General features: G+C 42.3%; 1 protein-coding gene across 1 annotated transcript; it reads right to left on the bottom strand.

Moving 5' to 3' along the window:
* Window positions 1-19,093: 19,093 nt before the first annotated feature.
* CYYR1 (cysteine and tyrosine rich 1) lies at window positions 19,094-80,032 on the bottom strand. The gene is made up of 4 exons (XM_065862651.2): window positions 79,721-80,032; window positions 77,553-77,658; window positions 25,685-25,842; window positions 19,094-21,731 (listed from the first exon to the last, which is right to left on the bottom strand). The coding sequence occupies exons 1-4, from the start codon at window positions 79,809-79,811 to the stop codon at window positions 21,598-21,600; spliced, it is 489 nt and encodes a 162-aa protein (XP_065718723.1). The 5' UTR covers window positions 79,812-80,032; the 3' UTR covers window positions 19,094-21,597.
* Window positions 80,033-120,331: the final 40,299 nt, after the last annotated feature.

Consider the following 120,331-nt stretch of genomic DNA (forward strand, 5'->3'; position numbering starts at 1 on the left):
GCAAATGAAGTTTTGAATGAAATCTGTGACTGGACTGAAGAAAAACCCATATGTTACTCTTCAGTATTTTCTAGAAATGCCAGTATCTCAAGAACACCTGGAATTGTTTTAAGCTTTTTCAGGAGGCTGCTTCTTCTATTTAACATTAATAATCCCAGGGTTGTTCAACTCTTGCTATACGTGAGCATGAAGATACTAACCTAAACCTGCGAAAGATTTTCATATGTGTGGGCCGTACTGACTGATCTTTTCCTCATTGAGACTGGGATTTGGGGGCAAATGCTGACTAACAAAGTGCTGGTTTTAGCACAGATGATGTTTTATTTAACTAGAAAATGACTAAGAAAGTGTTATTTTACAGTACTTTATCCCAGAATTCACAGAAACCATCTTCTTCTAAAACATCAATCAATTCTGCACTGTCCCATGAAAAGGATGCCTTCTTCTGCTATAAATGTGAAATCTTGTTCAGAAAATAGGCCCAGTTATTTATTTTAGCAAGATAATACAAAGCAAAGGCTCACCAGAAGAGCTCTTGGTACCTTGGGCTGCTTATTTAAAAGAAGGCTTACAGTATAAAGCGAGAATATAAAAATGCCTATGTTTGGAGTACAACTTCAGGGAGGACAGCGAACAGCAGGATCACTTCTAATAGTGTTCCCTCTTTATATGTGCCTTTGAAAATGTAGTAAAGATGTTCTGTATCCTCTTTCTCGAGCAGCTAAGGGAACTATTTTGGGTCATAGCTTCTCAGATTTTCAACATTCATTATTAAGCGAGTTGAGACACAGATATTTACAATGATTCCACTCCTTTAGGTTCCAAATGATTTGTTTAATCACATAATCATTTATGGGTAAAAAAACCTTTGGTGTTGAAATTAAATAATTTTGTATACAGCATTGTGAATATAAATGGACACTTTGATCACTGGCTGACACAATGGACTCTCTCTCTGAGGATAATTTGGATATTAGACTTATGTGTGCTTGCCTGCCATCATGTCTATAGTAAGTTAAGCTACTTAATATTATTAGCTTCCCAAATGGAATTTACTGAATCAGAGAAGACAGGAGAAAATGAGGAAATAATGTTTTCCTTACTGCTGAGTACTACAAATACTGTGTGTCATTTCAGCTATGGGACTCTGATTTTTGTCTTGTTTGAATTTATGGCACAGAAGTCACATAAACACTGTCTTCCCTTCAGATGACAGTTGAAGTGATAGGGTATAAGAAGCTCAAACTTAGATTAAGTTTATGAGAAAATATTTTCACAGAGCACATCAGCTCTACCAGAGGCATCATACAGAGATTGAAGACTGTGAGAATCAAGGTTGCTGAGTTGTTACAATGAGGTCCTTGTCTTCTGGATCTACAGAGACAAATCTGAGACCTGGCTTTTGTCTGTGGTTTAGCATGAAGTAGGATCTTGTTGTCTGTCTTTCTTTCTGTAGGGAGGACAAGAGACATGGCTGTCCCTGTTTCCCCAAAGAAGCAACCTTGTCTTCACAAAAGTACTTAGAAATTTTAGTGCAGAGGTCAGCTTGGTGCAATTTCAGAGAGTCCAGACATGAATTTTCTGTAATGTAAAGAAAAATAAAAGACTTTCGGGTTTGATAATCAGGAAAACAAACAAACAAGCAAAATGGGGAACTTTAGCCACTTCCACTGTCATGAGTGGTATTAATTAATGTCGCCAACACAAAAAATTGATCTCAAAATCATTAAAAAGTTACATGAGTAGCTTCAGTGTAAGCAATGACCTGTTCAGCTGAGTTTTTAGTGGTTTAATCTCCATCCAGCACATAGTAAATGTACAAATAAGCCATTAAATGATGTTCAGGTTAGTGAGGACCTAAAAGAAGTGGTTGGATTCTTCCTGAGTGTTACCTGGAAGGTGGCCTTTAGCATGGAAAGAATGGGGCAGATCTGTACTGGGAAGGGATGTAGCTGCAGGGACATCAGCTGAGCTGTGCGTGGTTGTGCAGGTCTGGCTCTGGTCCCTGCAGTCAGGAAAGACGAAACTCAATTTTTCCTTTTGAATGAAACCAGTTCTGAGCAAATCCATCAAACTAGCAAGAACATAAACTTGTTGAATCCCAGGGAAGAAAGTTTTATGCAAATATAGGTCATGTTTTACTTAGAATTAAGCTTCTGGAGTTATTCACTCCCTGATTAAACTGTGTGAAGAATTAGGCAAGTTAAATTGAATAGACTATGAGAGAGAATTTTCCTGTCATAGTGTTTCATCTGGAGGCTGCTTGTGGCAGTAGCACTTCAAGTAGTTGCAAACTTTTAAAAATTTGAGTTTATTTATTCATTCTTTCAGTCTCAACAATCTTCAGTTGAAGGCAAACGGGAGGTCAGGGATACATAGATGCATAATAATCAAAAGCTTTCAGGAAAGCACTGAGTTTATCCTTTCTTCTGGGAAAACCAGACAGCAACGCTTTATTTTTACCAAGGCAAATGCAATTCCTGCAGTTTTGTTTGTACAGTTTTATTGGAGATTCTTTTGAAAATCATAATAGGAGGGAGAAGAAAAGATGGCCTTTCACCAAAAGCTAGAAGAACCTGAAAAAAACCTATTACTTATGACTGCATAAAAATAACACACTGTTCAACAGACATCTGCAGTCTGGCCTCCAACCGCTCTGAGCCTAATTTGGTTGGAGAGAAACAGAAAAATAGTGGCCCTTGAAAACTTCATACTGCACTGCAAAAATCTGGTCTAATGTTAACATGGACCTTCAGCTGCCATTGCCACAGTCAGATGGCTTAGAAGTGTTGATTTTCTTGTACTGATGATAAAATGTTATGAGAGTATTTGTCCAGTGAGTGCTTAGTAGCTGCCTTTTTTCAAAGTTAAGTACATTATCTCATCTGTTTAAGAACATTTTTCTTTCAAAGAAACCGTACGACACTGGACTGCTGTATGACTGCCTGCCAAGTCTCCTTTGCCTCTTCAATAATTACAAATCCAAAGAATGACACAAATGTAGGAAACTGTACTCTGAAAAGCTGTGCAAACTGCAAAGTGTTTTTCTCAACAAGGAGAACAACGAAGTCAGAGCAAGGTTTTTGGCCAAGTCAAACAACGAAAACATTTTTTCTGTATGTATATTCATTCCTAATTTCTAAGCTGTTAGCTGGTTACACTGGTTCTGCCTGCCTTCCACAAATTTCAGATTTCTTGTCAAGAACATTCATCTTGAAAATGAAGCCCCATTGGAGTTATGCCAACCTGCACAGCCAAGTGACTGTGTGGCATGGCTGGTGGTGTATGTAATTCCACCTCCTCAGTGTTACCTCCCTCACAGAACCACAGAATCACAGAATGGCTGGCGTTGGAGGGGACCTCTGGAGATCATCCAGTCCAACCAACCTGCTAAAGCATGTTCACCCAGAGCAGATCGCACAGGAATGTGTCCAGGCAGGTCTTGAATGTCTCCAGAGAAGGAGACTCCACAACCATACTGGGCAGCCTGCTCCAGTGCTCTGGCACCCTCATTGTGAAGAAGTTTCTCCTCATGTTTAGACGGAACCTCCTGTGCTTCAGACTGTGCCCATTGCCCCTCATCCTATTGCTGGGCACCACTGAAAGGAGTCTGGTCCCATCCTCTTGACATCCATCCTTGAGATATTTATAAACACTGATATTTATGAACACCACAATCAGTCTTCTCCAGGCTGAACAGACCCAGCTCTCTCGGTCTCTCTTCATAGGAAAGGTGCTCTAGGCCCCTTAATCATCTTCATAGCCCTCTGGTTTGTAACCCCTCTGGTTCATAGCCGTTTGATCTCTCTTCTCCACCCAACTGCTGAGATCTGCTCCTGTAGCAACCTCGGACTTGTTACCACTTTGGCCGTGCTGCTGACATGAGTGTGACGCCTATTTAGTGGGCTGATCAAGAGGATTTGTGTGAATTGAGGCATGTCCTTGTCCTCCCTACAAGACTCCACGTACAGTGTGGTAAAACCCGAAGAATTGTTTTGAAAAGTAGGATTGACCCATTTTGATACACAAAAATACTTGAGAACAAACCATCCACATGAATCGCTCTCTTACATTTAGAAGCTCATCATCAGGTGATGCACCAGTCTGGTCCCTTAGCTGATCACCTTCCTTGAGGGAAGATGAATTTTCAGCATCCGTCAGAATCCTCATATTCTTCCCTGCTTCTCTACTCTGGACCATCAATGAATGAATTCCTGCAGGTTCAAAGGGAGACTGAATCTGAATCTAGGGGCTCTTTTTTTTCCCTCCTTCCTGCCCATTTCCTCAGAATCTTTAGGTGATTTAAGTCAACACAGTCATTTAACAAACCATTTTACAGTGCTAATACACAGTTACAGAGCAATCCCCAGCTCATTAGGATGCATGTCCCACAAAATACAGTTTTATGATTATTTGCCCTGGCATCATTTATGCAGAATTCTTTATTTCTGAAGGAAGATTAGGGACAATAACAAAATTAAAGTAATGATGTAGAACTAAAGTAAGAAGGAAAATGTTGGCCCCAGTAGGACTCTTAAGGTCAAGCAAAACAAGGATATCCCTGGTTACCCTCCAAGTGATTCTCCCAAAAGGCCCACAGAGCTGTACCATCTTTTGTTAAACCACCTGTGTTCATCCTTTTCATAGTCCTGAAGAGTAATTTATTCCTGGATTGGCTGAAATATTAAGTCCCTGGTGTTGCCACTGTGATGCTTAGGCGGAACAGACCACAAACGTGGAAGGACAACTGCTTTTGTGTACAGTTAAGTGTGTCAGAAGTGTTGAGAAGGAGAGAAGGGCATTTTGAGGAGGCACATGACTGTATTGATCTCAAGTGAAGCAGGAGACAACTCACCACGACAGGGACTTACCTGGCCCAGGGAACTGACCCATGAATCAGCCTTGCTGGTGATGGATTTCTTTATGCTATGAGCTCAGCCCGGTTTTGCACAGCCGGGAGTCTCAGAGTTGTGTTGTGTTTTTCCAACACAAGTCTTTTATTTTACTCTCTACCCAGCCAGCCTAGCAAGCCTTTTTAGACCCAGGCTCTCCTGGCCTTTGGGCATGTCCACCATAGAGGGGAGTACCTTGAGGCAAGATTTAGTTTTCAGGGATCTTGCAGAGTGTTGGTCAGTTTTGTTGGAGAATATTATTTCCTCTGTAAAAATTCTCCACAATCTATAAGCCAGGGCAAGGGAATTGACAATTATTTTTTTTGTCAAAAGCAATTTTAAAAAATTGTCAGAATCATTCTGTCTTCATCTATACCCACAGGCAGATTTCTACTGAGGGTTACCCACTATTGTGGTTAAAGAGACAGGTCTTTTCTACTTTGCAAAGGTCTCTATATGATCTGTCTTTCATGAATACACACACACACACAAACCTTCACAACCCTGTTTCCCTGCTTGTTACAGGTAGCACAGATGATGTGAGTGGCAATCTCCTAAAAGGTCTTTGTTTAGCGGACAGAAGCATACCACTCCATTAATCTATTCAAGTTCTTTAATGGCCTCACCAGAACCATACCTCAACCACTTGCCGACTTCAAGTAGTTCTGTTTCACAATGTCCCTCTGAGGCAGAGAAATGTCACCCCTACCTCACAGACAGGGAACTGAAGCATGGCAAAGATTAGACGTCAAAAATAACAGCTATAGCAGAGCTATGAGCAAAAGCAAAGTACATACTGGGTGAGTGTCCTATTCATTCAACTATCCTGTTAATAGTTACATATTTGGAAAGGAAAATGAAGGTAAAATAATGAGGGAAGGAGACATTAATAGAAAGAAAGATACTGCAGGAAAGCAAGATTTATCATCAACTAATTTTACTGTGTAATCAGGCAGCTGCTCTCCATTTTAACTGCTTGAGGGTGTCCCCTGTCGCATAACTAAAATGGCTTTTGGGGTGAGTTTTCATATTTCATTTAGTGCTGCTGTGAGTGTGGGATGCATGGGAATGAGAAGGGCCACCAGATGAGGGAGCAATATCTCCCCAGGGGAAACAGAATAGAGAAAAACATGACAGTGAGAAGAAAACCTCTGGTTAGTGGTTTGAGAATGCATCCCGTAAATAGGTTAAGCGTTGATCACTGGTCAGTTGCTTCTAAACACTGCAAGCATATGCAGCTCCGGGTACTGTTTACTCAAATTGATGTACTTGGTGTCAGATTTTCTGGTCTGGGGAAATTGCTCAGAGCTTCAGGCACTCAAGTTTCAGAAACTCAGGCTAAACTCGATTTGAACATTAAAAAAAAAAAAAGAAAAAGGGCAGAAAAATAAGAAAAGGAAACCCAGCCATTCTGGAAAGTGAACTGGAGCCACTGTCCCTTGAGGATCTCATAAATACGGTTATCAACAGATACTCACCTTTGGGAAACTGTTTGAAACTCAAACAAAGGCTGTATTCAAATAATTATATAAATTATACTTTTCTAGAACATTCCAGCTCCCAATTTAATCAAGTTTTCTTTTGCAATAAAAAAAAAAGAAACTAGACATTCAACCACCATCTCCCAAGACAACGCTATTATTATTAAAAAAAGCAGATTTAGAGAGTTAATAATAAAATATAGATTATGTTTTCTTGAGCAAAAAGAATCACTTCATAATATATTGCTTGCAATAAAGAGTAAGCCTCGGATTTCATGCAGCAATATTAATTACTAAGGAAAGAGAATGAAAGAAATCACGTCAGATTAAGATTCTTCTGAATCACACCAGAGAAGATAGAGTGCATCTTCTGAATAAACAGATTACGTTACAGGGAGCAAAATTAGCAGGCAATCTTCAGCGATGCCCGCCTCTAACAGTTCTCCATATGACTTCTTGTGGGCAGGCCCAAGGGACAACAACTGATGGCAGAATGATTATTTCAGCTTCCCGTGTTATTATTCTGCAGCCTTTCTCAGAGTGAAGGGATATTAACTATTCCACCTCTTCTCTGTGCTGCAGAGAAATTAGGCTTCATATCAGCGTGTAATGTGTGTGTAACAAATAATTGCTTATCACAAAAGCTTTTTGATCTGAAACAATGAGAAATGGCATGCAGAAAAGAAGGGACTTTCTGTGTTACTGCTGGAGGAAATATACATTTCAAATAATTGCTATAAAATAAGATTACCATCAAGACAGTGGTGTAAAAACCAGAGGTTCTCATACATGAAAGACCAAGTTATGTGCTCCACACGTTGCAGTGAGAATATTTCCACTGATTTTGGTGGACTCAGCCATTCTCCCCTGTAGATCAGGATACTGCCCTTGGCAGTGGAGCCCCCCAGGGCAGCACAAGCCAGCATCACCAGGGCTTGCTGCCTAAGAGCTGGTTCCTTAATTCACGTATACACATTTCATCCCTAATGGAAACAAGGTTTGTGAAGGCCCTGGACTCTGGAGGAATTTGTTGCAGGCTGCCTCTGAAGAAAGATCTGTTTCCTGCCAAGGTGACAAGAAAACTGACAATGTCCATCATGCTGGAGCCTGCCAGTCTGCACGTGTCTTCCAAAGCCTCTCCTGAAGTCACCAGCAATCCAGAAAGTTACCCCAGCTTCATGCCTTTGAATGCCTCAACCTTAATACTCTTCTCTGGCTTGCTGAGGACAGCGAGGAACAGACCAGAAATCCTCAGAGGGGTCCACGTTGCTGAGACACCTCCTGGAGCACCCGGACTGCTGGTTTTGGGGCAATGGCCCAGTGTCAGGGTGGTGGGAGGTGGGAGAGATGAAGGACACCTCTGCAGGCTGCTCTCAGAAGACTGAGTGCTGCATGGAGAGCGGGGGCACTGGCAGGACCACAAGCAGGCTGAGCAGCCCCTGTTATGATGCTAGCTTGGTGGCAGGGAGAAGAAATGTTGTCACCAGAGCTATCGTGTGTCAGGGATGGGGAGATGAGTACCACACCAGCAGCCTACCCTGGATGCCAAAAACTCTTGCCCATGTGTGCTGAGCCAAGGAAAGCTGTCATTAGCAGTTTACTTGTAAGAAGCTCTACTATCCTAGAAACCCTGTGGGGAATCCATATTAAAAAAAAAAAAAAAAACAAAAAAACAAAAAAACCCACCAACTTCTGAAATACAAACTTTCTTCTTAAAATGCAGTGAAGTTACACTACCTCATCTCTATGTGCCATTTTAGAGAAACATGTCTCCTTTTCACCTGCTAAAAAACTCTTTGCTTTGCTGAGCTCTGCAGAGATCCTGAAATGCACCCTTGTTATTTGGTGACAAGAATAGGGTCTGACAGGGAGAGATGCGTTTCATCCTCTAAACTTTAGAGGTGCTTTTTTAAAGCCATGGAGATAACTGTCCCTCCTAGAAAGATGACTAAGTTAAATGTACTAGGTTTTTATTCAGAGCCAGCGGGTAGACTATGCTGTGCACTCTCTGCCCTGCAAAAGGCACCCTTGTGGTGGGTAAGGCTTGCCCATGCCCATTTATGACACAGTTAAGAAGTTCTATTTAGCCTAAGTGTTTCTCCAGAGTTCCATACAACAGAGAAATAGCAGCTGCCTGGACATAATGACGTAGCATCTTGCCCTTTGGGAAATACCACCTAATAAGAATTTATGTGCTCTTTCAAAATGGGTAAGAGAACATTTTTATTTTCTTTTTAAAAAAAACAAAACAAAACTTTAAATTCTTACTAAGGGAGAGACTGGCTTATACTGTACTTATAATAGTGCCCTACCTTGTATTTGGGGGCAAGATATCATCTGGTCTGTATCAACCCAAAGCCACTGGTGGCTGAATTGGCTCTGGAAGAAGATAAACCATGTGAATTTGAACTCCGAACAAGGCCAGCATCTCTCTGGAGGACTGGAGGGATTCTGCCTACTCACCTTGTCTCCCAGCACCACTGTGCCCCAGCAAAGGCCTCTCACAGCACTCTTTGGGAACAGGGACCTTACAGAGAAAAAAATACACAATAAATTTCTCTCAGTAATAACAAATACAGTCCTTCATTTCTGAAATTCTGTCATAGTTCCTAGTTATTTCTTCACTGTTTTCACTAGAAGAGTCAAACAACCTTTAAGGGAATGACATGGCTTTTGTGCTAACTTGGTTTTTTTTTAGGTTTGTGTCTTCAGGGCCTCCAAAAGGGGAAAGGGCTCTGTCTTGGAGACTAATGTAAGAGGTATGCACAGTTTTCTCGCCTTTCTGAGCAGCATTTATTAATATAAGTAAATGGTAGTCAGTACCTGTGAAACAGTACAACTTTCCTTTGTTGTAACTATGGTATAGAGTACTTAATTCCCATATAGTTACTCCCACCCAGGAAGAACAGTGTGATGTAGCCAAATGGGGCATCCTCATGCCAATAGAAACTAATTATATGTCAGAGAGTGGAGAAACGGGGAAAAATATCTCAGTTACTTAAGCAGTTATTAAAATAAAATGGGAATGCTTCAGCTCAAGATGAAGCATGAAACCAGAAAGAAGATAAGTGATGGCATGGAGAACTGAATGCTGGATGATGGGTAGCCCCTAAATCACAGACCAGTGGTGGTCCTTTCTCCACAGAGGACGAGAGCTCTTTGCTGGAGCAAACCTGTGTTGGCTGTCATTTCTTCTGGGGATTGCCATGATTTGGGCTTGGGCACCCATGAGACTGCCCGGTGACAGCAAATGGCCACAGATCTCAGTGTACAGTATTTCCACCTGCAAGGGTTGTTTTGGTATTTTCTTGTGCTTGCTTTGATGTGACACAATGAAGGATCATAACTGTGGATGGTCCAGTCATCTTGTGTTGGGATTTCACCTGTCAGCGCAATCACCATTCTCTCTCAGAAAAGAGAAACAAAGGGCTCAAAGGTGCTGCTCAGCCTACTGAGAGAAGGAATTACATTCTGACCAGAAGAGTTGGGACAGATGGACTTTTACTCCTGCAGTCATACTTTTGCTCAACAGGCAGCTTTCAGAGGGAAGGGAGAGGGAACTGATGCGTGAAAACCAACTACGGACATAAAAACATAATTTACCAAACTACCTGCTGACTTCAGTCTCATTAAACTCACATTTCCCGCAATGTTTCATGAAGAAGCTGGCATATCCCAGCTGGATACGATGTGCCAGTTGCCAGGGATGGAGGCAGCCCAAAGAAAGGGGCCGGAGGGGGCACCCACCCCACCCCGTGGCTGTGTGACAACAGCACAGACCAGCTCCACCATTTCCCCCTGCCCCAGAGGGTCCCCACCACATGCAGATGCTGATGGGACTGTCACAGAGAGCGAGGCACTGTCACGCTGTGCCTTTTTGCAACCGAGCAGCCATTGGGATCCATCCTGTTTGGTGCATAAATATTGAATTTACAGCTTTAGTTTGGGATTAAATGGCAAGGGAGCTTTTCTTAAAACCGTTAAGATTTTTAAGACTGTATCTTCCCTATGTGAAAATGGGTATTTGCCTATTTTTTTTTAAGCGGTGAGATAGCTAATTATCTCACTGAAAAAATTGTGTGGGGAGGAGAGACTCCTGTTGGTTGCAGAGTGTGGCTGAGGAAGGTTGGAAAGGAAAGTTGCTGTCAATATTAAAACAAACAACCCTGACTTATTTCTACTTGATTTTGCAACAAGATAACTAGAACTGGTTCTTAGCTTAGCCTGTGGTAAAACATATATATATATATATATTAATTCCTTTTCTTTCAGCAACCTTTATTTAAACCTGGAGATTATGAAATATGAATGCAACCACAATAAATCTGAATTTTCTGGAAAGCTCTATGAAGATGTAGTAAATCTATGACACGTCAAAGATAAAATCAATTTACCACAAGGAGCAGGCAATTGGCAGCACCTGAGCTGAAGACATCCCTGCCCCTTTCCAGGCCCATCAGACCGTCGGGAAGTGTGGGCGGCCATGCCACAGGCCGCAGCGTTTCTGCCCAATAAGTGGCAGCCTTCCTGCCCGGGTCTCTTTTGTGGTGGCTCTGACAGGCCTGCTGCATATTCCCAACAAACCCCTGGAAAGTCTTCAAAATCTGCCAAGAGAAAAACATCTGGGTGTATAAGGAAGACAGAGGAAAAACCCACGAAAACTTGGAGAAGAGGTTGTCTTCACTCAAGCAGGCTACAAAACCAGAGTTGATGAAAATTTTCATGTATTAGAGTGATTTCATTGCTTTTGCCTCCGGGTCAGGAAAGTTCATTCGGCATTCAAAAATTGTGCTAAAAACAAAGCGGGGGAAAGGTCCCTTCTTTTCCAAAAGAAATGCCAGTTGCTCATCTCAGGTTAAACAAACAAAATTAAAGAAAACCATCTTATCCAACTCATATTCACCCCTCATTTATCAAAAGATAACCTCCTAGGATGCCTGTCATAAGTTAATTATAACCTACAGCACCATGTACAAAGCTGAAAAAAGAGGCACCTCCCAGCCCCTTGAGGGGGTTTTAAATTCCTCCTTGTCTTGACGATACCCTTGCAGTGTGCACAAGGGTAACAACGCCTCCTTTCACCAAGGGGCTGAGGGCAGACGCGGTGGCCTGCAGTCACCATAAGAGCTGATGTCGCTGGCGTGGTCACTGCAAAAAGTTTAGAATCACAGAATGCCCTGAGTTGGAAGGGACCCACAAGGGTCATCGAGTCCAACTCCTGTCCCTGTATATGACAACCCCACAATTCAGGCTGTTAAGTCTCTGTATCACACTTCAGCCCCAAAAAAGTTAAATTTCAAGACCAGTGAGGAAAGCCAGTGATGAGCCTTAGTGAAGCTCAGCAATACCACACAGGTGATACAAAACAGATTAATCACCAGTGGAGCCAAATAGACCATGGGAGCTTCACCTTCCATGTAAATGGATGCTCAGACCGAAAGGTTTCTTTAGAAGTCATTACGTCTCCTACCACACTCTGTTCTCACACTGCCTTTGTGGGATATCAGATTTCACTCAACTCACCTCAACACACCCAGGTCACATTTACTAGGAATGACATGAGTAATGGCAGCATCAAAGACGGGAAGGCAAAGGGCTTACAGCAGTGTTCTTGGGGTGTGGTGCAGCCTCTCCAGACCCCTCTGTACCTCCCCATTGTGGATCTGACTGTTGTGTCCTCCCTGCTGCCCTTCCAGGTGTGCTACAATGGGTGACAATCACACTTCCATATCACCACACAGACCCATCCTGAAGTCTTGCCAGCACATTTCAATGAATGACACTAGCAAGACACTTTAACTGTCGACCTTGTATTCAATATTTCCCTGGGAAAAACTGAATATTTTGTCATGCCTGATTACATTTTGAAGTTCAAGTCTTCCCTCAGACCCCAACTAGATGTTGAGTAATTTTCTTCCTGAATTACACAGAGACCAGCAAATCACACATAACGGAAACCATCATTAAAAAAAAAAAAAAAAAAAGGCAGCTATTTTCTGATGGCATTGTCTCTAATAAATAGAGACTGTGAAAAGGTATTATGCTCAGTATCAATTATTCATATTTCCAACAAGTAACTGACACATCCTCAAGTTACAACTTCCATCCACACTGGCTATAAAATACCATTTTCACTGTGATTGGAATGGCTGTTACTAGCTGCCAATTAAAATATATATCATGTAACAGGCAATAGAAACTGACAACTCCAGGAAGAAATAACACTTGACAGCCACTTGGGGAATATATAGGCAAGAGAAGACTGAAAATTGCTGAAGATCTTTATCTACAGCTTCTTACTTTTAAACACTGACCTCCACGGTATGAATAACAGAAAGATTTATCTGCACTTGGAAATTTCCCTTACCTCCTGTTGTTTTGCTTCCATTTCATAACCAGGAGAAATGAAATATTTCTAAATTAGATTGCATTATGCATATTTTAAAGAAGTAGCAATGAAGTCACTCTCACTGTCCATCATGAGAAATTCCCCTTAGCAGAAATCCTTGGCTGTCATTTTCTAGCCCTTGCACCCAGGGTGGACTGGAGCTAATTATCTGAAGTGAGGAAGTCTTCAGGTGAAGCCCATGGAAGATTTATCATTTTGTTTGTTTAGCCCTTAGATCCAGTGGAATTGGCCTTTCATAGCAATATATCATTCATACAGGAAGGAGGATTTTTTTTTTCAGAAGCTGGGAAGTCAAACAAAATATTCTCAACTCTTGGATAGGAACCCAGATATGGACAACTTATGCGAAGCAGCTATATCATCTCAAAAATTAACAGTCTAGAGATTGCAGAGTTGGCCATATAATTACCTAGCAGCTCTGGGTGCAGATGCTCAGAGCTGTGCCTGTTCCTTCCATCCGTGCTGTCACTGGGGTCCACAGGAGGGCAAGGACCTGCAGAGCTACTGCCAGAGGTCAGCCTGGACTCCATTTACTTACTCTTGGGGCATGGAAGAAGCAAATGGCAAAGATTTAATTGTCCTTTTCAATTGCAAAGATCAAAATTACCAGCTCATCGAATTGACATAAAATGAGTGAGAGTATTTCTGGTTGTAGATCTCACTTTACTTAATCCAACTTCATCGTGCAAGTCTTATGTGAGAGTCATAGGGTACGGAGCACCAGGTGAAGCACACACTTTGCTCTGTCTAGACCAGAATTATTCTCCCATCACAGACAGAACTGATCACTGTTGTCCTGTATCATTTATGAAAACTCATGAGGTACCTTCACTGTCATGATCAAAGTAAGTCTATCATCCATGGATGGAGAGGTGCTTTAAAACTTCAGTGAAACTTGAGCTCCAACTAGTGGGATGCTTTGTTTCACCTCACTTCCCAAAACTAAGATCTGAATTATTCCCTTTTATTATCCTAACTGGTGTCAGTTCACTGTCCATGCATATCACTGAGCAGATAAGGCTTAAAAAAGAAATTCTCTGCACTCATCAGCTAGAGAAAGAACAGTTGGGCTGCTGATCTTTTTTTTTTTTTTTTTTTGGTTAAATGAATATGTGGAAAGCCTAAGAACATCAGGATGCTACTCTTTAAAGACAAGCATCAATAAACTTACATGTTAATGTTCTGACTCTTCCCAGGCTTCTAGATTATCAGGTCAATCTTACCTTTCTGCAGGACTTCAACCCTTCAGACATACAGCATCCCCACTCTGCACCACATCACTAGTCACAGCTTGTTCTCAATCTCACTCACTGAAGCTGACCAGAAATTATAATCACCAATAAACACCAGCAACCAGAAGGACTTTAATGATTTTTTTTTTCAATGAAATTAAGTATGGGCTCTTGCCAAGCTGACTTACTGCTGTGTCCCCTATTTGTTTTGGACTCATGGCTCAGGAGAGGGAGCCCCCCCCAGCAGGGAAGGATGACTAAGTGCCCTAGTTTGATTGTATCACTCAGTGAGAGCTACTGGAAGCTCTGTTTTACCCTACCAGTCTCTCAGATGTCTCAGGGACCATTTATACCTCGCTATAGACTCTTGTAGATTATGAAGATGGATATACAGCAAAAGTACAGCAAGGGCTGTGGCAGACCTCTTAAACATAGGTCCACAGTTTGTCTATAAGGAGCCCACATCTATCACCCAGCTGGTGGTTAATCTCTGAGTTCATCACTATGTGCACACACATGAATCAGCTGATTTTCCAATCCTGAATCAGATGGCTGATGCCTCACAATCCACCTCAGAGGAAGAGCACCACCAAATGAGGAACAGCAATGCAGCACATACTTTTTTTTTTTTTTCATTCCTAAATCTCAAGAATTTGCCTGATGAGGTCTCAGCTGAGGTCCAGCAGCAGAGACTGCACTACCACAGCACTTCTTTGATGAATACCTGCAAGAGCTCTGCCTTGTTTTTTAAACACAGAAATAATGATGATGATAATTGACAAGGGCAGCCTCAGCTGATTTAATACTTCCTTGTTATGTGAGGTAGCAGGTACAGAAGCAACCTTGTCTCCTAGCTGTCAATAAATGGCAGGTACCCTGGTATCCTATGCCTTGGCAAGTAATCAGCCACCCCAAGCACATTATCATAACAAAGCAGCTCACTGGTATGATAATCATGAAACTCAAACAAGGGCCAGGCACAAGTATATGGATTTTTTCCACATGCATGTTCTGCATATCCTGCCATACAATGTATATAATCTGTAGTTGTTGAGTTATTGTTCACATTCCACGGTATAATGAAGGAGTTTAAAGCCCACTACGTGGGTTCACTGGATGCTGTGCCATAGATTAAGCACAGCATAGTCATCATAAATTACAAAACCAAGGGACTGGAGATATCTAAAAATTAAGTCAGGAAGTGTATTATACTTCAACAAAGAGGGTTAAAAGAATTTCCCAGTTGAGTGGTTGTTCATAAAGGTCTGGATGCAAAGCAAGTGGCTATAGGTATCAAAATCACAAGGCAGCCCCATGGAACATTTGGGCTTTGCAGTTGCACGGGTGCCCATAGCTCACCCTTCCCTCTTGCTAATGGTGCTCTGAGCAAAGGAAAACAGAAAAGAGACAAGCTATCAGCTTGATTGCTGGCAATACACAGGGAAAAAGACGTCCCTCAGAGCTGAGCTAAACCAGAAAGCAGGTGCGGGCATGACTTCTTTTTCCATTTCCCTTTCCTCTTTCTAAGCTTACTGACCACATTTGGATTTTTGTAAACAGAGAAAGAGAAAGAATGGAGTTCCATCACAAGCGAAGCTTGGGCTGAGGGTGATCTCAGGATAGCCTGCCAAACAGCTGCTCTCCATCCCCTGTAGAGGAGGTGACGTTGACAAGCAGGGTAGGGATGACTCTTGCAGAGCTCAACCCCTCTGGCAGCTCCCAGCAGTGGTGATGCAGGGGGGCAGGAAAAGGGTTTGCTTGGAAGATGTTTTCCTGTGATCGACGCTCTTCGGAAAAGCTCTTTAGCAAGCAGCAGTGAAATAAGGATGCAGCCCTGAGGGATCTTGAGGGAGCATGTAAAATAAGGGCAACAAGATGAGTCACCGGTAAATATGCTGTGATATAAAAAAGACAGTGCAATTTGGATTAACTGGCAAAAGGCTGTACCAGTCTCCAGACTAGTTTCTGTAATGGAGGACTTCCCATCAATGCAACATGGGATCTAACATGAGAAAGTTGGGAATTGCTTAGTGGCCATGAAAACATGGCTTTGCCCGTGTTCTTCAAAAGAAACATATCATAGATATGTTGTGAAGGCTATGGACCAAGATAGCCAGCCTGGCATTTATGGAAGAAAGGACAGCGGCCATGAAGCCTCCCTCCTGGCAGGTGGGTGAGCAGAGGGCTTAGGTGAAGACTCAGGCCTGGGGACAACCAGCATCATCCAGTTCCCACTTGAGCCTCCTTCCTGCAGGCTTCAGCTGTTTAAAATCAGCTGCTTGTGCTGGCAGCAGGCCAGCTCCCCTCTGTGAAGGAACCAGCTCCATATGCTATGTTGGCAAAAAAAATCCACACTTTCTTCGGAAACACCTAAGTCTTTGGCTTTCCTTTTGTTTCTGTTGGCTTTAGACCATTCTTAGTCACCACTGTGATAGCAATGGCGTCTCAATGCTGCCCTTTTCTAGTTTCCACTAAGGATCCAAAATACTTACAGTGCATAGCTTAACAAAAATAATTAACGTTTTCTATTTACACTGCTGTGTGAATATTAACCATCTAATCTTCTCAGCACAACAGACAAACGTTTCTGCTCTAGTTATTGCCTCAGCACCTTGATGTCCATGATCCCTTAGTCAGAGCTCCCTGGATCCTTCTCTGAGCTGTTCTCCCGACTCCTTAGCAGCTCTTCAGCATGCTCCATGCTCGCCTTTTCCTTGTCCTACCAGCAACAGCACCAGTGAATCATCCCTGTAGGTCATGCAAAATCAGACAACCTTGAGCATTTTGGTTTTCCCCTGTAAAGTGAGGGACCATTGCTCCTCCTTTCTGTAGTCCTCTGTTTGTCCATCTCTTTTGGCTGCAAACCAAAACCATGACAGAGTAGGAGGGGTGTTTTTAGAATGGGTGCACTGCAATTCGGGCTTGGACCGGCAATCTGCTTTCTGGATCTCAGACATTGCTGCAATATAAAAACCAGTACTAGACTGTCTGTACACATTAGAAAATACTAATAGGGACCACTTGACAAAAGGTCCTGTTTATTATTTTCTCAAGGTGTTTTGTCCAAGTACTGGCATTTTTGTGAAGCTGAAGAAATATATTCAGTTTCCCTTAATTCTTCCACCTCAGGGTGTTACATAGTATTACTGTGTGCTGTTCAATGCCTGTTGCATTTTATTCCAAGGTGACTAAAATAATTATTTTTCTAGTTACTAAAGCATTTGGAGAGCTTCCAGGATGAAAGTGAATACAGAAATGCCAAACATTTACTATTCTAATAGATAGCCATCAGTGCTTTATGAACTATCCCACTACATCCAAAAAATATCATTGTGGTTTCACAAAGAGTCTTGAGAACATTTGCTTTAAATTGAAGGCTCTACTTCTGCTATACCAAGAACATTGTTAATATCGATCCAGGTGCTCTATGGAGCAATCTAATATTTTCATTGTGACACTACTGAAAATCTGGTCTAGTACACTGGTAAAATAGCATCATTCAAAGTTACCAACATTAAAAAAGCAAATAGTTACATTTTCATTAATTAAAAAGGGCTTATAATAGCATTAACGATCCTTGCATCAGAGATCCTTGCATCATTTAGGTAATGGCAGCCTAGCACATTAACTTCCCTTGGCTTTGCCTTGGCCTTTTAACTCCTCCAACTGATTATTACCTAATTTGTAAAGTCTCCCAAATGGGTCATTAGCTCTTAAATATATTTCTCCTGCTGTTTGGTGTATACCCGAGAAACAGTAGGCTGTCAGAGAGATAACTCGTTTGGAAGTAGCTCATTCTGGGGGAAAAAAAAAAGTTATAGAAATGCCAGATGAAATTAAGTTTGTGAAATGAATCATAGCTTGAAATATCACCGATACACGATTAACGAAGACATCACACAGTATTTCTTTTTTTCCACAAAAGAGGACTGGCATCAGAGCATCGGCAAGCATATGTGCCCCTGTAAGCACCTGCAACTCCTGCTGCTCCTGACCTGTAACAGCCCCGGTGCAACCAGGCAGTCAGCTAATGTGCTCAACTAGGAAACCCAGCAGAAAGGCTTACAGGACCAGCTCCTGTACTCTCACCTTCCCACTCTGCCTCCCCAGCTCAGCCCTGAAATCATGAGCCAAAGGCAGAGCAACCTCAGACCACAAGAAAATCAGCAGCATTTGGTCCAAGAATATGAAACCCACAGGGCAATGCTACATTCACCAACCAAATTAGTGATAATGTCCACTGCCAAGCCAGAAAAGCAAAAGATCATATGGCCTTTTCCAGCCATAGATTACATTTTCGTATTTTTTCTCTTACTTTACAGTACAATGTAGGGCACGAGACCGAAATAAGCCAGTGTGACTAAGTAAAACCTCTTTGTACTAACCCACTCATCTGCAAGCTATTCATGGGAAACAGAATAAATGACTGTTGGCCGGCAGCATCTGCACTGCAGGAACTTTGACTATGGAGGTGTTGAACCAATTACATGTTTCCCCACAAAGAAAATAACAATTAAGGTATAACAACACTTTAACTTTTTCAACTAAATTCGACTAATAAAACTTTAGTACTAGCAAATGCTCCCATTTGCTTATGCAGCAACCTTTGTTCTATTCTTTTACTTCTACAGGTCTTTTTGACTCTCTCCTCCTCTTTGGCTCTCTCAGTTTGCTTATTTATTTTCAATGTTATTATCACCTCTTTCTGAAAAGAGGCTACTCTCTACTAATTTTACCTGGTTTGCTGGAAGGGCCACACCTTCATGTTCTATGCCTTTTGCAAGGACAAGAGATGTGGTGTCCTTTGGGATAAAAATTACTGTCTGCTATGGCCCAATATACATGGATCTGCAGAACATTAATTAACATACCCAAACCAACATCCTCACCAGTGTTTTCATAGCAAACAAATAGCTTTCTCTCACTATGAAATTCTCAATTTGCTATTTCCAGAATTTTTCCCTGGAATAAGCCACATATACTTTGTAGGTACTTTGGTCACTATGACCTTTATGCAGTATCATCAGAGGCAACATACAATCGCAAGGCTGAAATACAGAAGACTCTGTGATCAAAGACTTTTGTTTTCCAGAAATGCCTTTTTATTTAAGAAATCTTCTTTATAACTTGTTCTGACAAATGTCACAGCTGGAGAAATTCTTCCTCTAAGGGAAGCTTTACGATCTATAGGATAGTTTTCTTTCTCTGTATTTTTCAGGAGGCTGGATTCATCAAATACAAACTGCACTTTGATTTGTGTGTCTGCATGTTCAGCACAAAGAAATGAAATACAAGAATAGGAAAAATGACAATCCTCTTTATCTATAGGTAACTTTTTGGCACAGAAATATCATCCGCTGTGATCAACTGAAAAGTGCTGAGGTACTAGCATAGAATGATGCGGAAGGAACAGGATTTCCTACAGAGCAAACTCTGCTTATTCTGGTTTTGTACTGCCCACCACGTTGTCAAGCACGTCAATACCCCAGCAGATGGTTTTGAGTAGGGACTGCCAAATCACTGCATGCAGAAGGACGCCCTTCAGGAGAGGATTTCAGCTGAGGAACATCTCGCTCTTGAGAGGTCATGGTACCAGCTGCAACATCGCAGGGCATAGCCCAGAGCCAAAGTAATTGTAAAGATAACATGTTCAGGACAGAAATGAGAATACAATTTCTTCAGAGTAGACTTTATGGAACTGGGTTACAAATGCCTGGGTAGAGCTAATGGGCCTGTGACATGAGGCTCAGTTTGGCCAAGGGCCACAACACACATCTTCTGAACTTACAGCGGCAAGAATTGAGGCCATTTGCACTTTCAAGTGCTGTTTCAAGAGGACAAGCTTAGTCAGGCTGGAAAGGACAAATACAATTACAAAATGTGAGCAAGAACAGTCAGAGGTCTTGTTTACAAGAAAGCCTCTGAATAACTCGTGCTCAAAGGTGAAAGGTTGCTTGAGTTCTTCCCTGAATCAGGACTGAATGCCAAAAAATAGCAGACTTTGGGAGTGTTGAGAGGTTGTCAGTTGACTTCATGGGGATGTGGCAGCACCTTTTGCTTTCCTGTTCATTAATACACTGATAAACCTGAAAAGAAGATGAAGACTACACTGGAAAACATTTAAATGTGATCTGATCTCCAGGAATCAGCATTAACCTGCAGCCTCTCCCTCTGAAATGAACCTGATGCCAAGGCTGTCCTGTGCTGCATTTTTGTTACCTTCTGCCATTTTTGCTGTAGCATTCTTAAACTGTCCAGCCACCCAACTGAAACCAAGGGCGTTCAGCACTTTTAAATCTCCAAAGAGAAATGCTGTCTTTGTGGTTCGCAAATAAAACTGAGAAAAAAACTAGTCTCACCATTGAAGGATGATGCTTTAGGTCATGCAATACTCTATTCTGTAGTTAAACAGTGGCTGCTGAATTGAAGTTAGCCTCATACGTATCCGGAACATTTTAAATCATAAAGGTCTTCACTTCACAGAGTAGATATTAAACAATTTTGAACACTACGCGTGACAAATGCAAAAAGCATTATTTGGTGACTTACAGTTTTAAAATTGCGAAAGACAACATTCAAAAGCAATCTGATGTTCACAGTCTTTGTGCTCATCTCTTTGGTTAGGTTAAATATTGTTATTCCAGGTAAACAATAAGTTGTGTTTTGTTTGTTTGTTTAGTCTTTACACAATCCAACTGAAGAAAAATCTATTATATTTTAATATTTGGTTTATATTTCTTCTCTCATTTGTGAGTTTTCCCAATTTAGTATTTTTTAAAAAAATTAAAGTATCATTTGCTGACAAAAAAAGGCATTGTAGCATATTTCCAATGTACATAGTATTTAAGTCCAGGTAAATCAGCTATAAATTAGTGTATTTCACATATACAGATCCTCTTTATGTTTACATTTTAGGCCACAAACTAGTCTCAAACTGTTTAAAAGTAGGCACTTCAAACAACCTGCACTTTGCCAAAAACAATATCCGTCATTTTTGGGTTATTGAATAACTCTGACAGCACTTCTCTTTGTAATATGCTTGTCAGACCAACATGCACAGCTGATCATTGGCTATTATCAGCCTGAAGTAGAAATTGAAAACAGCTTCAGTCTTCCTTGTTCCTCCTTCTTCCCCTCATTTCAAGGAAAGCTGTAACACATTCTCGAAGACAACAATCTGAGTTTTTCCCCAGAATAAGCCCAAGCAGCTGCCTCTTGTGCTTTCAAAACAGCTTCTCGAACCATTTGCACCACTGGCACGTTCTTACATGGGAAGACCCCCACTCCCAGGTGCTGTAACAGGCTGCAGCTGGAGCGAGGCACCAACACTAAGTGCTGCCCATCAGGCACTGAGTTACAGAACTGTTTCTTTGGTCACGTGCTGTTTAATCCTGAAACGTGACGATCTGGAGCAGACAGGATTTTTCTTCATCCTGAGCCATGGCAACCTTCCCAGGTTATTTCAACACCTGGCCACATGTGTTGATGCAGACCCCTTCCAGTTTGTCCCTGAGCTGATAATATTTGTCCCAACGGTGCTGGCTGTTTCAACAAGCAGTTAATATCTGTGTGAAGCCATGTAATTATTTCCCTGAATATCCAGGGTATGGAGGGGGTGGGGGATACTGTATTGAAGTCTGTGGGGTTGGAGTATAAGGTGGAGGTAGGTCAGCTGGGTACTCCATTTCATATTCGTAACTGTATGGTGGTGGAGCCACTGAAATGGGAGAAAAAAGAAGACAAAGTTAAAAACCTTTTTTTCAGATGCAGGGCCCCAGGTATTTGCTAGTTGATATTCAGACTTCCACACAACAGATGTAAAGTCTCCTGGCAATGCACTCGCTTTTTTTTCAGACTGTTATAATACAATCACTTTATGTCAATGCAAATCCTTGCTTCTTGCCCTTTCCTTCACTGCTTAGCCATGTGCCCACCGACATGTTGTGCTGGGAGCCACGTTTGAGTGGCCATATGGCATCTGATACCAGGGGGATGTGTCAGAGCTAAACTTTTTCAGGGGAGGAAGACTGGGTTTTTATCAGATCCATTCCCTTCCACCTCCTTCAGCAGCAACACGGATTTATGTCGTCCAAAATGACGGGGCAGCCAGGGCCTTCCCTGATCTTCACAGACCTCTCATACAAACCTCTGTGTCCCCAGGAGATGTGTGACATGCCACACCATGCCAAACACTGAAGCATCAGAGCCCCAAGGGCAAATGCTGAACATCTTCCCAGGATGTTCCCAGGGCTCAGACTGAGGAAGAACAGAGTTTTTGCCTTGTTCACCCCCCTGGAGACATCTGAGGAGAGCCTAGTGTTTGTAAACTGGGTCAGGCATTTAGGAAACAACAAAAATATCCACGAACATCTGAAAACATTTTCTCAGCTACTTCCACTAACCTTAGAGAAGAAGTGTTAAAAAAGACAGTAAATGCTGCAGAATGATAGCATGGTAGGAACTGAAGGCTCCATGTCAAGACCCCATTAGAGTAGTCTCTACAAATTTTAAGGTCCAGAGTTTGCTCATGTCTCTCTTCATGTCACCATGGATGCTTTCCTATCCCACCCCCAGATGTCCCAAGCAGACTGGCAGTGGAATAGAGAGGAAACAGAAACCTCAAATACTTGTGATGGAGGTTGGGGAAGAGAATCTATATGGGAATGTAGCAGAAGAATGGCGAGGAGGATCATTGTAAATAGGCTCAAGCAACTGCAGCTGGGGTGTAGAACACACACATACATCATACTAATTGTTTTACTGACCTTCTGTGCTTGACAAGTAGAACCTCTGTGTTAGGTAACATAGGCTTGTGAGAAACTCTAACACACCTTATCATTATGCCTGAGATTCCTGCTTTGTTGTGAGAAAGAGCAAAAGGCTGTGCCTGCTTGAAGCCTTGAAATACAGGCAAATGCAGCAGGCCCAGTGATCTTCTACCAGGGTTGAATTCTGCAGCGCCTGCATCTCTGCTTGTCTCACCTCTGCCCAGGAGCTTAGGTGCTGCTTTGGAGATCCCCCAGTAGAGAAACTCAAATAAATTTGCTCTTTGAAAATGCATTTGTGGCCTCTGGCTCTTCTTGTGACATGCCTGCATTGGTTCACACAGAGTCAAATCCCAGTGTGCCATGAAAAGCACTTCCTGCTCTCTGAAAACCCAGCTGCTGCTGTGGCTGAGGCCAAAGGAAGGGCAGGCCTGAGCAAACTGTTCCTGTCCAAAACAGGTAATGGTGGGGGGAAGAGCTGGTCACAAACCCTGCAGCCAAAGCCAGGTCAGTTGTTACTCCAGAAGTGTTCATGACAGCAGAGAACACAGAAGTAATTTCAGAACCTCTCCAACCTCCAGAAAACTGCTGCTGCTGGGAGGAAGAACGGCTCAAATTGATGTTTGCAGGAACAGGGAGTGTGCAGAGTCAAACTGCCTGGAGCTGGAGAGAGAGGGGTGAGTCATTGCAGGAGCAGACATGGGGAGGAAGAGGCTACAGCCCCCAAGTCTTCATTTTGCTCTTGTTTTCACAGCCTGCAGTGACTATTAGATTCTGAAGTAGCTCTTCAGCAATTCATGGTTGAGAATACTGCAGTTTGCTTTCATTACTCATCTCTTTATGCAAAACGACGTTGCAATAAGGATGATTATAAATGGTTTTAGTTTAACTGGAAAGTAAGAGCATGAGGGAGAAAACATACTCAGAGCAGTGAATGTGTTAAAGGAACAGATAATAAATATTGCACAGCTTGCCTATAAATGTACATAACGCACCCGTGCTTTGCTGCAACCTTTTAAACAGGAAGGAATACAAAGCCAGGGAACCTCTAAGAGTGGGATGCAGCCACTTCATCCATGAACACCATTGCCCTTTATTACAGAGAACTCTTAAGTTATCTGAAGACTATTGGTCCTGTATTTGTAATTAAGTATCACTGAAGCAGAGATGTAGCTGCATTGCATAAACACTGTTATGATACTTCCAGGGTCAGCTTTGCCCTTCAACAAGGTGGTCACTTTCATGTGGCGGGAGCTCAGACAAGTAAGCCTTGCAGACCCCAGCTGGCTCCATGCAGATCCACCTTCGGGGCTCCTGTACCCCAGTCCTAGACTGGTGGGAGCTGACAAGATGATTGGTGGGCTATGAAGATGACTAGGGGTCTAGAGCACATTTCCTATGAGGAGAGACTGAGAAAGCTCGGTCTGTTCAGCCTGGAGAAGAGAAAGGTGAGAGGGGATCTCATCAGTGTTTATAAATATCTCAAGGATGGATGTCAAGAGGACGGGACCAGACTCCTTTCAGTGGTGCCCAACAGCAGGATGAGGGGCAATGGGCACAGACTGAAGCACAGGAGGTTCCATCTGAATATGAGGAGAAACTTCCTTACTTTGAGGGTGCCAGAGCACTGGAACAGGCTGCCCAGAGAGGCTGTGGAGTCTCCTTCTCTGGAGACATTCAAGACTCACCTGGACACGCTCCTGTGTGATCTACTCTGGGTGAACATGCTTTAGCAGGTGGGTTGGACTAGATGATCTCCAGAGGTCCCTTCCAGTTCCAACCATTCTGTGATTCTGTGACAAGTGTGGTACAGGGAGTGCCTCTGCACAAAGCTAGCTCAGGTACAGCCTGAGGTACCAGTTCCCACTCACTGTGGATATAACTCCACTGCAGCAGACCCATCAGGGGTCCCTACTGTCCCCTGGGATGCCCCAGAGCCTGTGACAGCCTGTAAGCTCAGTGCCAGATCCGATTTAGGCTCTGTGCCTCCCCTGCTGCTGCCCTGCACCTAAAAAACCATTACACCAAAACAATGTAAACCTACAGACAGGCCTGTATTGAGCAGGTTCAACACTAAGCCAGAGCTAACAAACACTGCCAGATCTCAGCTGACTTTGACCTAGGCACAACAGACATCTCTGCACTGTTCCTGTCTGTCCAGGCACGGTCCCAGGCAGATGCAGAGAGCTAGCTCGGGTCCAGCGGTGCGTGTCAGCCAGTGGTCCCTCCTGGGACACACAGCAGCGAACACACTGCAGAGATGCCTCTGTGTCTTTGTAGGAGTCATCCGGGATCCTGCAGCACCCAGCAGTGCCTGTGAGCTCCAGATGAGCACCAGTAAGCTTGGGCTGCATTAGACTCCACATGGCACCACTCGAAACCTTTGCACTACAATCCACAGACCTTATTGTCCAGGTTTTCCCCTCGATGTGGTATGTCGGGTCCCCATTGTATCAGACAATGAAAGAGAGTTGACTGCACATGAATGAGAGCAAATACAAGAACCGGAACACAAAAGACGAACAACTGATCTGCTGCCAGACAGCCTCTGGTGCAGGGAGAAGGTCTGTCCTGCACAATGCAGTATCGCCCCGAGAGAGGTCTCAATGAGCTGCTGTGGGCACCACCAGTCATACAGCTGTGTGTGTGTGGCACCCAGCCAGACCTCATTAGCCCACTGAGCAGCTGAATCAATTATCCCAGGCAGACTGCTGCACTGACAAATGCTGCGCACGCTGAGCTGCCTTGCGCTTCTCAGCAGGGAGTCGTGCTGATCCCCTCCGGACTGAGAAGAGCTGCCTGCTCTATCCGCATCCCCCATTCACTGCGGAGCCATCACAGTCCAAAGATACACCCCTCCCATGGCTGCAGGCACCCTTGCAGGGGCGTCATTTCGCTTTCTTACCTGGGTACGTGCTGATAGTGTTGATGTGCGTAGTTCGGATGACCCCCACTCGAGTCCCGCGGTTGTTCTTCATGCACATGCAGATACAGATGGCAATCCCAGCAATCACTCCCATTATAAATACTATACCGAAAACAATTCCAGCTATCGCTGTGCCTCTGCAAGGGGAATGAAAACATGCAGTCAGTCTCAGCCAAATAATATTTACAAAACAAAACCTTTTTCTCAGGAGTGGCTCCCATTTAAGCAAAAAAAGTGCATACGGATGACTGAAAATGCTGCAAATTTTGATCCATCAGGGCATCTGAATAGAAGAAATCAAAGATCTCTGAAACCAAAATGAGAAACTCTTTCAAAGTTGCCTTTGCAATCATGCCAGCTCACACTGCTGATTTGCCCTATGTTAAGTCCTCCCATTCCAGGGCCTTTAGAATTTAACAATTTTTAAATATTACCAAGAATAATTTATTCCTTTTCCACTCATCACACAAGATTTTTTTTTTTCCCTAAAGGCATTGGTATGACTTTCTTTTCTAAAGAAAGACTAAGTTATCCTCAGTAATATATTCCAGAAGCATCCCAAAGTGCCTGCATGCTGTGCTTCCACAGGAATGGTTTTGTCATTGTTTTATCTTAGGTCAAAAAGTCCTTCTGCTGTGCTTCTGAGCCCACAGATTAAGGAGAGCCTCCTCTTCTTGAGGATGAGCAGCAAGAAGCAAAGCAAATGCCCACTCTTTCACACATCTGCTGCTGCAGCCAGCATAAGTATTTGAGGCTTAAACGATTTCTTTTCAGACAGTCCAGAGGAAAGAATTTAGCTCAGCCCCTGAAGTAATGAATCAGACTTTCCTTGAAATCATATAGAGAAAGGAAAGGGAGCCTTATAGCCCTGACACACAGGAAAAAAAACCTCACCAAGCGGCACTGAAGAGCTCCCAATAATACTGAGGGCAAAATCAGCCTTTTTGATGAACCCTAGCTCATTCAGGTTTGTTGTCAGGCATTGGCAGTGCAGCATATGTTATATGAAAGATGGTATTTATAGCCTGCCCTTTTATGAAAAAAACTCAGTGACTTGCCAGAAATATTCTTACTCGGTGTATCTCTTCATCTTCCAGAAAAAATTTCAAATAGCAACCTTGCTGGCAACTTTTCTGCTGGACATTTTAATCAATCCAAACTGATAGTTTGTCAACAAGAATAAGTTTCACTAGGAATTATTGCAATGCGGAAAATAAAACAGGCACTGCAATACTACAAAGACAAATATGAAAAGGTATCTAAAACAATAGTTTGGCTTCCCCATACAGGCGTGGGAATAAGCAGGAGGAGGCCTGGTTTTCAAAATGCTGTTAGCCTCCTGGCTTCCAAAGTGCCTGCAAGAGTCAGGATGGACTCAACACTTGAAAAATCAGACCTTCTATTTAGGAACCTAAACATGAATTTAAGAGCTTGTTTTTAGACCCCAACTATTCAGCAGCTTGGTTAAGATATGCAGTGCAATTACAGAATTATATAGCATAAGTAAACAGAGACAATTTGCTGTCTTACTAAAATACATTGCCAGGGAGCTAAATTGCTCTCTGCTGTTATGCAGCAATGAGTGAAGAGTGTGCAAGGAGAGTAAACCTGTTAACATTTTCCAAAATATATAAAGGCCTAATTTATGAAACCTTAACTCATGCCAGCAAGCACCTGGCCATAAAGCCAGTAACTCTAAACACTGATGTGATCAAGTGCTTCACTATTAACCACCATGAGTAACTGAGAAACAACCTCCCCACCCCGCTGCGTTCCCAATAGTTTGGCTCTAAAAAAAAGATAGTCCGATGCTCTTTGAAGATGTGACCAAGAGACGTTCAGTTTTGCCATCCTGCTCTCTCTGGAAACATTATCGCTACCTTGAGAGAAACTACTGTATGGGAAAACAGTTTGATTTAGCAGACACTTTAACACAATACTCTCTTCATTGCAGAAAGTTTCCTTGTAATACCTACAATTAAAAAATCAGGAGTAACGTACCCCAAATATGAACAACAGTGAACTGCTACTGCTTTTGCTCCATACATTTAGTGGATGAATTGCTGTGCCCTTCACTGGGAGCACTGCATCGCAGAGTCATGGGGAACTCCGTTTCGCTGAAATAATCCCTCTTCCAGGTGGAAGAAGCAGAACCAGCCGCTGCTGACTGCTGGCCTCGGCTCCAGCATTGCATTTCTGCTTTGTACATGGCCCACTGCTGCCCAGCTCCTGCATCCCAGGTATGCTCTGCCTGGCTGATCAGCTCACATCCCAGAAACCACAACAGTTTCCTGTACTTCTAACCAGCTGCACCCTGAGGAACACCCAACCTCCATCCTAGAGTCTGACAGAAGTGGGTAACACACAGCACATGTTACTTTCCCAGTGCTAAATTACAAGTTCTTTGATTTAAAAAGCCCATTTCAAACACAGTTTAAATAGTGTTTGTCTCAGCTGTCTCCAAAGTCATTAGTTCCAGAAGTGGTCAGTCATATGCCATTTGGTCATCTGCCCTGAGTGATGGGTTGCAATCTTCATGCACCAGTGCCTGCCAGACACCCCAGCCTCACACCGAAAGCCCACCTTCCCCTTCTGCATGAACTGCTCCAAAGCAACACCCCTTCACTAATTTAAGTGTTGATTCTGTGATATTTTGCCTAAGAAGGAAGACTGTTTGTTCACAAGAAAAAAAGATGACAAAAGGTCCGATACCATCTTTAAGAGGAGTTTCCATCTTTCCTCAGATATTAAGCAGATCCTTACACACCTGCCAGCCTGCTTTGGGTGACAGAACTGAGATCTGAGGACTTACCTGCAGTCCTATAGTTTTTCCTAGTGACCCTTTGGAGGTGTTGGCTGACTGGCACTGTCTTACCTCTGCAAAGAACAGCATCATGGCAAGACACAGCTGTAAAAAGCCCCTCTGCATCTGTTTGCATCTGAAATTCAAAAAGAGCTGACTTCGACTGGCAAAACTTCCAAGTTGGAAAAGGCCTCTCAGTTTAAACACAACTATACTAGAAAGCAAAAACCACTTCAGCTAGGCTAACAAATCTAGGTCAGCAAGCAAAATAACAAATATCCACTAAAGCACTCATTTGCTGGTCCCCACCATAGCTCCTGCTGCTATAGCCATGAACCAGAAGCAAAAATGGTCACCAAAGAAAATATTCGCCAGCTTCAGCTTTGCTGACAAAACTGGTAAATGCAAGCAAGGACAAAAAGCGGTTTAAATAACTAGACCCACTGCTGCTCATGGATTCGGGTTTTCACACTGCAGTGATAAATTTAGGCCACCTATGGATGGTTACACAAAGAAAGCCTGAGATACGGAGCAAAAGATGTAGGTCATTCTTTAAATCCAGTTGCAGCCTGACCAAATACCAGCAGAAGAGCGCTTTGCTGGCCTCAGTGGGCTTCAGACCAGACCCAGTGATATGTATGTGAAACTGTTCCAGGAATCAAGTGTTTGAGTTGAAAAGGATCTGTTCGAAAGGACTTCAGGAGATGCATCTTGCCAAATATATATAACAGGACATATGTAACGTTATACCACTCTCTGATGGTGAGTTATAGCTTAAACCCATCCAATTCAGAGACCTGTAGCCCCTGCCACTCACAACAGCCCCCAGTAAAATGAGGAACGCTCTGCCTCTGAACATTGAGCTGCACCTCCTCAGCACCAAATCCCAGCAGGACGACAGTCATGCAGTAGCTGTTCTGGGCACACAGCACAAAAATAAATACTTGTTCTTTTTGTGGAAAGCTTGTGGTATGACTAGAACTTACAAAGAAAAACAAGCATGTACTTTTTTATAAAATATGGCAGAGTTTCTCTTTGTGTTACTATGGAATTTCTGAAAATAAATATCCGGTAAGTAGATATCCCTTATTTTATATTAAAAAAAAAAAAAAAGCTTGCTTTCTCTCTCTCACTGATATTTTAGACTTCTGTATAGAGACACAGAAGAATAGAGCGATTTTTCATGCTATTGCTGTTGTAGAGCTGCTCAAGGGAAAATACCTAAGAGAAAAAGGGTACTGTAAAGCAAAAGAAGACCTAGAAACCACACAGCAGAGTCACACAGCAACTAGGAAGTCTGAAATAAAGGTAAAATTTTTAAATGGAACAATTTAAAGGAAAACATGATGCAAAGTCCTTTACAGAAGCAAAGCCAATGAAGAGGAAAAGACTGCCACAGAAAAGCAATGCACAGAAAAGTAAAGATGGAGAGAGGGAAAAGTAATTTTAAAGCTGTGGAAATGTCAAGAGACATTGTCAGGGTAAAAATCAGATATTTGAAGAAGCAGCTTTCCACCTGCTTTTAGCAACATTCCTCTGGAAAGAATGTAAATCCCATTCACAGCTCAACATTCCTGGCCCAGCAGCGTCCTGTGCAGGGGATCAGGTCCTTTACTGGGTGGCACCAAGGCCTTGGTGATACTGGAGCCAGGCAGGGCTCTAATTGCTCTTTAAGCTGGCACAGCTGAGGTGCCCAGAGTCAGAGGAATCATTCTTCGGGGAACTGGTAACTTGGGTGTTTTACACAAGTGGCAGAGGCGCCACCAGCGGTTGCTCCAGCCTGTGATGGCTAGGGTTGAGATGACTGGAGAAAAGGAGAGAGACTGCAGAGCAGCCCTGCTCCTTCGGGTCTTAATGAGTGGGAATGGACTTCATTCAGAGCCTCTTCCCTTCCAGACGGTTACTAATTTGGGATTTAGGCAAGTAAAATTCATGTCAAATTTGCTCAAGGTGAATACGGCCTCCACAGTCATTTCCACTTCAGAGGCACTGGATCTCAGAGGTTCAGTCTTCTGGTTCAATAGGTCAGCGTTTCCTGGAGGAAGAACGATTACTGAATAGGCACCAATTTTTAAATGCATTGCCAAAATTTGGGAGCCAGATATATATATGACCTTCATGGCTGTGTGGCAGGGACTCTGTAGTTCGTTGGCCTTTGTTTTTTCTTCTTGGGATCTGCCCTAACTTCACATGTGGTATGGTGAGATGCATAAAACTTTGCCGGGGAGCCTGGTTTAATAGTACAAAACTGCAAAGAAAAGAAAAACACCTTTCGGTCAGCTTTTCCAGAAAGCCCACATAAAGTAATGCAAACTGTCTTAATCCCACCACCACCAAGATAGTCTCTCCTGAGTCTGCCTCCTCTGCCCCTGCTTCCAACCCAGGGATCCCGTCTCCAGTGAAGTGCATGTCCCAAAAACTCCCTGCACCACTGTGGTTGAGGGATGCTGTGGAGTGTGTTCCCCTGCCCTCCTCCTGCCTCTGAAGTGTTCTCAGCACAGTGACACACATGGGTCTGGCCCCAGGGAAGGGCCAGGGCAAACCAGGCGATGCAGAGGTGAAGATATGCCCGCCAGCCTGACCTCGCTGCACCAGAGACCTCCAGCCACGTCCTTACATCCCGGTGCTGCTTTGGCCTCTCCCCAAAACTCTCCTGCTGAGGCATGGGTTGCCCTCCTCCCCTCACGTTTGTACTCATGCCCCACACCTGCACCTACTCATTGTGCCAAGAAAGCCCCAGCTCCTGGCGGCGTTCTCCTCCGAGGATGCTATGGGGACAGTTTCCATTTGCAAGTCCCCACCTGGCAGCACTCCTTGCCCCCTGGGTGCCTTGGAGGGAGTAGGTGCTGCCTGGCACTCTGCTGGCTCACCCCACACCCCCAACTTTTCATCTTTGGGTCTTATGACCCTCACACTCCTGCACATTTTGCATTTGTTGTATTTTACAAGCAGATGGTTTCTCTTGATTCCTGTTTTCCTCTCTGGAACACCTTTAGAGGCTTTCTTTGACTGGAGAAGCTACTAGGAGCATGCAGCCAAAAAGATGCCTCCAGAAAAGCATGAGAGAGAAAATTTTCTCTCCTGACCTTCTTCAATGTTTTGCAGCTCAGCAACTGTGTGACGCAGTATCACTCAGTTGACTTCTCCTCTGCAAACCTGCTCAGCCTCATCCTGAGCTCACGCGAATTTTAGCATCCACAGCTTCATGGCAAACAGCTCCCCAGCTTAGTTACACATCACAGAATCACAGAATGTCAGGGACTTGACCTTGAAAGATCATCCAGTCCAATCCCCCCGAAGCAGTGAATCTGAAGAACTGTCTCCTCTGGCAGGTAATGTCAGCCCAGAACCCATCAATCCATGTGGGAATTTGGATTGTTTTTCCCTGTACACATCACATACCATTTACGGGCCCAGGATCTCCTGCCTGGACCCATGTTCTCCACTGAGGTCAGAAGCTAAAGATCTAGCACAGCGGAACTGCAGCCACCAGCTTTTCCAAAACCCAGCTCCCTCCGTTACGCTGTATCAATTTAGAAACTATCATTGCAGAAGTCGCAGAGCTCCGCACCAGAGAGGCATTTATATTGGCATAAAGGTCTTTTCATCCTGTAATAGCTCACATTAGCAATTTTACAGAAATTTGACCGAGTATGGCAAGAAGTCATTAAAAGCATGCGAAGATCAGTATTCCCACTCTGCCTTTGCTATATTTCATTACCATATTAGTGCAAGAAAGACGTGCCACTCTCAGTCTTCACTCTGCTCAGCTGATCTCTTCCACCTCATCATCTTTCCTAATTTCCAGTACTTTTTTAGTTCTCCAATTAATTTATTGCCAAGTCTCTGTATCTATGATTTGCTGGCTCTGCATCTCTGGAATAATATTAATAATAAAGCATGCAATGCATTTTGGAATACTACTCCTAATACTAATAAACACCCTTTAATTTTTTCCCCTTTCAGGCATCCAAAAAGAAGCTGATAAGGGATTTTTTAAAACTCATTCTCTGAGATGAAATAAAATTTTAAAAAATCAATGCTGTTTGATCTTCTGATCCAGCCACTGACATTTCGAAAAATGTACTCTTCGGACTCTCAATCAGACTTGATTTTACTTGGAGGGAGGGGGTGTTGGGCTATTTATTTAATTTGATTGGCAAACCCTGGGTTACTTGGACCATCAGCAGAAGTGCGGTGGGGTTGTGCCCCATTTTCTCCTGCCACTGCCAAGGCAGGAAGACTCATTCTGGGACATTCGCTACTCTCTACAGTTGTCCTTTTATTTTCATAAGGACAAAAACACATAGTAAGTGATCCACTAAGAGACTGGCATTGCCACCCAGGGCATTTTGGCTTGACAGCTGGGGTACCCCATGGCAAAAGCTGATGGAGGAGTGACTGAATTAGCTGGGGTACCCCATGGCTGAGCCAGTAGCCCTCTCACCACCAGAGTTTTACAGTCCTCGAATGCAGCCGTCAGGTTAGTGTTAACTGAAAAGCCATCCAACTAGAGAATCAGTTAAACAGTCAGCTAGCTGCTGCCTCCTGGTTTAAATTAAATAATTGGTTTACAGAGTAGCAACTCAAATGGACCAGGCTTGACTTTGAGGTTTTACTTTGCAAGTTGCACTTAGACAAAATTCCTACTAGTACTTCCTTTAAATACATGATTTACCACAGGGAGGACGGAGATGATTCTCTGTGTCTGTAAACAAATCCCGCCTGCCTGTTGAAACTGGGTACCGACTGTACTTAGACAGTACTTCCCTTCTTTTGCTCCTACTTGGTTGTATTCAAGGTGAGCTGTTAATGTTTAATTCCTTCCAAATAGTTTCCTCTGTGCCGTTCCCTCTCTACCTTGTTATGTTTGAAAGATTATTAACTCAAGAACCAAAATATCCTGAGTAGCAGATGTACAATGAAAAGGTAGTGAGTAATCATCCCAGTTCATGACCTCCCTCTTCCCAGCTCCTTGCGGACAGTTCATCACTTTGAGACTCCTCCATGTTGTTAAGCTACATAATCTTGCAAAGAGTTAAAGGATCATATGTTCTGTCTTTTGGTATTGCCAGTGCCTGAGCAATAGGGTATCTTCTACAGCTTATTCAAATGCTGCTGAGCCACTGAGGCGTAACTGCAGCACACTTGCAAAACCAGAGAGAAAACCATATAAACTGCAAACCAAAAGGATACATAATTACAGCTTGTTCTGGTTTGGGCTATCATTGGACAGACTTTTTAGACAATTTGCCTTTTGAGAAATATGTAGATGTTTTATGCTTACTTCCTTTATGCCAAACCATATGCTTTTCTCCCCAGCACACTGCTGGAAGTGCTGCTTGGCCAGCAGTGCTGCAAAATGTTTCAAATAAGCAATGCTAGGAAGGCTAATGGAGCTGCTACAGTAGAAAGAGTGGGCTCTTCCTCTAGCTGGATCCCAAACTGCTTTCCCTGCTTGTGTGCAACAGGCCTGAGATGCTCCTGTTGCCCCAGACAGAGGGGGTGGAGGGGGGGATGACACAGCATCTGCCCTGCTTCAGACTCAGTGCAGGCCTGCCTCAGAAACTCAGTTTTATGAACAGAGGGAATGATGCATGATATATAGCGGGGAGGTGCGTGCTGCAGTATAACGAGCACAATACGTAATACACAGTGGTGTTATTAACTGATCAGGGCTAAGCAGATACATTTTGATCAGTCCCGTCCTGTCCAGCATTTTCATCAGACTAATACGAGCTAATGCAGATGCTGGTTTTGAAACACTAAGTCAGAAATACAGAACTAACTGGGGAGGAGGAAGTGGGTAAGTGGAAGCTTTTTTTTTGACCTTCTATGTGAAGGAATTCTGATTAAGATTTGCAAGGTTTCCAGTTACCACTTTTCAACCTTGTGCTCTCCTGCTGCTTCTCTGTCCTTGTTTTGCAGCACCTCCTCTCACCCCACCTTTCCCTCTCAGACATCCCGTCCTGTTCCCTGCAGCCATGACCTTCCCTTGCTCTGTAATGTGCTTCGCATGCTTCCCTGGAAAGGAAACAGAAGTCATAATCCAATTTCCACTTTCCAAAACATTCCTCATTGTGCTCAGGAATCCAAAGCCCAACATGACGTCGACTTTAATAGAAAATTACGGTACAATTGTACCTCATATAGCCTCCACTTTAATTCAGAGATTTTTATTCTTTTTATGCCTGTAGTTTGCATTGCTGGATGAGTCTGCAATTTAAAATGCTTTCTGAATCAACAGCAACAGGAGAGGCTGAAATTCCTGCCCAACTTCCAGCCCTTTGAGCATCAAAGTGTGTGAGGTAAAGCAGTTGCATTACTGGGTATAAACACTTGGGAGAATCCCAGAAATATTACTTTTCTGGTAATTCTTAACATACCCTTTCTGATAGTCATTTTATTTATACCAATTTCTGCAAATGCTTAACTTTGCATGCTTCATGAGCTCAGTGCAGGAGAATCCCACAGTCTCCCTCCTGGGAAACTCTTGCTGTAGGAGCCTGACTTACTATTCCGACTTCTGGACATCTTGCCTGTCAGATCCTGAAATCTCTGAGCAGTAGACAGTCAAACCTGCCTAGTTTTACCCAGGCATGCATCTAGAGTGTATTTTTACCCAGCCTGAAACTAAGACTGTAAAGTCACGGTTGCCAGAAGGATTGATAGTTTGGCATCTCTTTGCATGCCTGCTTTGCACCTGTAATAAACCCCAAACCCAGCTGTGTGTGATGTGATTTTGATGTGCCAGGGAAGATCCTGCACAGGGCTAACTGCTTTTTGGTCAGTGAAACAAGGGAGCAGGCGCTATGGGAAAGGGCCCAGAGACAGAGCTCTTAACTCTTGCTCTGTGAGGCAGAGGAGCAGCAAGGCAGGATGGAGGAGATCCAAGATTAATTTTAAAAGAGAAATAACGGTGATGGCTGTAATTAGAAAGGATAGTTCCTCATGATTTCCAAGGCAATGTGCTAAACAGAGAAACAAACGCTACATATGGAAACCAAAGGAGAGCACTGCCACACTCCAGGATGTCTTCCATGTCTTCTCTTTATTTTCTTGTGCTGGCCTTGACGTCTGTTTTCATAGTTTCATGCCACTCTGCCCATTCCAGTCAACTTCACTTGCAAAGCTGTGCACAGTGAAGGCTGGTCCTTACTGTATTTATTAATGATTTTCTACGCATAAGACTGTCGCCTTCTCAGCAGCCTTGTGCGTGCCACCTAGCCGCTGCCCAGAGCGCTGCGGCACAAGCTGGAGGTGCTGGATGAGCTAATCAATAACCATTCTCTGCTGCCACATCTTCTTTGGCTGGAACAAAGAAGCCAATGACAGAGAATGAACTGGTTGTTGGCATAAAACCAACTCCTTAACATAACGACCACGCCTTTTTATTGAAGTTTCTGAAAAACAACAACAAAAACGATGACAAAAAGATGGCAGCAGCACTCTCCTTGCTGTGTTTCATTTGGGTGGCATCAGGGTGACCCTCCTCTGCTGTTAAGAGCTGGGACCTGATTCCTAGGCAAGGCATCCTCCAGCAGAGACCAGGGCCAGGCACCTCAGGAGGGCAGTGCTGGAAAAGTCTTCTGCCTGTTCCCGCTGGCAGGGAACAAACTCATACCAAACTCAACTGACCGTGTATCTCTGGCTGAAATTCAATGACTGAGCGAATCGAGGTAAAAACACGTTATTTCCCTGCCAGTTAAATCCCTTCCATGACAGGGTTGTCTTCAAGAAGAAAAGGCCGCTTAAAGTAACTGTAAGACAACATTACTATTTGGTTTGCTAATGAGAAATCTGTTTGTATTATGTAAACGTGGCTCTTCTAGGCTGCAACCATGGACTTTATAGGTTTCCCTGAGGGGCTCCCAAAGAAGGCCATGGTTCAAGTACTCGGTATCAAAACAAAATTGCATGTTGCTGACTCAAGATCTCCTTCCCAATTATGGAAAAGTTGAGGTCAACAGAAACATTTTTTTCCTTCTTGGTGGTCAGCTCTGAAGATTAAAGTAACCTAGATGCCAATCTAGCAGCTCATGTATAAATTGCCAAGACAGACATATTTTTGATGTTGAAAGATTTCCTCCTAGATGCAATGTAGCCCCTAAATAAAGCAACATATGAACTTTCAGAGGAACGAAGACTACAGAGTAGAGAAGCCAACAAGCAAACACCACAGACCAGTTATTACAAAACCAATTGCAGCTCTTTCTTGTGCAAACTGAACTGGAAGAGCACCATAGAGACCCTCAGCCCTGACATGCTCCCTGCTCATTCAGCCCATTCTGCAGGAGTCCATCATTCTCCTCTAAGGGGGATGACAGATCTTCTTCTTACAGCCTAGGATATATCCTCATCACCTGTTTAGAAGTTGAATGGGAGCTCAGATCATCCATAGTAACTTCCTTTCATGAGCACACTGATGCTTCATCAATTGCCTCTCTCCGAAACAAGTACTGTCTTGGGAGAGATCAGCAGACACGTGAACACAGCAACACCAAGAGCACAAACCATATTTATCCACACCACCACTGGAAAAGCATCTGAAGAAGCACTGGCTCCCTGCTATACCTTCTGGAAAGGCCAGCAACGCTCCTGCTCCTTTTACTGGAATGTTGTGTGAACACCAGCACCATGAGGGAGGGAGCATTGGGACCCACTTGCTGAAGCTGCGTCAGGGCTGGTGCCAGTTACCCAATGACTACATCCATGACTAGAAAACAGCTCTGATGATAAAAAGCCAAATGCCTTCCAGCTCCTGCAAAACTCAATGCACGTGACAGGCAGTTCATGGTCCTTTCCTAACAGCATTGTTTTATTTATACTCTTTCACTGGCATTAGTGAGCTATAAATTACTGCCAGAGCAGAATCTTATTAACTCTTATTTTATTTTTTTTCTCTACTTGGAAATTGAGGGAGGAAGAAGGGAATTTGCCTTTTTATGCAACAAAGAAGAGGAAGATTGTAACCAAAAAACCCTGTTTCACAACAACAACAACAAAGTGAAAATAACACAGAATATGACAAAGCAATAACATATCTGAAAACGAACAGATGCCTGCAAGCAACACTACTTTATGGTTTTTGACTTCTTCAGAAATCTGATTCTCAGAACAGAAACTGTGGCTCCAAAAAGCATTCATGATTCATTAAATTTCATCTCAAATTGGAAGATTTTACTGCTTTTAGAATTCTGTCTGTTAGACAAATGAAAAAGATGTGGGTTTTTTTTGGACATCAAATAATCTGAAGTGGTTCCTGGAAGATCTGGAAGAAAATATCTGGATTAAGAGATTAAAACCCCAGCATCATATATTATTTTATTCCATTTTGAAAATAAAATAATAAATTATGTGCATTGCCAGAGTAACAGTGCAATAGCTTTTAAAAAGGCAGTGCTAGCTAGTACTGTATATTTTGAGTATCAGTAAATCTATCTGGGCTTTGAATTATCCAGCATAGGGATCTCTCCCTCATATTTTCCAATAAAAATGATAAGACACTGAGAGTCTAATTTTAGAAATTCTGGAGTTGAGTGAAAGAAAAAAAATGTTTTTCATCTTCTCTTTCCATCTTCTTTTTCTAATGCACTTTAATATTCAACTCTTACCCCTGTGAAAGCAATAAAAGAGCCTCTTCTGCATTCTTTTCTTCTCAGATATATAGCAGCAATTCCATTTTTCTTTCTCATTCTCTCTTCCCAGGTGCTGTGTCAGAGCTTATGGTGACCATGAAGATCCACTGAGTCTAAGCCAGTGGACATTCTGGCTCTAAGTCACCATTTGCAAAAACCTACAATGAACTTGAAAGTATTTACGTAAGTCTCTGAGGGATTCAAACCTTATTATGTAGCATAAGCAAATTATGGTTTTAGTGGTTTGGAACACCCTCGTTAAGCATGCATGAATGCCATTTTCAAATGTAAAAGAAGTTAAGTGGTTGGGCATATGAATCATTTTATGTTTCTGGAGAAAAGGACTATGAGTCAGAAAACTAAAAAAACCTGAAAATTAAACTGCAGTTACAAAAACGTGCTGTGGCTCTTACAGGTTCCATAAAACGAGGAAAGTTGCTGTATCTGAAAGCAACTGTGCTGAGGATGCAGAAGTCGCCGCAGGATAAAAACATGTGCACACGCTACATTAAGTAACATTGAGCTAGATTTGACCTCTTCCACCTCAGGAGCTGTTTGGGGGCCGGAGAAGAACCAGTTACTGATGAATCAGCAATAACTTCCCTCATCAGTGCAGGAAATCCTTGCTGATCTGCCTGCGTGACCCAGACAAAGGACAGGACACCCCACCGAGCAGCGAGGGAGAGCAGACCTGGGACACAGTCCCCTTCTCCGCTTTCCCAGGCAGTGGGACATTGCTTATTCTTGTAGAGATGTGCAGAAGAGACACCCCTTGGCCCTGGTCCCTTCCTCACAGTTTCAGTGTCACTTTTTACGCTAATGAGGTGTAGCAAATAAAGTGCTTTGATTTCTTTAGGCACAGAGCCCGGTGCCTTTTCCCCTCCCATGCAGGGAAGGTTAGGAAACCCTCTTCCCAAGGGCCTTGTTTGGAAACCCCAAGAAAGACCTTAAACATATGCTTAGGTTTACATACCACACTCCCAATGAAGTCAACAGACTCCATGTGCTTTGTTGAATAAAAGCCTAAACCCACTGTCTCTCAAGCAATTAAAACGTTATCCTTCAATTTTAGTTTTGCCTAAGGTAACAGCTTTGATGCTCGCTCGACTATTTGAAAAGAAACGCTCTGCTCCCTCCCCTCAGAAACGCGAGGAAGCCTGGCAGAAGGCTCTCCCATGCTGTGATTATCACATTTGACAGTGGTTAAACACAAGTGGGAACACCAAAGTGCAGCCAACCTTCAGGTGTCTTTTGCCATACCGCATGCTCCGGTACAGCCCTGCTCTGTCACAGGGCTGAGTGTTCGTCATGGCTCCGTGGAACAACAGAGGATCCACAAGCCAGAAAGGCTCATATCCATGCAAATATCTTCAGCAGCAAAAATAGAGACGTAGTGACAATCTGAGCGATTTTGACAGAACGGTCCGTAAATATCGCATTTTGCAAAGTTTTCCTTGAGGCTTTAAATACTGCTGTTATGTCATGACCTGTTACTAATCTAAACTTTACACCAGTTCGCAACAGTGTGACAGAAGTGACCGAATGCCGTTATATCACCTGCAAAATATTTAACATCAAAATTATCCACAACCACTAAACCACATATTAATACAGTTTTCATTAAGACACATGCTTGTGGGGCAAATTTTCTCCCCCAGTGTCACAGTCCATCACAGTCATTTCAGATATATGTGCAACTGTTGGAAAGAGCAGACAGGTTGGTCAACAGCACAGTGAAATAACACAGAAAAATGTTTTCCCAGGAAAATGAATGGAATTCTGTCCTTTGGCATAAGCAAACCATGCACCCCATCGATTAAACAAGAGTTACACTCTTGAATCAAGAAATGCACTTTAGCTTACACAGCTGTCATACGTGCAAGGACATACACTCTGCCACACAGCATCTCTCCAAAACAATTCCAGTCTGGAAACACCATCACTTAAGAAGGGATCGAAAAGCTATTTCACACTTTTATATCAAAATGGAATATGCAAGGTCAGTTTAGAAACACATCACTAGAAACACACTTGTAGAGGAAGCTTGCAAAAGAAAAGATTCTCAACAATTGGAGGAGAATGGCTCTGAACAGCTTTCCAGGAGATGCAGCAGGGGTTAGTTGCTTGAGAGGTGTGAATATTGAGCCTGACACGTTTATAAAAGCAATCATGTGATGGGTTGCCTGTGGTAGCGCGAGCCCGGTCGCACTGACCCGGGAGTGCAACGCAAGCAAAAGTTCTGAATTCAAAGTTAAGCTGCAGTAGGTTTAAAAAAGAAAAATATGCAAAGACATCAAAAGGACTCACATCTCTGAGTCAGTGCTAAGTCACCAAAGCTCTGGAAAAGCTCTGGGCTCAGAGATTGAGAGAAGCATCTAATTAGCAGCCTCCATTCCAAACTTTCAATTATTTTCTTTCTGAAGCAGCTGCATGCATCGACTATTTCCAAACAAAACACAGGAAAATTCTTGTATTAAGCAAACATTTAATCCAGCAGAGGCATTTTTACTGCGTCGGAAGAAATAGAGGTGAGATAATACCCTCAGGCAGGTCTTGTCATGGCATAGGAGTGAGATCCTTGGTCTACTGCCAAAGGTACCAGAAGCATGTCACGGACTAGTCAATCTGAACTGCCAACTCAATTAAACTAATGATTGTACTGTACAACAAATTTTCTGAAGTACAAAGTAGAATTATGCTTCCCAGCTATGGGGAAGACATGTGGTAAATGAAAGAAGAACAGAGTGATATGAAGCAAAAAGGCGGATGGTACAATAAGGCAGAGAAAGTAAAAAATGAGAATCTAAGAGCAATTATATTGAAGAACCAAAAAGACTAATAAATGAAAGAATTAACTAGTCCTCTCCACGTCACTGAGGATGTCTCTTTGTGCCTTTCAAATTTCAAAGGCTACGCACACTCAAAGCAAAGGTCCTGACTTAAAAGAACACTTAATCACTTAGGGCTGAGCACACGTTTAAATGCTTTCTTGCACTGGGACGCCAGTGCTTGAGAGGAATGGGAAAGCAGGAACAGAAAAATAAGTGGCAGTATGTTGGAATTGGCAGAAGCTGCAGAACACACTGTGTCTAATACGTGACATGAGCTGAAATGGAAGGAGGCTGGGGCTGAAATTGAAGGAGGCTGGGAAGAGAGTTAAGAATTGACAGAGTTTTAAGTACTGACAGCCAAGATGACATAATGGCTGAGAAGGTCTGATCCTGAAGTGAAACTAATGACACACACTGATTTCCCTAAAACGGATCAGAGTTTTACGAGCACTGGTGATCTGCCTTTGTATTGTGCCTCGCTTTTCAAACCATGGCCTTGCTGTCTCTCACCTTTCACACAAATGGTGAACATTTCAACCACACCAAAGGTTTGGGACAGGCACGCTTTAGGAATGGGACAGCAATGGCATGCACAGATCATGGGACTGAGTAAGAGTGGTGGCAATGGGAGGGCCCGAATTCTGGTCGCTTGACATGAGTGCATCCAGAAGAATGAGAAATGCACTAGAAAGCCATGGCACATACATACTCCCATCACAGAATGAGATGCCACAACATTTTGGCCACATGATGAAGATACATCCAAGCACAAATTGCAGACAGGGCCATGGAGAAAGAGAACAGCAGCTGGGCAAGGCGTCAGCTGCATTAATTAGAAAATCAGCCACTCTTGTTTTTGAGGGAATTTAATCACTGCACAAAAGCAAAGCATCATCAGGAACACTAAAGAAAAATCTTAAGACTTCAAAAAAGGAGAAAAGCAAAACATTAGTGGGTATAATGAAGGAACTGGAAAAAAAACAGGTGAAAATATGAAGGTGTTTTATCACATAGTTCTCATTTTCAGGCTTTTGCAATGGATAGCTTACACTCTGAGTGGTTTTTTTGCAGTTCGACTATCTCAAACTTCAGCTATTTGTGTCTGCCTGCACAAAATACATGACTTCGCAATCAGGTAAATGTATTTTTATCTGCCTGTCTTTAATACTACCCTCTTGTCTACAGCATTGAATAGAAGGCAAAGTCGATACGAAACCCATCCAGCAAGAGAATATAACTGGTGTATATGGCTTAATGGTGTAAGGTAATGGATGTATTTCCTGACATAAAAATGCACTCGTGCCTCTCCTATGACCTGCCAGCTTGTGAGTAATGAAGTATGTGATCTTCTAGCTACTTAATTATTATAATGTTTTTGTAGTTTGGTTTTGCTTCGGAATTATTTAATAATCTTTTTTTTCCATATTGTGTTTCTACCCTGTGTTATCACATAGACAATTACAAGAAAGAGATTTACAGCATCTTTTTTTCTGATCAGAGAGCTCATATGGATAAAGTAACATACATGCTTGCATGTTTTATAATACCTTTATTTCAAACACCAGGATATCACTTGATTTTCAGCCTTCGTGTCCTGCACTCACCAAAGACAACAAAGCTTCTAACAGGACTGTGTCAATGATAAACCACCATCATTCTTAAGAAGCAATTTGCTTTTTCTAAAGTGAATGTAAGAAAGTAAAGTAAAAAGTAGTCTTGGTATTTATAACATCTAAGATATTTATTTTGGAACTGCTGTTCAGTACATGCCTCGTAGTACAGTCACCAGAGCAAGATACAAATATTGCAGCTGTCAAAGAAGTAGAACAAAGTATCCACAGAATCATTTCAGTCCCACTGTGCTTTTGCTTTCCTTTATCAGCAACTTATCTTGAAAGGTGTTTCATCTATTTAAAAATGTTTTTACAACTCCCTCATTTCTTTAATGGATTTGGGGATTATGAAGAGACCCTTTCACCACAAGGGAATCTGATAATGCTCAGATAAACAATCTGTTTAGTGACCCAAGGTTATGCGAGACCCATCACCAGATTATGAGTCGTGTGGGGACCATGTTGTAAACAGTAACTTTTGGGAAGCAGAGAAATAGATAAATTAAATTCTTCCATTTCAAAACAGCAATTTGATAAAGTGCTTTTTCCCCCTTCAAAAACAGGGTTTGGGAGATTTCAGAGAGAAAGGTTTTCACCACTAATGAAAGGCTTAGCTGAAAGCTCATATGATCAAACCCATGGTGTTCCTTTCTTCCTATTTAATTGTCAAAGGGAACAGCCATGTTTTAATTTTGTCTTTTCCTCATTTACTAATTGCATAGAAAGCTGTTTAATTTAGCTTATTCCTTACAGAATTAAACTCTACAGAAACAAAATGTAAATCATGCTCAATCAGTGACAGTTTAGACTACCAGGAAGCAGTTAGGTCTGATTTGAAGTAAGAGAGAGTTTAAATGCATACCCGATACAGAAGCCCTGATCAAATACTCTGCTTTTCCTAGCCTTACAGCAGTGATGGATTTCCAGAGATGCACCACCAAGACAGGGGTTTTGACTGCCTCTGATATTTTGCACTGTGCTTCTGGTCCCACCACTCAACCTTCAGCCTCATGTGAACCAGCCAACTCAGGCAGAGGGGAAGCAGGAGGTGGGGACAGAGATCTCTCACCTAGCTTTAATTAATTGACACCACGCACATGTGGCAATATTCACAATACGGAAACTAGATTCTCCTTTCTTTCCAGAGGACAAAAAAAGTTGTTTCAGCTCCCCAGCTGGCTTGAGAAGATGCAGGTCTATGAAAGCTGACAAATATTAATGCAGATATTCACCAGCCAAGGACTTAGCTCAGAGGGTTTTAGAATAATTTCTCCTGAGTAGCATTCAAATGACCCTTACTGTACTTCCTCCATGTAAAACGATGGTCAGTGACAGAAGAAATAGTTTCTCCAACCCCTACAGCACCGCATCGAGCAGGTACCCACACTGCAGCCCACCGAGGAGCACATGCTGGAGCAGGGGAAAAGTGTGAGGAGGAAGGAGCAGCAGAGAGGAGCTGTTAGGGACAAATCAGACACCCCATTCCCCATCCCCCTGTGCCAGATAGGGAGGCAGAGGAGCTGGGGATGAAGCTGAACCTGGATGAAGCCTGGGGCAGGAGGTAGGAGGAATGTATTTTAGCTTATGTCTTTATTTCTCATCATCCAACTCTATATTTACTTGGCAAAAAAATATTTTTTCCCTTGGTTGAGTCTGTTTTGCCCATTATAGTAATGAGTAAGTGAATGCCTTGTCCTTATCTCAACCCACAAGCTTTTTCATCTTATTTTCCCCCCTGTCCTATTGAAGAGAGTGAGAAAGCCGCTGGGTAGGCACCTGGAAGCCATCCAAGGTCAAACCACCACAAGCAGACAAATGATCTAGAGCCCTAAATCTAACAATGACTCCAACTCTCAGAGAGTGATGTTCCAAGATATTCAAGAACCCCATGCCTACAGCAGGAGGAGTCAGATTTTTAGCTGAATTAGAAGGGAGGATCTATCTTAGAAACCCTCTGGAATGGCCCTTAGCTGCCCACTCCACGTCTTCCCAGAGATTCCGAACCACACTGCAGGTACCACTCAAGTTTCTGCTAATTACTTACTCAACTACCACAAATTGCAGTCTGATGTATTAAGAAAAGACAAAACCAGAGCAAGTTTACCTTAACTGCATAAAGCTTGACGGGCATTTTAGGGCAGGGGGCATAGTGTTTCATTGAATGTCTGGGCTTTTTGTTGTTGTTGTTTTGGTAACGTTAATGTGACCTCTGAATCAGGGCAGTAAAAAGTTCTGCCTTTTCCAAAATTTTCTGCTTGGTGAGAGCTAATATAAAGAGATATCAGAACTGGCACAAACCAGCAAGGATACATTGTATTTAAAAATGTAATGCACAGGTGCTCAGAGGTTAAGCTCACCTATTCTGGTCTCAAGCTGACATGACATAAAATCAGAGGTAGAATAGCTTTTGTGAACCAAGCTGAGGGAACAGGCCATTCATTAAAATGTCATACTGAAAAACTGGAGATAAGTGACGACAGTTTAAATATAAAGCAAAATAGAATGACGGGAAAAAATCCCTATTTAGCAGTCCAATAACATTTTAAAAGACTTGATAGTAGCTGGTTAACCAGCATTTCCAGAAAAACAAAAATCTCAGTGATTTAATGTGGAAATAAAAAACCAAAGACAATCCCAGTACTACAAAAGGAAACACATTCCCTAAGGATAAACTCATCAAACACCTGTGTATCATCTAAATTTATGAAGATAAAGCTATGCCACACCTCTCACAAATACTTGTGCCCACACTACTAACCTTCCACAGAGAAATCTTAGGTGCTTTTTTTAGGATGTGTGCAGCATCCTGTTACGTGGAGCTGTAAAGGAATTAGTCAGTGCTAGAATGGCAAAGCTGGGAAACTCAGCCAAGAAAATCATAGCCTAGAAGTTACTGTGGTGGCAGAAAGAAGATTTGCTGCTGTCCTGGGGCTAATGGGGAGAACTGGATGTTATTTAGTCCCTTCTCATGCTACTAATCTCCACTCCTGGGGTCAGGATCTGAGTAAGTTTCACTGAAGTGATCAAATAAAATAGAGTCATCATGCTGGAAGGCATAGCATGGCTGGACGACATAGAGGTCACAGGCTGGATTTTGCCTCCGCTGCTTGCCTTCTCTTCACTATCTGAAAAGACAAATGGATTCTTTATACATTCACTCCTATGTAGCAAGATTGCTTTGTCAAGATAAACACTAGAAATCACATTTTTTAAGTTGTGGAGGTTGATGCTGGTGTACCTAACTGAGTTTTAAAAACCTTGTTTAGGACAGCAAATTAGCTTTATAAAAGCACTACTGTAAGACAAGTAAACAACCACCCTGACCACTTCACGAAAGAAGAAGAGGCACAAAAATGTTTAACCGCAGGCGTTCTTGAAAAAGAACCCAGGATTTTCAGTCCTCATACATATTAGCTGCTTCCCACTGGCATCCATCTCCCTGTTGCAAAATAAAGCTTTATCGTTTCCAAGTGTTTTACTGCACTGATGTGCAGATATTGAAAAGCAGCGCTAGAGGCTTCCTCAACAGTCAGAGCACAAAGATCTGTAGAGAAATGCCAAGTTCGATGCAGGCTGTAGGGTCCTTTCCTCTCCCTTAGCACACGCACTCAAAGGGTCTAACACATAGAGAACATGCTCCAGAAATGGCTGCCGAGCTGAAGAGCCCTCCAGTGATTCAGTCTGACTCCAGGCTTGAATTTCCTCTCTATTCGCAAAGACTTCTCACCCGAAGAGGCTGGCAGTCATAAATAAATGTACAGCAGTTTGTGGCTACCAGCAAATTTCCATGATGCGTTTGGTTGGATCTGGGCTAAATATGAACCAAAGCCAAAGAAGATACAAGTCAGGGCACTGATGTACAAGCAAGGTTGGCAATAAATGGAGAAAATCAGCATCAGAAACTACTACAGATAGTTTCGATCTCATCCAGGCATCTTGAGTCAAAATCAGACTTGGGCTTTACCAGGTTCTTCTTCTGTCTCAGGCACTGTGGCACACAGGACGCTTACCCGAAACACTAATCCTTGATGTGCTCAACAGGTAAGTGGTGAAGGCTGCAGATAAGCTGAGCACAACTGATGGAAGTAGGAAATTTCAGGCATTTTCCCTCTTTTTGTACAGTAAACCTTCTTTAGAATTTTTCTGCCCCTTTGGCGGGAGGATGAATGGAATGAGTGAATCCAAGGCAAAGAGTTTTGTAGGTTTGCTTGTTGTGCAGAAGGGAAGGAAAGGCCTCCAACTTTGCCAAGGTCCAGGTAAACACAGAATACTTCTTTTACTTGGCACTAAGTCATGAGGCAAGAAACTGGGTGGAATGGAGTCAGTCCCTGGCAGAAAAGACATAGGTCTTCTCACCTATCTGTTAGGAAACAGGAAAAAAATTTGGTAGCGCATCCCACTCTTCATCGTGTTCTGTGCTTCAGTGTGGCCATTTATATTCATGTGAAATGAGAGGGAAAAACCTGCAAATTAGAAAGGTAGGAGTTTACACCCTCTTTGCTCCCTTATAAACATGCAAAATGCAAAACAGTGGAGGGGGGTTGGGGGGGAGACTAAATTGGGCATTGATGGTAGAAGAGGTAGGAGAAACAACATTATAATGCTTCCATTAAATCCTCATGGCAGATTGTAGAGAAGCCTTTTAAGCACAACACTGAGGCCTGGCTGTGCTGGGACCCCATCATGCCCTATGAGCCATGCACAGCTCTGAGCCCCCTTCAGTCTCCGTGGTGCTCCTTCTTTCACACGACTGGTGCTGTAGCAGAGGGTGAGTTATCTGACAAATAACATGCATTTCTCAGATCATTATTACATGCTCAGATGTTAGAAACCAGGAGTGAAATGGTGGCACAAATGTAATCCAGGAAGACAGTACCCACTCCCCTGAGAATCTCAACGGTGCTGCTATGCCCCTGTGAACCAGGCAGAAAAGTCAAGTCGGTATGTAATAAAATATAAGCAAGCTTTTGTAGAACGAATCTGATAAAAATCCCTGCCAATGTGTTTCTGCCTCTTCAACATTTCACTTCTTTTAATCTTTGTGTCAGCTTCCTGTGTTTCAAATAAACCAGGAACCATTAATGCATTTTCTTTCATTTCAAGAACCAGGCAGGCTCTTGGCTCAGGACTTGGTGATTGGAAACAGCTATTTTGCCTCAGCATTGAGTCTGCATGACCATAAAATGCTTTGGAAGCCACGATGGCATTGGCAAACATAATTCTTTCAGTGTTATCAATGCAGTGTAAATCCAACCTTTTTTGAAATTCATTACCTGTCAGGCAAAACTATTCATGCATAATACATATCTTGGAGCTGGACACAAGATTACTGACATTATTTTACTCCCTATTTCCTTTGTCGTGGAAGCTCTTCATTCCTGGCAAACAGAAAAAAAGTCTTACATCCCTCATAAAGAAAGACGTCTCAACTATGTTTTTATTTACCTTTTCTGAGAACTGACTCAAAGTTTGGCATCAGTATAAGAGTTACTCCCATTCTTCCTTTTCATAAAGTTTTGAATTTGTTTGCATTGTTCATAAATGACCTTCAAAATGACATGAAGAGAGAGCATACTTTACAACAAGTACAACCACAGCACAAGTAACGGCATGTGTTATAAAGAAGGTATGTATCAGTCATTCTTGGGGTAATTCTAGCTGTAACAAAATAAAAAATGAAGCAACTCTGAGGTAAGCCTGTAATTTTCCTCTGAAAGCCGTAAGTCTGCATTCTGCTAATATTCTTTGCACTTTTACAAGGCAATAGTTTCATATTTGAGCTTTGCTTTGTTATCTTTTCAAAACTGAGCTTCTCATTAACCCTCTTGAAAACAAGTATTTGTTCCCAGGAAGAAATATAAGCATATGCGCTGTGTTACACAGATGTGGTAAGAGTTGTGCATCCTGGATGCAACAGGGCTGCAGATAGTCAGGAAAAACAACTTCAAACCATGCCAGGCTAACTCTCTGTATCAATGGTAATAGTGTCTGCTCATGAGGTTTGCAGACCATGGAAATTTTGGCCTTACTGTGTGCAGTTCTTACCTCTGGGCAGAGACGATCACTGTCTGACCCATGGAGTGTTTGCAATGGAAATCCTCCTGGTTATGGGAGGTCCCGGGACCTGGCATCAGGTCTGCACTGAGGTCACCCATCCCTACCTCTCATCTCCATAAGCATGACAGAAGAATGGCCAAAGATAGCTTTTATAGATCACAGAATCATAGAATCATTGAATGGTTTGGGTTGGAAGGGACCTTCAAAGTCCATCAAGTCCAACCCCCTGCAATGGGCAGGGACATCTTCAACTAGATCAGGTTGCTCAGAGCCCCGTCCAGCCTGGCCTGGAATGTCTCCAGGGATGGGGCTACTACCAGCTCTCTGGGCAACCTGGGCCAGTGTTTCACCTCCCTCATTGTAAAAAAACTCTTTCTTATATCTAGTCTGAATCTACCCTCTTTTAGTTTAAGATCATTCAAATAATTTCTAGAGGCTAGTAGTTGGTCAAATGTAAAAGAAAGTTGGTGTTTCAGATAATTAAAGACAGCATGTAACCATGTTCTTCCAAGTTGTCCCAGTGGCCACTTGGAGGTGTGACTATTCACCTGATCTAAGTTATTTTTAAGGTGTTTCCAATAAGGTGTTTCTGAGGAGGTCAGTATGATTTACACTCTTGGTTTTGTACTAGAAAATACAGCGGTGAGCATCACGAATATGTAGGATTAAATTGTGGAGCAGAAATCAAGTTGGCAATGGCTGCTGGCATGGACAAACATTCCAGCCTCTGACTCAGGTGTATCAGGTTCTCTCCCCACCGTTAATCATATCTGAGTCAATTACTTCTTTCAAGGATTATGTGGAAGGAATACAATGACAACATTTGTACTAGCAAATTATGCAAAATATCAGGTGACAATTTCTTGGCAGTTTCAAAATAAGTAAATAGAGCAAAGAGGTCTTTTTGGTAGCTTTCCATTAGTGACAGTAAGTCCACTGATGAAGGGAAGTATTTGGTTTTCTCATCTCACCATTGTGATTTTTTTTTTTAAACTGAGTAATTATCAAATTCCAGTCTGCTTTCACTTCGGAATCTCAAATGACAAGGACTCAAAGATTACCTTGTTGCTTTGTTTAAGTTCTCATTTCTTTCACTACACCTCCTTCCTCCTGGTTTATAACCCTGTGCACAGGTGTTTGCTTAGTTAAAGCCTAAGACAGAAAGATGATACAGCTATTCCACAGTAAGCTTGTGGAGGGCCGTGTCTGCACCAGAGCAGCACCACATAAAGTAAGTTTGCAGGCTGCAGCAGTGTTGCATGACCTGGAAGCGCCTGTGCTCGGTTCTGTGAGGGTCCTGGGGCAACGGGGCGAAACAGGACAGGAAGGGAGTCAGCATCTGAATGCATCTGTTCCTGTACAGAGATGGGTTGCAATAAAAGCCACTGCTGACTGAGGTGCCTGTCATCTCTGCGATGCCTCTGAAAAGGCAGCAGCTTTGTGTAGAGCCCCTGGAGCTGTTCCAGAAAGTTACTCAGTTTTCCAAAGCGTGAAGCAACAAAGCAAGCACTGCTACTGCCAAATCAGCGCCCCCCAGTCACGTTACCCGAGCTGTGGCTGTGCCCTTGGCTGTGGGGAGCAAACTTTCAAAAGGAAAAGTCAAGTGCAATAGATGCGTGGAGAAGGCTGTCCATGCAACCCCGAATAACAGCGTGCATCAGTGCAGAGTGAACGTGCAGTGGTAGCTCTCCGGCACAGTTACGTTTTCTTTTCTCTTCATCAGGACCTAAACAACCTGCCTTGGGGAGCAAGGACGAAAGAAAACAGTGGAGAAGATGGAGACCAGGGCAGTTCACAGGAAGACACAAGCATGATTGCCAGCAAAGAAGAAAAGAGCTTCTCTTACATGCAAAAGTTATTTTTCATTCTATTCAGAAGTGCATTTAATCTTGTATTGGAAATCACTTTAAATACATGACAGTCTCCCCTACCATTTTGGAAGAAGTGACTTTTCCTTCTGAGCAGCCTTTCAGGATTATTTTCATCCTGCTGGTTTCTGCATGCGGCCAGGCTGATCTGCCAAGGGCTGCTGCTGAGCTCCCCAGCCCTCTGATCCTCACAGGACCTCCACCACTCATGACTCTCATCTCAGAATCAGAAGCAAGAGGGTGGCCTGGACCATCAGCCCTGGGAGAAGCCGACCTCTAAGTGCACCAGCCAAATGGAGCCACGCCACTGCAATAAATCACACTCCATTGCCTCTCACATGCAACCGTTTACAGAGAAAGGAAAAACCTCTCCTGCCTACCACGTCCGGCAGGACATTTCTTACTGACAACCCAGGCTGAAATAAAACACCAGGACCTATGCCAGAGCATGCAGAAGTAGAAGCAGATGCAAACCATGCATTGTTCTTCCAGAGATAAAGTGGCACAAACCCCAGAAATTCAAGACCAGAATTTTCCATTTAAAAATTATGCTAGGATTTGTAAACCTGATACAACCTCAGGATTTTTACTGTTCTGATTCATAAATCAGTGATTTCCATCCCAAGGGTAAAGAAAGGATTTATATTTGAAAGCGTATTTAGGATTTATTGGCAGGATTTGTCCTGTAAAGGCATGGAAGGATTTGTAAATCTAATTTCTCACTTATAAAAGCTTTTGAGGATTTTTATGTGGTAAATCCAATTAATGTAATTTTAATGTTACGATTAAAAATCAGGCAACCCTGCCCCCCAAATTTCGAACCATGTCACATCTTCATCAGTGAGAGACACTGGAATAGTGAGGGTGTCCTGCCATTGAGTCAGGTTGGCTGGAAAAGCCTCAGCTGCCTATCATGGAGACAGGGCTGACAAAGAGCATGGTTTCCAGCCAGACGGGTGATGGAGAAGAAAAAACATTGATGGCACAGAGGTCTTCAACTTTTTTCTCAGCACCTTCTTAGCTTGCTCATCACCACCTGTCATGAACCACAGCAGGGAAACAGCAGGGGCTCTCAGGCCCAGAGAAGGGGACAGGAGACCACCTCCTCCTTCGGACCCAGCTCTGTCCCCTCTTCCAGCTCACCCAGGGCAGCATACATAAGGAAAGGACCTGGTGGGTGATCAACCCAAAGTCTGAGACAGTTGTCAGCAGAGCATGGCAGTCTCCAGGATGAACCCGATGATATCTCCTGACACCTGGTGGATTTCTCTTCTGTATCTATCCCTGCCTGGGTCAGAGCACCAAACACGCAGAGTGCCAGCTGAGCTCACAGCATCCACATCACGGCTTTCCACTGGCACATCTTCACACCAGGGAGGCTCGTGCTCCATTAAGGATGCTACCATCAAGCTTACTGCTAACTCAGAGACCAAGACCGAGACACTGCTAATCCTTGAAACACCAGGCTTCCCAAGTGGAGGAGGTACATGGCATCTTCTTTGCAGGGCTTATTTTGAGGACCTAAACTAATTTAGATCCCAAATAGACTCAGGGTTTGACACTCTACTGGACTCAGATGCCCAGGGTCTGCAGGGGCGTCTGTGAGGAGTGGCCGGGGCTGCCCCGTGCCGGACACAGCCGGTTCCAGCAGCTCCAACCCACCCACCGCAGGGCACGACTGAGCCCTGCAGCCACCATGGCGGCACCTCGGGGAGAGCCTGTGTAAGGAAGGGAAAAATGCCACCCAACAGTGAGGGGAAAATGCGAGAAACAGCCCTGTGAGCCCTGAGAGGAGAGCGAAGGAGGAGAGGAGGAGGTCCTCTGGACACCTGAGCAGGGATACCTAATTACGACTTCTTAGCATCTTAGAAAGAAACAACAACCACTCTGTTTCTGATGTTTTAAACAGCTAATGCAAGACAAAAGAGTTCCAAGTGCTTAATTATCCACAAGAAATTACTTGATTACAGTAATGTTAAAAACAAGCAGTATCACATATGCACTTGGATTTTAAGCAGAGTCTGTTTTCTGCATTCGAATTTGCCAAGCTGTTTCTAAGTCTCCTGTGTCAGCAGCCAGAACTGCCTGGGTTTTTTTTCAAACAATGAAAACTACTTTGAAATAAACCAAATTCCAATGTTAGGGCCAACTGTCTGCAGGGCAAGATCAGGGACCGATTCCATTAGCTAAGCCAGACGCTGCTGATCTGCATCTGGTAAAGACTCGCATAGAGATGCAGTAAATGGAGCAAGGGACCAGATATCAGGAGAAATGGGTTGTGAGTGGTGACGTAATTCCATCTCTCACCCATTTAAAATATTTTAGACAACTTACTTCATCTCATGGTGCCTCACTGCAAACATAGGGTAGGGGAGGAAGAAACGATTTTCTGCTACTTCCAAAAGGAGCTGCAAGACAGTATCTGGTTCCTAGCAGCTTTGGGAATGCGGGCAGTATAAAATGTGGAGGTAATTCTGATTTAATGTCACTCTTAAATTCTGTCAAAGTGCATGCAGCAAACAGGGAATATTCTTTATTATGACTAAGAGCACCACAGGTTTTCAACCAAAACTATGAACCTACTCAGCCAGGACAAAAAGCAAATAAAAAAGACTGTACACACACACACATTCACAGATTTGGCAACACTTAATTCCTTCAATGCATTAACTGGCTGAGCTGATGACAGCTTGCCCAAGGCTGCCCAGGACTTCAGTGCCAGAGCCAAGAATTTACCTGTGACTTTCACTTGTCCTAATCCAGCACTGCAACCTGAATTCTCTCCTTGATACTTCTACAAAATGAACTAAGAGGGAGGAAATCCCATTATTAGCTGAAGTAATTCTGATGAATCATGAAAACTATAGTACGGCTGGAACATGTGTTTCTCTCCCACGCGTTAGAAACAGGGATGATGCAGATAATCCCCAACAAACCACTGGCTTGGTAAAACAATTAATTTCTGACCTAATAAAGGTTTAACAGGATAAAGAATCCTGCTAACAGAAAAGCACAACATACAATTAGGGTTTATCTTCCGACAAAGAAACCTCATTTGTACTAAAATATCGGGTGATTTATATTTTCTGTTTCAACAGATCATGTAAGACTTAACAGATTGCTGAATAAATAGTTTAAATATGCAAATCATTTGGGCATTTTGTAATATGTCTCCAAGGGCCTTTTCCCAGTAGTTCTCACTAGATCATGCAAATTACTAGTGATTCTGAAAAGGAAGCATATAATATTTTAAATGATGGAGTGTTTATTTCAGCTCCAGTTCTTTTACATCTTCCCTCTCATAACTAGAAACAGATGACCTCCAGGATTCCCCATATTCTGTGAGGCTCATGACAAAACTGAGTATTAGGAGAGATGGAGCACAGGAAATTAAGTTTTTTATGTACATAAAATGAGCTGACTTGAGGAATACAAATAGTACCACATTACACTATACAGTTTGCCCAGTACACCTAATTTCCATGACAAATGATGAGCTGTATTGGGCATTCAGGCATTCCTGGCATGGCATCCCCAAAACTTCATTTTGCCTCTCCCCACATCCTGCTGACACTGGCCCAGGTTGCCCAGAGAGGTGGTGGATGCCCCATCCCTGGAGACATTCCAGGCCAGGCTGGACGGGGCTCTGAGCAACCTGATCTAGTTGAAGATGTCCCTGCTCATTGCAGGTGGTTGGACTTGATGGCCTTCGAGAGTTCCTTCCAATCCAAACTATTCCATGATTCTGTGATTCTACGCTTAGAGGCCGGCAGCTGTCACTTCCCAGGGGTCCGGGGACAGCTTTGTGAGGGCAGCGGAAGCCACCAGGCTCGCTACCACCTCCATGATTGGGGTGGGGGCAGTTCACCCCCCTGTGGTTTCCACCGCCACACGCTGCAGCAGCCAAACCCCATTTCCGCAAAGCACTCCCGACTCGATGCTCAGGGAATCTACCTTTCCAACCCAAAGCCACAAAAAGGAAAGGAGGTTTTCTCCGTCTTTCCCATAACTGTCTCTTGAGACTACTTCTTTAATTACCCTACTTAACCACTAGCAGCCCAAAATCAACCTCTGGGCCAGAAAAGGAGAAAAAAAAAAAGAAGGGAGAAAAATGGCAGCTTTTTTTCTTAATGCGTCATGCACTGATTTCACTTACTTGCTACCTGGTGAAAAGGGCAATGCATTTGTAATTGCATTACAGAATAACATGACGTAACATTTTTTTTCCTGTTTTCTTAAAGCTCAACCTCTGTACCAACCTAGAGAGCGAGCAACACAGACTGCACTCAGTCCCTGTTAGTCAAATTGCTCCCCTCATATCCTTCTGCTGAGAAGCAAACCCTGCAGTGGCAGATTTGGGTACGCTGGCTTCAGCATACGCCCAGTTCCCCAGTGATCCACTTCAATCAGAATCTGAAAAGAGCAATTCCAGCCCTGAAGCATGGTGTGAGCTCTGCTGCCTCATGCATTATCTCAGCATGAAATATTTATAAACTGGAGAACGGGGGCAAGCTCCTTCTTTAAAAAGTGTGATGAATTTTTATTAAATGTATGAGTGCAACTTGTAATAATCTGAAACTTGTTTAACATCTTGGGTTTAACAGCCCAGACCCCACTCCTCATCCATACAAAAGGAGCTGAAATTTCACCTTGTAACAGATTTATCTTTAAAAATTGAACTTAGACAAAGCAGGTATTTTTATATCTTAGGGATAATTTTGCTTTTCTTGACTTACCTGTCAACAGCACACCTATATATTTTTTTTTAGAAAAGAAACAATAACAGCATTTGTATCATAATTATCTTTCCCGTGGCAGCAGTCTGTATTCTGAAATTAAAACATGATCTACACGGTATACAGTGACAGAGTCACAAAACTGGTCCTTGGAAAGCCATAGGGGACAGACAGTGGCAAGCTGGACAACTTAAGGGCCAAACCGGTATTCCCATAATACAAAGCAGTTGGTGGAAAAAGCCACTGACAGGTAGATTCCCTTGCTCTACCAGATTACACCTGCAAAACACACCTCCTCTTTTAGTTGGAAACCTGAAGGTGGGACTTAAAAAAAGCTTCAGGTAAGTTGGTCCCCTGTGGGCAGCGGGGTCCTCAGTGAGTGCAGCAGTCTAACAGCTTGGAGGACTTGGGGCTGAAGAGCACAAATCTCTGTAAATTAACCTTCCGCTTTGACGTGTTACTCTGCTAACGAATTTTGCAGAGGCAGTTACACAATTGACCTGTTCTTTGTAGCACTGATGAAGCTTTGGTTTTTTTTTACCTGCAGATTTAGAAATATTTACCAGCAGAGAACTAATTGACTCTCAGGAGAACAAACCCAATTTTACTTCCTTTGAAACATCAGAAAAATAATTCCAGATGCATACCACTTCACAAGCAGGAATACAGCAGTTGCTACTACCTAGCATTTCTGAAGTAATTTGATTACAGAATAACTAATTACTTTTATTTTTCATGAAACATGGAATGATTTCATATATTTTTTTCATATATCCTATTTGGCAAAACAAAGGTTAACTGACCTGCCTCCCACTCAGCCCTAAAACATGTCCTATCTTTGTCACCTGCTGGTGCATACCTTAATTTGTATTTCCTTCGAGCCTGCAATATAAATAGACTTCCACAGAGGTACTACATGTGCAGAGATCTTTATAAATGCCAGGACTACTGTGACTCCAGCCCAGGGAGCCAAGAGATGTGTGTGGAGCTGAGCAACCGAGAACACCACGCAGCCTCTATAGGCTAAAGGAGGCACAGCTTTCAGAGGGAATGGGCAATTCCTAAGCCTCTGGTTTAAACAGACCACAAAAAAAAAAAGCTTAAGTCAAGTGAGAGAAGACTAAAAAATATTTATAACTTGCATCATCTGTGGAATTTTAAATTCCTGGTTTGGGAACTGCACAGTTTAAACATCAGGACAGATGCTTCACAGCTAAATTAGCAGATACAAATCCTCTGAAACAAGACATTTGCATCCTCTTACTAAAGTGATAATAGGAGAGTACTAAAGTGAGTTGCTAAAAAGATTATGCTTTTACTTTATTAAAGGTAGCTGGTCTGGCTTCAACCACTTATCTCAGTACAAAGAATCTTCCAGGAAATCAATCATTTGCTCAAGCTGATAATTTTTTTCCTATCTGAGGTCATGACTCTCCTTCGGTCATTCATTCCTACAGAGCATCATAGAATCGTTTTGGTTGGAAAAGACCTTTGAGATCATTGAGTCCAACTGTTAAGCTCACACTGTCATCTCCATCACTGTCAGACACTGCAGTGAAAGGTATTATGTAGGGAACAAAACTCTGTGTTTAATCTGTTTCTATCTTGCTGGACGTACCCTTAGTGCCATCAACAAGAGGCTCCATTTCACTCAGCGCAGCACAGGCTGTACTAAACCTACGCCATCTGGTGCAGGCGCACACACTAAGTACCTCTTTAAATTTAGAGAGGAGTTACAGCATGACCTGCAGACCACAGCAGTAGATATTCACGTCTGAGCAACATTATGTGCTTCCATTATCACCCTGCCTTTTAAATGGAGCCCTGAAGCTGACAGCACATTAGCTATTTTTGCAGGCATTGGCTCTGCTACACACCACCTTCTTCGTGGCAATATAACTAATTCACTGGAAACTGCCAGACATGGATTATACACTGCCATATTCACTGCCTTGCTTCCTGGCATTAAGTGAATAGATTCAAAATGTATCAGCTTTACATCAAAGCATCTCTCTTGAAACCGAACTCTGCAATCTCGTGCTTTGTACACAACTTTGCTTCAGGTTCTAAAAGAAGATTACACTGATTTTTAAATGCGCTGCTTGAGAGTTTGAGCCATGCAAAGGAGCTGTAATAAAATTTACATCCATGTGATCAGTTCAGAAATACTGCTGTAAGATCAGCAGTGAAATGATTTGAAAGCTTTGGCCCACTATTTGAACTGAAAGGGATCCAGCTCCCTATGACCGTCACTGGCTATTAAGCCTCCATAACCAACACCAGCCATGATGCTGACTGCTTGAGTCAGCAGTAGGACTGAAAAGCAAATGCCATTTCTGCTCTGATGGAGGAGGAGAGGACAGTATTACCGCTAGGAAGGCGACTGTCCTCCAGTCTCCACCACCACAGCCCATGAAACACAACATGAAACTTTCTGCTGATTCCCCAGGGAGCTGAACTGGGACCCAGGTTACAAAGCAAGCAGATTTTAAAAAATGTTCATTACAAATTAAACAAACAAGCAAACAAAGAAACCATCTACATGGGTTACAGTCAATCCACGCACTCTCAGCACAATGATTCATACTTACAAAATAAACAGTATTTTAAACAACATTTTGGCTCTCATAAAATGGGATGATGATGAATGGGATGATGGCTCTCATGAAATGGCATGTTACAACATGCCTTATCATAAAACTGCTCTGATTCCCACTAAACACCAATGCTTTCAGGAACTTGCACCACTGTTGGAAAGGTCACTTAGGTTCAGATATCATCACGTACTTGGCAGCAGAGGCTTCTTTCTTATGCCCCATTCCTTGTGAGAATCCACCCAGTGGGCTATCTGAAAACACATGTCCTCCTGTCTTGCTGACCCCACCAGCGTAAAATGCCTTCAACTTCTCTTCTTCTTCCTCCTTACTCCCCTGGTGAGGTGGGAAGGGAAACCTTGGGGATGGGTGGTTACCTCCACGGGTGGGCACGGTTAAGCCAGGCACGTGGAGGAACAAGTGGCCTTTCCACGTGCTGCTGATGTAGCCAGAGTGCCAGCAACCCCCCAAAATGAGGAAGAGATTCATGGAACAGCTGCGGCCAGTTTCTCCTACCCTGAAAACAGGTTAGGCTTCCAGAAGGAGAGGGATTGTTAGGTGGATGATGTTCCTCCACAACCCCTTTCAGCTCCCGCATTCCTCAGCTTGCTCTGCAAGACAGAAGAAACATCCCTGGGAACTGGCGCTTATATTTGGAGGATGACAACCTCTGCTACTCCTTTCCTGCCTCTCCTCGAACACGAAGAGCCACCCCTGGAAGGGGCAGATATGTTCCACCTCTCATTTCTCATACCTGCCTGCTGAGCCCTCCTGCCATCTTCGTGAGCTCCTCCAGACAGACAGCTTAACACGGACTAATACAATTAGGTAAAGTAAACCAAACCTATTATTTGACATGTTGAGCTATTAAATGGCAAGATGTCAGCAATAACTGACTTGCCAGGGAATAATCAAATACTTTGGGAACTTAAAAAGAAGGGGTGTGGTCAGAAGGTCAAGAGAGGTTCTCCTTCCCCTTTACTCTGCCCTGGTGAGACCACACCCGGAATATTGTGTCCAGTTCTGGGCCCCTCAGTTCCAGAAGGACAGGGAACTGCTGGAGAGAGTCCAGCGCAGAGCAACAAAGATGATTAAGGGAGTGGAGCATCTCCCTTATGAGGAAAGGCTGAGGGAGCTGGGTCTCTTTAGTTTGGAGGAGACTGAGTGGTGACCTCATTAATGTTCATAAATATGTAAAGGGTGAACGTCACGAGGATGGAGCCAGGATCTTCTTGGTGACAACCAATGACAGGACAAGGGGATACAAACTGGAAAACAGGAGGTTCCACTTTAATATGAGAAGAAACTTCTTCTCAGTGAGGGTGACAGACACTGGAACAGGTTCCCCAGGAGGGTTGTGGAGTCTCCTTCTCTGGAGACATTCAAAACCTGCCTGGACACATTTCTGTGTAACCTCATCTAGGTGTTCCTGCTCCGGCAGGGGGATTGGACTAGATGAGCTTCCGAGGTCCCTTCCAATCCCGAACATTCTGTGGTTCTGTAAAAACAGTAAATTCACCCTGACTTTGGGTGGGAGAGGCTTTAAATCAAAGGAATGTCTTCTTAAAGTTGCTAGATCCATGCAATAAATCACACAGAAGGTAGGCCCCTTCAGCAGACAGTCACTGGACAAAATTCTAGATCCCATTTACTGTACGGAATTCACAGAATCACAGAATGTTAGGGGTCCAGATACTATTTCCATATTTTATTTCAGAGATTAAAGTGGCACACATGAATGATGCTTTGACCATCGCTGTGCACATGGACCAGAGCCACTTACTACCACAGTTCACTTCTACAGCCTTGTCAAGATTCTGATTGACTTCAAGATAAATCACACTGGAATTTTCATAAGCATTGGAAATCTGTTTTCAGACTGCAGAAATTAAGCCTCAGACAGACATATAAAGGTAGATTTAATTTTTTTTTAAGATAGTCTTGAAAATATCTTGCTAAAAATACAACTAAAAAAAATCCTGTTTCATAGATTAAATACAACACTGTTATGAAAAATATGCTAAGTAGCTTAAGAGAATTGTTACTGAAATCTATTTCAAATGGGATAGAGCTTATTTTCACTCTCTTCTTGACCTTTATTTGAGAAGATGCCCTGAAACTCTAGGTATTTTGTATTACATCTGATGGCACTAATTCAAAGGAGTTTTCAACCTATATTAAACTATCAGAGATCACAGCAGAACCCAAAGCCCCCCTTCCTCCCCCATTTAATTCACCATCTTGAACATCTTTCAAAAATTGGAATGCAGGCACATGTGATTAAGAATCTATTTATTATATTTCATGGTTTATCAGAAATAAGTAAAGATGTTAGTGGAAAGTATGAAGGATCAAGAATCAGAGTAATTGAGCAAGCAGAGAACACAAGAGTTTTTTGAGGTGTGCGTGTGTTTTCTTTTTCTTTTTTTTTTTTAAAGGGACAGGAAAGAGCCATAGTGCCAAGAATGAAAAAACAAACAAACAGGAAAAAAACCCCACAAAAATACACACACACACACACAAAAAAAAAACAAAAACCCAAACCAACAAACAAGAACCCAGGAAAAGTGCACTGAAGTCAGTGTAGACAAATACAAGCAGTTTTCCAATAGAGGAGGTAAAATTTTGGTCATGTATCCCTGTCCTGGTTTTGTTAAAAACCAAGTTTCTCTTTTAGTGAATTTTGCCTGTCAGCTAAAGCCTTCATATTAGCTGCATTTTCCTGGAGAACCAGACACATGTTTTGGTAAACCTAGCAATGGAATGCAAACTTATTGATAAACACGGATGGACATCTCGCGAGAGGGGCAACGAGAAACCAGTGACCAAGAGACTGATCAACGGTGTATAACATTCCATTCACGTGAATACTTCATATAAAAGTGGGAGATCATGAGGATCTCGTCCCTTTTTCCTTCCCTTTTGCTTATGGCCGACATTAGGAGAGGACCTTGCTAGTCGTCCTTTTGAACTGGGGCCTAGTGAGAGACTGAATCCAGCTCCGGTTGGCTACAGAGTCTAATCCAGGACTTTGGGTGCTGGCTCTGTAGTTGCTGAGACTTTCAAGATTGGTTTTGTATATTTTGTATTATTTTCTCTATTCTTATTAGTAGCATTAGTAAAACATCTTTAACTTTTCCAACTCTTCTCTCTCTGTCCTTCTTTCCCTCCCGATCGCCTGTCCTGAGTGGGAAGTGGGGAGAGGGAGGGGCAAAAGGGGGAAGTGGGGGGGAGAGGAGGTTAACAATACATCTGCCAGGGTTTGATTGTCACCCCGCAATCTTAACCCTCAACAATCCCAAAGTGTCCCAAAAGCCAGGGATGACATAGTAGAGCATCTGCAGAAAGTCTGAGTCTTTTGTGGCCTCCCAGAACCTTCCCTCTGGAAATAAGCCTCTTGCTGGATACATGAAAATGGGATTCCCATGAAAATCGGGCTGGAAAACACTTTATTATGTTTTTAATTAGGCTGCATAGATCATTTCTCATTGTATTGTCACTGAATTCCTGAAACACCACAATAAAAATGACAATTAGCATGCTGAAATTTTTATTGTGTTTTCTTAATGTGCTAACATCACAGTAGAACACAGCTTGTTTGTGTTCAGATAAGTTATGCCACAGAAAACAAGGAAAAAAAACCATCCCTCCATTGCCTTGCTACTGTTGTTTGTCCTGGTCAGGAGGTGCGGCCTCCCCAACAAGAGGACACACTCAGTTCTCTGGCCCTTGTGCTTCTGGTTTGAGCTATCTGACTAAAATTTCACCTTGCACCAGCTGTGATGAATTTTGGTTGTAATCAGCAACAGCTGGAATGAGGCCAGCCACATATTTCATATGAGCTGGAGAAGATCTTTGGCCATCAAAGGCCTGAGTCACTTACAGGTCTGAAATCTCCCATATTAAAACAGGAGAGGGGCTTTTGCACTACTACATGCAATATGAATGAAGGGGCAAAGTTTAAATCAGTATGGAGATGTACATGCCCTTACACATTGAAAACATTGCCATGGAAGACATATACAAATACTACAATCCCACTGCTCTGTGAAAACCATGTAAGTGAAGGCTGCACCACAAAGCACACAAAAGAGGAACAAATTAAGGTCACAGAAACACCCTTAAATCTGTCATCTGAGAAGTTCCAAAGTGCATTCATTGCAAATGTATCTTTCTCACACACACGTCTGCGACCAGGGATTTTGCATTTACATCCTAGGTCCTGACTGGCACTGGAAAATTTTCAGTGCTAGTACTAATCCCTGAGGAACCTCACTGCAAACAACCCTCATTACACAATAATTCTTTGCTGCCTCCACTTTTTGACATATCAGCCACTTCTTAATCCTTTTAAATTCTTAATGAAGGAGCAGTTTCACAACAGCCATGGAAGGTCACCAATATGTTCCATGAGAGCACTTCTGTGGCAGCTGGTATGGACAAAGGGCTGGGATCCCACCCATGGGGATGGACAACTCTGGGACACACACCTTCTGGGAGGATGGGGCTACCAGCCTGGGAGAAGCAGCAGCAGGCCTTTCGGGCTGTGGAGTAACATCCCTGCAATGCATAATTTCAGATAATCTTAGAATCACAGAAGAGTTTGGGATGGAAGGGACCTTCAAAGCCCATCTACTCGAACCCCCTGCAATAAGCAGGGACATCTGCAACTAGATCAGGTTGCTCAGAGCCCCATCCAGCCTGGCCTGGAATGTCTCCAGGGATGGGGCATCTACCACCTCCCTGGGCAACGGGGGCCAGTGTTTTACCACCCTCATTGTAAAAAATTTCTTCCTCGTGTCTAACCTCAATCTCCCCTCCTTTAGTTCTATTGCAACAGGCCTTGCTAAGAAGTTTTTTCTCCAAACATTTCTTCTGAAAAGATGTCCCACTTGCAGCTGGGCTCCCTAGGCAGAGACAGCTCCCAGCCTGGGGCCGCAGCCTGACCTCCCTTGGGAGGGCTGATCCAAGCCCACATGCATCCCCACAGCACGAGAGGCACAGGATCGTCCCCCCGGGAACAGCAGTGATGACATTGAGCCTCTGCGAAGACAAGAAAAGAGAGCTTTTTTGTCCAAACTAGTCCTGTGGTGGGTAAGCTGCACTTTCTATCCCAAACTGTTTTTTTTTTGGCTGCTGGACCTGTTTGGAGGTGCAACAATGGAAGAGCAAGCGCCTGGCGTGGGGAGTGCTGCCAAGCGACGTGCTCGTGGCTGAGGCTTTTGTGTTGGCGCAGCCATCGTGAGGGCTCCACAGGTCCTCCGGCAGGCCAGGCAGGTGGGGGACAGACAAGTAAAATTAGCTGGCTGTTTTCTGGGGAAGAAGTAGCTAAAAACCACAAGAATAAAACAGGACTGGAAACCCTTGGCTACAGAACAGGGGCCAGTTTGAAGCTCAGCCTCAAGCAACTTCTTAAGTAGGTCAGAGCACAAAAGATAAAGCTGAAAGTTTGAATTCACAGTGAGAGAAACCTCCAATCCCTGTTTTATGACACAGGCACCTGGACAGAAAGGTCTGTGTTGCTCCTGCAAAGCCAACATAAGGATTTTGTTAACAACACCAAGAAAAGAGGCACTTCTCACACTTGAACATGGCCACAGGAGCAGAGGGAATCCTTACGGGGGCAGAGCTGCTGTAATGATCTTCCGGTTGGGCCAGAGACAGATCTAAATATTTCATTTGCCAGTTTTGGAGGAAAATACCATAGCTTTTCTCTTGCTGGACCATATTTTCAGCTAGTGCATGTCAGTATAAATCAAGTGACTTGAGGATTTTGCCCAATTAATTGACAGTTTGTATCTCATGACACAAGTTCGAAAAAAACCTAAAGTGATAAAAATATAGCAAGACCTATAGCAGTGCTACTAGTGGTTATGAAGGAGCTGTTAGATCTGGCAGTTATTAAAACAATTCAATGCAAGTGACAGATAACAGTAATAAATCAGTGGACTTGTTTCACCTATCCACACATCCAGTGTTTCTGTGAGCACAGCAAGCATTCAGCCTGGAAAAACAACAGCATCTCATTACAAAGCCCTAGCAGCAACTGCAACATACATTAAATTATTGACACATAACAAAGCCAAAGTGAAAACCCTTATTTGAGGGGTAGCTCCTTCAGGTTTAAACAACATCTGCTAAGTGGTAACTTGCTTTCCAGGTACCAGTCTCATGGAGTAGTAATTGCTTTTATATTAGGTAAAAGAGGAACTGCACTTTCCCTCAACTACTGAGGGCAACCTGCCCTTTTCCTTCAATTATGGAGCACAAACACCATGAACAATTCTTCTTTAAACCCCAGTATATGACGAGGCATAGCAAGAGAGTACCAAGCAGCAGTTTTCCATCTTTGACACAGCCCTGCTCACTCCCACGCAGTCCGGGCAGCTGGAAGCTCCTCAGGACTCCCAGTAATTTTCTGGATGAGCCAGCAAGCCTCCCCTTGCCTCCCCAGGGAGTAACCTCCCCACCTTTTAAGCAATAAGAACTTCCAGCATCTTCATGGAAGAGATGAGTCAACCTTTAATGAGAGAATAACCTAGTCATTGCAAGTTCCTGGGGTAAATTAGGATTGCAAGAAGCTCTGTGATGATGACAAATCCCTGAAAGGAAAATAAACCTAAGTATGCAGAAACTTAACTGATGCTGTCTCAACGGCACCTGACTGTACCTGGACCTGAGAGATTTCAAGTGACATGGAGAATAACTGCAGGAGTCAATTTTCTGGACTCTTGAAAATACCTGACAATCTATCAGACACAGAGTCCAGGGAGAAAACCAGGGCTGGCAACCACAGTGGCCTCCCTGCAGCCTCCCACTGTCCACTTGCCCAAGTGGGATGCCCTGACACGTCTTCCCAGCCCTTCAGAGGGGATCACAGGGCTCTTCAGGTGCTTACCGGGGCATCCTTTTGGGTAACTACTCACAGACACGCAGAACAAAACCTGTCTTGTAGGAGGTGAAAAACCTTCCCTCCTTTAAACAAGGATGCACAGCTCAAAAACCCAACCAAAGTTGCTTTGTAACTTGCCAGACTGGAGTGCCGTGAACCAGAGCTGTCTCCCCAGCAGTGTGGGGCCCAGTTCACATGCAGAGTTGACTGTCTCCACCAGATTAACAACACTGACCACTGTCTGCTGTGCAAACGCCAGCCTGGAGGTGGTCTTGTAAGTATCTGCTGTCAGTCGGTGACTGCAGAGGAATACGGGAGAGAGACCCCGTACCAAGCAGCTTGTTCAAAATGTTTGAATGACCCAGACCCAAATAGAACAAATTCTTACTTCTGCGGCTAATGTGAAAGGACCTTCCTTGGTCATCAAATCCACCCCCTGCTAGCACAGGTAGCTGTGTCACAGAGGCCATGAGCCGATCGCACTTCATCGCACACCTACCTCAGCAGAAAAGAATGACTAGGGAGGGGTGTGAGGAGCAAGCAGGAAAAATTTCCATTCCTGAAGGAGAATATGGAATTTTAATGCAAAATAAATTGTGTTAGAAGACACTAACAATGTAAGCTTACCAAATGCAGATGTTAAATACCATAGCTCCTCTCCTAATCTCAGCACATTATCTTAATATAGTATATTTGAAACATACAGCTAACATGCCACTTTGTTTACAGCACCCCTGTCATATAGCACTTTTGAAAGCATTATTGTCAAGCCAATATTTTATTAGATTTCTGGAAACATGCTAATTCAATCATTAAGTTTCGTTCAACAGTCTTGAAGGCTCAGGAACAAAGATGTATTGTGCTTTATTTCAGAAAATTTTAAATGTTATTGAAATGGAGAACGAGGGCCATAACTTTTCATCCATCCCTCATCCCCTTGAAGCTCTATTCTTTCACTCTCCACTGGAATTTAATATGAAATTATCCCTGCAAGGAGCCACTGGAGGAAAGCAATGCGAGGTAAGCAGGTTGGCAATCCTGTCATCCATTTTCATAATTTCAGTTTATGTAAACAGGCCATCTATTTCCAAGCCAAACACAGGGTTACCTCCATGGACTGAAGAAATAATATTAGCTTTCAGCCATGCAAATATATTAGCTATCATCAGACTCAGCCTCACTGAGGTCTTTGGGGACCAGGACCACGCAGCATAGCAAGTGGTCGGCGCACTGCAGTGCAGGAGAAACTGTGCCCCAGAATAGACGTGTGAGCAAACACAAAGGCAGACAAAAATAACTGTTGTCTTAAAAGAATGCAATGTTTGCATACGAGACATTCTGACAGAAGAGTTTTGTTGGAAGGTTACTAATTACTTAGATCAGATTAAGACTGAGGCATCTCACTGACAACTGAGACAGCTTCTGTGCTGGATGTGGCACAGAGGGACTCCTCGCATGCAATGCCATTCTCCATCCCAAGAGGTTTTCATCTGAATATGCTTATCCATGGTATATTTAATGTCTGTATTGAGACATCAAACTTTGTCTCCAAGTAACTGAAATTCTGCCCATAACCCAAATAATTAACCTTCATTTGTGGCAGTTAATACTGATTTTAGAACCGAGATGCCCATCAACAGCAGGAGCAAACTCCATGTGGATGGCAGACAGGCAATGCCCAGACACTGCTGTCTTGCCCGACAGGACTTTGTTAGCGTAAGACTGAAATGACTGACAAGCGCTAAGTGTCTTGAAACCCTCCAAAGATAATATGCTACACAAGTGGAAAGCAAAGATGATTACAAAGAAAAAGCAGTAGTATTCTTTATACAAAATCCTTCACTAACAAAATTCTTGTTGCTCTTCCAGGAAAATCTCAAAGATTCCAAATGATGTATTTCAACAAGGTCTTGTACAAAAAACTACTAAGAGTGGGTTTAGTCCCAACAATGAAAACGTCAGTGTTAAATTTATGCTGGCTGCTTATTTTCTCTCCTCTTGGTTTATATTTCCAAAGCAGCAGACAAGGAGAGGCCCTAAAGCTCAGAGACTTGAAGGATTTGACCCAAACAAAAGAATTAAAAGCTGCTGTCATGTACCATTTAAACACCATCATATTATAAGTGCTACTTATAGGTAATTAATTTTGGGCCTCTCCAATACGTGTCTGCTATTTCTGCTGTTGGAATAATTCTCCTTCTCCATGCTTAGGGGTCTATTGCAGAGGCATCACGATACGGGAACAAGAGCTCTGCACCGCCCTTCCTTCCCCCCGTCACCACCCCAGCCAAAGCCGCAGAGGCCAGCCCAGAATGCTCCTGGCATGGGCGTCTCGTGGGCTCCACAAAGCATCTTGAAGTCCAAACACCGAGTGCTGCCAACAAGCACCACCAATGTGGTGCTTCAGCAATACAGACAGCAGAACAGGATGATTCTCTAGATTATTTTAGTGTTGTAAGAAAACAATAAAGTAGAATTTCAGAAGAAAATTGTTTATAAGTTAAGAATTGTATGTATACAGATATATATATACACATAGAATCATAGAAGAGTTTGGGCTGGAAGGACCTTCAAAACTCATCTAGTTCAACCCCCCTGCAATGAGCAGGGACATCTTCAACTAGATCAGGTTGCTCAGAGCCCCGTCCAGCCTGGCCTGGCATGTCTCCAGGGATGGGGCATCTACCAGCTCTCTGGGTGACCTGTGCCAGTGTTTCACCACCGTCATTGTAAAACTTTCTTCCTCATGTATATACAAACACACATGGCGTAGAAAAGATAATGGGCAGCAGCTGCAGTCCCCTGTCCTCTCCTTGACAGCCTTCCTGTTCTCCCCAGTTTATGCTGCTGTACCCAGTGGGCTGCAAACTGCTCCTGGGGGCTCTGTCCTCTGCAGTGCAAGGCACCTACTGCTGCCTCCCCCTCCATGGTGGGACATGCCACTCCCCAGGGCTGTTTCCCTCTTGTACCAAATGATTATTTCTATTCTGTTCCTTTTCCTGAGAGGGAGGAGGAAGCACCAGTGGTGAAGGGAGGGAAAGGAAGGAAGGAAGGGGCACTGCTTGCACCCGGCCTTCTCCTACCCTGCTGATGGAAAAGTCAAATGCATGGGCATAACAGCAATAAGAAGTATATAGTATATAGCATAGTGATATATAGTATCAGAGACCAAAATAATGTGATAGCATAAGGACACACATTTGGGCCTGCATTTTATGTCATTCCTAGTTTATGAACACTGGTGCCCTATGGGCTGCTCGGTAGCTGGAAATAGTTACAGGGCTGCAGTACCCTCATTATACCTTCATTAGACCATCTTGACCATGGACTGCATGAAGGACTGGAGTAAAGAAAGTTTGTAAATCCCCTTTATGCTTCAATAGCAGTGTAGCAAGTCCACAAGGCACCTAAAAATAAGGTTCACTGCATCTTGGCTGATGAACAGACATTTAAACAACAGTTGCAGATCCTTGGTACCTCTTGTGCTTGTGACAGGCCTCAATAAAGAGAGAGAAGCTGGAACATTCAGCATTAAGCCAAGCCTCCCCTGTGAGCAAAAGGAATTACTCCATTTAATGATAGCAGTAAAAATCTCTTATCTGTGCAGATGAGTCAACAGAGGGAGACACAATGATGAAAAAAGCCTGCCCCATTTGTGGTATTAGTGCCTCTCCATCCCATACTAAATACTTACATAGGGAATAAGCCCCAGGAGAAATCTTGTAGTTAACAAAAATAATTCATTACAGTAAGGAAAAAAGGTTTTTTCTTCAGAAGAAGTGACTCTGAAAGTAAACGTCATGACTTTTCTTTTTTTGAAAAATAATTCAGAAAATTTCTCTGATTTTCTAAAGATTATATTAACTGTGGAATTTCTATCTAATTGTGGTTATAAATCTTGAAGGAACATGTGTCTGCCCTGTGAATTAATAGTTCATTTCCTTTATTTTTTAATAACTCACTTGTATACACCAAACTTAGTTTCTGGCCCTTAAAGAGGCACATTAAGATTAGAATGAGAGTTCCTCTTTCTAGGACAATATTGTGCCAATATTGAATTAGTGTTATAGTTTTTATTTGGATTGGCTGCAGTTACGCTGTGCAGAGCATCAAACGGACCTCTTGCTCAGCTTTTGACCCAGAAGTATCTTCATTAATAATCCTGCTCTGAGTTGGTGCGATATTACCTACTACAGAGCAAGCAGTACAAAATGCAACAGACTAATCCCCTGAGAATCCCGCAAGCTGAATGAAATCTCAGAATTAGCCAATTAAACAGAAGTTCTTCAGCTGGGGGTTGGGAGCCCTGTATGCATTGATGTGGAAGGAGAGGATGAGTCTGCTGAGGTGGGACCATCCTGTGGATCTCCTGATTCTCCAGGAGCAACACATCTTATTAAGCAGCGCTTGAACTGGGAGCAAGGGAGCATGAAGTGGCAGTAAATGTGGAAAGTACTATGGTGATTAAAAAAAAGAAAGAAGAAAAAATGTTTTTTTCCTGACACTTGGATTCAACAAGGTACTTGAGCTTACAACTTGTCCCATTACAACCAGTGCATGAAATCCCCACTGAAGTAATTAGCTTATTGATTTCGACAGAAGGAAGACTCTATCCATTGCATCTACTCACAGCCTTGAAGTTACAAATGCATTTAACTCCTTTGCTGAACTGATGCCTAGCAGCCTATCTGAATTCTCTCAAAAGCAGTGGAAGTACAGATCAGATGACTGAACAGAATTACACATTCATAGAGAGACATTTCCTCCATTTGAAAAAGCAAAAGATGAGGTGGTATAAAATAACAGACAGAAGGTAAAATTCTTATGAAGAAAGGACAGTCCTCTCATGATCAACATAATCCCCAGGCTCAGTCTTACATCAGTCTTACTAAGTGTTAAGAAAACATTTACCGTTTACATGACTGAACCTTACATGAAAATCCTACAGGCTTCCAAAACAGACCATTGCAAGTGATAAACACAAAATTCTCTCTACTTTTCACTGAAAACTCTTTTCAAAATAAACGGTGCAGTATAAGGAACCCAATTTCACTGAAATCCTTATGAATGTATTTTTTTCCCCCCCTTAGTGAGTTTTCTGTGAGCCAGAGGGAGTATTTCAGTGATTTATACTTTAATGCTTCCATTTTCAGGCCAAATTCTAACAATCTTCCAAATGATGAAAAACAGATGATCCACAGGGACGTCAACAACTCAAGGTTTAGCACAAAATTGTGCTATCCTTTCTATTTATGAACAACTGAACCTGCATGTTTACAAAGACTTCCAGTTTTCACTAAAAAAAGTGTTCTAGTTCTTATGGCTAACTTTTAAATTAAAGAACCCAAAATTTCCAAAAACAATCAAACGAACAAAAGAATCTTGTCCCATTAGTCCCAAACATTCCAGAACAGTCAGCCAGACACCCCTCCCAAAAAAAAAAAGGTGGGAGACTTCAAGTGGGAACTATCTTTTGAGAGCCTGTGTTTGGCAAGCAAAACAGTTGCTGCCCATTTTGAGCTGCTTGTCACAATGCAGGGTCACAAATTAAAAGGAAAGGACTAAAGAAGAGGCTCCCTGTGTTTTAATTCTGGCACTGACAAGGGTTTCCTCTGCAGCCATCATCAGGAGCAGATACTGCTCTGGTTGTAAATCTGATCACACATTCTCTGCTGAAGGATATGAACTGGGACGATAGGCATGCAACAAAAAAACCTCTGGAAGTTCAAACACTTTGCAAAGGTCACATTTTGAATACCAGCTCTCTCTCACAATAAAAAGGTGGTCCTGGATGCTCCTCTAAGCTGTGGTTAATCAATCCCCTGCACAGAGAGAGCAGGATGCCTCCCTTGTGGAGGTGTTCCCAGGCACGAATAGCGTGGTTCCATAGGTACTCCAGATGTTGAAGACCAAGGATTAAAAGGCTGAACTACTATTCACCTCTTAGAATGAAAGGTTTTGGTCTAATTATCAGAGCCTTGCCCTTACTGATGACATGTTTATAGCCAGCCCCCAGCACAAGCATCCTCAGGGTCTGCTCCACATGCTCATTCAGGAAGACTCTCCTGATCGGAAGCCACTACTCAAACCAAATGGAAAAAATACTTATTGAACCAGGCCTTCGGCGTACCTCTGGCATCCTATCAGAAGTCACAGAGCCAGAGACAAGAAATGGCAACTGCCAGGTAAATTGCCATTTTACATTTTGTCCCAAAGCTCTTCAATCTTTGGAAATTTTTAACATTACATTGATGAAGAGGAACACAATTTTATTTTAAGCAGAGTACCATACAACTGTAGTGCAGACACAGAACCATCCCCAACCCATATGCTGCTTCACATATTTACTGTGGGATGCCTGAAAGTGTCTAATTTTAATTATTTGGAATCTTCAGCAAATGCCAGGCTTCCTGTGGTGTTTTTTGTTGTTTTTTTGTTTTTTTGTTTTTTTTCCTGCATTCACTATAAACTCCAGAGGCTACGCCTCTATATTCCTAACTCTTAAAATGTTCATTCTGTCCTTTGGTGCACTCCTCCTCCATCCCATATTGTCATATCAAGTAAATCAACATAAGGGACATTCTTGATTTCATTAACAAAACCAGCATTCTCTGAGGTCAGCTGCTTTTCTCAAAAGTGTTACTGGATATAAAGTACTTCACGTCAAATGCCACACTTAGATACAACACACACAGCTTTTTCTACAGTTTTGCAGGCCGAGGCACGCACACAATTTTTATGCGAAATGTATTCTCTGCCTCTTTCCTCCCATTCTGCCTGCCTTCCTTCCTTCCTGGACACATTGTGCAACCTCTAGACTTAGAACAAAACAAAACAAAACAAAAAACACCCAAAAAGCTCACCCCTTCCAACATACATGTTCATGTAAATAACACCTGATATTTCAGCAGTCACTGAACAGGCTGTTGTTTCTTCATTATCTCCGATAATATTTTTTTTTCCACCTACTTTCTTGCACATCACCATCCACTACCTGTAATGAGATCACAGTTCTCTTGAGTTTTTATTTCCTTTTTCCTCCAGTCATGTTTGAAGCCCTTGGAATCACGTGATTTGTTTTGTTTTTCTAAATAAAAGTTGCCTTACAGTACCTCATTCTGAACACATTTACCAAGAAACTTTGCAACATAATGTAGCATCACTGTATTTTAGCTTTCTTCTTCTGTTTAAGCCAATATTGCAGTTTACTACCCTTAGAGACTTACCCAGGAATATATGGACAAATCACCAAGGCTGAATTTTTTATCAATGAATTTTCTTAAATACTGTGGGCCGAATCTGTGTAAGTCCCTTAATTTTGACTGAATAGTCAACTGGTCTGGCAGTATCCATCTGAAAGAATAGCTAGACTATTTGTCCTCTTTGCTTCATTATTTACCTGGATTCTGGGATTATTCCACAACAACTCAGAGCTGCTTGTCATGAAGTGCTGTTAAAGAGCAAAGGCAGCATCCAGAACCAGCCCTAATGACTGACATCTCTGCCCAGGCAGCTCCCCACAGCTCAAAAATCACCTGTAGGTAATTATAATCACAATGTAGAACGTGGTAAAGAAGACTAAACTGCAAATCAGCCCTCAGAAAATCCAACAGCCACCAGGATAAGCCTGAGGTCCAGACAATTTGGGACCTCTCAGAAGCAAATACAAAGAACACTGTCAGAAACACACATAGAAACTTGGGTTCTGCAGAAGAAACCCCTTTCACACCAACTCCCACCTCTGAGGAGCTCTGGAGGCTGGAGCTGAAGGCAATAAACTGATGTCTCCAGTTCCTTGGAGTGACAGACAGCAAAATGCTGTGGGTTGGTTAGTTGGGGAGATGCTGTTATTGTGGGCAAACCTGGAGCATCTCTCGCAGTCCTCAGTCCCTAGCCTGGCAGCAAGCTGCAGAAACAGATGCAGCACAGGGAAACTGATAAAAGGTCAGTTGCAAATGATTCACAGTATCACAGTATCACAGTATGTTTGGGATTGGAAGGGACCTCAAAAGATCATCTAGTCAAATCCCCCTGCTGGAGCAGGAACGCCTAGGTGAGGTCGCACAGGAATGTGTCCAGGCGGGCTTTGAATGTCTCCAGGGAAGGAGACTCCACAACCTCCCTGGGTAGCCTGTTCCAGTGCTCTGTCACCCTCAATGTGAAGAAGTTTTTTCTCAAATTTAAGTGGAACCTCTTGTGTTCCAGGTTGATCCCATTGCCCCTTGTCCTATCATTGTTTGCCACTGAGAAGAGCCTGGCTCCATCCTCGTGGCACTCACCCTTTATATATTTATAAACATTAATAAGGTCACCCCTCAGTCTCCTCTTCTCCAAACTAAAGAGCCCCAGCTCCCTCAGCCTCCACTCCCTTAATCATCTTTGTTGCCCTACGCTGGACCCTCTCCAGCAGTTCCCTGTCCTTCTTGAACGGAGGGGCCCAGAATTGGACACAATATTCCAGATGGGGTCTCACCAGGGCGGAGTAGAGGGGAAGGAGGACCTCTCTCAATCTACTGACCACCCCCCTTGTAATACACCCAAGGATGCCATTGGCCTTCCTGGCCACAAGGGCACAGTGCTGGCTCATGGTCATCCTGCTGTCCACCAGGACCCCCAGGTCCCTTTCCCCTACACTGCTCTCTAATAGGTCATGCCCCAACCTATACTGGAACTTGGGATTGTTCCTGCCCAGATGCAGGACTCTACACTTTCCCTTGTTAAATTCCATCAGGTTATCCCCTGCCCAACTCTCCAGCCTGTCCAGGTCAACAGCTTAGAAACTAGATTCTGAGTTTCTTGATGCAAAGGGCTGGGATGATGCTGAAGGCTGGGAAGTGTGCCTCCAGGCTTCCTTCTGGTGAGGAGTGAGAAGGTAGGCAGGAGAAAAAGCCTGAGCACTCAAGCATCCCTGCACCTTTTCCTTCATCCCACAGACACAGCTCCATTATGTTGCACAAGTCCAAATATAAATCTGTAATTTGTCCGAGAAAAAAAAAAAAATTTTTAGAAGCGCTACTAAGCACTAGATGCTGAGCAAATAAACAGGAGGAAATGCATATGCATCAGCGGAAATAATGACAGGCTGTAGCTATTGAAAACTAGTGGGAAGGGAAATATAGCTGGAACATTAATGCTGTAACAACTTGCTCTGAAAGGGCATCATGAAGTGGGGGAGGAGGAGGAAGGATGTATTACTTTACATTAGAGATGCTTATGGGATTACAGACGACTCAGCCACAGACCTCAAATGCTTACAGATTATACCTGTAGTCCAACTAAAGATGAAGTCTCTGGAACATCTCTTACAGGCCCTGAAATCCTAACACTAGCGTGAGCCAATAACTCTGCATCTGTTCTTCATGTGTGGAAAGAAAAACAGGCTAATCACAGATGCACACAGCCTGGAGGATGTTTGCTGAAAACATCATCTGACTAAAGAAAAAAAATTCCCTGGTCTCCTAAAACGATGACAATTTCTTAAAACAGAAAATTCTAAAACCCTACATAGAATATCTCAACGTAGAATCTCATTTTAATGAGTGAAGAGACTTAATTAATCACCTAAAGGCTACAAGCAACTCGAGTATCAATGATCATGACCTAATCACACTGACTTTGTTTTACAATCAGTATATCCATTATTGCCTGGTATGTATAGTCTGTTTGCACTATTGCTGGCATGTGGGCCTAGAAAGAGAAGAGGCACAAAAAAAAAACCCAACAGATAATTGTTTAAAAAGAACCTGGTGCATGCCAAAAAACTCCTCCAAAACTGCAAGAGTTATGCTTGTTAAAAAAAAAAAAACACAACATCCCAGAGAAGATAAAGAGCAGACACTTCAGAAAGACATGCAGATTTACAAAGAATGGAGAGAGCCGAGAAATTAGTGTAAACAAATGAACACGCAACCTCTAAAGAAGCAGAGGAGCCAATACAACCCTGAGGACTACTAAGGGTGCTGGAAACAGTAAAAAGACACTCTGAAAGCACCCACGCAGATCAAGGCCATTGTTTGGTGCAGACAGTAGGGTTGAAAACGATGACATGCGAAAAGAAAGATATTTAAAGAACAGCACTACATGGAATTATCAGGACACTGTTCGTTTGATTAAACATAGTTCTTTAAAAGATTTCAATGTGCAGTTGTTAACAGAAAGACATAAGCAGATAGGTTGCTAGCGGCCATTTCCAAATTCCAGGCATCTTGTCTTCTAATACAATTTCATCCATTTGACGTTTGGGGGTGACGCAACATGAAACTTCTGCAGGAAAACCTTGCAGATAAAAAAAAAAAAAATGGCTAGTATATTATCAAATAATGAAAAGGGAAGGTTATTCTTATGGAGCATCGTCAAAGTCACAATAACATCTTTTGCAAAGCAACTAAATGCAAGGTAGTAACCCTAGCAAAGAACAGTTTTCAAGCTTAAAGCAGTAGACATGCTTTGAAGACCGTGACTTAAGGACTCAGAGCTGGAACAAATTGCTAAGTTCATTTCTGTCTTCTGTGATGATCACAGATAGCTGCTTCAAAACAGGTTCTCAAAGAAAAGTACAGGAAAAAATTCTCCTAGCAAGTCTTCTGTCAAAACCCTGTGCTCAGCCCTGCTAGCCACACTTCAAGAATGAAGGGAAAATACTAGAGGAAGCTCAAAGGATGGCCAAAGAATTGACCCCTGGGCAGGGCAAAGCAAAACAAAGCAAATCTTACATGTGAGGCTGACAGAGTTCACCCAGCCCAGCGATAAGGTTGAGAGCTGTCATGATGACTATTTAGGGCCACATTGCAAACTCACAGATAAGTTAAGAGCTAGCTGTAGGAATTTCAACCTTGACTTCCCAGCAAAATTTCCCAGCAGTGTTAGTAAATGAACTATAGAACAGTTTACCAGGACAGATGGTCAACTCATTAATGTCTGAAATTTTAAAATGAGATGATACGTTTAAAGAAGACACACCTCAAACAATTTTTAAGAAAAAAAAAATATATATATATATATATATATATTTCAATCATGCAAAATGTCAGGTCAGAGGAGTATAATGACTCTGACTGGTCTTCGAGTCTATGAATTGAAGTACTTAACCATAAAAAATTAGAAGAATCAAATGTTTCTTTTGAGACATGTTGAGGCAGACGGCACTTTTAAGATCCTCTCCAGTATTCAAAACCATCCAGACACAGATAAACCTTTCCCATGTGTCAGAGCCATTCACACTCAGCTCTAATTCAATAGCTGTTTACATTTGTTAAATAAACATACAAAAAAGACTAGGTATCAACTTGGCCCTGAAGGCACAGTTTGAACATTTCAGCAGTCACTCTAAAGAATCCCCTGGCCAAACCTTTCCAAAGTAGAGCTCTGGCATTAGTCTAGATAAATGCCAGTGATATTCACATGGAAGTGGGACATGAAATCCACTTGCTTTGTTGCTCTATGGGAAGCTTCCTTCTTATAATGTGATATGCCACGCTATTGTGTCCATCATTCCTAAGCACATGTGAGATGGAATAACATATTCAAAACCAGTACCACCTTCCACACATGTAAATGGGTAAGCAATTTTTCAATGAGAAAAGACAAAAAAAAAAAATCACTTGTCCTTCTGCAACAGTAATCAATCTTAAGTACATGCTTTTTTATTTCCAGAGGAATGAAGGATTCTGGTGCTCTATCATAGTTTTATTTACTTTAGCCCAGGAAGTGTCTGATCAGTTCTGTATTAAAATACCATTACTCTGCCTACTCCTTCAAAGTGCTATAAAATGTGCTGAAGGGAACACTGCCGTGCTCCTCAGGTACGATGGCTCAAATAAAACCTGCAAGAGAGGAGTCTTTTTAGAAAAAGCAATTACCACCTTCCCACTCGCTCATCCCCAAACATCGCACAGTCCATATGACGCACCTCTTTCTCCTTTTCTGGTTTTAGTCAAGAATAAAAACCAAAAATACATGACAGACTGCACACTAAAGGTTATGGAAATTACTGGTGGGGTTGATGAAACAGATGGTAAGATGACCTATCTTGAAGAACAACATTTCATGTTGCACATGAACGTAATACGTAAGGTTGTCACTTAAATTAAGCCCAGAGCCTGGAGTCAGGTCCACTAGCACACAGACTTCCCTTCTTTGTCACCAAGGTGGAGGTAACAGCTGCAGTGAAGCCTATGCTTTTAATCAACAGTTTACATTTTTCTCTGGATGGGAAACATTCACATCTACCCCGTTTCACCTGCTGTGTTTTTTTAAGCGCTGTGAAACATGCTTTTCATACCGCAACATTAAAAGGTCAGGTTACCCTCACCTAGAAACTATTCAATCCACTAAAAGCCAAAAAACACCATCTGACAAAAACAAGCCAGTCAGTAAAAAGGAAAATAAGATTACTCTCAAGGCAAAAAGAATCTCAAATCCAAGTCATTTGTATAGTTGTTTGATTCAGGTATTTTAACAAAGCATTTCAACCAAACCCACAAAACTCACAGTCCTTTTCATCTGAAGAGCTTGAAACAAAGTTCTCACCACCTCTAAAGCTTATGTCCACAAATTATATTATTGTACACAAACTAAGGACATAACCCTCAATTTTAGAAAGCTCTCTGGTATGCTTCAAAAATACATGCAACACGAGACTTCAGAGCAATACCGATGTTTGTTAACAGCAAGGAAAAAAACAAACCAAAACAAAACCAAAAAACCATAAACTCTGCCAGTGTTTGTTGCCAAAACACAGCTTCCTGAAACCTGATTTTACATCAAGTCCATGAACACAGCAAGTCATTTTTTTTCTGAAGTGCAAATATACTTACGAAAGGACATTCCCAATGTAGGCATAATATGAGCAGCAGTAGGGAGCAGTCCCATCACAGCAGTAAGCTTTGCAGTCATTATCACACTGAGCCAGACAATCTTCTGCTGAATAAAAATAACACGCATGCGGTCAAATGGCAGCAACAACAAAATGCTGTACAGCACAGCTTTAAAGAAAATGCAATCTAACAGTTTTATACAATCACAGGACTTCACTCAAGGCATGACCTGATCCTGTAATCCAAATGGCAGCCCATTCCCACTCATTCTGCATTTCAGGAGGAAGTTCAGAGTTAGGTGCTCTGTGTATGGGTATTTTGTAGCTGCCAAGATCAGTTCCTTCTCATATTTAACCACTTAAAATGAAAAAAAAGGACGTTTTGAAACATCAAGATGCCACAGATCACCTTTCTTCCATTTCCGCAAGGAGTCCAGAGAGAAACCTGAGGCCGGGCTGCCTGTCTTGCAGAGCTGCAGGAGAGGACAAGGAAGCTTCCAGAGAACTGGCTTCGACCCCCAGTCCCTGCCCAGCCCCAGGACCCGCTGTAAATTGGAGTTGCGTGGAGCTCCCTCATCCCCTTGCCCTGCTCCAGCTCCAGGGCCATGGTCAGTGCGGCACGGGAGCCAGACGTGCCCTTTCTGCCCCACCGCCAGGCCACAGACTGTCCTGCCCAGCCAGGGACCCAAACGTTTCCAGCGTCGATGCTCTGCCAGACTGAGGAACAATGTAAATTGTGAAACAACAGTGACAGAGCTCTTTACAAGTAAGAAACATGGAAGAACACCCACTCTTTTATTGCTGTGAGAAGCTACTGTAAAAGCTGTTGACCTCTTGTCTCTAGGTACTGCCAATGCGCTGTAAGAGTGTCCTCATGAGTCCCACACTTCCCAGATTTCATCCCAGTCTCTCCTTCCCCACTGCCAGGACCTCAGGTGCAGCCTGGATGGACCCAAATGGACTCCCTGTCCCACACACCATCACCCTTGGTCACCTCTTTGGTCACACAAACGCATGCTGCCTCAGTGAAGACTTCAAAGTGAAGATGATGAACTATGCTCCTGCATTCCCAGTATGCTGTGGCTCCTGTTCTCCAGGCAGCAGGTCGTGCTAAGGGGTTGCCACTCCCGCATTCCCATGACTGCCTCAAATCTGTGTTGGCCCAACTTTTGGTGTGTCAGGATTTGGGCAACCCCACCTCATTGCAGTTGCTGCCACAGTTCCATTACCTCCCCGCCTCTGGCTGCAAATTCCCACCTAGCACCCAGGCTCCTTTGCACATTGACTGCGTAGTGAACGGCTTTCGCTGCTGATCCATCCCAAAACCTTAATCTTGCTAGTTAGATTTTAGTAGGTCAGCTCTCTGAACCCGCTTATTCTTGATCTTGGCTTGAAAACAAGCACCGAGAGTGAGGACAGGTCTGTGTATTTACCTCTGTATTAAAGAAACTCACAGGCACAAAAAAGTGGAACAACTGACCCATTGGTCTGAAGACCCCAGCAAATGAATCAGGGCAGGTGGAAGGACGGCAATCTCCAGAAGGAGAGGAGAGGCCAGTGCCTGGCATGGGCCCCACTGTGAAGGAGCAGCAATTGAGGGTGACTGCACACAGGACTCCTGATGCTGAAGCTTTCGCACTGTTACCCATGCAGGACTCCCCAACTCAGCAGCTTCAGGGTTTTGCACCATTACCCACTATTTGGCACCAGCGCGGGTGGCTCTGGCTGCGTCCCTAACGCGCCTGGCGGCCACAGCTACCCAACCAGAAGCCACAGTCCCCCTTGGCTGCCACTCCTGCTCTCCCACCAAGTCCGGTGGTACCGGGGGTGCCCTCGTCCTGCCCTCACGGCACCTCTGTCGAAGGGCTCGGATGTGACTGCCTTGCAGCCCGAGAGGGACCCGCACACAGTACGTCCTGCCCGAGGGGACGTCTGCTGGGACTACCCGGCCCCTTCTTCCAGGTCCGGCTGCCAGCTCAGTCACCGACAACAAGCAAAGACCCCGCGACTGCCTCAAACCGCCGCGGCCCCACTGTCCACGGCGGCTGCCGGCAGGGGACAGTACGGGGGCCACCGCCGGGCCCCGGCTCTCACCGCCCTCACCACCCTCCCAGCCCCGCGGCTTCGCGGCTGCCGCCCCCCAACACGCACCCGCCCGGCCCCGCTGACCTGCCAGGAGGAGGAGGAGGAAGAATGGGGGACGTAGGGCCCTCACGGCAGGACGCCCCTCGGCCCAGCCGCGCCGCCCCGCTGCCTCCATGCCGGCGGCGGGCGCGGAGCCGCCGACCGCCCCGTCGCGGCGCGGAGGCGGGCCGAGATGGGGAGGATGGCGGTGGCGGGCGGCGCCGTCGGAGCCGTGCCGGGCCCGCTGCCCCCCGCCGCGCCGGGGCCGCCCCCGGGCTGTCCCGGTGGCGCCGTGGGTGGCGACGGCGGGGCCGCCCCGTCGCAACGCGGCCCCTCCAGCTTCCCCGCCTCCCGCCGCCTTTGTCCGCCTGGGTCCCGCTCGGACGGGCCCGGGCCCGCGGGGATGGGGGGAGAGTCCCGAATGGGCGTGAAAGGTTGCGTCCGCCCTCCTCCCGCTGCCCCGGTCACATGCTGTAGTCGAAGGGGTTTCAACTGGGATTAAAATTTGTGAACTGGGATTAAATCTTGATTTATTTGTAAGCGCAAGAGCAGAACCCGCGTGTGGGACGGGGTGCGCTCTGGTGAAGGCGGGATGCCAGGCGTGCTGATGGCTGGAACGACGGCAAAACCGGAGTTCTCTCTGTTGGGCTGCCGGTGCCTGCCGCGTTGTGCCAGCACCGGCTCCGCATCCTGCTGCCGCGGGCAGCCACAGCGTGACCCTGCTGCTGACCAAAAACCCCGAAAGCACTTGGCCATGCTGTTCAGTGTTAAAAATTTTCCATGAGCAGGCCAGAACCATTCTCTGAAGTATTTAGTCAAGAGTCATTTTTCGGTAACTGTTTAAATGCTGCTGTGTGCGAGAATTCCCACAGACAGGGCCCAGAGGCCAAAATATTCACCCGTGGTCTCAGGAAACAAAAGGGTTAGCTCTGGCTTTGCATGAAGAGCTGCAAGCCGAGGAATTCCCTGTGAAAGGTTGAAGTAAGCACATAAAAATGAGGAACATCCACAGGTGTTTTTGCTCATAAAGGGTTTCCTGCTGCTGGCAGCTTAGAGGGGAAGGCTGACATAGGAACATATAATGAAATTTTTTAAAGGATTTAGCTATTCTGCACTGACGACAACAAACCCTCAAACCACCAAGCCAAATCACTTGAAAGCTGATTGTTTGATTTATCAACACACAGCTGATTGTTTTTTGTAAATATGCATCAGAATCTGACCATTGACAAAGAAAAAACAACTTTTTATGTTTTTAACTACCCTGCAGTGTGTATTCCTTAGTTTATGCAACAGCCTGAATTAAAGGTATAAAAGGAAATTTCAGTTACTTGTCAGTTGCTGAGAGTAAAGCTTGGACCAGGTCAGTAACTTAATTTCAAAGGAACTGCATCTGGTCCCTGTGTCTTCATCTTGTCGCAGGCCATGGTTTATCACTGTGAACAAATCCCTTAAAAAATAATATTGTTTTGCCAATAGATAGAATTGATAGTAAAGGAAAATAATTTACCAGATAAAGGAGACTCAGATCTGGTAGACAGCTCCCAGAAACTCTGACATCTCCAGGCTTTTAATTTTAATTAATCATTTTCAATCACTTTACCAGCCTGTCTTACAAAAGCTTTTTGTTGGTATTTCTTTTCTGTTCTTCCATTTTTGTTGTTGATTCCTTCACTTGCAGTCCCCTCCCCTTCATAGCTCTCTTGGCAAGGCATATTTCAGTATTTCCCAGAAATTTCAAGTAAAATTGCCCAGTAGTTGTAATCCAGCATAGCACGTTTGCCCTCAGTACTGATTGGCACACAACAACCTTATGGACCTTCTGTACCTGTTAGTTTTTTTCTGTCAGCAGGAGACAAGTCCTTTGAACCTCTCTAACACTCCCCAGCCCTAATTACTTCCCAAGTACTGTCCTTTGGACAAACGATTGAAAGGTCCATCTGAGAAAGAGAAACGTCTCTGTCGTCTTTCCTCTGCTCCCAGCATCATGGAGGGCATGTGTAGAGGGCTGAGAAGAGTGAGAACGATGTCAGGGTGGTGGTGTCTGTTTGTGCTGGGGTGGGGTATGGACCTTGTGGAACCAAAGCTATTTCTTGTTCTCAGAATGAGATTTTGAAGGAAGGCTACTTCATAGCAAAGAACAACAAAAGATCAGAGCTGGGGTCCTGGCCACAATGATGCTCCTTAGAAAACTCCGTATCAGCACGGCTTGATGGAAAAATTGTATCTTATCAGAAATGTTTTATGAAAGATATTTTTGAAAAGCATGCAGGATTGATAAAATTAAGTGTACAAGCCCTGAAGTGCTAATCTTCAGTCACAGTTCAAGGAGAAAATCCCTTTCCCAGTGCATTAGTGTTTTGAAACTTACTATAATCAGGCATCTCTGTCTCCAGAAGTTTAATTAGCCATTTAGAAACAGTAATTATCACACATAGAGCACTAGAGGAGACTTAATAGAGAAAAAGACACATGCTTAGGGCAAGTATTTAAATTTCTTTACCTCTAGATTACCTCCAGAAAAATCACTTCAAAACAGTTAACGGGATCTCTTTTGTACATGCTAAAGGTGTCTGTTGTTGAACTCAGGCTGCTAACTGGCTCAAGATGAGGAATGATACACTTTCTACATGTTTTCTGGCATGTAACCAGCCAACGAACTTCAGACCATCTCCAAAAGGGCCTGGACATCATTCGCGGCAGCACAGGAGCAGCTGAGTGGGGCAAACCCCTGGTTCTGGAAAGAGGGGAGGCTTGGGAGGATGTCTGTTCAGCTCTGCCCCATGTTGTTCTGTAATGGCATTGAGGAGTAGTCTCATCTTTTGAGCAATAGCCACCTCTGAGCACCACCTTCTCCTCCTGGCTCTCCAAGATTTGGGTGTGTGATTCTCAGGCAGGAGCAGTGGCTGTATCTGCTCTGGTACCTGGGAGAAGTGTGAACCTCACCCTTATTTTCCTGTAGGTTCCTTGTGTCGATGTCCAGTGGTAGAGAGTGAACTACATATGCTGTACTTCAGATGGCAAATATAATTTCGTTATACTTTTCATTTAGTATCTCGTCTTTTCCTTCACCATGAAAGAACACGCAGAATTAGCTGACAGGGGGTATACTCTGACCTCTGCTGAGGTTAATGAAAGGCTTCCCAACAACTCCACTGTTACCTGGACCGTGCTTTTAATTTTTTATTCCCTCCAATCTCCCTTTACTTATCGCTGGTCAAAAAGGCTTAATCTTTTAAACGGATTTCTTTTTGGACTTCTAATCAGTTTCATTGCCACTTTGGGCTGCTCTTTCTGCTAAATCTTTTTCTGAGGATGGCCTGAATACTAAGTGCAATATTTAAAATGGATTTCCAGTATCAGACTCTGTTCTCCTTTGACAGAGTGCCACAGCTTTTCCTGACCACTCCATGAGCACACATTAGGGCTGTTGTATTACTGGCATAATAGTTACACGTACACTATTAATGACTATAACACACACCCAAAAAAAAAAAAAACAAACAAAAACCAAAACACGTTTGCTTTCTTTTTCCAAAATGTTGTCTATGATTACATTGCTACTTATCTCCACACAAGCCACTTGATTATCTCCTTTGGGTTTTCTCATTTCTGCCACTGTCTTTGACACTGGAGAATTTATCACAGAGATGGTAGGAGGCTACGAGACAGTCTTGTTCTTCTCTGCACAGACCGTCAGTCTCTGTCACATGAGGAATGTACTGAGCACTCCTGCCTGTTGCCGTATAAAGCTCACAAAAAGCATACTGCAGGAATGCCGTTATTCCTAGGCAGCAAACAACATATCTTACAGCCCCCGCAGTTATATCTGCTATCTCAAGATAGATGTCATCTCTGCAGTATAGCTGTTACATTCTACAGAATAGAATACTACTGCAGGTAGAAATACGTTACTTTTATAAACTTGTGTGAAAGCTACTCAAATCTTTACCTACATTTTGCCTACAGAAAAGCTCAAGGCAGCAGACAAGAAGGTAGGTGGATGTTTTTTAGTTATTTGCAAGTCAGAAATTTTCCTGTTCATAACCATCTTCATGCATTTGCCAACATGAAGGGAAATAGTGGAACACTTTAAGCATTATTTCTGCTAAGATCAGGGAGTGTCTAAAAAATGCGGTATCCTTTCTGGTAGAGCACCAGACAGTGATTTATAAACCTATTCTGACAGTAGGCTTCTGCTGAAAGGCTGAATTTCATTCAGACTTGATAAACACGATTTAAAAATACATGCACTTGTGTGCTTTATTAGTTTCCTCAATTAAACATTTATTTAATAAACTGATCAGTAGTGCTTGGTGAAGCCTAGCAAATGGAAACACTACCTGCAGAAAATTCACTAACCACAGCAGTCTTGCGTTTAGGCGTTAGCGCTGATGTTTTTTCTCTTCCAGACTCCGTCCCAAACAATCATTTTAATTTTGTAATTCAATATGAGAATTCAGAATCTGAATGATTAAATAGTCTTTCTTAAATATCTGTGTTCCTCAAAATCAGAAATAGAAGAACTTAATCTAAACTAGACTATCAAACTAAGGGGTACTGAGAGCTATTGTATCATCTGACTAATAAACATTGTTTGGTTGGGTTTTTTTTTAACTTTTAAATTTCAGGGGGGTTATTCTGAAAATTTTATCCTGCACATGGTTTTAGGGGACAACAGTAAGGTTTTGTGAACAACATCCGTTTGTAGAATGACAGTCAGTGAGGAAGGTATGTAATGGGGTGAGCAACAAGCTGGAGATGACCAAGTGAAAATGTGGTCTCAATGTCCTGGCCACTGTTATTTTTCACATTCCTTCTACAGAGCACTTTAAATGATCAGTCAGATCTTCAATTATGTTGGAAAGCATTGAAATAGTATGGAGAGCTCTGTACCAGATTATCTCAGTGCCAGAAAAAGCTATATACCCCAGAAAGCAATAAATCCCCATAGTTTGTCAAGGGCTATTACCAGCAGCTAAGATTTAGTATTATTCCAATACTTAGTTTTGTGCCGTAGGAAAAATCCAGCAGCCTAGGATTCAGGGAACCATGAATATGACTTAAAGTTCTCTCTCACATTGATTCAGAAATACCACACCTAAGAATTTGGCCTGGAATTTTTAAATTATATAAAATACTTGTAGAAAAATATTTATAAAATACTAAGTAATATATTCTCTTTAATAAAGTTGGTTGTTTACAAGTATATTTTACTGTGCTGCAAACTTCATATGAAGTGTTTGCCTCTGTCACACTCAATGCAAACAAAGCAAGACCTCTGAAGACATGTCAGAGGCTAACATTAAAGAACTACTTACGAGAATCAGATGAATACCCCACTTAAGAAACAATGAACCTGGTGTTATTCAATTTTCTACTCCAAATAGAACTTAAAAAAAAAAAGAAAAAAAAAAAAGAAAAAAAAAAAAAGAATAATTTAGATCATAGTCACGATATGCCTCCGCCATTCAATGCTGAGAGGGATTTTAAAAGCTTATGTTGGGAACGGGTAGATGAAAGTGTCATTGGATCAGCAGTGCTGGTGAAGGATGCATATGAGTCCAAAGAACAGCTCTGTTTGGTATGGTAGATTTTCTCTTACAAACTCTGCTCTATCTTCTGTTTTCCCACACATCATGTATTCATCTCATTTTGTCTTTGTAATGTGGCACCTGTGATAAGAGCAGAATGAAGGCGTGGATAAAATAATCACAGAATCATAGAATGTCCTGAGTTGGAAGAGACCTACAAGGATCATCAAGTCCAGCTCCTGTCCCTGCACAGGACAACCCCACAGTTCACACCATGTGTCTGAGGGCGTTGTCCAGTTTCTTCTTGAACACTGTCAGGCTTGGGGCCGTGACACCTCCTTGGGGAGCCTGTTCCAGTGCTCCGCCACCCTCTGGGGGAAGAACCTTTTCCTCCTGTCCAACCTAAACCCCCCCTGGCACATCTTCCTGACATTCCCTCAGGTCCTGTCACTGGTCACCAGAGAGAAGAGATCAGCACCTGCCCCTCCTGCTCCCCTTGTGAGGAAGCTGTAGAAGATCTCTGGGTTTGGGGGTTTTTCCCTCCTCATATAATGAACCTACTGAAATTATTTTTCCTGAGAAATGTACAGTACAAACAGGCAAATGTCACCTTTTCCTGCAGCATCCAACACATGGGGTGAGTAGCCTCAAGTTCCCATATCAGTGTTTGTTGTAATTACTGATGCATGGCTGGTATTTGTGATCTACAGAAAACTTTGTGTTTGTGAAAAGTATCACTAAATTTACTTTTCTTGATTGCTAAACAGACCTACATAGGAAAACATTTTATAGAAACAAACAGCAGAGTGCAAATGATTCATTTCAGTCTGTTCGTAAACTGGATTACACATTAATACAGTTACTGGAAGAAAGATGAAATAGCAAGTAGCAGAAAACAGCTAAGACTGGTGGCAAATGCAGAGGAACACATTGCGTAGGAATTGTAGCTTATATTTAGGAGAGAGGAAAATGTGGTCTCAATGACCTGGTCACTGTTATTTTTCACATTCCTTCTACAGAGCACTTTAAATGATCAGTCAGATCTTCAATTATGTTGGAAAGCTGACCCTTTCGTCCCTGACCTACATTTGTAAGGGTTGAAAAAGGTAGTCTTCTGTAGTGCCATGTTCTTAAATAGTTGCTTGGGCAAAGATAGCTATTTGCTATTTTTAAAAGGTCATCTTTTGTATAACACTCTTTTAATCCTCATAGTTGCAACAAAATATATGTGGCTGCCAGTGCTTGTAGACATTGCATGACTTGACAGGAACCATTACATTGAAGAAAGTTTGACTTTTGCTCTGGAAGCCTAAGGGAATATAGACATTGTCGGTCTGAAGGGACTGCAGTCTGACATGCTGTTCATGGAAGTGGTGGAATGTCACTAGCCCAGCAGATACCCCGTGCTAATTGGCCCTGGCCATGCCCATCAGTATCCTATTCTATGGACTGAAACAGGAGATTGGTATTTGATAACATTTTTTTAAACTCACACACAAGAAAGAACCTAGTCCCTGTTAGCTGGACTCAACACCTTGCCTTTCAAAATTCTTTTGGCCTGTATTGTCTACTCATTAAATTCTTACATAAATTGATATGAAGGACAGTAGTGGTAAATGAAGATATTGTGAGATGGGGAAGAGAAAGAAAGTCAATTACCATAATCACGATTCTGCAACTATGAAAGGGCTCAAAGTCACATTTCTGAAGGTGGTCACTTTTGTTAGCTTCAGTATTTTAATTACTCTAGTCAAAATGCAGTTGTTTTTCCTTGAGCAATTTCAGGATGTGGAAGCAAATCTTTGGCTATTTCTCTGTCTTAGATAAGGGTGCTTTCAGAAGCGTCAGCGTGCTTTCATTGAAAAACAAACCAAAATGTTCTAAACTTTCCAGTTAAAGAAGATGATAAATGTATTGGAGCTGGGCAGAACTCTTTCAAGCTGGAGGCCGAGAGAAGGGTCAAGACAGCACCATCTATATTCAGCAATGTTCCTAATCATCATGGCCAGTGGTGCTGGAATTACTATTCAAGCTGTACGCTCATCACCACCTTGGCAGCTTGCTAGTTCACCAGAACCGTCAATAGAAACAAGTGATTTGTATTAATAAGTTATGGGGAAAAAATACATCCTCACAATTTCTAGATGTTTTTCAGCTTCCCAAAAAAACCTCAGTTGAACAACTTAGGTCTCCTATTTTCAATACTCTATGCGAGTGTCTTTTATCAAACCCCATGAAGTAGAGGATGTTATTCTAACAACGTTGTCAGTATTCTTAACAGTAGTCTGTGAGGAAACAGAGATACTACATGGCTTTTCTAATCTACTATGAGAAGTCAGTTACAGAGTCAAGATTTGAATCTAAATGATCCCAAACTCCTCCTTCAAGTGCAGTCGTAGAACCAGAAACACTAGATAGACTAGTTTCATCAACAGATTCTGTTGAAAAAGTTAAGACAAAACTGGCCATGTCTGACCTTCACACTCTGGCCACACACATAAATGAAAAAAGCTGCTTCAGGAACTGTGGTTCCGCTCTGGTTCAAGATGCAGAGATTGTGTAACCCCATCTAAAAGCTATAAACATATTGTTCTTCCTAGCAATACAATAAATGCACACATATATGTATATATATATATATAGTATATATGTGTGTATAGAAATATTTTTACATGCATACATACACACATGCATAGATGTAAATATATAAATGGACTATGAGTCCGAGTTGTGATAAGCAAGCAGACAAAAATACCCAGCTATTTGGAAGTCTAGTGAACCTGAAGTTTGTACATAACACCCATGTCCTAACTGAAGAATGGTTGGATGTTGCAGAAAGAGGACGAGGGATACAGCCTAATGGCATCTTTTTATAATGTTGTTGTTGCTCTGTTAGCTAAGACAGTGGGTAACCCCAAGCCTCACAGGATGTTACAGCAGGATTTCAGAAGTGTGGGTAATGGTAAGTCTCCTCTGTAGCAGCCAGCACAGAAAAACAGAGCTGTTTGGTTTGGTCCTTGGCTGTCTGGTGTTTGGGTACACCAGCTGCACAAGATGCTTGTTGTGGAGAACCAGTGCTTCTGGACAAGGCTAAGAGGCAACGTCTGTAGCAGGTACTGGATTCGGAGGAGGAAACTGCAGTATTCAGAGGTGCCCCCCCATGCTCTTCCATGGTGGCACCATGTTCTGGCCCTTAGGCAAGGGTTCCTCCCCAAACCCTGAGATGTGACAGTCTTCAAGTCCTGCGGCTAGAGACGGGAGAAGCACAGGGATTCAGAAGTAAGTACCAAGGAACTTGTACTTATTATACAAGTACTTACTATAATAAGTACTTGTACTTATAATAAGTGGAAGATTAAAGCTCACCCTTCTGAGAAATGTCCCACAGAAATAATGACTTCTTGCCATAAGGAGGACTTACTGGAATCAAGGAGCTGATAACACAAATAGAAAGTAGCATTAACAACAACAGGTCTAACAAGTGACAAATGCATCTTCTTTATTCTTCCCAGACACTTGTGTCTTTGAAAGTCTTGCTCTCTCCTACAGAGATCAAGGCTCAGAGGCTTTTGCTTAAGGAATAATTTTTGAAGAGAAAAACATTTTCTAGAGATTTCATGACCAGCTACCATAACAGTTCAGGTGATCTTTTTTCAAGCAGTGACCCACTTTTCATTGTATGCCTTAGCCTTGTGGGTGGATGGTTTTCAATCTCTTAACATTTTTTTAAGGTTTTTCTTTTGAATTGGGAGGCAGCTTGCATGCAATGTCACCCTTGCCAGCAGCACAACAGCTGTTAATTGTATTCTGCAGAGTTTGTCATGTGGTGACACAAGATGTGGAACTGAAAAGCAAAGGACTGGAACAGCACAGGCATATAATAATAAGGGGAGTCATTACAATCAAGCCATATACATTCCATTTTTGAACTGAAAAAATTGTCTTTTCAGAGTGATGAAAGACTTGGTAAAATGGATTGTAGGAGTTAAGCCAAGAGATTTCTAACTTAATCAGTAGAGAAGACCTCTCCATGTACCTTTATATTTATTAATAATTGCATCTATTCAGAATGATCCTGTTATAATGGATCATGCAATGGATTACCTGGTATACAATAGTAACTTTTTTATAAAGGGTAGGGAAAAAGCTAGCTCTTCCCTCCTGTATTAATCCACATGCACTCGATGAACTAGGGAAAACATTTTGTCGAGGACTTCAGCCCTCTCCTGTAGGGACATTCCTTCTGAAGACCCCATTTAGATACCAGAATGGGTCAGTTCATGAAAACTGTTGCAGCACAGGACTTGGTCCTCACTGTGTCATGAAAGCAACGCTCTTGTGCACACTTATTTTGGGTTCCAGGAAGGTGGGAGGTGAAAGAGGAAGGGCCATAGGGAAAACTCTGTATCCATGTGTTGATGCCGAGGGTCTGAAAATCTGTTCTGTTGGAACATTGTGTCTCTGCAGCTCAGAAGCACCTCGCTTGTCCACGTGTCAAATGTGGTGGATATGGGGTTCTACTAAGAGCACACCAATGCAGTCAAGTCACTAACAGGAATGCTGCTGAGAAACTCCTACTAGCTTGGGGCAATTCCCATGAAAACCAGTGGTATTATGTCAATAGGGACAGCTGTAACTGCACTCAGTCCTGCAAACACCTTATACCACATCTGCCTCCAAAAGAAGCAACCTCATTGTGCATCTGCACTCCCATTCTGGTCCTGGTACCCCCTTCTCATGTTCCGGCTTGGGAACTGGTGGGGTCACCTGGTGAGGAGGACTGGGACACTGCTCCAAGTTAACCATTACTTCAGTGTTTTCCTTTTTTCTTTTCCTTTTTTTTTTTTTAAACTTTTCTGTCTAGGTGATTTCTTGGGAAAAAAATGGGGCCAGATGTCTATACAAGGTCCAACATATACAATGAGCTTTTCCTTACCTATTTCCTTTGTTCTATTTAGAGCGGCCGTCTGTCTAAGATATCAGCCTTCTACATTGTAATTATTTCTCTCCCTGTCAGACATTTCTGTGATACAGCACGAGTTTAGAATTCCATTCACCTGTTTATGGTGATCAGAGGTAATAATTGTAAGTGGTTGTTGACCAGCAAGGGTCACTTCAGGGAAATCAGCTGGAAAACTGAAGCTATGAAAGGTCATTTTTAATCAATTCCTCTCTTGAAAATCTCCTCCAAAGACCTCTTACTTTTGGTTGTATACTTAGCTAGTAATGCAACGCTGATTAAAAAAAAAAAAAAAAAAGTAGCAATGAATATGAGTGATCTCAAAGATATTTCACAGTCTGTGCTTAAGTTTACATGTCATTAGTTACAATAAAGTGATTGTCAATGAAAATTAGGATTTGTGCACAGTTATCAAACAATGATTGATATTTTCTCTGTTCAGAACAGAAAATATTTCTACGTATAAAAAAAAAGGTGACATCTTAATTGTAATTGCTTTATTACACTGGCTGGCCATGTGCATTTTTACTGAAGCATTAGAAAATAAGTTTGCACATGTAATAGGTATGTGTTCATAATCATAATTCTCAAAAGAAGTACTGGTTTGGGTTCCTGAAGGCAATACTATTGGTCAATAATATCTATGCCCATATGACAAGCAGTCAAGGAGTGACCTCTTCAGGAAACAGTGATATTCTAACTCCTGTTTGACAGAGATGTCCTTACAGGGCATGATGGCACTTGAGGTAATAAAAAAAAAAAAAGGAAAATGCCCATAAAAACAGTGTTATTGAGGATTAGGTAAATCCTACTTTAGCATTCAGATTAAAAAACAAACCCCACTAAAATCATGAAAGATATTTGAAACATGCCATTTATGTTTGGAATTCATGGTTAGAGCCTCTGCTGTTGTAAACTGTAGGAGAGCCACTGAAATCTGAGCAGTCCACCAGTCTACAGCAAATAAGGGTCTGGCTCATGGTGTTCACGCACAAAGCTTGCAGAAAGTACAAATTGCAAGAAAACATAAATGCAAACTCATAAACTGAAGAGGTGTTGAACCACAGGATCAAAACACAATTACTTTCTGGAAGCCACAATGAGAAATGGAAAGAATAACAGGAAGAGAGGGCCAAAAGTGAAAAACAAGAGTTATTGTGGCAAGGATTTCCTCTGTGAGTTCCCTAACCTTTGTATTCTTCGTTTATCAAACCATAAATTAAATTGGACAATAAGAGCTACCCACACAGCACTTAGTTTGCTATTGTTTTGTAGGACAGATTGAAAACCATCAGGAGAATCTACAATAGAAGGTAAGCTATATCTTATGGCTCAAATTCCACAGCTATGATAAATCAATAAGTAATAAATTTTAATGCATAACACTTTTAGCATTGCTAGCATGACAGTAAAAGAAAGAAGGGTTTTTTTGATAACACAAAGATTGATGATGAACTTGTGCTATAGTAAGAAACACCATAACCAAAATTCAGAAAAGAAAAATCTTAGTTACCTACTGCCAACACGGCATGTAAAAATGAGGCTTTTAAAACTTTTCTTATTTTTTGTTCCATTATTATACAAGGACAAAAGAAGTCTTTACTAATATGCTGTGCAACTGAATGCGTGGTTCATGGTAGCATCCATGTCTGAAGGCTGGAACGTGGCTGAATATATCCAAGGCCATTTGTTATTTGGAGGAAGAAAGAAAATCAGCATCATCCACATTTTCCAGAACAGAGGTCATTTTACAGATTTTAATAGGCTTGGATTTTAAGGGTCTGTTTCCTACAAGAGCTGCTTTTTTCTTGTCATCCTCTCTGCTGAGTAAAGAAAAAAGAAACATTACTTTAAGCCTAGGGATTCCTGCTCAGTCTCTTCTTCAAACTCTACAACAAAGACCACCACCACCATCCTCCTACTTTCAAAAATGCTTCTTGCCTAAATTCTGTGTTCCACAAAAGCCTTTTGAAAATCCCTGTAAAAAATGCAGTTGGTTGTGCTGGAAGATGGCAATATTATTAATCTGCAACAGTATTTCACTTGTTTGTCAAAAATAACTGCTTTTCTTTCTCCTGACAGTAAATAGCTTGTCTAATTGTTATAAGCCATTTACAAGTATCTAGGGTATTATGAATCTGAACATTCATAAATTCAGGCATACTCTTTCTCTGTACAAAACTTAAAAGATAAAAAGCCTAATTTTTTATATTTCTAAGGATGGTCTCATTAGTTCCACTGGTATGAATGGGACTACCTGTTTGGGAAAGTTAAGCTTGTGCTTAAAAGCATTGCTGGATCAACACCTAAAATTTCTAATTTTACCAGATGGTTTACTTTTGCAGATCCCTGCTCACTGACTGATCTGTTTACAGTAGAGGTTCTATATATATTTTTAGTGGCATTTTAAGGCAATTTAAATTACATAACACACAAAAGCATAGTAAGAACATTTTAGAAGTCTCTAGAAATTATTTAAAAGAGATTGCTCTTCAACGTTGTTGTTTTCAAAACAGACGTAAGCTGCTTAAGCAGGATGCTTAAACCTATCCTTAATGCTAGTTTACTTCAAGGGAAGAAAACGGGTGTAAGTATTTGCTGAAGAAGGATGAGCTTAATTCATAAAGGCTTCCATGAGCTTTCCTGAGAAACAAATGGAAAAGCTGCGAAAAGCTTTTTGTATAGCGCAAAGCTTTTGCAATCCAGTTCCTATTAGCTGTACTGCATGTTTATCCTTTCATTAGTCAGGACAGGAATACCATAGATTTATATATCGTCATGTTAAGGCATCTTATTTTTGTGGCAGATTTTAATGACACTTAAAATCCTATTATATGTTTCATGGTAGGGATTTGGGAAGCTTGGTGAAACCCCAAGAGAGGCAGCAACAAGCAGAAGGTAGGTGATGCACCCTAGATGCAATATTTTGTATGTCCATGACTTTCGTGATATGTTGGATAACATATACAACATGCATACCACACTAACAACTCAGAATATATGTTCAGTTCAGCTGGAGAAATGAAACGTTGTTACATACAGAGATGAATAAGAGTACTGTCTGTACAAAATGTCATAGACTTGAATGACTTTCTTAAATGGTAAATAAAAATTTGAATAATAGGTATAATTGCCTATTTACCAGATAGACTAGAGTAACTTCTGTATTGTCATTCTGGTCTGCTGAGTACATAATATACTTTAAAAAGGCTTAATTACATACTTAGCTGATAGACTAATAGCTCCAGTGGGAGTAATTTTGCTCTATTAAGTATGAATAAATATGTATTTACCCAAGATGGAGCCTTCCTAGTCTCCAGAATGAAAGGTAAGAATTGTTAGTTTCTACCCAAACATGAGAGAATAATAATTAAAAGAAACCCAAAACCAGAAAAAGGGCAAAATAAGGTATTTTTGCCTATCGGAATATCTACATTAAAAATAAATTCATGAAAAAGATTTAACGGACAATAAAGCATTAAAGTAACACTTTTCCAGTCTCTCTCCAGATAGTGGTCAAGCTGTAAATATCAACAGGTGAAAAAGAAACTCCCCTCACATCTTTAAAATGCCAACAGCTGTGTAGTAATTTCCCTCCTTGCAGGACAAATTGTGCTGCAGAGAATACATGGGCCTGCCAGCTGGGTGGTATTTATGTTCTGTGAGGCTTGGTAGACATCAAGAGAGACCTTGAGGAGACAGTCCTTCCAGATGCTCTGCACAGCTCTACAACAACCAACCTGTTCAGCACACACAATCGGGTACACCCAATTCTCACTGAATATGCTAGGAAAATGCCCTGCAGACCTTTGCATCCCAGGACAACTAGGTATTGTAAGACTAATTCAACACCCTGCTCCAAGCAGGGACAATTTCAAAGTCAGATCAGGTTGGTCAGGCTTTGTACAGTCATGTTCTGAATATTTCCAAGGATGGATGTTATGAAAATTCACTGGGCAACCTGAGCCAGTGCGTAGACACCATAATTGTGATCTTTTTACATTATGGTTGATATTTCCCTCTTTGTGACTTGTGAACATTGTATCCTGTCCTTTTGCTGCACACCTCCAGCCACTCTGAGTCTGTAACTTCTATAGACCCCAGAAGATAGCTAAGGAAGGCAATCTGAAGCCATCTCTTCTCCAATCTGAACCAACCAAGCTCCCACAGCCTCTCCTTGCACATCAATTGCACCAGCCCCTTGTTGTCCTAGCAGTCTGTTCCCAGACTTGCCACAGCGAGCTGGTGTTTCTCTTGCCAGTCCTTCAGCTAAAGTCTTAAAAGACCTACATATAGGAGAAGCATCACTCTTGACCTGCTGGTAACACACTTTCTAACTCAGCACAGTCTGTGGTGGTTCTGCCTTGCTGCAAGGGTGCACTTGCTGCTCATGTTCAACCTGTCAGCCACCATCACCCCCAGCTCCTCCTCTGCAAAGCTGCCTCCTGACCAGTCAGTTCTCAGCTTGTGCTGCTTCGCAGAGTTGTTCAGTCCCAGGTGAAAGACTGTCCTTGTCTTTGTTGAACCTCAGGAGGGCTTCTTTAGCCTGTTTCTCCAGCCCGTTGAGGTCTCCCTGCATGCAGCTTTCCCCTCTACTTTGTCAACCACTTACCCTTGGTTTGCTGTTATCCACAAAGTTGAATTCTGTCACATCACCAAGGTCACAGGTAGAAATGTCAAATATGTGGGGTCAGTACTCAACCCTGAGGAATGCTGACAGTGAACTGTTAACTAGATTTTGAATCACGGAGTACTAAATTTTGAGCCCAGCTTTTCTCTCATTTTACAGTCAACCCACCCAGTGCATACATTGAAATGGGCTATACAGATGAGAAATAACAAAAGCTTTTTGCACTTTAGCACTCTGAGCCCATACTGTGACTTAATACAGATGCTGAAAGGAGAGAGAAAGAAATTGTAGCAACCCATAATCACAGAATGCAGCTTGCCATCCTCCCTAAGCATTCAGTACATTTCTCTGTTTAAGTGCATACCCTTGGGCATGTGTCATTTTGCTGATGGAAAACTACAGTACTGCATGAACCAGGGTGTGAGTTCCTGCACAGAAGCTCAGAACGATGAAAATAGCTCTCCACCATAATCAGAAAGACATACATTAAGAGCTTTTAATCCCTGTTCTGGTCCAAATCTAGATTCTGCCAAGTCTCAGATGCATTTAGACAATATAAGGAGTATATTTGCAACTGGCTTTTGACTATTTTTTCCCAAGAGCTTGCTATGAAATGGCACATATGACACTGACAGTAGCTGTTTAGAGGCAACGGATGGAGGATTGGCTTCTCTACTTGCAAGTGGCCTGTTGAGAATTTGAAATTGAAAGGGAAGACCTCTTTCCTTGTTTTGATCAAGAATTGCATCAAGAGCTCAGGAATATCCTTCAATGGTCAGAAAGGGGGAGTAGATTGGATTTGTCACTAAAGGATCAAGACTCTTTAGGGAAGGCTGGTATCTCTTAAGAATAAGCATATACAAAACTAAGAGATGGCCTAACAGTCCATATACAAAGCACAGATCTGTGCTACAGAGGAAATCTTGCTGAATGTGTGTATTATCCCACTTCTAATGTGGTCAAATAATTGTTTAACATAAGAATGCCTGGTCCAGAGCAGGGTGAATGTCTGCTTTATTCAGTACTATGTCTCTTGATGGTGACTAAGAAGTGATGCATAGGGTGGAACATAAGGAAGAGACAAAACCACTCTGCAGTGCTTCTTTAGTCCGAGACACAGGCTTGTTTTGTTTGATAATTCTTGAAGTACCATTTTGCATGGATGTGTCTGAATTTCTTTTTGAATCCCTGAGAAACCTTATGGTGCTCATAACCTGCAGCGGTAAAGGATTCCACACCTGAGCTATGCACTGTATAAGAAGGTCACTCCTTTTGTTTGCTTCGAGCCTGTTGTTTTTATGACTAATTTGATGCCCCTTTGTCCTTATACTGGGAAGCAGTGAATAATCATTCTTTATTTACCTCTGCATTATCATAACTTTATAGGTATCATAAAGGTCATTCATCTTCCAGGCTGAAGGGTTCTAGTCTGCTTAATCTCTTCTTGAAGGGAAACCTCACACCTTAACCATCTGTGTTACCTTTTGCTGCATCTTTTCTAATAGTACTGTATTCTCTTGAGATAGGGGATGAAGGTTACGCATCCTACTGAGGATGTAGCTACCATCTAGATCTATACAGCAGCCCAGTGATATTTGTTCTTTTGTTCTCTGTTCTATTTGCTTTTTTGACCACTGCCAAGCTTTGAGCTGACATTTTCACAGAACTATTTATTATGATTCCAAGATCTCTTTTCTGAATGGTAATTGCTAGTTCAGAGCCCATCATTCTGTATGCAAAGTGAGGGTTGTTTTCCCTCTTGTGAATCACCTCACAAACAGTGAAATCCATATGCTGTTTTATTCATCCATCACTCTTCCAAGAACATTCTGCAGCCTGTCACAGTCGACTTTTAAATTTTCTTTTGACCACTGTCCTGAAAAATCTAGTATCACCTGCAAATTGACACTGCACCCTCTACTCATGATTAGGTCATTTAGGGATATGTTAGATGGCATATGTCCTAGCACCAATTTCTGCAACCTTTCCCCTTTTGCAAAAATATCAATTGTTCCTACCTTTTGTTTCTTGCCTTTCAGTAAAGCACTAATCCATGAGGGCACTTTCTCCTTTTTGTCTGCAGCAACTGAATCTCTTGAAGAGCTTTCTGCCTGGGGAGGAGAAGGAAATCTTCCTTCTGGAGATTAAGTAGACCATGACCTTGTGATGCTTGTCTGTGTGCTCAGTCCACTCAATCCACTTCAGAGGACTCATGCAGATTTGTGCGGCATGACTTGTGATGTTCCTCAGCGTCATATCTGTCTGTGCATTTATGAATTTGATTCTTTAGTGCAGCTTCTGTCAATTTGCCTTGTTCTGATATCAGGTCTTAATTTGCCAGTATATATAAAAAAGAAACAACAAAAATGATGCTGCTAAAACTTCTGGAGAAAGGAAGTGGCCATGTTTTGTCTTCTGCTCTGACTCACCTCTGCTAAGTTCTCTGTCCCAGTAGATATACTCCCTGCTATAGTGTATGATAGGGTCCTACAATAGCTGTTCTCCCTTGACAATGATAATCTGAGAGGCAGTTAATGAGAAGAATGTGGAAGGTCCTCATGTGAGGACATTACTGACTTTGAAGTCCTCATGAAGATCCAAAAGAGCACTGTCATGAATAAAGGTTTTGCACATTGTAAGACGGATTTGAAAAAATCTCACTATGAAAGACCTCAGATTTGTTCTGGTTATTTATGGACACAGCTATGTATTGATGTTTACTCAAGCACACCTTAATATGTCTTCTCCCCTGCCCTTCGGTATTTTAAAAAGGTAAATAGTAGTTTCATAGGATACTTGAAGCTTTATGCGTGCCATATGACAATAAGGTTGCCATGGAGACTTCTCATCATTGAATACTGGTGTAATTAATGTAAAAGAATTCCGCTCCTTTTATCTGCATAAGAGTTACAAGGCAGTCTCTTCTTTCTTATTGACTTTTTTTTTTTTTCCTGGTGAATATGCATGCTTTGTGTAACAGAACAAGGCATGTAAATCTGCAGTCTCCTGACCTCTGAAACAATGCAGGAATATAGAAATACAATGTTTGCTACTACAAGCAAAGACTGAGATTACAGCCTGTGTGAAAAATGCATCAGTAATAACACAATAGCAGCTATGTGCAGTAGGATCCATATAAAGCAGAGGGAAAGCCAGAAATATGATGAATCACAGAATGGTAGCTCCCCTCTGACACTTCTCTTCCTTGTTGCATCAGTAACAATTTGTCATGTATGATATGGAGATAGCTCTTTAATTAATTCATTGATACCTGAGTAGTCACCCAATATACAAAAATACGACCTGGAAAATTTCATTTACCTGACACTGCAGAAGTAAATGTGTTGTTGTTTGGAGATTATCACCAAAAGCAACATGTTGCATTGACAATCTAATGTTTCAAAAAAAAAAGCAAAAAAAAAAAAAAAAGCTGCATATTTAAGAACTATGGGATGAAGAAAGGCATGTTGGCTCTAAGTCAGAAGAAATATTCTCTTGCAGCTCTGCATAATTCTTTATTTACATTTGGGATGTTCTCCAAGACTGGACCAAAGGTAGGCTGCCTTACATATTAAGGTCACTTAGTTTTTTCCTTTCATCTTGCCTGTCACTAGGGATTCAGATCCTGCCTGGACTGGATAATTCTTTTCACTACATTAGTAATGAAACCATGGCTGCAGGAGAGAAGAAAATGAGCTGTTACCACAAAATAGGGTTTCAATACAATTTTGTTTTGCTTTTGTTTGCACCTGTTTAATTTCAGCACCTCATGTTCTGTATAACTCTGCAAGGTTCTGTTAAAATTTCTACACTGCTAGCATTTCATTTAAGAATTTGAAATAAACAACCATTAGGCTGTCTCTGAACAAGAAAAAAATAAACATGTTATTTTTGATTTTATATATTCCAGGGTGTGCTGTCAGTATAAAGTAATATATGTTCTCGATTCATGCTAATTAACTAATCTCAAATGCTGATAGTCTCTCATAATGAACTTAGTTAATGGCCTTTTCTTCTTCATGGAGATATAAACCAAGGTGCAAATCAGGCAGAATTTAAGGACAACAGTAAAAAACATAGAAAACATTGCCTTTCAAACTCTTTGATATTCCATCAGATATTCAGAAGAGCTTCTAGCAGTCAATTTTTTTTTTTTCACCTGTATACTTCCATTTTCTCTGCTATTTTTGAAGTGGAAATACAGGAGAAAGAGCTACTGATAAAAGCCATGCAACTTGGTCCTTGTAACTTTATTTTTCTGAGACTAATTGAGGTAAGAAAACCTCAGTTTTCCCTTCAACACGTGGTCTAGTTTTACACCTACAATGACGATGTCAAGTGGACTTAAAAGACAGACTTCAGGAGCAGTAGTCTCTGGTAGCACACAGGTAGGAGAGGCCAGACCAAGCTACAGCACTGCAGTGGGCAGAGCACAACCAACAGGCTACTGGTAAAAACATACTTTCAGAGGACATTCCACTTCTGCTCCCTGCAACATCTGGCCCCTAACCAGAAGCCTTTTGAGCAGGGCCTAGACTGGAAAACAGAGGATGTGATCTCATTTTGTGGCTCTCACAAGCTTCTTGGGGCCCATGTATTCAAAGGGATTTCAAGGACCTGACATTCAGTGAGCAGAGGTGATCAAACACCTGGAGGACAATGGCCTGGAGTTCTCTGTCCATCAGCGAGTTTATTCTCACCCTCCTCCTTTCAACCTCTTCCTCATTCTTGCAGTTAAAACTGAGAGAGTAATCCTTTATTCCATACCTTTTAGAGCACCTTATTTAACTGACAACTTGCTCTCATGTTATGCGTAAATTAGTAGATGCGATGTGCCCACAGATGATGTGGCTGGCACACTGCTCCTTGTCTTCATTGCAGTTCTTGTGAGCTAGATGGCTCCAGAGGGGTTCCTCATGCCGTCTGAGTGGGACTCTATGTGGCTTGCATCAATGGAAAGAGGAGAGCACAGAAAAAACGGAAACAAACCTTTCTAGGAGATGGGAGCTGTCAGACAACTCCACACAGGCCTGCATTAGGTGTGTTGGATGCTAATATTATAGCTCTGTGGAAACATTTAGTGGTAAGCATGAGAAAGACAGAGAGAGGGACAGGAGGAGTGACTCTGCAACTGTGACTGTGTCTCTGTGACTGTGACTGTGTCTCTGTGACTGAAGTGTTGTTGAGGTAAACACCAGACATAAAGCTTTTGTCTGCTCTTAATGCTCTTCTGGTGCAGCCCTTAAGAAACCTAAAACATCAGATTCACATTTCTGGAACCAGTCCACAACTTGTCGTCAGTTCCCACAGAAGATGTACATACCCTGAATTTTCATTTAATCTTTTGGTTAATTTCTAAGGGTCCTTCTGTCTTATTTTGCAGAATTCTCTTGAAAGTGATTACAAAATGATCCAGTAAACAACGAGAACCAGCCACAGAGTGCCTGGCACCTCTAGTGAGATGGGTTACAATGACCCATATGGAAAAAGAGATAGGACAGACTTTCCTGTCTGAGGGTTTTTTACTGACAAGAGTTCTAAGATTTCATTTTCACTTACAGAAAAATGTTGTCAATAGAAGCAGATCTTCTCATCACATGTTTAGACAGAAAGGTTATCAACAGCATTTGTTGTCCAAACATTGCAGGTGGTGAGATCAACTTGGGGCACAGGGATTATTACGTGGTATAATTAATTCTGTGTTATTTTTGGCTCACTGAAGTTGAGTGCAAAGGAGAAGCAAGAGCTTGTGCCTACCATCACTGCGTGGAAGATATGTTGCTGTGCCAGTGTCCAAGTAGCCTGTTGGCAATCACACCTCAAATGCCCAGGTAACGTTGCTGCACTTTAAGAGGAAGCCTGTGTCAGCAGCCAAAATTTATTTAGTGAGCAAGAAACCAGAACTGCCATACAGGCTGCTGTTAGAAGTCAGTATCAGATGGGGCTGCAGAAAGACCGTGGCTTGCCTGAAGCACAGTTTTGTTCCTTAGGTGGTTTATATTACGCACGTGACACCTCACTCCACTCTGCTCTCAGTCTGATCCTGAGTGAGGTTCTCCTGCACAGTTCCCTATGTCAGCACACTATATATTTTAGAAAGAAAGTTGGGAATGTTGCTAGCCATTGCAAATGCCCCGCAATGGAAAATAGCCATCTTCGTTTGCTGTCAGTTTGTCAGTTCTGCCCTGGGGGACACTAGTGTCCCAACCACGCTGGGCTTGCCTTGATGGGGCATGGCTGGAGAAGGAGGGCACGGCACCATGCCACCTTGATGACCCTGCCCTGTTCTTCACCATGTAGGAATTGACTGAGGGTATTTAAGTTACCCATTGCTTTTTCTTTTTTAAATCTAAAAAATTCCCAAGGTATTTGGCTTTGTAACTGTAAAGTGTGGCGCTTTTTTTTTTCCTTCTAATCGGGAAGAACTGCCTCAGATTTGCAGACATCATTGATACCAAAACTGGGCATCTGTATGAGCCTATACAGGCCAGTTGGAGGAAAAACAGAAGCCATAGATGCAATGCAAAGAGCAAACTGAATTTTGTTAACTCTCTAAAGAGAGAATCTCTGAAACAGCATTTAAACTCCCGGTCAGAGGTCACACAAGTAAGTGGAGAGACAGGCGCTGCAGAATTCAGCCCTTGGTGAAGATCAACGAGCCTGCTCATTTCAGCCTGTGTATAGGGATTCGTGCAGGAACAGTTTACCACACTGCTTTAATATTTGCCTGTAGGACTCTCCAGGATGTATGATAAGGTGTCTTTAGGACTTTTTTCATGGGCCTGTTATCCAAGCACAGAGGTTCTACTTGTGATTTATGTGGTTTTCTACAGTCTAGCTCTAGTCACTTGAGCATATTTACAATTATCCTCCTCACCATTCTTGCGCTATTCCCACACAGCATTAAACCAAACCTCAAAAATCAGGTGTATCTATCTCCTACTCGTCTTTATGGCCGGTGATACAGTCAGAGGTTGTGCTGTCTGCTTCAGTCGCGTGATTGCACATTCTGCTGACCATGGCCTCCTGCTGGAGTGTGACCTCCAGCCCCTGTTCCCAGGCGTGTGGCTGCACTATGTCAGATGGAGGGGAAGGTGTTTTGTTGGCTTGTCTCCCGCTTACCAGGACAGCTCTGAGCCAGTGACTTCATCCTTTCCACTCTTGGCTGCTGTCCTAGCACTCGTGCTCACTGAAAACCTTGTTAGCAATGATTTTATAGAGACTTACAGGTCACACATCAAATGGTAAATAGCACAAAACCAAGGCCAGCGATAGAGAGCCAGCAACCTCATGGCATGTCCTTTTACATCACTTAAGCCAGTTTAGTTCCCTTTAGTGAAGAGCAAGATGATTTTGAATCATTCTAATTTCTTGACCAAATTACAGAATAATGTCTATTCAGGCAAACTGGGCAAGCCTAAATACATTACCTCCATATACATCCTTTATTGACAATATTTATAATGTCCTGAAAAAGTTTTTTTTTAAGAAATCTCTGTGTGTAGGCTGGTGTGCTATGTCACAACTTCAAAGAGACATAACACATATACCACATCTTTCTGGTATTTGTTAAAGACAATGTTCCTACTAAGGAATTAGTATCACTTTGTGGTATGTACCTATAATAAGCTCCCATGCACAGGGTAGTTATCTGAAAGATCTGAGATATTTTGGTTTTGCTTTTCAAAAAGTATAATCCTGATTCTGCTACCTTCAGTCACACTCAGACTTTATTCCTCATGCGTTTACTTGAATTCACGGGGAATGCACAGATTAAGAGCACACAATGCAAGAAAAAAGTATCAGGATCTTGTTCTAAATAGTAGAAGTATATGAACGCATATGTTATTTGAACTATTGTTTTGAAAGTATGTGACAGCAAGAATCCATTACCTGCCAACAAGTAGAAGCGACCAGTATTATCACAGATATAACATTTTTTTATTTCTTGATGGGTTAATTCTCAAGAAACCATCATGCTTTCCTCCAAGTTTTTCTGTCCCTGTCCCTGAATTTAAATTATTGAGGAACACTTCTGGAATTATGTGTTGAAGCTTATAGACCATGTGCTTTAAAATCAACGAGAGTCCGAATTTCCTAATGCAGCTTGATTTCTTTTATAACATCATAATATTTTCAAAAAACAGGAGTAAAGGTCTCACCATGGCAGAAACAACTATTATGAGAAAGAAAAAAAAATGTTAAAATCAGTTTCTAATAGCTAACAATGCTTCCAGGCAGACACAAATGCAATATGGATCTTATGTTTTCCCAAAGCTATGCAGCACATTTTATGGTTTTAAAATGAGAACCTTCCACAATGAAAAATAGGATGAGTTTCCTCCTGGTGTTTGCTCTTCTCACCATGAATTTCCCCATTAACTGCTGCTTTCTTTGGCAACCAGATCTTTTTATTTTCTAGGAAGTTGTTGTTTTAGTAGAACAAAATGAACTTTTGACAGAGGAAATGACTTAGAAGTATGTTGAGAAAGGTGTCTGCCCTAACAGGATCTTGTTCTTCAGCTCCATGCTCGGGTAAACACTCTGAAATAAACAGGATTTCTTTCATTTCAGGGGTTTTCAGAAATATGTGTAACTGATCCCATTGCTTGGATCCAGTTGTGCAGTCTCTGATGCTGAGGACAAAGGAGGGTGTTGAATCTCACAAATAGCAGAGTCAAGTCCCTGTGGCTTGGGAAGGTCTTATTCCAAGATCCAAGGAAGAACTTTTTTCAGCAGCCTCTGGGTAGTGCAAAACACTGTCAATGACAAAGCAATAACAAAATAATGTTGCTAATTGAATTTCAGTATATTTTATTTGATCGGCTTAAAAGCAGTGAAAACACACACTGCTAAATACACTTTTGGCCGTTCCAAGTCATTGATGGATTAGAGCTGAACTTCTAATGTTCCCACAGAAGTACTTTTTAAGGTCTCTTCTCCCCTTATTTCTATTAATCACAAAGATTGTACAATGCTTATTTCAAAATTACTTTTAACAGCCAGTTCAATTCTGACAACATGCTGTAATCCTTTTCTAATGCATTATCTTTCTGTATTTTATGGATCACAGACTAGGATATATGAAATCTTTCCCTTCTCCTGACAGCACAGGACAGCCAGACAAATCCTTGTATCTATCTAAATTAGGCTATCAGACCACAAACTTTCTGGTTTGTTTTATTACAGCTGCTCAGTGCTCTGGCATAACTCAGAAGCCATCCCAATCATTTTCTTCGCTTGATTCTCCCATAATTGTGAAAAAGGGGGTTGAGAAGAAGAAAACACTTGTTCTTACTGTAACAGCATGCTATTCTCTTGCCTCTGAGTGCTTGAAGTACTAGTCTTGGATGCACATTTGGATTTCCTATCTGTTTTTTCCCCATTTTGGAGGCTTTGGAGACCTCACTGAATCTTCCAATGCTTTGGTTTTCCAGCTGTGTGAGTAAAATATAAATATTGCCTCCCTCTTGTTGACAAAGTGCTAAGCAGAGAGACCTCCAGTTGTACTACAATATCAACAACCAAACTAACAAAACACACCGAAGATCTATTATTTGTAACATCTGTCTCCAGATAGGTCTGAAAGCCTTCAAGCATCTTTCTTTAATAATAAGATGGACAGGCAGAATATTCATAAAAGACCATAAGTCACTACTAGCAGAGGTGAACAGTAGGTTAGCATGTTTCTACAGAGGAAGAGAGCAGATGGATTATTTTTTTTCCATTTTTTTCTAGAACTTGAGAATCAAGTTTTCAGTTTGAGTTAGTTTCCAGTTAGAGAAGCTATGGCAATTTCCTCCAGCTAGAGTTCTGCCCACTATGGCTTTAGCGTGATCCCTGAGCTGTGTGATACGCTGCTAAAGAAATGCAATCTTAGGGCTAATATTAACTTCTTTTATCACAAAGCTGTTGTCATATCAAATACGGTATCAGCATGTGCCAAAAGGAGAATCATGAGAATAACAACACTGAAAAAGCACTGTAATTCTATTTTTAGCGGGAGTAAAATCTTTTCAAAACTTTTCCAAAAGACATGAAATGCAGAAAACTGAGTCATACTGCAACGATTAGAAAGTGATTGCTCCTTCTGAGGAGAGTTTTAAAGCAACTGGGATTGCCGTGATCATGTCCATTCATTTAAATAGGTTGTTTATGACAGTCTTTTGGACTAGTTTACCTAACGATTCAAAATCTTGCCTGCTGCAGGTAGAAGCTCGTAGCCATCCCACTCACAATTCTGACATTTAAAACCACTCCAACTCAAATATGGGAGAGGCACTGAATAAGCCATGTTGGTGGTCACCAAGTTTGTGTCTGGGCCCTGAGGGCACTAATGGGTCTCACTGTCCCTGCCCAGCCCCCATGAGCATCCCCAACATGCCCATGGCCCAGGTCCTCACCTCAGCCCCCCAGGCCCATCAGCCCCTGCCCAGCAGTGCCACAGCAGGGCTGGTCTACAGCTCTCCACAGCCCTGCCTGGCCCGGTCACAGGTCCCCAAAGCAGGGGCCACCTGCGGGCGCACACCTGGGCCAAGCCTTGGCCCGTCCCCAGGAGGTGCCCAATGCCTGTGGCTGCTCCACGCCCTCCAGGTGCCCTGCTACTGGCTGGGGCAGTGAAATAGTACCTGACATCCCAGGGCAGCCCCCGCCATTCCCAGTACCCTGGTCCCCAGGGAGTCAATGACCCAGGCAGAGCCCTGACGCTGTAGGCCCAGGATCAACTTTCTGAACAGAAGTTCTATGTTAAAAGCAATTTTTGGTCAGAATCACACTCCAAAGCTAAGGAACATATGCAAAAAATTTTCTTTGCCACTGAACTGTCGAAATCAGAAATATGAAAAAAAGTGGTCTCTCTAAGACTAATTCATACTGTGTAGGGAAATTCCAACTAGGCTGTTTTTCAGTCTCTGAGTAAGTGTACTCATTCTGGATATATGCAAACACTGCACATGAACGGAGAAATCTAACATCTCAACTACGAAGCATGTGAACAGAAGTTTGTGCTTCATCATTGAGATGCGTGTGCTCACACGCGTGTGTGGTGACTGCAGAGTGGGGCCTGGGATCACTGCTGCAGAGCAATGCTAGAGGGATTCCATTTCCCCCAACCAAAAGTAACACTAAAAAGTATTCCTCAATAAAAACCTTCTAGACAGTAAGTCAGAGACACATAAAAAAGCAAAATCTCCTTCAGAACAGTTGTGATTATATAGACAGCAGTCTCTTATTGGAATATTAATCTTCATAAGGCCTAAACCCTGTATAGAATAACTTCTCCCTTGACCACAGATTTATAGTTCCTTGAAGACAAAGCAAACTTTTTCATAGGGCACATTTCAATAGCTCAGCAATTTCTAACTTTGTGTATTAGTCTTTCCATGAATCAAATAAGTATATCACAAATTAAAGGGAAGACTTTGTGTGGGCAGGGTATTGTCTGGAAGCTGATGCTGCAATGGGTTTGTTAATAAAGTGAGAAGCATCCATGTAGTAAAAGACTTAATAGCAAACTTGCAGTCAATGATGTGTAACTTCAGCTGGATGAAAAACACAGTGGAGCGTATATGTCTGAGTGAGAAAAGCAACCACAAGAGTTGTCATCATCTACCTGGACTTGTGCAAAGAATTTGACAGTTTCCCACATGACATCCTTGTTTCTAAATTAGAGAGACATGGATTTGACGGATGGACCACTCACTGGTTAAGAAATTGGCTGGATGGTCACACTCAAACAGTTGTGGTCAACAGCTCAGTGTCCAGGTGGAGACCAGTGACAGGTGGTGGTCCTCAGGAGTCAGTATTGGGACTCATGCAGTTTAACATCTTTGTCAGTGAGACAGACAGTGGCAGTGAGTGTGCCATCAACAAGTTTGCTGATGACACCAAGCTGTTTGGTGTGGTCAGCATAGTGGAGGGTAGGGGATGCCATCCAGAAGGACCGTGAGAGGCTTGAGAGGCAGGCCTGTGCAAACTTCATGAACTTCAATAAGGTCAAATGCAAGGACGTTTACATGGCTCAAGGCAGTTCCAAGCACAAATACAGGCTGGATGGAGAATGGATTGAGAGCAGCCCCAAGGAACAGGACTTGGGGGTTTTGGTTGATGCAAAGCTCAACATGACCCAACAATGTGCACAAGCAGTCCAGAAAGCCAACTGTATCCTGGGCTGCATCAAAAGAAGTATGGCCAATAGGTCAAGGGAAGTAATTCTCCTCCTCCACTCCACTCTTATGAGATCCCACCTGCAGTACTGTGTTCAGCTCATAGGCCTGCAAGATAAGGACTTGGATCTATTGGAGTGAGTTCAGAGGAGGGCCACAAAGATGATTAGAGGGCTGAAACACCTCTCCTATGAAGACAGGCTGAGACAGTTGGGGTTATTCAGCTTGTAGAAGAGAAGGCTCTAGGCAGACCTTATAGCAGCCTTTGAATAGCTAAATGTGCCTGCAAGAAAGCTGGAGGGGGACTTTTGGCAAGAGCGTGTAGTGACAGGACAAGGGGTAATGGCTGTAAACTGAAAGAGGGTAAATTTAAACTAGATATAAAGAAGAAATTCTTCACCATGAGAGTGATGAGGCACTGGAACAGGCTGCCCAGAGAAGCTATAGATGCCCCATCCCTGGAAGTGTTCAAGGATAGGATGTATGGGGCTTTGAGCAACCTGGTCTAGTGAAAGGTCTCTCTGCTCATTGCAGGGGAGTTGGACCTAAATTACCTTTGAAGGTCCCTTCCAGCCCAAACCGTTCTGTCATGATTCTATGATGAATATCATTAAGCAAAGCCTAAACATGTAAACAGAAAGAGACCATTTGTTACATTGCACTACATTTCTCCACACAGGTCAGGCCTGTAACATAGAGAGATTCACTTGTGGGAACACTGCATAATTTTATTGCACAGTCACACTCACGCTTTGTTTGTTTACTCATTGTCTGCTTGGCACGGAACATGCTCCTTTGGAGAGGGAAATGCCTAACGGCTTCCACATTACAAACACATATGATGCACTATTATTTTGAGAGCTCGGCATGGTACCCTTTCACGCACATGGACAGTAGTGCATGGACCACAGGTGGAAAATAGTGTAGGTGCTCTTCCTGCTTTTCCTCATAAATCACTCAGAGACTGAAATGGCAGCTGCATAATGGTAAATACATCCCTACAGATTCAAAGCAATTATTATGTACCTCCACCATAACAACAGATTGTTAGACCGCAAAAGAACAGATGGGAATTTATGATAGAATAATTTCAGTTGGAAGAGACCCTCAAGATCATCAAGTCCAACCATAACCTAACTCTAGCACTAAACCATGTCCCTAAGAACCTTGTCTATGTGACTTTTCACAGCATCTTAGTAATGAAACAGGAATAGGACAGTGGGTCTTAACAATAACTGCAAGTTTTTCAGCACCTTCTAGGCAGAGATCTCAAAAATATTCTAACATTTTACTGCCTTTCTGAGTTATGCTTTAGTATCTCAAGTAAGTATGCAGAAAAATGAAAGCACCAAGTATTACACGACTGAGATAACAAACAAAATCAATAACAGATCTAGAAACAGAATCCAGTTTGTAACTTCCAAGCTTGTCTTCTCAACACACTGCCTAAAATGAAATTGTTTGCTCGGTGCTCTTTCAAAATTTGGAGCAAATGCAATCTACATAAATATCGACCCACATTAGCTCCTGATAGGTGTTTTGTACAAAAATCACCTGTTCAGGCTTTCTGTTTATAACTAGAGTCTGCACTGGCAGCCTGCAGAACAAGGTAAGAAGAGTAATCAAAAACATCCTCCGCAACACTGGGGCTAAAGAAATTTCAATAGGAAAGATGGGAAACTTATGTTGTTCCCTGGCCTATTATTTTTGCATGTGTTGGGCTGAAAGTTCAGAATCTGTTTCAATTTTTTTCCATGTCTAGAATGGCATATTTCACAGAATTAGAACCATGCAGACCTCAGTCCTGCCAAAACACCCATACATGTGCTGTCATGGGGAAACGTGCTCATGTCCACTGACTCATTATGAATAAAACATTCGTTGCTGCTGCAGGTTAAGAGATTCTGAATAGTTTTGATTAATGCTCCTTGACTGGTTGAAAGTAAGAAAAGAATCACTATTCATTTGGATTATCAAATTCCCTCATGGAATAAAAATCAGAACATAATAAATTTATTAATTGTCATAAGAAGGGAGATGAAGAATCCAGAAGATTACTTGTATACTTACTGTCCCAAATCCATTGACATCTAGCAAATTGCAAGACTGTAGGCTTTCACTAAAATGCAAGTCAGATTAAAATGTGAAAAATACAGTTCGCTTGGTACAGAAGTTCATAATCCATTTTTAATAGTTTGAGATTAATTTCAGTTATATATTTCCTATTAATCTGCTGAAATATAGAGCTGTAATCCAGAGAGGAAATAATGATATTTTTTATTCATTATATTAAATCACCTTGTCTGGACTTGCTGCTCTTGGTTTCAGTTCTGAAACTCCAGGAATTACATGTAAGACTAATAGTTCTAGATTAATTACTTTCAACATTCTTTTTCCTTGTAATTCTTCGTTTAAAACCAACCTAGAAAAAAAATACAGTTTCTTAACCCACAACTTCCAATATTCAATTGAAAATGAAAAAAAATACCACCAAACAACCAAAACTCTGTTCCACCTTGTATGACAAAGTATCCTATTTACTGCTTTATTAATGCATCCTATATCTTGTATTAAGATGGCAACCTTTTCTGGATTTTGTAGATTAGAACTAAATTCAAAAATCTATAAGGAAACACAGGCTTACCGTATTTGATTTTGAGATATAGAAGTCTAGTATGGACGTTCAGATGTCAAAAAAGTGTCTGTACAACAAGTTGCAGCATAATGTTGAGACACACTAGCTATTCTTAAACAAGAAAGAACCAAACTGGAACACATGGTCCTCTATTCTACCAGTTGTCTGCTTCCAGAACCTGATCTACCTTACTAAGAACTACCTCTAATATTACTGTGTTAATGATGGGAATGTAGGATATTGTAAACCTTTCCTTCCATGTAAAACTGCAAGGGGAGTCACACCACTTGCCTTCAAAATTCTGTATTTCTTTGCAAAATGGTATCAGGAATTATAAAAGGAAGTGTTAAGTTCATACACTTTAAGTGTAATGATGTTCAAAATTCAAAACAATCAATTTAAACGTGGTCTGCAATAGCACAGCAGGGAAAAGATGAACCAGTCTGGTCTACAAAATAAAGGAGAATTCGGGAATTCAGAAGAACTTAATGTGTATATAAATATAAAAACCTAAATCAAACATAACCTACCAATACCCAGTCAGTGGAAGGGAAGTTAGGGGAAGCCACATGAGGAACAGGTAAATCACTGGATTTGTTCAGCCTGGAGAAGAGGAGACTGAGGGGAGACCTCATGGTGGCTACAGCTTCCTCACAAGGGGAGGAGGAGGGGCAGGAGCTGATCTCTTCTCTCTGGTGACCAATGACAGAACTGAGGGAATGGCAGGAAGATGTGCCAGGGGAGGTTTAGGTTGGACATGAGGAAAAGGTTCTTCCCCCAGAGGGTGGTGGAGCACTGGAACAGGCTCCCCAGGGAGGTGTCATGGCCCCAAGCCTGACAGTGTTCAAGAAGAGACTGGACAACACCCTCAGACACATGGTGTGAACTGTGGGGTTGTCATATGCAGGGACAGGAGTTGGACTCAGTGATCCTTGTGGGTCCCTTCCAACTCAAGGCATTCTATGATTCTCGTGATGCATACACAGAGCAAAAGAACTAACTACTACTCACTACTGTTTCCTTTCTTTTCAGGAAAGAATTAAAACAATCTGCCTGAATGCAGCAGAGATTCTCAGGAAGGACAAAAGCCCACTACTTTTCAACATATTCCTCAGGTCCTCAAGAGAACAGGAGAGAAATCATTAGAGCTATGAGGAACTTTCTCTCTGTTGTACTCTCAGAGCAGGCCAAAGTTACATTCTTTTCGAGACTGCCCCTCTGAGGCAGTGAGGGATAGTGAAGGTACATCTCCCATACTCCAGCCACTTCATCTACCTTACTTAGTGTCACTACTGCAGCAAGAGTATAATTTATAGTAGTAATGCTGGATCTTTCTGATTCAAAGCCTGGGATCCCTATGAAACAATTTATAACACTTAAACCTCTAGGAAAGATTATTAGTGATAATTGACCTTAGTCTAGTGAAAACTATGTGTTCTTGATTCTAGTTTGTGATGCTTAAGTGCTCAGCTCAGCCAACTGTGTCGCAGTAATGTTGATATCATTGTGTTTTACTATTGAAGACACTGTCTGCCACTAAACATCAACAAGACATTCAGCCTGTCGCACATGAGGAATCAATGGCTGATGGCTTGTAATTCTCAAATTATAACTAATCTAAAGGAAATAACTGTTCTGCTAAATGTTAGCTGAATCACTCCCCATTACAATACAAGGCATAAATGTGGGGCTGAATTTTTTGAAGGGTCTAACACAAACCATCATAGATCTATTCTGCTTGGAGTTCAATCTCTTGAAATCTGAATAAAGAAAACTAGAACACAAAAACCCTCTTCATGATCTTTGGGAGTGTTCAAACACTCAAAAAATATTACAGATTAAAAGAGTTTTAATCTAACCTATCAAAAAATCTTCAAATAAGATTGTATTCCCTGCAGTACATTTGAGACCACTTGATCTTTGGTCATAGTGAGATGGAGCTTCTCATAGCTGGAAATAAACATGACTCATATACCATTGTGCAGAGATTAAGTATTCTGGACTCAATTAATGTTCTTTCATAATGCTTTGAACTTAAAAAAAAGATCAAACCCCAAAATATAAAAATGAGTCTTTTGAGAAATAGGATATTATAGTTCACCCAGGATATGTGTCATCCTAAAGGGTCTTTTTCATTTTAGCATCCTGACTGCACCTGAACTCTGGAGTCTTACAGACCAGCACTTTTTCCACAGTGACAGCTGTGTGGGAAGGGTGGTGAGTGTCTTCTTGGATCTAATCCTAAACTTCTTTTCTTGCTTTCTCACTTACTTGAGGAATTGTAATTTGCTTTGGCCCTATACCAAGAAAAAACTGTAACATCTCCTGTTGGTTCAGCCACACTAGCTTCTCCAGTGGAAGAGCGAAAAAACAGGCCTCTACATCCTCTCCACACTTTCCCCTGCCAAACCATCAGGACTGATACAGATCTTGGCTTGGGTTTATCATTACACAGGATGGTATCAAGCTTCTTCTGCTACAGCGAGGCTGCCTCTTCCACTCTCCTCTCAAAATCTGCTTTGGGTTTTACTATGGTTAGTTATGAGACTGAGATTCAAAGTGTTATAAGCTCTAGAAGAAAAGTCAGAATGTATTACAGTGCTGGTTCCAACTCTGATTTGTCAATAGAAAGCTTCCTCTGACAGGATTTATCTTACTTCAGACACTTACACATTAGATGTCTAACTGTAGCCACTGCCTAAATTCCTACTGTGGTCAGTTGACAGAGACAGGCAGCACTCAAGGATGAATTACCGCACATGACTGAGATGCTGGCTGTGGAAACACAACATACTGCCAGAGGATGCCTGTCTCCCTGTTTCTCCCTCGACTGAGATTCAATGCCTAACTCCTTGACAGTTGAACAGATGGATCCCACCCCAGGGAACACCAAGGGATTGGATTAGCTTTCCAAACATTAATACTTTTTCATTTGCAGAATGATCCTGTAGATAAAGTTTGTATTTAAATAAAGAATTTGAATTCAGTAGTCTGGGTGTCAGAGGTAGGTTGATTTTTATGTACAAGCTAATATTGCATCACAGTATTGGCATATTTAAACCTCCTGGACTGAAACATGCTGTGCTGTCTACCTGTTCCCTACACCTGATCATTTAGAATCACTCAGTTATTTCTAAGGAGATTAAGAACAAATATGTTGCCTGGTTTATACTGCAAATTTCCTATAGAATACTACATGTGACAGTTCTAGTATTTTTAGAGCTACAAGTTCAAATGTGGTGAGAAAGATTCCTACACTGTGGGTTGTCCCCTGCAAAGTCTTACCCAAATTTGGCCAAATTATGTGCATTTGGAAACTTCAGTTCATATTGCTCATCAGAGCATCTGGCAGCTATTAATCTCTCTTTGTTCCATCTGATGTGGATTATGGCCTAGTGCAGTTCCTTCAAGGGCTGCACAAAACTCTCCACTGCAATTCGGAGGCTACATGAAGGTTTGCTCTGTGCTCTCAGCAATCCCCACTCTGGTCCCAGCAACACTCTCACCTGACTGATGACCCACAAAGAACAAAGTTAGAACAGAGGGGAGGGAAAGACTGGCATGGAAGGGGCCTGGGACTAAAACTGAGGAAGGGCTAGGGAGGGAAAAGGAAGAACTTGTTTATGAGGCTGGAAATGGACGGTGCAATATTCAGTAGAGCAGATTCAGTGTCTGGATGGGGCACTAGGGTTGATATGGGTCAGCGTCAGCCGCTTCTCAGGATGTCAATAACCAGGAAATGAAGGCTGACACCTTCATTTTAAAGTGTTAGCCATAAGAGCGGAGGGGATGGCTCCTGCCTGGAAAGTCCACGTGGTTCAGCCTGGCTTTTAATCACCGTCCTATATAGAACTGACAGAGAAAATGCCTCCCAAAGAATCTTGCTCCCTCCACAATTCCCCTGTATACATTTTCATCTGAAAAAACAGGTAGCACCATACGCGTCAGGTCATTATTCAGTCCTGCAATCTTTTGTCATATAGATTGTGCCTGGAAAGTAAAGAGCGTTTGCAATGTAAAACTAAAGGCAATAGACTAGAATTCAAAATCATTGGAGTTTTCTTGCTTCTGCCAACCCAGCTATTTAGGCGTCATAAACATATCTCCACAAGAATGTAAGAGTTTAAAAATTAAATAAATTTATCATTCTTTTTATTCACCTTCTGATTTTCTGTTTCCACTATCCACACATCAAATATCACCCTGAAAAAAAGTCCTTGTTTATCTAATTCAGAAAAAATATAAAGCTGTACATTTCATGTAGTCACACAAACTAAGGAACAGAAAGGCCTTGGTGAAAAGAGAGGACTAGCTAATGTAAGCATGGACCTGGGAAAGAATGGCCGTTCAGCACAGGCTTTCTCATTGCTTGCCACAGTTGCATTTATTCCTGTCACATTAATTCTGATAGAAATCGTACGCAGTACTGTCTGCTTGAAAACCAGGGAGCAAACAGAGCAAAGCATAGAAAGTATGTCGTTTCAGTGCTCACTCTCTTCTATTCAGTTCCAAGAGCAATTAAAAAAATGCTATTCATCTCCTTTCTCGGCCTCTTCCTATCTTCTTCATTATTCTTCACTGAAAGAAGAGGAAGGGGAAGGAAGGCTAAAAGGTGAAATTGTTTTGTGCCTCATCTCAGAAATAGACTAATCCTTCCAGCCTATAACTTCTCATAACTCCAGCTGCCAGGTGAGTCTTCTTTTCAGCTGCTGCTTCCAATACAGGATTTTCTGAAGCCACATGTTGCTCCGTGGTACTTTCCAGATTCTTACTGTTAAAATTTACTATAAGAAAACAAAATACAGCTTTTGATATCCCCTGCTTGCCTTGAACCCTGCAGTAAAGAATAAAAAGCCATAAAATGAAAGAAATCTAAGACTTCCTGCCACCCCCACTTGAATTTTAACCCAAATGCATTGCCTAATACCATGTGTGAGCTTTTTTTCTCCCTTCTATTTTGTTTGTGATTGCAAATCCAAATCTGCCAAGCTGAACAGTTTATATTTCATAGAGTGCAAGAAACGAATTGTCCAACAAAAATGCCTCTTTCCTGCTGAAACTGTTGACACATTGTTTGTTCTTCACAGTTGAAGACTCTGTACATTACTTGTGCTTACAAGGTCAGTGATTCACACAAAAACATGGGAAATAGTGAGTTGAAAATATCGATCTGGGTGCAAAAAGGCCCTTTCACCCTCCTGTATATGAGCTGATAAAGTGCTTATAAAATTCCAGTAAATGTTAATGATGCAAGTCCATCAAAGTTAAAACTATACTTAATATTACAAACTCATGCTAATAAGATGCTCTCAAAGAGGCCCTGGATAACATCATGCACTGCTACACTTAAGATGTGAAGAGAAGGGCATACATTAATCATTTAATGTGTTTTTTAGGTGCCAAATGAATCTTTAGCTGAAAGAAAATGTTTAAAGCCCTGATCCATCACTAGGACTACTGGGATGAGTAAAGACTGTAGAACCCAGCCATCAAAGAAGAAGAGTGCCAGAGCCCTGCTGGTCTGTCCCTATAAAATGTGCCTCTGGGTGCATTCAAAGGGAAGTGATCTGCAACTAATGCCTTGGGAGAAGAGCTTATGGGTCCGCTCATCCTCGAATCAAACTTGGGCTTGTTTGTAACATAACTCTCTAAGAGTGACTAGTTAAAAAATAAAAATAGTGACTCTCGGCCTCATTCATTTTGCTTCTCTGTGTTCAGCCCATTTGCATTGTATTTTTAACACCCCCGTCAGCATAACTTTTGAGAATGGCTTTTTTTCAGTGTGGTCAGACTCTATTAATTCCCTTATATATCAGGGAGGTTTAGGAGTTGAAAAGAAATAGGAGGCATTAAAAAGACAAGGTAATGCTGCTCTGCTGTAGTCAGAGTGTGGTGCTGCTTGCCCAAGACGGACCATCTGCACATCCTACAGCACCACCTTCTCCCTGGACCTGCGGGCAGGGGCTGCAGATCTCAAGCTGATGCAGAAGGTGCCCCATGCACTAAGGGTGCCCCAGGTGGGACAGCAGACATCTTGGTCTGAGCCCCATCTCTGAAGGCAGTTGCTGACACTCTGAACTGGCATCACTTGTGGGCATTGATTCAGCTGAAATTATTGTGATCTTGAGGTTATTTTTTAAGACCTTGTGACTGAGAGTAGGAACGCTTTGTAATAGCCATGGTAGAAAGAGTGCCCTTCATGCTTTTTTCTACCTTACGAGTGCATAAAGCTGGACCAGGCCTACAAGCTTTACCTAAAACCCACTAAATCAACTAGCTTCACTGAATAAGGACAGACAGGAATAACGTATTCTGACATTTCATTTTTGCAATGCATCCTGTGGGAACCATTCTACTGCTTCTATTGCAGTTTAACTTCAGTTTAACTTTTTCCTACACTTCAAAGTCACATGCCACCTAATGAACCTAAAAACCATAATAATCTACCTTTTTTGTAAGAAATCACTTCACTGTACACACCTCACGCAGTCCCTACTGAGGGCCTGTCATAACTGGGCAAGTAGCAGGACACTGGGGAGAGTACAATATTGTTGCTTGTATATTTATGCTTCGCAACTAAAATAACATAACATAAATATTTTAAAACATTTGCTTCCTTTACTTTGAGAGGCTACTTCCAGGCTATTTCTTCTTATAGGCAAATATTGCCCTTTAAACACGGCTACTTTTAAGAACAGTTATCAGCTCATATGTGCTATAAAAATATTACAGATGTATCAGTGTAGTGTGAAAGAATGGTAATTAAGACAGAATGTGGCACCTTGACTGAACCAATCAGCAGATAAAAATGTCTGCTTAGACTTGAACTGCATCGTATTTAGTAATTTCAGGCATCACAGACTCTTACTCCCTGTTGGGGTTTGACCTGAACTAGCAATTGCAAACACAATAGCTGCTTGCTTACTGTCCCCCAGCCACCTCCAAATAGGGGAGAGAATCAAAAGGAAAGAGAGAAACTCATGGACTGAGATAAACAGAGTTTAGTAAAATAACAAAATAATAATCATATACCACTACTACTAACATACATAAAATGGAAGATGGACTATAGAATAAAAGATACTCAATGCAATTCGTCATGACGTCTATCCGCACCGTTCTCTGTCTCCCCAGCTAGAAAAACCCAACTCTCCTTAAATATGAAGCATGACACTAACAGCATTGAAATATTCTTATTTATCAGTCTGGATGTCAGTCAAGCTCTGCCCCATCTATGCCCCTCTTCCTTGCTGCCTCACACCTGTTGGCAGTGTGCTCAGAAAAGTCCTTGACGCCCAGATACCAACAACTAAACAACATTAACTCTGTCCCAGGTTGTTAACTTATTGTTCTCATACTAAATGTGAACAGCAATCATGCTAGCTAGGAAAAAAGAAAGGTTTCTGACTTCAGGAAGAAAATTAACTTGCTTTCAGTCAAACCAGCACAGTCCCCTGGGTGCCCAGCTACATGGTTAGCATGGGCAGAGCCTGACCAAGTTCACTGAGAAATACGACAAAGTTCTACTGTAAGGGGTTTGAACAGCAATTAAATTAACCCTTTCCTTACTGTACATTGAACCAGATGCTAGTGTGTGTGCAGGATTTGATTTTCAGTATCTCAAAATGAAGAACTGGGTGAGAACAGAGCATAGGCCAGAAGCATCAGTGACACTCTAGCCATTTTTTGTAGGGTGTTTCGCAATTTTCATCCTAGGATCACAGAGAGCTTTACAAAGGAGGTCAGAACAACCATTTTGTCGAAGTCAACTATATTAATAATGTTTGCTTTCTTTGTACAGCTTTGTACAGCCTGCTTTGTACATTCCTCAGAAGTGAGGACCTTTTTTTTTTTTTGTTATATCAGTCATGCCAAGCCAGGTAAGACTCTGGGACTGGAGTACGGCTGGCAGCAGAGACAGGGCCAGCTACATTTATCAGCTGCCCTTTTTTCTCTTCCTTCAGAGTGGGAGTGCATCCCTAGTGCATGGGACTCTTGATTAGGGCTTAAAAACATGGCTTAGGTGCAATCACATCAGGATGCCAGAGGTGCTTCCAAATTGGTAGCTCAGAGTGTGTCATATACTTGTTGTACAATTTCATGATAACCTGTTTTCTCCGTCAGTTGGCATGCATGACTATGCCTAACAACAACCAAACAAACCAACCAACCCTGACACTTCTTCATCACTGAAGAAAGCAATAAAATGGCAAATGATCAAATACAGCAGTAATATATTGCATTTTTGCAATTGAACAGCCAGATAATACACTTTGCACACAGTTATGACACCAGAAGCCTGCATCATCTTTGGGCATCATACCAGTATAAAGTAACATGCATTTTATTTCTAGTGTAGACAAGGCTAGGAGTCATGTATATGTTCTAAAATTTCAGGCTCTAGTATTTCAGATTTAACAGCTTGGTAATCATATTTTTAAATGCATATACTTATGGTAAGTTGAAAATTACTTGCAACTTTCAGTCTGTGAGGGTAATCACATGAAGGGCAGATGAACGTATTTATTTCTAAGAGCACAGATTAAACCCTAAGTTACAAAAGCCAAATGTGGAGGATCTCACTGAGACTTGTACTGAAATCAGTGACAATTTTCCTGGACTTACAATAGAGGAGACGATGTGGAAGGTTACAAAAACATGATACAGGAACGAGCACTCATATTGTTTTAGAAATACTGATGTATGTAAAATTTAAAAAAGCTATTAATGAGGTACTGTAAAAATCACATAGAATCATAGAATGGTTTGGATTAGAAGGGACCTTAAAGATCATCTAATTCCAACCCTCCCTTCCATGGCCAGGGACACCTTCCCCTAGACCAGGTTGCTCAAAGCCCCATCCAAGCTGGCCTTGAACCCTTCCAGTCATAGGGCACCCACTGTTTCTCTGGGCAACCTGTTCCAGTGCCTCACCACCCTCCATTACATGGAGTAATATAACTAACTAACATCTATGCACAACTCTTTTTTTTTTTTTCTGCAGAGCCAATGGAAAGCAACATCGGTCATGAGGATACCTCAGCTTGGAAGCAAAGGATCACTTTCCTAAGAGCAGCATGCTGTTTGCTTGAATCTGTTCATTATTCAGCTTTCCCTCAGACAGTTTATATGCAGTGTCTTGTGAATCTCTTACAATCAAAATTCAATCAGTTGTGCTGGATCTCACTACTGAAACCACTTTGGTGCACATTTGTGGCTACAGAGACCTGAATGCAGGATCAAAGCATACAGTGCTTGGTCTAGACTGGATGAGTATCCTCAAGGACTCTTTGCTCTTTATGTATTTGATAAGTGTAATTCTTTGACTTCTTAATGATATTTATTAATTCAAACATCATCTTCATGGATATTTTCTATAACAGCATATAATTGTAATGCTGCAGTGACTGTTCCCACTTACAAACCCATTTGCTGGAATATTCACGGCTGCAAACATTTGAATACAGGTAGTGCCATTTCATCTTTAAAAGGCATTTTTTCCAGCTCTTCCATTCAGTAATTTGTCAATGAATAGGCACCAAAATGTTTGGCATCCTACAGATGGGAAAACTAAAGTAGCTGGCTTGGTGCTGGCCATCTACACAAAAGTTTTGTGTGCTGCATTTGCTTTCGAAATTCCCAGCTTATGAGAGCAGCGAGTTAATGGCTTCTGCCCTTACTTATCTTTCCATGCCTCTGCTGGGCTGGGCTCCAGACATGGCTATTATGCAAGGAAGGGCCTCAGCTGTCAGTGAAAATCCAGCTCCTGTGGTTATGGGGGATCCGAGGGAAAGAAGGAAGACATGGGCCACATCTCCAAAGGTGCCAGCTAATTAAAAACATCTAAAAGCTACATTAAGCAATTCAGGAGCTATGAATTCCATTCTTACTTCCATTTTAAATACCTTGTTTCCTTCTCCTCACTTCAAAAATAACCAAATTAGACTGTTAAAATAGTAAATCTTCAAAGTTATCTCTTTCTACTGTTTGAATAATGCAAGTTTCTTCCTCTTGCTAGGGATCCTCATTGTCTTTTGAACGGTCAGAGCAGAATACTGTATGTGAAGATTTTTATTCTTCCATATAAATAGATTATAGAAAATATATTTTTTATATCACTCATATTATTGCTTTGTGTTTCACAGTTGAATTAGAAAGAAGCAGTAACTTATGGGTATAATAGTATAAGGTGCCAGGTACATTTCCAGACATAGAAAAGTATAATAATAATAACAGCAACAGTAAATCGTAATGGGGGATGTAGAATCATCACATAAACAGGATTGTATAAAGCACGCTCCTCTAACTAGGGACAAGTTATTACCTCTAGACATCCAGATTAGTCACACCTGACTTCATGTCTTCTCCCACAGCCTTGCTGTGTTTACTGGAATTAATCTGAGGATCAGTCAGGTAGTAAGTGCTATGATGACTCTTGCTTTCAAACCTATTCTCACACCCTTTGCCCCCAAACTAAAGAACTATGGTGTTTGTGACTGAGGAAAGCCGTACAGTTGACTAAATTTCTAGTGTGACACAAACTTTATCACAGACCTTGTAACACAAGGGTGTTGAATATTGATGTCTTTTCCAAAATAAGATGTAGTTTACAAATATATTTTTCTTTTTTTGTTGTTTACATCACAAGCCTCCATGGCATTACTGATGAAACTGATATAATCATTAAGGGCCATATCTACTTTTTAAGAATTGTGTCATGCATCTCTCACAAC

This window comes from Patagioenas fasciata, chromosome 1 (genome assembly GCF_037038585.1).
Source record: "Patagioenas fasciata isolate bPatFas1 chromosome 1, bPatFas1.hap1, whole genome shotgun sequence".
Taxonomy (NCBI): Eukaryota; Metazoa; Chordata; class Aves; order Columbiformes; family Columbidae; genus Patagioenas; species Patagioenas fasciata.

Coding starts and splice junctions, on each gene's coding strand:
- CYYR1 (XM_065862651.2), bottom strand. CDS start 79,811: ATGGAGGCAGCGGGGCGGCGCGGCTGGGCCGAGGGGCGTCCTGCCGTG. Junction 77,659..79,720: donor CCTCCTCCTCCTCCTGGCAG/GTCAGCGGGGCC, acceptor ATTTTTATTCAG/CAGAAGATTGTCTGGCTCAG. Junction 25,843..77,552: donor TACATTGGGAATGTCCTTTC/GTAAGTATATTT, acceptor TTCCCCTTGCAG/AGGCACAGCGATAGCTGGAA.